General features: G+C 32.9%; 9 protein-coding genes, 3 long non-coding RNA genes, 1 other non-coding gene and 1 pseudogene across 17 annotated transcripts in view; 7 read left to right on the forward strand and 7 right to left on the reverse strand.

The window, feature by feature from the left end:
- The first annotated feature begins 16,011 nt into the window (after positions 1–16,011).
- Positions 16,012–17,235, forward strand: LOC123884321 (protein SRC2-like). Its single transcript, XM_045933400.1, has one exon. The coding sequence runs from the start codon at positions 16,090–16,092 to the stop codon at positions 17,086–17,088; it is 999 nt and encodes a 332-aa protein (XP_045789356.1). The 5' UTR covers positions 16,012–16,089; the 3' UTR covers positions 17,089–17,235.
- Positions 17,236–32,480: 15,245 nt separating this feature from the next.
- TRNAG-CCC lies at positions 32,481–32,551 on the reverse strand. Its single transcript has one exon. It is a non-coding gene; the product is annotated as a tRNA-Gly (tRNA).
- Positions 32,552–46,117: 13,566 nt separating this feature from the next.
- On the reverse strand, positions 46,118–48,984 carry LOC123882938. 3 transcript variants are annotated; one of them, XR_006800039.1, is made up of 6 exons: positions 48,654–48,984; positions 48,362–48,493; positions 47,714–47,799; positions 47,458–47,568; positions 46,905–47,008; positions 46,118–46,402 (listed from the first exon to the last, which is right to left on the reverse strand). It is a non-coding gene; the product is annotated as an uncharacterized LOC123882938 (long non-coding RNA). The 3 variants fall into 3 exon arrangements; XR_006800040.1 differs by having other exon boundaries at positions 47,458–47,579; XR_006800041.1 differs by having other exon boundaries at positions 47,656–47,799.
- A 12,905-nt stretch (positions 48,985–61,889) lies between these two features.
- Positions 61,890–62,526, forward strand: LOC123885432 (flowering-promoting factor 1-like protein 1). The gene has a single exon (XM_045934715.1). It carries the CDS (start codon positions 61,961–61,963, stop codon positions 62,300–62,302), a length of 342 nt encoding a protein of 113 aa, XP_045790671.1. The 5' UTR covers positions 61,890–61,960; the 3' UTR covers positions 62,303–62,526.
- A 2,267-nt stretch (positions 62,527–64,793) lies between these two features.
- On the reverse strand, positions 64,794–65,354 carry LOC123884914 (flowering-promoting factor 1-like protein 1). The gene has a single exon (XM_045934143.1). The coding sequence runs from the start codon at positions 65,259–65,261 to the stop codon at positions 64,926–64,928; it is 336 nt and encodes a 111-aa protein (XP_045790099.1). The 5' UTR covers positions 65,262–65,354; the 3' UTR covers positions 64,794–64,925.
- A 14,793-nt stretch (positions 65,355–80,147) lies between these two features.
- On the reverse strand, positions 80,148–80,675 carry LOC123886623. Its single transcript, XM_045935928.1, has one exon. It carries the CDS (start codon positions 80,673–80,675, stop codon positions 80,148–80,150), a length of 528 nt encoding a protein of 175 aa, XP_045791884.1.
- A 6,014-nt stretch (positions 80,676–86,689) lies between these two features.
- LOC123886624 lies at positions 86,690–87,031 on the forward strand (annotated as a pseudogene).
- Positions 87,032–88,847: 1,816 nt separating this feature from the next.
- On the forward strand, positions 88,848–90,296 carry LOC123882936. 3 transcript variants are annotated; one of them, XR_006800037.1, is made up of 3 exons: positions 88,848–88,952; positions 89,386–89,516; positions 89,910–90,296. It is a non-coding gene; the product is annotated as an uncharacterized LOC123882936 (long non-coding RNA). The 3 variants fall into 3 exon arrangements; XR_006800038.1 differs by having other exon boundaries at positions 89,422–89,516; XR_006800036.1 differs by lacking the exon at positions 88,848–88,952 and having other exon boundaries at positions 89,127–89,516.
- A 5,412-nt stretch (positions 90,297–95,708) lies between these two features.
- On the forward strand, positions 95,709–96,486 carry LOC123885195 (flowering-promoting factor 1-like protein 1). The gene has a single exon (XM_045934460.1). It carries the CDS (start codon positions 95,829–95,831, stop codon positions 96,171–96,173), a length of 345 nt encoding a protein of 114 aa, XP_045790416.1. The 5' UTR covers positions 95,709–95,828; the 3' UTR covers positions 96,174–96,486.
- Positions 96,487–101,975: 5,489 nt separating this feature from the next.
- On the reverse strand, positions 101,976–102,765 carry LOC123886625. Its single transcript, XM_045935929.1, has one exon. The coding sequence runs from the start codon at positions 102,756–102,758 to the stop codon at positions 101,976–101,978; it is 783 nt and encodes a 260-aa protein (XP_045791885.1). The 5' UTR covers positions 102,759–102,765.
- Positions 102,766–108,421: 5,656 nt separating this feature from the next.
- Positions 108,422–109,678, reverse strand: LOC123887203. The gene is made up of 3 exons (XR_006801406.1): positions 109,610–109,678; positions 109,322–109,456; positions 108,422–108,545 (listed from the first exon to the last, which is right to left on the reverse strand). It is a non-coding gene; the product is annotated as an uncharacterized LOC123887203 (long non-coding RNA).
- A 22,086-nt stretch (positions 109,679–131,764) lies between these two features.
- LOC123885353 (flowering-promoting factor 1-like protein 1) lies at positions 131,765–132,436 on the forward strand. Its single transcript, XM_045934631.1, has one exon. It carries the CDS (start codon positions 131,851–131,853, stop codon positions 132,196–132,198), a length of 348 nt encoding a protein of 115 aa, XP_045790587.1. The 5' UTR covers positions 131,765–131,850; the 3' UTR covers positions 132,199–132,436.
- Positions 132,437–136,064: 3,628 nt separating this feature from the next.
- Positions 136,065–136,747, forward strand: LOC123885430 (flowering-promoting factor 1-like protein 1). The gene has a single exon (XM_045934713.1). It carries the CDS (start codon positions 136,145–136,147, stop codon positions 136,487–136,489), a length of 345 nt encoding a protein of 114 aa, XP_045790669.1. The 5' UTR covers positions 136,065–136,144; the 3' UTR covers positions 136,490–136,747.
- Positions 136,748–140,738: 3,991 nt separating this feature from the next.
- The window catches only part of LOC123884458 (vesicle-associated membrane protein 724), a 3,567-nt gene continuing 126 nt past the window's right edge, over positions 140,739–144,179 (reverse strand). Inside the window, exons 1-5 of the mRNA XM_045933550.1 lie at positions 144,001–144,179; positions 142,236–142,377; positions 142,011–142,131; positions 141,376–141,438; positions 140,739–141,292 (exon numbers count right to left, since the gene is read on the reverse strand). The exon at positions 144,001–144,179 is cut by the window's right edge and continues 126 nt beyond it. Coding sequence (XP_045789506.1) covers positions 141,143–141,292; positions 141,376–141,438; positions 142,011–142,131; positions 142,236–142,377; positions 144,001–144,179 — 655 coding nt within the window. The 3' untranslated portion in view covers positions 140,739–141,142. The remainder of the gene's footprint in view (positions 141,293–141,375; positions 141,439–142,010; positions 142,132–142,235; positions 142,378–144,000) is intronic.

Raw genomic sequence — 144,179 nt, forward strand, 5'->3', positions numbered from 1 at the left:
CAGACGAAATCAAACTCAGATCGAGGGATGAGTCCAACACGTTAAATAGAACCAAGAACAGACGTAATCAAACCCAGATCGTGGGATGAGTTCAACACGTTAGAATATCCAATAGCCCTTGCAAACTAAAAAAACCAAACCCTTCCAAGTTTATGAAACCAACCACACAGTCTCTGAGAACAAGAACAAAAAAGAACAGAGCAGCAAACAAAACATACATAAACATGAACGAAAAACAGGACTTAAATAAACAAGAACAAATAGACAAAAATAAATAAACAAGACCAAAGCGACAGTACAAACACGACCACTGAACACCACCGCAAGGGAGGCGGTGATGGCTGAACAGAACGAAACCACAAAAAGAGAACGGACAGATACCAAAACCCACATCTACCTTCTGAAACCACCACCAAACTACTGAAACCTCTACCACCCACCGTGAGCCAAGAAAAACGCGACGACAAAGGATGGAAGCTCGCTGGAACAGCAACAGCGCCGGAAGGAACCTCTACACACTTTGAAATTTATGTGTAATATTCGAACCAGGATTAAGTGCAGTCAAAATATTCATGCAGACGTGTCTTGGACACCTTTAGATTAAGTGTTGATGGACCCAGATTTAAAAATGGTTAGCTGAGATTCGCCTGCAGTCAAATAATGACAGCAAGGAATTCATTTCCGTAATATTCATCATCTTCTTCTTGTTTATGTATTTGCACCAGACCCCAATACAATATGTAACATTGTGTTCTATATTATTTTGTCTCATACTTACCTTTTTGCGAATTATTCTTACTCAAAATAACTTTCTAAAATCATAATAATGATTGGTTCTAATTTTATTTTTTGAAAAGGCAAAAAAGAAAAAAAAAATTATTAAGTAACATAATCCTACCACACACAAGTTGTACAAAAGTAGCAAAGTACAAACTGAAAAATTAAAGAAACATAAAAAGTACACCCGTCAAACAAAACACAATCCACACAATCAAACTGAAAAAACCATTAACATGTTGCAAAATTATGCAGATACAGCCTGCAGGACCGATGACCATACCCCCACAATACACCAAATATAGGAACGTTTCACATGATGATTACATATCATTACCCCACTATATACCCAATTTAGCAAAATATTGAAAGTGATTGGTTTGTTCTTTTTATTTTTATTTTAGCAAAGGAAGTGATTATTGTTTTTTTTTAAACGGTTTTTTTTTTTTTGACTAAAAATAAAGGACATTCATTCATTCAAACTGATAGAGTACATTGATGTAATACAAATTCAAATTTGCTAAAAACAAAAAGGATGAATCTGCTAACAAACTCACAGCATCCATGTTAATAGCATAAAACGGCAAATTACATAAGCCTACATATATGACTATATTGAAGTGTCTGGAATGTCCATGCCCCCAGATCTGCAGCGTTGATGACACAAAAGTCGACATTGGATAGATTTGTACTTGATCGGATCTAATCCTTCAACCTGAAACAAATGAACACCGCACAAAGACGGGAAAACAAAATACACCGCACAAAGACGGCACAACAGAATACACCGCACAAGGACGGGATAACAAATAACACAAAATCAAACAAATATGTGAAAAATCACACTTATTTAACAACGAGAAAGAAAAAACAATTTGGAGGGGTGATTTTAGGTTAAGATTTGACCTGAAATCACCCCTCTTTGATAAATTAAGAAGAAGAAAAAAGGTGACGGCTTTTTAAACGGTTAAAATTAATAATTAGTTGATAATGACTTAACCTTGAATTTTTACTCCTCAAGTCATTTCACCTTTAGCTCAAACTAATTACGTATCAAAATTAAATAGAGTAAATGACACTCTTTTTGTTTTTATAAAGAAGCTTCAATTACACTTCTTATCTCTCTTATGTTAAAAATTAAAATATACATTTTAGTTTATTTTAACATAAATAAATATTTTTGTGATAATAATTAACTTGAGCAACTATTTTGTGGGATATAAATAATTTTAGGAAAAGTCTCTATTTGTTACCACACTTGATGAAAAAATCGTATCAATATCCTTATATAAACAAAAACATATGGATGTGAATCTTCTATGCAAGTAGCTACTATAGTATTTATTTTTTAAATCCATATTTTTCATTTAATTAATATCTATCCTTATATAAACAAAAATAAATACAATAGTATTTATTTTTTAAATCCATATTTTTCATTTAATTAATATCCTTTGTCAATGTTAAATTGTTTCTTTTGTTTTTGGTAAAGTGTTAAATGTTAGAATATTTTCTAATATTTTGTGGGCTGCAATCAATTGTGGCTTTTGGTTTTAATAAAAACGGGTTGATGTTGTTGTGATCCATTTGATGATGCTTAAGCCCGATAATTGTGATCAATAATAATGGGCTTGAACACTAATTCTGATTTGTGTAGAAACAAAGTGTAGGCCCAACTCTAGAGTCCATGATGGGTGGTACTAGGGTTGTGATCTTATATAAGATTGGCTAGGTCCCCTTTGCCGTCACGTACAAACACAGTAAGCTCATTTGTGGTTTTACCCATCAAAGACCTCAAAGACCGGAGCAAGTGATAGGCAAAGGAAGACCTTGTCTAATATATCGGTGATTCCGATATCGGCTATTCCGGTAAACATGATTGTCGATTCAAGTAAGTGTGTTCTAATTTCATATAATATATCGATCTCTAAATTGTTAATTATTACATGTGGTATCAGAGCTTGTTATTATATGATTTAGAACCCTAACCTAATTTTTTAATCGTGAATCGCTATAGCCAATTTATATTTGATTTTTGAGAATGTTTGTAAGCTGTATTTGTTTATTATTCGATAAATTGAAGGGATTGTCTGATTTCGCACATTATATGATTTCGCTCCACGAATTTTTCACTAATCAATAATATGGGACATTTGATTAATTTGACTAATATATGTATAAAGAGTTTGAAATCAAATGTGTGATGCGTATATAAATTGGCTATTGTACACCTTTATCTTCTGTTTATACAAGATTGTACAAATAAATCATTGATTTTGTTTGTGGTCTTGTAAATCGAGATTGACACCTTTGTATATTTTGGATTCAAATTGATCTGTGTACGTTATTCGAATTTTAGCTATTCACAAACTTTGGTTTGTTGCTTTTATGCAATCGAACTGCCGTGTATGTTAACAATTTTCCAGCGATTTTGTTGGTAGTGTTATTTTTTGTTTGTTTGCTGGAATCAAATGAATGAAATTTTTGTAGGTTCTGTAAACAATTGTTTAAGATACGAGAATTATGGCCATGATTGTGTTGTCTTATTATAATCTCAAAATTTATTTAGAAGGCGGAACTTGGTTAGGAACTTGAAAATTAGTTTACTTATTTTCTCTTTGAAAATCAAGATCCTACGTTCTGCCATATTTCTTAAGAGGTCATTTAGGGATTTTATTTAACCCTTAAGATGCGATCGACCCCTCCAAAATCATAAATTTTATTTGAGATTGTTCTCTTTAAATGATAGTATCGCATTCCACACTTTTGAACTGAATTATATAATATGTTATATGTTATTATTACTTTAACCTTTCAGTTCATATGATATGATTCCGACTTCTATAGTGTATAGTGATACTTTTGTTTGGGGTTTTAGCAATTTGCAAGTTTTTAAGCTTTCACTTTAATTTTGGGCGAATTGCTTTATTCATGTGATGTAACTTCTATTATGCATCATCGGTTTGGTCTATGTTCAATGCAACGTGTTGCTAATAAATAAAATTTGTTTGAAACATGCACTGTGCTTTGTAGCTTGCGGTCTTCTTTTATATACACACCATTTGGTTTTGGTTTTGCGATAAGCCGATAATCATGGTTTTGCAGACTTCTGTTTTAGTTTTGGCCAATCTGTGTGATAATTAATTTTCTAGTATTTGTTTGAGGTTTTGGCCATTCACATGTTTTCTTCAAAGAGTTTATTTATTTACCTTTTGTTTGGCATATTTCCTCAACTGTTACTTGTTGCTTGATACTGTTGTTCAATTCAATTGTACTACAAGAAACATGTGCATCGTTTACATGATTAATTATTGGAACAATTAATTGGAACATTTAAAATTGCCAATGTTTTGCAAACTGATAAATTGATAATGAATCATTCTTGGGATTAATAAAGTGAGACCCCAAATTTGTGTTTGTTCCAAGTTTTGCAAACTGCCCTGTTAGTGGGTTTATTCTTCCTGATAGCCTTTTGGCTTAATTTTATCTTCTATATATATATGACTTAGCTATCATATTGGTTTTATGTTTGCTGCCAATTTTATAATATTGGTTTTGGCTAATTCAGGGTACGTATATATATTTTTATGGATATTAGTCGATTGAGTAAAGGTGCACCATACATTGTTAATTAAACCGGCCAATCCTAGAATAATGTTGAATTCATCAATCAATCGTATATATGATCAATATTTGCTAGATGCATGAAAGTACTTTTTGCAATTTATTTTCAAAAGACCCTATTTTGTGTATTTCTAGCTACTTGGCATTTATTTTAACTGAGTTGACAATGCTTTAAATTGGTATCGAGATTTTCTCGTTGCATTTCAACATAATTACAGGAAATTGTAGCGTAACGACGGCCATAATGTGACTTTGAATTAGAACCGTCATGGGGCATTTTCAAATTGGTTCTCTGTTTTCTCAGTGAAAGAGTAGACATGATCGGGTTGTGTACTTCACCTATTATTTGATATTGGAATAGATATGACACCGTCATAGATCTTATGATAATCGTAAAGTCATAAAAACTCATTGATTCTATTTGTAAGGATGAAAATGTCGCAATATTCGAGGTTAGTGATGCAATTATTTATCCTCGTGAGATATATTACTTGACATGTTCATTGTGTGATAGAGAAAATAGTTGAATATTTGATTAAATATTTTTAAAAATCTTGGATTTATAATTCAACTATAATTCTCAATCAAGTGGGAGAGTTTTACATGTCAATTTTCTAAATGTTTATAGAGACTTGAATTGATGAAATATGGTCCTATGTGATTTATAAAAGTTCGGGACTATTTGGTTTATATCCTCAATTGATTTAAAATTGAAGTCTGTTATTTTTCCGCTGCGTAAATTATTTATTTATTATATTGAGTTGACTGTTTCACAGTGATGATCTCTTATGAGTTGACTGTTTAACAGTAATGAACTCTCTCCCCAAATAATAGCACATAATATATTAATATTTTTTGTGTTTTTCTAATACCACTACGAATGAATAAACGACATGTTCAGAATGCAAATTAAAATAATGAGTGACCAGTTTAGATGCATTTAAATGATGCATATTTTTACTGAGTTGTATTTTGACAAGAGACAGGAGATAATGATTCCTATGCAAGAGATTTCATGCATTGATATAGGCCGTCACCATCAAAATGGGACCGTTTATATTATTGATTTGATGAAATTTTCTTTGTAGTTTGAGGAATGTCTTTAATTATTGATTCCTATGCAAGATATTTCATGCATTGATAGGCGGTTACCATCAAATTGGTACCGCTTATATTATTGATTTGATGAAATTTTTTTTGTAGCTTGAGGAATGTTTTTAATTGTGACATGTGATTTTCTGCCTAAAGGTGATGATTATATGTTATAATTAAAAATTAATTTAAGATGAAGTTATTGGAGGATGTATTGATCGGAGGAATTTGCCTGCCTAAAGGTGACAAATCTCAAAGTTCAATGTATACTCATTGATTAACTCATCTGAGGTTTTGACTGAGGATTTAACCTTAGTTTGTACATTCTGCCCAAAGGTGATTGTACTATTATATTGGCCTCGTTGTGATAGCTTCTTGATTTTGAGCTATATCTTGTCCTTGAGATAATTGACTCATGAGGTTTTTACTGAGACTTTGATCTTAGTTTGTGCATTCTGCCCAAAGGTGATTGCACTATTATATTGGCCTCTTATGATAATACTAATGCATTTTGGTTTTAATTCAAGTATGAATTTCTCCACATATAATTGTTATGCTTCCATAAAAATTTTGAACATTATAAAATTATAAGAAATGGAAGCAAGATTTGGAGAATAAGCCTATGATTAATGTGGAGCACACCTGAATAAATGGATCATTTGGGTAAGTGGGAGAGAATTGACTACTTGATTGTCACATTGATCTTGTTAAAAAATTTATATTAGTTGATCCCTTAATCAAGAAACTTAGGTTCGTTGTTTTCAATAGTAACATTGCAAACACGGACATTGTGAGTTCTTTTAATATGTTTGATTAGTGAGAGTTTGAAAAGAACTTTTGAACAAGTGATCGATAATTAAGATTTTCATATGCTTGATTAGTGGGAGTTTGAAAATAACATTTGATCAAGATTCTTTTGATATGTTTGATCAGTGGGAGTTTAAAATTAATATTACCTCCTTTATAATAATGTTGAAATTATTTTGTGCCTTTTATAAACCGGAACCATGGTCAAGCATATCAAAAGTTATATACGAGATTTTCTGGCTCAAATTGTTTTTTTGGCTATTGCTACAATTTTATTCTTGCAGGGTAACCTTTTGAGTTTTGCAGGATTATATAATTATTTTATGGAATTCGATTCCTTTATATGCTATGAAAACTTGTTCCAAACTTATTTATTTAATGAGTTAAAATCAACAGGTTCAAGCCAAATCATGTTTGACAATTGAAAACAAATTTTCTGCCATGTTTATTTTGCTCGGCTTGTACTTTGGGGATTTGAGCATCTTTAAGGATTCATTTATTCAGCAATCGTGATACTAGTGCATTTGTTAAATTCTTTTCTCTGCCGTTTAATTGGATATAAGTTGAGTACTATAATACTTTTATTCTCTAATTATGTTGTGGGTTTTCTTCCTCAATATGTACTATTGAGACCAATTAAATTGTTCTATGGAAGATTGCTACTAATTCTATTTTGCAGCAACCATGTGAAGTATGTTAAGAGAAATTTGATTTTGGACTGTTAATTTTGGGTGTTGCTATAATTCATATTCTCTCCCAATGAAGATGTTGATCATTTTGGATTTTGAGTTTAAAGCTTCTGTGGATGCAAGACATTGTTCACGTTCTATTTAGTATTATTTAATCGTCAATTTAAAGTATGTGATAATTGGTGCTTCAATGAGTGCAGCAACAAACAACTTGTTTGGCATGCTTGTAGGAAGGTTATTTGTTGGGACTGGCCTGGGCTTGGGCCCTCCTGTCGCTGCTCTGTATGTGACAGAGGTTTCTCCTGCTTTTGTGTGTGGTACCTATGGGGCTTTAATCCAGATTGCAACTTGCTTTGATAGATTGGGCTGACTATTTATTGGAATCTGCTTTGCCAATGATAATGGCACCACAAACATGTTCATGTCAAACAATAAAAAAAAAAAAAAAAAATATTGTAGCTCAGTGTTATTTGGGATCACTATGCCGGTGATCAACACTATTTTGGAGCTGAGGCATTATATAAATAAATATTATAGCTCAGTGTTGTCGGGATCACTATGCCGGTGATCAACACTATTTTGGAGCTGAGGCATTATGTGAAAACATAAATAAATAAGCTCAGTGTTGTCGGGATCACTTAGCCGGTGATCAACACTATTTTGGAGCTGAGGCATTATGGTATCTTAAGAACCATGTAATTTCTCTGGCTTTGATGCATTTGAGAGAAATTATGTCTAAAATATTGGAGCTCGATGTTGATTAGATCATTAAATACTGCAGTAGTCAACATCATTTGGGAGCTTGGACTTGTGGTATCTTATGGACCATTGAATTTCTCTGGCTTTAATGCATTTGAGAGAAATTGAGGACTGACGAAGAAAATGATAGCATGGTTGAGATCACAGACATATCATTTTCTCGCTACACTCTACACAGATGACTAGTCGACGGGGTTTGGTGGTATTTGTAACCATGGAAGGTGTTGTATCAATAATGATATAATTACCGCTATGATTCGATATCATTTAACTTTTGTTGGACGGAGTCTTAATTAGATGTTGCATCTTGGGATCATTGTGGCCACGTTAATAAATATGTTATCAACCCGAGAGTCGTTTTCAAAGTGTTTTCTTTAAATTAAATATACACAATTGATTTTGCCCAAGTGGGAGAATGTTAGAATATTTTCTAATATTTTGTGGGCTGCAATCAATTGTGGCTTTTGGTTTTAATAAAAACGGGTTGATGTTGTTGTGATCCATTTGATGATGCTTAAGCCCGATAATTGTGATCAATAATAATGGGCTTGAACACTAATTCTGATTTGTGTAGAAACAAAGTGTAGGCCCAACTCTAGAGTCCATGATGGGTGGTACTAGGGTTGTGATCTTATATAAGATTGGCTAGGTCCCCTTTGCCGTCACGTACAAACACAGTAAGCTCATTTGTGGTTTTACCCATCAAAGACCTCAAAGACCGGAGCAAGTGATAGGCAAAGGAAGACCTTGTCTAATATATCGGTGATTCCGATATCGGCTATTCCGGTAAACATGATTGTCGATTCAAGTAAGTGTGTTCTAATTTCATATAATATATCGATCTCTAAATTGTTAATTATTACATTAAATTGTTTCTTTATCAACCAAACAAACCATGAATGGAGAGAGATACATTTCCTCTCATCCAAAACTTTGAAAAAGGGAACGTGGGGTTCTTTTTAGAATCTTAAAAATCATGATTTATCTTCATGTGATTCATATTAAAAGAAGCAAAGATATTGGTTATCTAGTCACACAGAATTTTGAAAATTTTAAGCAATCTAGAATGCCTTCTAGAGGAGAGGTATGGTTTGAGAAACCGGCATCCGGTGAGACTCCAAGCTTGGCGAAAAATTCGTGCATTAGTTTCCTTATCTGAGAGTGTGACAGAAAGAAATATTATTTTGGCGAAAAAATTCAGTTGTTGAAAGGGGATAATTTATCATGTGTATACCAACATAGTGTGGCACAAGTGGTAGATACTTGGGTGTCTTAACTATTTGGTCCTTGGTTCGATCCCTGGCCGGTGTGTATGAAAAATATTTGTTGGGAGAGGTCAACCCCTTAAATGGATTTCAGTTACCTCGAGGGGATTAGTCTCTGCAGTTGCGCGCGAAGGATACCTTTGATTTACCAAAAAATTTATCATATGTATTTTATAGATTTTCTGACGAAGATTAATCACGCTAAAAAACACGGGTGAAAACTTTGTAACATGATAAAAATAAAACATGTCATGTGGATGTGGGTAGGAAATTAGTGGTATAATATCCAGGACCATATGAAATAATTTGAGCACTAACTTACGCTTGTATGCATTAAAAAGTTTTGCAAACTTTCTTCGCCACTATAAGTGCAGGTCCAAAACAAACAAGATAAGTAGTGCATGCATGATGCATGAAAAGAAAATTTTAAGTGTCCTTGCTTTGGAGACTTTCTAGTGGCTCCCCTGGTGTTGAGTTTGAGGCCTATGCATTCTACTTGTTTTCTTTTGAGGCATACTACAACAAATGAAGGCCTTTAATAACGCTTGTTTTGGCTTTTAATTGCGCTTTAAAAGTCACAAGAGTGAGAATTAATTAAAGTAAAAGATTATCAAACTCAAGGGACCAATAGTCGACCTACCGTTATCTAATATTACTTTGTAAATCTAAGGCTATAATTTAAATAGTGACTTTTACGAAATTAATTTTTTTGGTTTTTTTATATTTATAATTTTAAGTGTCCCTTTTTATAATTTGTCACAAGAGTGAGAATTAATTAAAGTAAAAGATTATCGAACCCAAGGACTAATAGTCGACCTACCGTTATCTAATGTTACTTTGTAAATCTAAGGCTATAATTTAAATTGTAACACATAATGGAAAAAAATGCAGGAACACAGGAAAACGGCTTTATCACTATTTGCTCTTAAAATCTAAGTTGAAGCGTGGAAAAAAATAATGGCAGATGAGTCTCTAGTTATAGTTGAGAAGAGGAGATATTTGTTCCTAATCGTGCGTTTGCTAGTGAGATTCGACCGGAAGAGATAAAGCCGTTGCGTGATATTTGGGAGGAGTGGCGAGGGCCACGTGTGAGTGTGGCGAACGCCACTCATCATGCCTCTTCCTGGAATATAGCATCACGTGATGCATACAAAACACACACATGGCGAACGCCACAAGAAGACTTGATATTTGCTACTTGAATGGATGTGGCGACCGCCACATAGCTCATGGCAAGGGCCATGGCTTGGGCTGACCTGCATTGTTTTTTTTAAGCCCAATTGCTTCTTCTACTCGCCTGCACCTCCTTTTTTACTTCCATGCTCCCCATTTCTTAATCAACACAATTTATTTGGTAACTTCCGGATATTCCTGAAATACTTAAAAATAATAGTAATAATAATACGAAAAATGCAAAGAAATAGTAAAATACTAAGCTAATTTTATTAAATAAATAATGCATTTTTCGGTGTTATCAAGTACAATCCTCAAATTCTTGCTATTAAGACTCAAGGACACAAATATTATTGAGTAATTCAATTGGGACTTCCTGACCTCCTTTCTTAAAAGAGTATGAGCCTGCATCAGATTTGCAAAATCTAGATTACAACAAAGATTCTAGAACTTGAACAATGAAATGTTTTCTTAAATTTCAAAAGGATAATATTTGTTAACCATAAAAGACCAGGAAATGGTAAGTTTTTAGCCCCTTACAGTTTTGAATGCATCCAGTGCAGCTGTTGTATCAAACATAATGAACGATTCTCCAAGTTCAAGAAATGTATGCCATATAGAGAGAAATAAGTTCTAGCTTCAACTTAAAATGAGAGAAAGAGAAACAAAAATAACAGGATCATCAAGACATGTGTATTTCTAGTTCAAATATCAAGTAGCTAAAGATTAGCCAATACACATTTAGTCCCTGTGCTCCAACAAACCCCTTATGTAAGATTGGACTTAACCACTTAGAATATAAAATGTTGTAACTTGATTTCATAATGGAGATAGCTTAGATATCAAATGTTGTAACTTGTAAGTAATATTTAGCATCTTCACTAAAAACAGGAGCCTACAAGCTCTCTAATCCCTATTCCATTCTCACCTATAAATCAAAAACAACAGAAGGAACCAGCAAACATCTACCACACTAATGTGAGAAGGATATCTATTGCACGAAACAATTGTGATTGGAGAAGAGGAACGATTGCTCTAATTTCGAGTTCCGTTTGCTGTGAGTTTGATTACAGAGGAACGATTTCTCTCTAAGTTCGATTCCTTTGGGTTTGAAGCTAGAAGACGATCGATTTCAATTCTAGGGTTTGAGTTCAATGTTTGGGTTTAAAGATGATTATATATATATTAGAATAAAATGAAAAAGATACAAGAGATATTCGCCCTAAAATAGTACATTTAGTAGTACTTAAACAAAATCAAACAAAACAAAAAAACCACCCCAAACATTATCTAACTATACAATCAATCGGATACACATTCCATTCGTAGAGTAAGCATGGAGAACTTTTCTTCTCAGCTAACAACCAATTCTCATAAGATTCATTTTCATATATATGCTTAATTAGGACCGGATTCATGAGTCCAACCAATACTCTAATTTTCCTTCGTTCATTTTGTTGTCCCTTGATTGCATGTTTAATTAGTTTATGTTTAGGACAACCTGTAATCCCTCAAAACAGGAGTGGTAATTACTAATTAGACAAAACTCCAGCTTTGAGTCTTATAATGATTTATATTATAGACAAAACAAACTACTTCACATGCTTTGAATATTTGAAAATAGTGTTCATGTCTAACTTATTGAAGGCGCTAGACTCATGTATAATTTTATTAATTTAAACCATTTTCTGAAATTCATTTTCAAGATAATAAATAAACTAAGATAACCGAGTTTGAATTCATCACCTATAACCCCGAGAAACTATTTTTTACGTAATACTCCTCCGTCTCGAAATATAAGGAAAAATTGATCAACAAAAGTTAATATATTTGGTTAAAAATTTGGACTAAATACATCAACTTTCGTTGACTCATTTTCTCTTATATTTCGGGACGGAGGGAATATATTGATTAATTGTGTCTTTGTCTTTAAATATGGCGAAGGAAATATATCATACACACGTTTGACATTAGGCATCATCATATCACTTGACATTGAGTATGTGGGGCTACTTGTGACCCGGCTGGTGTGAGTTGGAATTCTCTCCGTTTCCTATACTTTCCATTTGTTTTATTATTAAAGTTTTTAAATATTTTAGAGTGTATAAAAGATATTAAGACCCATCTTTTGCATTTATATTCTAAAACTATATAATATTGGAGGAAATATGGAAAGAATAGAAATTGAAATCGATCTTAACTCGAGCGGTCTAGCTCTAGTTAAAAGTCTGAGACTCATTTTTTGGTAGAATTTATCTTGGCGCCTCCTGAGTTTTCTAACGCGCTCTACTAATTTTTATATTTTTACTTTTATGCTATTTAAGTATTGAACCTTATAAAAATGAAAAATTTGACACTCATTGTATTTCTCTACTTAGTAGCGGACGTGTAAAATCTTGAAATATTTTTAGGATTTTACATTGTTTTTTACTTAAGTAGTGAACTGCGTTCAGTAGCGGAGCGAGGGGGGTGGCCAGGCAGGGCCATGGCCCACCCCAAAATCACTTGAAATTACTAAAATACCCATGGTATGTTAATAAAATTACACATATGTACTATATATATTATTATAGCGAGCTATATGGTAAACCTTTTTGCAAACAGCGTCGCGGCTAGTGTGTGGCCATGGAATTGGAAGGATCCTGGTTCAACGCTTGCATACTGCTTTTTTTTATTCCTTTTCCTGTATTTTTAAAAATTTGCTGTTTTTCTGTTTTAATTTTAAAAAAACCAAATAATACATATACATGCCTTTAAAAACAGTTGTTTTTCATATATATATATATATATATATATATATATATATATATATATATATATATATATATATATATATATATAGATTAAATGATTAAAAATTTAAATGTATCAATACACTTGATGTTTAAGGTATTTAATTAAATTTTTATATACAAAATAATTTTTATATTTAATTTATATAATATTTTAGTGGTTTCCTTCGAAAATACTAGTAAAAAATTTAGTGGCCCATCCGAGTTTTTTTTCCTGGCTCTGCCACTGACTGCGTTAAGCCGTTAACTACCAATTAAGCCATCTTACGGAGATATAAAAAACACCAACATTATTGGTCAAAGAAGAACTAAATTTAGATCTCTTAAATAAAGTCACGAATTTAAATCTTGTAGATACGAAAAAATATAATTTGAAGAGAATATCACACCAATTTGACTGTCATATTTTTCGATAAAGATTAATGATAAAAAAGCCAATAATTTTTTTGTATCAATTAGAAAAATTAAGCACAAAACATTTGAGGTGAATATCACCTTTCATATATTGAGTCAGTGTTTTCAGCCATGAAAGGTGGTTGCTTGGATCGGATGCTATTGCAAAGAAACAAGAACAGGAATCTGATATGGATTCCAATTTCCCATAGCATAGCTTGACCACTTTTCAAATTTTTGGAATGGAAAATAAAATTTTAAAATGACAAATCTACTGTTTATATATAATATACTCGTAACATTTATAACTTTATAAAATAAAATAAAAACTCGTACCAAAAAAAAAATACAATTTTTATAAAAAAATATGCAATTTTTAATTTCTCAAAATTTTAAAATATTGGATAGAGTTTGTTAAACATCATTCTCATGAGTGTCCTTAAAATTTGAGTTGACAAAATTTCATTTCTTTCTTAAAGTTTAAGAATTCTCAACCGTGTTTTTGTGTTTAAAAATTATAGAATATGAAAATTATACGGCCCAACATCATCAAATGCGCGTGAAAGTCGTGTTGTGGGCAGCGTTGTCAATACACACCTCACACATGACTTAGTGAAGTTTTTTTTTTTTTTTTTTTAAGCAGTGAATTAATGAAGTTATTTCAATCATGTTTGATAATTTAGAAGTCTCTCAAATATATCTTTTTCATCTCAATTTTTATTTTTTTATTTTACAAATCTCAAATTTTATTATGGGAGAAAATTTAAGTGATTTGGTTCTACGAAGCTCATTAACGTATTGTCTATCAACGAGTCCTAATATTAATAGTAAGAGTTCAACTCAAATCATTGGTACGTATTAGTCAATTGCTTACTGACCGAATCAATTTATGTTGGCAATTTTGATTTTTTTTTAGATGAAGTGTTAAATATTATTGAAACTCTCACACATACAACTATAAGCTTTGGAGTTTAAACTTGAACGAAGATGTTTAGTCTAATAATTTTGATATCAACAATTGACCTATATTTTTACCGACAACAATCTCCAAAATTAGTCGTTCCTTTTTTTTTAACCCTAGTGTTCTCTTCTTCATTAGCTAAAAAGGGTGTTTTAGGGCGAATGTTTGACCCAACATCATCTTTCTTGCGGTTCAACAGTGGTATCTAAGTCGATGTTTGAACTGGATTATAGTGTCAAGGTGTTTGGGTGGCGTGTCATGTTGATAGATCCCCAATGGCAATGCAAGTGGATGAAAAAGATTTTGTTTGAGGGGAGTCTCACTAGGTTGGATTGACAAGTTAGGCTTTTAGCAACAACACAAGTGACTTTTGACACAACCCTTTCACAAAAAATATTAAGCCATTAGATTTATTGGTCTTGTCACCTATGTGTTGCTCAATATCAACTTTTTCAACCAACGTGGGAGTTGTAACTCACACTATACACCCAACAATATCCCCTAAGTGTGAGTTCTCACATCCTATAGATGGTTCAATACTGTGATTCACTCTCACTCCCTCACTAAGCCGAACCACGACTTTCTCTCAAACATAAGCTTCTATTTGAGGGGGAGCATACTCGATCTTTCCTCCCATCAATTGTGAGTCTCTGTCACGAATCTCTTATTGTTACCGCGAACCAGACTCTGATACGATTTGTTTGGGTGAGGGGGGGGGGGGGGGGGGGCGGAAGCTCAGGAGAAACAATGTGTCAAATGCTTCAGGATTACAAGAGATACAAACACCACATTTCCACTCAAAACCTCATGACATTAAGTTTATAGGTCTTCCCACTTATATATCATTAAGTTTCTAATCTGTTGTACCGTTACTCTTTCAGTTAATCTCCTCCAACAATGTGTCTTTTACATCAGAATATTCACTATAGTGGAAGTTAACGTTAATTGCCACAATGTAAGAAGGTAATCAGAAGGATAACAGTGCAAATTTTTGTAATAGAGAAAAACTGAAAGGGTAAAGTGCAACAAATTAGAAATTTAAAATGACCTATTTACTACTTAAAAAACTTAAAAACTAACCTTTATCTAAAAAACTTAAAGGACATAGATGTTATAAGATAAAATTTAAAGACTCTAAATACATTTAGTTAGATATAATATATTTTATTTGGTAAGATATTTATTTACATATCTTTATTTTTATTCCAAAAAGTTAGATATAATATATTTAATTTGTTAAGACATCTATTTACATATCTTTATTTTTATTCCAAAAAATTTCAGAACATAAAATAAAATAAACAACCGCCTCTCACTCTATACGTGGAGTATATATGTGGAAAAAGAAAAAGAAAAAAGATAACTATGTCTCACCCAAAAAAACAGGATATATCCACAAGTTGTACTATTAAAATACTATTAAATTTTTTTTTATTTTTTTTGGGTACATAAATACTATTAAAATTTTAGTCAACAGAAAGAAAAACTATTAATTAAAATTAAAAATACTTCTTCAAAATAAAAAATAAAAATTAAAAAATAGCATCAAATTACTAGAAGATTGTTACCAAAAAATAACAAAAATACTTAAGATTACGCGTGAAAAACAAAAAAGTACCCACCTGGAAGTTTCCTTTACAATTATATAAATATCCAATCAATTCACAAACCTTATATTATACACACAAATCATTCATCAAAACCTAACAAAAAAATCTCTCAAAAATCTCAAAAATCAAATTTCTCTGTTCATTACCATGGAATACAGAATCTTAGAACTCAACATAATTTCTGCAAAAGATCTCAAAGATGTTAACGTCTTCTCCAAGATGGACGTATACGCTGTCGTTTCAATCTCCGGCGATCCAGTTAATCCACAAACCGCCCCAACTAACATCCACCGTGACGGTGGAAAAAACCCTACATGGAATTTCCCTATCAAATTCACAATCAATGAATCTCTCGCTAACCAGAATCGTCTTTCTCTTGAAATCAAACTTCTTTCCAATCGTACCCTTGCCGGAGATACTGTGATCGGTACCGTTCATATTCCTCTCAAGGAGCTTCTTGATAATCCTGCTGGTGATTCTTTTCGGCAAGTTAGTTATCAGGTTAGAACATCTTCAGGAAAAGCTAAAGGGAATTTGAATCTTTCTTATAAATTGGGGGAGCATGTTGCAGCTCCGGCGTCGTTAAAGTCGAAGAAATCGGAGAAACATGAGGCGGTGAAAGGGAAACAGGAACCGGTGATGGCTTATCCTCCGCCTGGAGTGGCGGTTGGGTCTAGTTCGGTGCCTTATGGTACACCATATCCTCCACCGCCACAACACGCTGCTGGTGGTGATGCTGGTCATGGATACCCACCTCCAGCAGCTGCTTATGGTGGATATCCAGCTGCTCAGTCTGGTGGACACCCACCTGCCCAAGGGTATCCACCTGCTCAGTCTGGTGGATACCCACACCCTCAAGGAGGGTATGCACCTGCTCAACCAGGTTATGGGTATCCACCACAACAAGCAGGTTATGGATATCCACCACAACAAGCGGGGTATGGGTATCCACCACAGCAACAATCAGGGTATGGATATTCGGGGGCACAGAAACCTAAGAAGAATAAATTTGGAATGGGATTGGGAGCAGGGTTGCTTGGAGGTGCTTTAGGTGGGATGTTGATTGGAGATATGGTTTCTGATGCTGCTGATTATGATGCTGGATATGATGCTGGCTTTGATGATGGTGGTGGTTTTGATTTTTAGTTTTTAATGAATGTTTCTTGTTTATGGATTATTTTACTTTTGGTTTTTTATTTTGAGGATGCTATTTGGTGTTTACTGTGTATATTGAAGCTAACTTGAATTTTATATTTAGCTTGATATATATAAATATAACTTTTATGCTCGTGACATCTAATTTGGTCTTGTGTGATTGTGTGTTTTATTTTATTTTTAAGTAATGCATCATATTCTATGAGAAGTGTAGTTTATATTGATGATGATGATGATGATTCTTGAGAAATTTTAGAACAGCATAAACAATTGATTAATCAAATCAACCAAAGATACTTTTACAAAACTTGGTCTGAACTTTTGATTGCTAGTATGATTTTAAATTGAACTAATAGTTAGTTAGTTACGCCATGAATCTTTATATGGCGGATTTGAGTCTTTTCGGATTGACTTAAAAATAGGTTTGCAAACAAATACGTAGCTTTTTAACTTGGCGGATTCGAGTCTTTTTGGACTGTCTTATTTTTTAGCTTATGAAAAATAAGCTTGCAAACAAATAGCTTTTTAACTTGATTCATAAGCTGTGGCTTTGCATAAATTGAAAAATATGCGCATATAGTCTCAATTGTACTTGAGATGTTGTTGCAAACACTTCTAAAGTTGCTATATGCTCCAATTGTAGAACTCTGAACATCTATAGCAGGACAAAAACTATATTACCAACAAGCAGAGATTATTCTTATTATCAATAAAAATTCACGCATTAAAATCAATAGTATATATGATTATGGAAGTTCAATTAGTTATATTGTCAATACATTTTATTTATTTGAAACATATTAAAATCGAGATCATACCCTGGATGATTAGTTTTGGAGGTATAATCCATGAGTAAATTTTGATTGTCATGCAAAACAACAAAATTGCCGGTAAAATCTAAATGGATTTTTGGTACAAGAAGCAGACAAATTATATATACCCTTTAATCTGAAGAAGTCAGTTTCTTGTTGGACTACTATATTGAAGTCTTGTTAATAGACTCAGAGAACTACTTTTGTCACCTTTCGTTACTCGTGCGCCCTATTTTTACACATCCGCGACTTAAGTAGCGAATATGTAAAAACAGGGTGTTTTGAAAAAGAAAAAAAAAAAAAAACCGTTCGCTACTTAAGTAACTCCCTTAGACTAATCCTTACTGTGCAAATTGGCACCTCTGCATTATTACATGATGTTTTCTCTCCCCACTCCCCGTGATTCTTTTATACCCCATGAATTTCCAATTTTATCCTCGCAAAAAACTTCGGTTTATAGAAACCGAAGTTTTTTTTTGCCTTGAAAACCGAAATTTACTCTGAATTTGTACTAGAAAAAATTCGGTTTCTGCGAACAGAAGTTTTTTGCAAGGGCAAAATCGGAATATTGGGGGTATAAAAGAATCACGGGGGGTGGGGAGAGAAAACATCTTATTACATGTCACATAGGTTTTTGTTTTCTGGATTTTTGAATGATAGTTATTTAATTTGGGCTAGTACTCTTAGAATAGCCTCTAATCTTGGAGGATTTTGTGATTATGAATTTCACTATTATGTCTAAGCCTATCTTTTTTTTTTTTGACTATATCTAAAGCCTATCTCTTCATTGCTATTGCCAACAAGGTTTTACAACAGATATGCAATCCTAATTTGAGTGTCATATGGTGATGTTAAGAGCATATATGTTCGATAAGCTAAAAGTCTGACGTGTTTATAAATGAGGATAATTCTTATATTATAAAACGATTTTATAGAATTAAGTTAAGACTTATTCAAAAAATAGAATAACTCAAATGAATAAATTTACCATATCAAAAATCATACATGTATTTATCACTGTTGATTTATTTTTTTGGAAGATTAAGAAGAAAGATTGTTTTAAAAAGAAACATTTTGCTGAAAGTAAATAAGTCTAGCTTATTTAGGATGCGTTTGTTTTAGAATTTTGAGGATAGAACCCAAACCTCATGCATACCACTAAAACTCCTCGCCGCTAAATCAAACCTAATGACTTTCATCATTTTAATAGTGTGTGTTATACATTTTTAACCCTAAAATAAAAAGCTAGTCCTAATAGCTTTTCTAAAATCTATTTTTTCTTAAAACTAAGAAATCTAAACATAGGAGTTCTACATTTTAAAAAAATGATAATAAACAAACGGAAGGTTGGTTTTGATTTTATTTATTTTTTAATTATAAATCTCTAAAAAAGAATCTCAATTAAACAAACACACCATTACTCAAATTCCCTTAATTAATCCCTTTGTTGGATGTTTGTAGGTGAGATGAGAACAGATCTGCCACAAATTTTGTATATGGTCCAAACCCATTGTAAATTTTGTATCTGGACCAAGCTAATTTTTAATTTTATTTTCTTGAACAAATTTTTTTTTTTTTTTTTTTTTAATTCATGTTTCTTGTTTATGGATTATTTTACTTTTGATTTTTTATTTTAAGGATGCTTTTTGGTGTTTATATTGAAGCTAACTTGAATTTTATATTTTGCTTGATATATAAATATAACTTTTATGCTTGTGACATCTAATTTGGTCTTGTGTGATTGTGTGCTTTTTTTTGTAAGTAATGCATCATATTCTATTGCCAAAATGAAAAATAATGTTTCATGAGAAGTGTAGTTTATATTGATGATGATGATGATTCTTGAGAAATTTTAGAGCAGCATAAACAATTGATTAATCAAATCAACCAAAGATACTTTTACAAAACTTTTGTCTTAACTTTTTATTGCTAGCATGATTTTAAATTGCAGTCATAGTTAGTTAGTTACACCGTGAATCTTTATACGCGGATTTGAGTTTTTTGAATTCACTTATTTTAAGCCATAAAAAATAACTTTGAAAAGAAATAACTTTTTAACTTAATCCACAAGTTTTCAATAACGGAAATTGTATCTTAATAAGTTGTTCTTTTGTATAAATTGAAAAATTATAATCTCAGTTGCTCTTGAGATGTTGTTGCAAACTCTTCTGAAGTTGTTATATGCTCTAATTGTAGTTGGAGACAGTAATTTAGAACTTTGAACATCTCTATAGCAGGACAAAAACTATATTACCAAGAAGCAGAGGTTATTCTTTTATGTTTTTACCTCAAATCAAGAAGGGTATAGATGCTCATTATCAATCAAATTCATGCATGAAAAACAATACTAATATATTAGTATGTAAGAAAAGTAAAACAAAGAGATATAATCAATAGAAAAAAGAAAAAAAAATTCTATGGTACATCCGTACATCTATCAAATTTCAATGTATCGGTACATTAGATCAAATAATTACTAAATAAATGAATATTTTTTCGAAAGAAATCATTTTTCTATATTTAAAATATTATAATAACTAAATACTATTTATCAAAATTGTAAAAACATAAAATTTTATATTTTTTTGAATTTTTTATCACTCATAATAGTTATTATTGAATTTTTTTATGAAAAAAAATCTAAAAATGTTATCATAATGCTTATAAAACAACGAAAATGTGTTTTTTTTCTTATGAAATCATCATTTATGAAATACAATAAGCGACAAATAGTATTTTGATACATAAAATAATCGTTAATTTAGTAATTATTTGATCTAATGTACCGGTACATTAAAATTTGATAGATGTACCGTAGAAGCTCAAAAAAAATCTTAAATTGTTATAAACTATTCCTAGATAATAGCAAGAATAGAGAAGAAGAGATGAAGGAGAGAAAGAGAAGAGAGAATAAACTCTTGTATTATTCTATTCAAGGTGTGTGTTTATATGACAATACAAGTCCTATTTATAGGACAATATAATGGGCCAGAGGAATGGGCCAATGCTTAATGGGCATCCACCAAATTATTCATAACACTCCCCCTTGGATGTCCATCGAGGATATATGCCTCGTTAAAACCTTACTAGAGAAAACTCATTGGAAAAAAATCCTAGTGAAGGAAAAAGAGTACATCATCCTTTGTGTGTGAACTGCCTCATTAAAAACCTTACCAGGAAAACCTAGTGGGACAAAACCATGGTTAAGGGAAAAAGAGTGCAGAACATATTTATATCTCTCCCTCATAAAGACAATTGTATATGAGACGAAGAGACTCAAATAATCTTATGTAGTTGTAGTAGTTGCTCAAAAGTTTTACTTGAAGTTGACTTTGTAGAAAGACCTGTCTTATCTTCTTTATCATATACTCTTCTCCAAATATGTAGTTTGTGCGACATTATATTCATGTTGAATCGTTGCAAGAACCCTTTAGAAGAAAACTCACAAATTCTTGTATCTGATGTATCATATACTTCAACCAAATCACATTCTTGATTTATCTTCTATAGTGCTCATCTTTCCTCATCATTTTGTTTCATGAGATTGTTATTGTTGTTTGTTTCACAGATCTCCATGAATAATTGTACTTCTTCATGTGAACATATAGTTTGTTTGTGATCTATACCTTTACAAGAATTAAACAAATTACATGCATATCTAAAATAGCAAAGTATATACTTGATAATATATTGACAACAAATAATAGGTTAACAATGTATTTGTCCCCATTAGAACCAAAATGTGGTGCTTCAGGACCAATTAGTTCTTCACCATTTACTCGAACTCTAAAATGGCATTTGTTTACATCGGCGATCTTACAAAAATTAGGGTACGTAATTGATCTTATAGAATCATTTTAGAACCTTTTGTATATAAGCTTCATGATTCACAAAATATTCTTCAAATACTTATTTTGTAATAAATGACAATATCTCAAGCTCTTCGGGAGTCTCTTGATGATACAATCTTAAACAAATTTATCGCCAAATATTTTCTTAAAATGAACAAATTGTCATTTTCATATTTCTCACATGCAAATATTCAACAAGAATACTATACAACATGCATATAGATGTTGCTCGAGTATATAAAGGAGACTTATTCATCTTTATTAAGTCATCTCTCCAATATATATGTGTCTTACGAAAATTAAATCCTTCTGGGATATTCATATAATCATCATTAGGGGTGCTCAAATCCAAACCAATCCAAATAAAAACCGAAACCCGATCCAAAAAAACCGAAAACCGCAAAAAACCGAAGTTTTTTGGATGTGTTTGGATGTTCTTTTGTGAAAACCGCTGGATCGGATCGGATTTCGGATTGATTTCTTAAAACCGATCCAAACCAAACCGCATACATATATTTTAATATTTATTTATCTTTATATATATATATATATATATATATATATATATATATATATATATATATTGCATTAACCTTTTTTTTTTCATTTTAAATTTTGTTAATACTATATGTAGTTTAATTTAATCTATTTTTTTTACTTTTTATATGTTTCGAATATAATTGGTAATTATCATTCCAAAATATTAATTTTAAATATATTATATGTTATATTTTACATCAAACTTAATATTTATTTTGTCAAAAATGTCAAACTATTATTTTGTAGCATTTTTTATAATATTTATATTTATTAAAAAAATTACAATTTATAATTTGGATATCCAAAAACCGATCCAAATTAAACCGCATAATATTGGATCGGATTGGATCGGATTTTTTTTATTTGTCATCCAAAACCGAACCAAACCGCAAATGAATTTATTTTTGGATCGGATGAGTTTTTGCCTCAAAACCGATCCAAACCGAACCGCGAGCACCCCTAATCATCATTATCAAGTGAGCCAGTCAAATACTTTAAAACACATATTTCACATAAATTGAGTATTTCATATGCTACTCAACTTAATTAATTACAAAGAAGTTTTGAAATTCACTTTAGGTGAATATGCTTCTTGAAAATCAATGATAGACATTTATCAATATACTTGAATAACAATTCAAACTCTAAATATTTGATTTTCATTATTTTTCTCTTGAAAATTTATTCATATCGAATTATTTCCATCTGCAGATGGAATGGACTATTGGTCCAAAAACATTCCGCTTTGCAAAGCTAGTTTAATTTTGTATCAATTGCGTCTATCTATTTAGTCAATCATTTCATTGTCTATAATCCTTAATAGACTTTGATTTATGATCCTCATTATATTTCTTATCATATATAGCGCTATATTATATAAATAAACATCGTCAACGTTGATTTTCTTTCGGTTTCATCGTATTCCATTCATGACATAATTCGTCGAGATCTCTTTATTTTCATAAATTTCAGGTACCTGATAAGTTCTTATAGAACTAGAAAATTAATTATGTCAAATAATCTTTTCATATCCTCACTTGGGTCATATTTCTTTTTAACTCCTTTTCTTATTTGAGGATTTTTATCTTTGGAACCGACTGACCTACCACGCTATAGAGTGGTTAAAATTCATTTGCAATATAAGATTGTCCAACAGGGATATCCATTTTGATTGGAGCATTAACAGTTGATAGTTGATTTCATAAACTTTGCAAATGATATATCTTTTGAAAATTTGGTTCAATCTATTTTATATGAGGATCAAGATGAAATAATAATAACTATTAATTTCAAGCGATTCATTTGAACTTCTGGTTCATATTTTTTAGCTGCTTATTCCCTCCCCCTAATATTGGGAAAACTAATTTATCATCACTTGAAAATTATCCTTCTGGGCTATAAACAAGTCACTAATTATTGGCTCAATATAATTTATAAGGGACGAATAGTCAAATCAAATATATTTTCGCAATATTCTTTAATAATTCATCGTATTGCATTATATTGGAGCAATTAGAACATACCAACACATCCAAAAATGCTTATATGAAAAATATTAGAGTATAAAACTAAACTTAATTGCAAGTTAAGGGGAAGACTTTCGTATAATAACTTATTGGCTTGAGCGAATCAATATCTCAACATATATATTTAAATGTTCCCAAAATATAAAATAGAACTTAGAAGTATTGATCTCATAAGTATAGATCATGTAATTAACTTTAGACGTCTAAAGAATGGATCTTCAAGTCCATTATTATTTTTGTTTGTATGAACATATTCTACAAGATGTTCGGTATAAATTTCAATTAACATATGATACTTATCAAATACTTTCTAGAATAATATATATATAATGAGCTCTCAAAATAATCTCACAAACTTTTGGTTGTGAGTTGATAACTAACATACATGTGACCATTTAGTTGATGCATCAATTAAAATTATAGAAATTTAATTGGTCCACATGATCGGTGTATTGATTTATAAATATCACCTTATATATAAAATAAAAGACGCTTGTTTACTAAATTTATCAATTTTCTTCGGGAACTAGTAATACACAAAAAGTGTTAGATTGAATGAACTTCTGGTCATTCAATACATATTCATAGAAATTTTTCGCTTCATAATAGACCAGAAATGACCCAACTAATCTTGCCAATGATAAAATTAATATGATTTATTTGTAAACTTCTGGTTTACTTGAACATGTGCTTAAATTGCACTAATATCATAAGTACACCACAAACTAGAGACAAAAGTTGATAATATGTCTCGTAATATAGAGATAAAATATTTCCGTCGTTTCTTGTTTCAATATGATATTCATTTATGTGAATATCCTTCGGTAACAAATTTCTTTAAGTCTTAAAATATAAAATACATTAGCAAAGTGCAATTTTGTTTCTCGATATAACAATGCATTGACTCTTCTGGAGCCTTCAATAATTTTCGTACTACCAAATATAAAATTTAATTTTTCATGAATAGTAGTATCGATGAATATTTTCAAGCTAAACAAATATATTTCTACAAAAAAATCTTTTCGGTGGAACACAATAAAAAAATAGTAATAATTTATTTGTATGAGAATTAAAAGAGTAAAAATAAAGTATAACAAAATAATGTTTATGTGGATTTCAGTAGAATTAGAAATTAAAATATAGTAACAATTAAAAGATTTTAAAATTAAAATCAATCAATTAATTTAAATATGTAACCGAATAATTAAAATCAATTTATGTTTGCAAAGAATAATTTGTTTTTTTTTTTAAGAGCAAAGAATAATCATTATTGAGTTGAGATAAGCTCCATTAGTATATCCTCCTTTTCCTCCATTAGTTGCCTATATCTGTGACATGTGGCAATAAAACAAATCAACGGTTCAGGTTAAAAAAAGAAAAAAATTGAAAGAAACATGTAAACTCTTTGCTAATCATTCACCACTATCATCTCCTTATTCCTTGCTAATCACGTCCCTCTTCTTCTTCTTCTTCCCTTACACAATTTCACTATTAGGATTCCTTGCTAATCATTCACCGCCGTCATCTCCTTGCAACTCGCCGCTGAAATCAACTCTCCGTCTGTCTCAACACCATTCTCCGCCATCACCTCTGTTTGTCAGTACCAGCACCGCTTGCTGTCACCCTCTCTATCCGTTTCGCCGTCGTCGCCGTCATTTTCACAGTCAGTGTTACGGTAAATGGTGATTTGATACATTAAAATGTTAATAATTTGATACATTAGTTTCACTATAATATTTTGTTCTTCTTCACATTCTTAGTTAAAATGTTAATAATATGTTTACAAATGTTATTAAGATGTACATGTTTAAAATATTGGTTTCACTATAATATTGGTTTCTGCTATAATATTGGTTTCACTATAATATTAGTTTCACTATATACTAACATGAAGAAGACTATACTTTTACAGATAACATGAATTCATCGTCAATTCCGGTAGTCGATTCCGTTCTCTCTCTTTTCGATTTGCAGTCTTCCACTGTTCTCTCTCTTTTTCATCTACAATTTTTCAATCCACACTTAAGAAAATCTAGACGACATAGCATGAAGAAATTTCAACAACATTAAAAATTTGCAGCAAGAGAGCAAGAAAAAGACACGGTTACTACGCCGCCGGCTTTTACTTCGATTTGTTCGCCGCCAAAGTTTTGATACCACATGGTTTGCTCGTTGTTCCTCTTCATCACACGATGCAGCGCTCACTCTTTCTCTCCATCGCAGCTCGCCATCATTTTCACCATTATTACCAACTTCAGTTTTAGGACAAACGAGTGCCATGAGCGATTAGGTTTCAACTTTAGGATCGTTTTGTTGTAATAATCAATTGTAGCTGTAATTTTAACTTTTAATTTTAGACTGTAATTTTAGCTTTCAATTTTAGCTTGTAATATTTCTCTTTTGGTTATGTTGAAGATTCTGCATTTTTTTATGCAGAAAAAAAATATTGTACTACTACATTGTTATAATAAAGAAAAATTAACAATTGTTATTTTTACAGTATTTTTGCTTTTGGTTTTGTTGTGCCAGGTTATTCTGGCTTGTACATATTCTAGTTTCCCTTTGTACTGTGTGTTGATGGTGTTTTAGCATATCTTATTCTGGATCAGTGTCCTTTCATTTATATATAATTTTAGCAAATTTCAAAAAAAAAAAAAATGGTACTGTCTTCCAACAAAAACTCAGTTGAGACAGCACTATGTACAATATCCTTTAGTCTGCGAGTTGTGTAGCAGAGAAAGTGAGGATACTTGGCACGTGCTTTTCGATTGTGAGATGAGTCGAAATTGCCGGGATGCTGCAGGATTACATGTTGTTATCACACTTCGGTTGTTATCAAAAGTTTAATAATAACATACCAGATGATGTACAGGAACACAATATCATACAAGAATTGATACAAGTTGTATTGAATTGTAATCACTATAAAGTTATTAAGTGTCTAGCTATTGGTTTGCGAAGGGCTGCTGCATATGAGGTTTTGGCCTGGGACAGAGCTTTGTGCGCAAAACTCGGCATTACTTAGTAACAACATTATAAAGTAACAAAAATCTGCATTATAAAGTAACACAAATCTGCTACAAAATCTGGATTATAAAGTAACAAAAGTCTGCATTATAAAGTAACACAAATCTGCTACAAAATCTGAATTATAAAGTAATAAAAATCAGCTGCATCAAAAGCCATACAAAATAAGTCTAAAAGAAATTGCGAAGTCCTAATGTGTCAACTGAACTTGATTGTGTCAACATGCCTTGAAATCCCAATGTGCCAAATTGACTTGTTGCTTGATGTTGAAGACCCAATGTGTCAACTTGGCTTGATGGTGTCAACAAGCCTTGAAATCCCAATGTGCCAAATTGACTTGTTGCTTGATGTTGAAGACCCAATGTGTCAACTTGGTTTGATGATGTCAACATAGCTTCAAGTCTCGACGTATCAACTTGACTGGATTGTGGTAACATTGCTTGCTGCTGCATCATAATATAAGAAAAGTTAAATAAATGATAAATATGTCTAAAATTATATAAATTGATGATAAACTTACATGCGATGGCTGTCTTTTTTTGTTTGATGATAAGCATGTCTTTCGCCATTGCGGCATCTTGATCTGTTAGAACTGTTTTAGGCTTTGCTCCACCCATTGCTTTGAGAAAAGTTTCAAATAACCACTGAAAAGAAGGGATTGTTTCATCATATAACAATGCTGCCCCAAAAATGATTGTTTGCCTGTGATTATTAAGTCCTACAAATACTACCAATGGCCTATAATCCTTATTTGTCTTATACGTGGTATCAAAAGTGATGACATCACCAAAATACCCATAATCATTTATCATTTGTGCATCCGCCCAAAGTATATTTGTTATTTCATCATCAACATCCATTTGAAAGTCATAAAAGAATGAGGGATTTTCACTTTCATGTTTGAAATACTTAATCAAGGCACCCACTTCACCAAACTTTAGTGAATGCATCCTTTTGGTTCGAAGGTAATTCTTAAGGTCTTGTTTTGTAAAACCAACTGTCTCTAACCCACCAGCTTGCTTTGATATATATTCATGTAAACCTTTTGGTCTTAATCCAGATTGATCCCCAATACAATTTGTGATGCTTGTGCCTCAGATATGCGCCGATGAGAGCGAATCATGTGAACATACTTTTGTGGCTGAAGAGGGTGGTTGTGTTTAGCTACAAAGTCAACAACCTTATATTTCCCTATCTTCCGATCAAGTCGAATAACCATACGCGCTTGGCAGTCCGTTCTAGTTTCTGCTCTATTGCGCTCCCCTGTCGGCTGACGTCTTTTGTCAACACCTCGTATGCCCTCTTTGAAGCATATGAATTTTCTTGAAGTTAAGACTCCATCCTTTTTGCTTTTGTTTACATATTCTCTGAGAATACCGAATCCAAGTTTTTTACTGTACTCATTATAAAAATCATAAGCAGCTGCCTCAGAGTCAAACTTCATTTCCAAGTGTGGTTCGCTATCGACAATACTGTCTTGCCCAAGTTGCACATTTTGTTCATGGATATTGTTCACCCATTTATCGACACAATCGACTACCGGAATTGATGATGAATTCATGTTATCTGTAAAAGTATAGTCTTCTTCATGTTAGTATATAGCAGAAACCAATATTATAGTGAAGAGGAGTGCTAGCAACACACTCTTTTAACAAACACACTCTAACACACTATTTTCTATTGGTTAAAATTTATATGGGTCCTATAAAAGTTATATGGGTCCACATTTTTTTATGGGACCCATGTGAATTTCAACCAATAAAAGAGAGTGTGTTAGAGTGTGTTTGTTAAAGAGTGTGTTGCTAGTATTATTCTTATAGTGAAACTAATGTTATAGCAGAAACCAATATTATAGTGAAACCAATATTTTAAACATGTACATCGTAATAACATATTATACCAACATTTGTAAACATATTATTAACATTTTAACTAAGAATGTGAAGAAGAACAAAATATTATAGTGAAACTAATGTATCAAATTATTATAGTGAAACTAATGTATCAAATTATTAACATTTTAATGTATCAAATCACTAATGTATCAAATCACCATTTACCGTAACACTGACTGTGAAAATGACGGCGACGACGGCGAAATGGATAGAGAGGGTGACAGCGAGCGGTGCTGGTACTCAGATTCTTTGGTAATCTCCTAGGAAAGAAGAAGAAGAAGAAGAGGAGACGGTGAAATTATTAACATTTTAATGTATCAAATCACTAAGAATGTGAAGAAGAACAAAATATTATAGTGAAACTAATGTATCAAATTATTAACATTTTAATGTATCAAATCACTAATGTATCAAATCACCATTTACCGTAACACTGACTGTGAAAATGACGGCGACGACGGCGAAACGGATAGAGAGGGTGACAGCGAGCAGTGTTGGTACTGACAAAGAGAGGTGATGGCGGAGAATGGTGTTGAGACAGACGGAGAGTTGATTTCAGCGGCGAGTTGCAAGGAGATGACGGCGGTGAATGATTAGCAAGGAATCCTAATAGTGAAATTGTGTAAGGGAAAAAGAAGAAGAGGGACGTGATTAGTAAGGAATAAGGAGATGATAGTGGTGAATGATTAACAAAGAGTTTACATGTTTCTTTCAATTTTTTTCTTTTTTAACCTGAACCGTTGATTTGTTTTATTGCCACATGTCACAGATCTAGGCAACTAATGGAGGAAAATGAGGATATACTAATGGAGCTGATCTAAACTCATCATTATTAGGAGAGGAAAAAAAACGTTTGAACCATGCATTCAATCACGAGTTTAATATATCAATAATATCCATCCAATGTATGTACAACAATGGATATACAAAATATTCTTGAACCTTTTTTTTTTTAAGTTGCTACTTCAAGAGCATATTCAAAAGACATAAATAATTATTCCTTTTAATTTTGGTTCATCTTATACCAAGATCAAATATATCATATAGATTGTAATCATGTTGTAAAATTTTATAAGTTCTTCAGGAACTTAACAATATATCTCTATCAACAATGTCTATGGAAAATTACAATTTTCCAATCCTTCTGGAATACTTGATATTAAATTTTTGCTTATTCAAGAACTATATCTTTAGGGATATTATATTAAAATATTAGTTCTTCAAGAATTATAACACCAATATTTATAAACATTGATTATGAAAAATTGTTCTTGAGCGATACTACAAGAAATGATTTAATATTGAATTTTAAGTTCTTCAAGAACTATACAAATAATTTTTCATTAACAATAGTTCGGGAAATTCACATTCTTTGAGTAATCCATCGGAGATCATTATTATTAAAGCATTAGTTCTTCAAGAACTATATCACAATCTTCATAATGATTAAGAAAAATTTATTCCTTGTGCATTCAATTGGATTTTCCCTTTTTCTTCTTTAGTTCTTCGGGAACTAATTTGCCGACTTTTTACTCTTTTTTTTTCATTATTTTTTTCACTTAGTGAGAAGCCAAAATTTTAAAATTAACACAGTCATGACTATTACCACGACCATGACCACATTCACTTTTGGGAATGGAGTAACATCAGTGGGTCAGATTTCATTCACTTATGGGAATGATTTTTCATTCATTTATCATTGATATATACTATCATCAAATAATAAAATTAAGCAAATAATTAGATAAGCATAGTAAACACAGTCTAATAAAAGATAATTACAATTATTTTTATTAATACTAATATAATGTAACGTACTAAAATTTTATAATGCAAATTAAATAGTAAAATGATGAAATTAATAACAATTATAATGTAACATATGCTATGAATGAGATTAATTAGTAACTTATTGAAAATAAATTGGAATATTTTTATGCTTTAGCTTTACAATATGATGATACATATCAAATTATTATTATTATTATTTATTTATTTTTAATTAGCATGATATGCATAGATTATACACTATTATTATTATTATTATTATTATTATTATAACAATAAATAAAAATAAATTCAATAAAAATTATAAATAGCCAAAACTCTAAAAAAATTTGGTAAAGCTATCCTTCAGGGATGCATGTATAAGTATTTTGAATTCTTCTAAAATTCATAAGAAATAATTTATAGGAAGTTCTTCAAGAACTTATATAACATCATTATAATGTAAAATTAATCATTTATGCAATTCTTCAGGAATGCATACAACATCGAGTTCTTCAAGAACTGTATAACATATATTATAATGTAAGAGAAATATATATATATATTGGTGCAATCCTTCAGGGATGCATAAATATATTGAATTATTCATGAGTTATTCAAAAACTCTATAAATATAATAGATCTTATCAATTATTTTGTACATCCTTCAGGGATGTGTCCCAATTGAATTCATCAAGATTTCATGGAGAACAAAATTTGGATTTTTAAGTTCTTTAAGAACTATATAATAGATCAAATCAGTTATATTTTCAATCCTTCAGGGATTGATATTTTAGAAGCGTAGGCTTATGAATTTTCAGGATTCATATTTTAAAATTTCATCATCCTATGAATCTTCAGGATTCATATTTTAAAAATTTCACTACGATATTTCTGGATCGTAGGCTGTGAATCAATATGAAAAAAACGAAAAAAAATAGAATAAAAAAATACAAGAAATAAAATTATCACATCTCATGGTTGCTATACCTTTCTAGAGAGGGGAAAGAGACTATCGTGCTGATAACGTGTTATAAACTATTCCTAGATAATAGCAAGAATAAAGAAGAAGAGATGAATGAGAGAAAGAGAAGAGAGAATCGACTCTTGTATTATTCTATTCAAGGTGTGTGTTTACATGACAATACAAGTCCTATTTATAGGACAATATAATGGGTCAAAGGAATGAGCCAATGCTTAATGGGCATCCACCAAATTATTCATAACATAAATATTATTGTAATTGACAATGATATGATAGATTTCTAGAAGAAAGAAAAGTAACACGTAGAAAAATGAAGAAAAGTCAGATCATATCATCTTTCTTTCCACATAAAACAATGAAAGTTTAAAGAAGTGAAGAGGACATTATAATTATTTATGAGGAAGAGGCCAAATAAATATATTATGTCATCTCTTTACAAATATGAGAATTACTTTTTCCGTCCTATCGGTTACTCGCGTGTCCTACGACTTTCCCATTTTACCTTTCCTCTACTTAAGTAGCGGACATTATAAAAATAATTTTTTTTTTTGAAAAATGTCGTCCTCTACTTAAGTAGGGTGTTGGTAGGGTGTCCAATACTTAGCGGACGTTATAAAAATGAAAATTTTTGAAAAATGTCGTCCGCTATTTAAGAAGGACGTTATAAAGGTAGGGTGTTTTTTGAGGTGTCCGCTATTAAGTAGTGAACGTTATAAAGGTAGAGTGTTTTTTTGAGGTGTCCGCTATTAAGTAGCGAACGGAAGTATTTTGGTAAATTGGTAAGGCGCGTCTGTAAATCAGTAGGGTGGCAAAAGTAAACCTCTACAAATTATGTATACTGGACCAAATCCGATTGCATATTTGGGCTAAAGAGAGAGGCCCAATAAATATAATTGTCAATTTTCATTTATACAATAAAAAAAGAGGCCCAATAAATATAATTGTTAATTAAAACGTAGGATACAATATAAATTAGAAAATGCGCATCCAGGGAATCGAACCCTGGTCAGTACCGTGGGAGGGTACTATGATACCACTACACCAGATGCGCTAGTTGAAGTAAATCTCGTTTAAATGATTTATTACTGTTACTGAATGTGTACTATTTATAAATCATATTAATCCATAATTATCTTATGACTAAGATAATTATAATGGACTTTATGTTTGATGCAATCAAGATATCAAGGTTTTTTACAAACACAATATTGTATTTCCATTTATATGTATTTCTCCGTTGTGATCGAACACCTTAAACATGTTCAGAGCCACCATTTATGTGTATTTTAAATTGATCACAAAAGTTAAATTGATCACAAAAGTATCTTTCAATCTTTCAATGTCTGTATACTTGTGAGTTGTGATTAATTTGAAAATCACCAAATTCATGATCTTCTACTTCATAGAAGTCTGCTTCTTGATTGTGTAAAAAAAAAAAAAAAAAAAAGAAGTCTGCTTCTTGATCATCTTGATAATTTTCTTAACTTGATAAATAAATCACTGATTTAAAATCAGAGAGCTATCTCCCACACATTTCTACCTGTTCTCTCGCAACTACTGCTGCAGTAATACTGCAGATTTAGAAATTTGAACACTAGTTTTTACATTACATCTTAGTATCTTACTAAAGGGCATTACACCAAATCTTTAATATATTAAGATCAATAAAAAGAAATTGGTGCAAATAAATGACTTAGTAACAAAACATAATTTAATTGTTTATTGGGTTAATTATAATTTTGATCCATCTATTTTCAATTTTCACTCGCTTAGAAAATTGGTTCCTTTATTATAAAATCACCTGGTACTTAAAAATATTGACCAAAATCGTAATCAAGCTTTATTTATTTAATTGAAGCACCATCTATTGGAATATGAGAGGAGTCTGAAAATCATCCATATATATTGGGTTTAAAAGCAACTTTACAAGTAAGTTAGACACCACATATTTATAAAAAATGACGTTAGGTTTATGGGTCCTCAAATTTTTAAAACACATTTATAAAACAAGGCTAATGCTACGGTGGGACATCTTTACAAGTGGTCCACCGTGGACAAGTGATCTACCGAATATGAATTTTACGAAATTCACTGTTGGATTGAAAGTTTATATGATATAGATCATCCATAAATTTTTTAAATTTTTTGAAAATCATTTGATATGTTATTGAGACCCATCAAGATTTACGTTATTTAATAAACCGTTAATCTTGATGTGTCTCAATAACATATCAAATGATTTTCAATTTTTCTAAATTTTTCTATGGATGAGCTATATGTTATAAACTTTCAATTTATAGGTGAATTTTGTAAAATTCGTATTCGTTATAATGTTATTCGTGACTGGTCCACCATGGACCACTTGATGAAGTGGTCCATATTAGAATTTACCTATAAAACACCTCAAATTTTTTCAAACAATGTGAGACTTAACTCATTCACACTTATTACAATAATCTCCCCCTCAAATGTGAGTCATCGTTATCAATTGATTATGTTCCCCCTTAAGCAAAAGTTTTTTTTTTATCATCCATACACTTGCGCAGTTACACTCAACAGACCACTTTTGTCAAGATAGACTTTCAGTACAAGAAGTCATTAGAACCCGTCGTTGAACTATCGATTTTGATACCTCTTTCAGGTCATTCACGAGGGGGCAGTATAAGTCTGAGGATTGTCCACATTGAATTTAAGAGAAATCAAATAAGTAAATAAAAAACTACTTTTTTTTACCCTAAATATTAGGTTTATAAATCTTTTTATTTATAAAATACCAACCTCCATTTTTCGACACAATGCAAAACTTAAGTCACTTCACACTTAACAAAACAATCCTTTCAAATTGGGTTTTACACTATGCATGAAATGGAAGATTATGTTTTATACATCACTAAAGATAAGCAATTAATTCCAAGAGTTTATATATTTTAAATTCAAAAGTAATTTATACCGTTGCACCATCGCTTCATCCCAAATTTTATGCAATAGAATAACTAAATTCTTCAACAAAGATTAATACTAGTTATCAACAAAATCGATAAATATTCCACATCAATAATATCATAAGTTAAAAAATTTGAGCAAGCAATTTTGTGGGACTGGGTGGTGTCATTCAATGAATGAAGCCATACCCTCCCTTCACTCCACTCCACCCTAACATGTCCCCGGTAGAGGATTGATCCCACATTCCTTATGTTTAGCACTTTATTATAAAAATAAATATGTAAATCACCAAATTTATTCTCTTTTAAGCAAAGTTTGGTACGAATCTTACAAATACAGTAAATCATTCTCGGTTAACGTTAATCACATTGTTTGCTTCAAAAAAACCCCCACCGTTCATTTTGAACCCCATTTAGAAAATATCTAATTTAATCTTTTTCTTGTGATTATTTTAAGTCTTAGTAGAATGCAGAATATATTCATGAGAGTTTCTATGATGCACTCTCTTTTGGATTTTTTTTTGATGTAGTCCTTTTAATTAACCAATAAAAAATCGATTAATTTTACATCAGCGCAAGTCTATGATGAACCTTGTGAAATTTTTATTTATTGTACAACAGTCCTTCGTTTAGTTAATAGTAATTTACAAACTTAGAACTAACTATATATTATAATTTTAATAGCAAAGTTACATGGAAGATTCTAGTTTTCCTTTCCCCACCAACAAAATCACGGCATAACCATTCAAGCATTTCTGTAAAAAAAAACCAATTCCAGCTCCATATGAATGGATCCAAATACTTCCCAATACTCTCCTTATTTTAATAAAAAATAAAAACGAGAGAAGAAAGGATCGGTCCTTGTCATGTTCGTCCAAAAAATCTTAATCTCGTAAGATTTCAAACTCAAGATCATCCCTTGCTCTAGAAAATTTTATTTATATATAAGATTTCAAACAAATCGATTAATATTAACTGTGGATATGGTGAAATCAGTCATCGTCAGTTGTGACATATGTGGCGGTGGCAAGATCTCGTTTTCAAGTTTTAAAAATTTTAATTTTAGGTTTTTTGTTTTAGACGATTTAAATCAAAATTAAAATCATAATTGTATTGCAAATTGTTTTTCTGATGTTTCTGGGTAATTAATTGTTACTTCCGACGTCTAAATGGAGTTGGAAATGTCGAGTCTAACGCTGAAGCTCCGGATCTGAAACGGGTTGAAGTGACCCGGCCAAAGATCGAAGATGAAAATTTATTTAATTTAATATATTTTTGTCGGTGATGAACAAAAGTTCATAAGTTGAAAACAATGATGTTTGTTTAAAACATGATTTTGTGAGGTTGTTGTTTTTTATTTAATTTTAGTTGTAATTGACATAATTAAAATTAAAAATAATTTAAACATTAATTGGAATAATTTTGTAACTTTTAATATTAATAGATGTAAAGATATATGGTAAGTACTATATAAGTGGCTTGTACCATATAATATAAAGTTAGTCAACACTGCATTCTCATTGACCAGATTAGAAATGTATCAAAACAGTCCAAATAAAAAATACACCATAGAATTTTCCTATATTCATATGTCTAAACTGTTAGCTATCATTAGGAAAAATAAAATAGGAGGAATTCCTCTTTTGAGGGCAACGTACAAAAACTAATTAATGGTAGTTTACTAATTAATGGATTATTTTATATATCATGCATGCATGTTTAGAGAATTTGAGATTTTGTAAAAGATTTTAACTTGATTATTTAAAGTATAAGGCATCAGATGTGACAGATCCTAGGCTAAATAATGCACTTATCTTTTTTAAAATGAGATAATGGTAATATGTAAGCATAACTAAACCCCATCTCTCTAATTAAAAAATATTTGTACAAAAAGTACGAGAATAATAACTAAATTAAATATGGATGCTAATCTATACTCTGCAGAAATATGTAGCAGTTCGTAAGTGAAGTTCATTTGATAGCTACCATAAACATAAACGTAAAATTGAGGGGGTTATAATTCTAATCAGTGAGTCCATATAAAAGTGCGTATGACAATAAGATAAACAAATTTCTAGTTAATCTTAAGATAAAATAGAAATCCTAAAATTTGAGGCGAATGAACCGAACTTCAATACGGAAAAGTCCATGTACCCACTACTCTCTGTAGCAAGCAGCAAGCGATATTGGCTTTTTCAAGCTAAAAACTCCATAATCAAAGAATTATACAGATATTGAGGTAGACCCAGCAAAATGAGACACCACGTACTATTAACTCCTGACTAATCAAATCTTGTTAGAGCAAACCAGAACCATTCGAAAGTCAAATCGAGGGATGATTAGTCAACGAGGTAAAGCCCCACGAGCACAGAAGTTACCAAAATCACCAGCACCTACTACCGTCAACACGGAGTATCCATGCAACACGCAACTAACCCTTTCGAGCAAATCAGGCCGAATTGGGTCTTGATGAGTCCAACTTGTGGGTAGTATAAAAAAAACCGCGCGGAGATATGAATCGGCTACCAACACAGAAATAATCCAATTAAAACTTCTTGTAAAACAGCAGTACGAAGCGGTGACGGAGGCGACCTCCTTTTCAAGTCCAGAACAACCCACCAAGTAGGCATGGCAATAAAATCCATACCCGCGGGTACCCACCCAAACCATACCCGTTTTGACGGGAAAAACCTGAGTTGACTGGGTTTGGGTTTTTCCCGATTTCAAAAGATGGGTCTGGGGCGGGTAATGGGTACATTGATACCCATCCCGAACCCGTCCCCGAATCCGTCCCGCTTATACTAAAAATTAGATTTCACCTCTTTTAAATTAGAAACGCTTAAACAATCTCTTAAATTACGTTCATATATTTATTTTTTATTTTAATTTGAGTATTAAACAAACCATTTTCTCTATTTTTTTTTTCTTTATTTAAAAAAATATTGTTGAGAGAAAATAATTTTGAACATTTAACTTTTTTTTTAATAAAAAAATACTAAAATATAATCTAAATTTACGTGGAAAGAGGCGTAATGGGGATACCCGAAACCTGATGGGGATACCCGATCCCCGTTGGGTATGGGTTTGGGGTTATTATTGCCATGCCTACCACCAAGGATGTAACGGAACCAATAGTAAACAAATTATATCATGAAAACCACTGTCTTACAAAATACCCTCACGGGTAAGACAATTAACAACATGTCGCGCACGTAGCAGAAACACGACAACCATCTACGGCAACCATACAACAATCTGTGGCAGCAAAACAACCATCAACCATTTGTGGCAGAGCCAATATGTAACAAAAGAAAAACCACGCTTTGTGGTGGCGACGCGCCATTGAAAACTGACCCAATCATTTTATTTTATTTTTTGTTATCAACCCCAGAACAACAAACACAAAGTAGCAAAACTACTATAATGGAGAGAGAAGCTCCGCGGTGAACAATTGACCACCGTTGTGTTGTGCGATTGGGAAAAAATATGATGCGAAGAATCAGAGAGGACTCTCATCGAGAAAACGGAGATTGGAGTTGAAAGCGAGGTTGAACGGGAAAAGAAGTGGTGCAGTGGTTAGTGGTAAAGAAGAGAGAAGGTAAAGCGTTTAGGGTGTGGTGGTTTTCGAAGAAGAGAGAAAGTATATCGTCTCTTCAATTAGTACAATAATCCCTATATTTTACATACAATGTCTCTACCAATTAAACTATGCTTACATTAACTTAATCTAAAATGTTTTTGTTTACTACTTTCGCTAAATTTTATTTTAGACCTCAATTAGTGTCGAGCCGACCATGTAACTTAATTATCCCACGTATTTATCTTATTCAGATCATCAAAGATACTCTTGATGAGCTAAAGGGATTGCAGACTTTCTTTTCAAAAGGAGAGGCTAATATAGAAAGATTGTAGGGATGCTTATACGGGAGAAAGTAGATTTGTTTTGTTAAATAAATATAGGATATAGGACTAGGATTTTGGATTTTCTATGGGATATAGTCACATGCAGTGTTTTAAAAACCGGACCGGGCATCGAACCGGTGAGGGTACTGGGTCACTGGTTCATTGGTCAAACCACTGGGTCACTGGTCGAACCGCATGATAAACCGGATTAAATCGGATTAAACCGATAGAATGAACCGGCCTCTATAATAAAACTATTTAGTTATTAAACCGGTCGAATCAGATAACTCGGTCTTTAAATATATAATATATGCCTTAACATGTCTTACTGCATTAGCTTTGTTCAACCAACAACTCTTGGAAGAAAAAAAATTAATAAAAGCAAACATGATACTGTAGCAAGTTGTTGCCAACTCAAAGTTACCTATTCTTCTGTCAACAAAAAAGAATCTATTGGACATGTCTTGGAACCCACAAAAAGACTCACTTAGGAATATATAGTTATATTTTCAAGACACGTTGAAATTCAATATCAGTTTCCCACAAATGTTACTCGTTACTAGAATAATCAATAATTATCAATATTTTCATTCTGTTATAAACTATTTCTAAAGAATAGCAAGAATATAGAAGGAGAAGAGAAAGAGAGAAGAGAAAGGAATAGACCATTGTTATTATTCTATTCACAAGTGTGTATTACATTGTAACAAAGAGGTCCTATTTATAGGACACAATTAGGGGACAAGAAAACCTACACAATAATGGACATTCATTACATATTATTCATAACACTCCCCCTTGAATGTCCATGAAAGATATTCTTTCTCTAAAAAAAACCCTAATGAAGGAAAAAGAGTACATCATCATTTGTGTGTGAACTGCCTCATTAAAAACCTTACCAGGAAAACCCAGTGGGACAAAACCACGGTGAAGGGAAAAAGAGTGCAGAACATATTTATATCTCCCCCTCATAAAGACAATTATTATACATGAGATGAAAAATCAAATAATCTTATGTACTAGCTGCTCCAAAGTTTTACTAAAAGTTGACTCTGTAGAAAAATCTGTTATATCTTCTTTATTATACTCTTCTCTAAATTAGCACTGCGTCTGATATTATCTTCATGTTGAGTTGTTGCAGGAACTATCATTTTGTAATAAAACAACGAATTTCTTGTATGTGTTGAATTACAATCCTCAACAAAAACATCTTCTCAGCTTGCTTGATGTAGTGCTAAAATCTTCACATGATTGGATGATATTGTTGTTTCTTTAAAGTATAAATAATTCTATGTTTTGCTTTACTTCAATATTTGGGTTGGATGAATAGGCAAAAATAAAATACTACGAAATTATAGCAAATATATTAGTGAGCTTAATTGAATTAAGATATGGTACTTCAGGACCAATTCAAATTGTTCATCATTTTCTTGAGGCATGACACATCAAATGACATTGCAACCATTTTTAGTATACAACAAATTAGATTTGTCAATGTCAAACTGTTTTAACACTTTTGCTATATAATCTTATTTAAATTATAAATTTAAATGAGAATATCTCATAAGCTCTTCGGGAGTCTAGATGATATTTTATCATTAATATAAGCCTCGGATATAAATAATTCATTGTCAGGGATCATCATTATCAAGTGAGCCAGTAAAATACGTTAAAACACATATTTCACATGAATTGAGTATTTCATATGCTACTCAACTTAATTAATTTTTTGAATTCACTTCAGGTGAATATGCTTCTTGAAAATCAATGATTGACATTTATCAATATACTTGAATAACAATTCAAACTCTAAACATTTTGTTTTTATTATTTTTCTCTTGAAAACTTATTCATATCGATTTATCTCCATCTGCAGATGAAATGGACTACTGGTCCAAAAACATTTCGCTTTGCAAAGCTAGTTTAATTTTGTATCAATTGCGTCTATCTTATTTAGTCAATCATTTCATTGTCTATAATCCTTAATAGACTTTGATTTATGATCCTCATTGTCATTTATCACATATATAGCGCTTTATTATGTGCAAAAATATTGTCAACGTTGACTTCATCTCGGTTTCATCGTATTCCATTCATGACATAATTTATTGAGATCTCTTTATTTTCATAAATTTTAGGTACCTAATAAGTTCTTCTGGAACTGAAAAATCAATTATGTCAAATGCTCTTTTGAGATTTTCATATCCTCACTTGGGTCATCTTTCTTTTTTTTAGCTCCTTATCTTATTTGAGGAATTTATCCTTGAAACCGATTTGCTTACCATGCTTCAAGCGTGGTTAAGAATCATTTGCAATATTAGATTGTCCGACAGGGACATTCATTTTTATCGGAGCATTAGCAGCTATTGATTGATTTCATAAACTTTGCAAATGAGTTATCTTTTGAACATTTGGTTCAAGCTATTTTATATGAGGATCAAGATGAGATAATAATAATAATAATAATTTATTTCAAGTGATTCATTTGAACTTCTGGTTCATATTTTTAGCTGCTTATTCCCTCCCCCAAATATTGGGAAAATTAATTCATCACTTGAAAATTAGCCTTCTGGGCTATAAACAAGTCCCTAATTATTGGCTCAATATAATTTATAAGGGATGAAGAGTTATATCAAATATATTTTCCCAATATTCTTTTACGACCCATTTAAATGCATTATATTGGAGCAATTGAGACGTACCCAACACATCCAAAAATGTTCATATGGGAAAATAGGTTTATAAACTAAAATTCAAATAAATTAGGGGAGAGCTTATGTATATAATAATTTGTTGGCATGATGCTATTCAATATCTCAACATACATGTTTGAGTGTTCCCAACTATAACTTAGAATGAATCTTCAGGTCCATTATTTTTGTTTGTATGAACATATTTCACAAGATGTTTGATATAAATTTCAATTAACATATGATATTTATCAAATATTTTCTAGAATAATATATATAAAACGAAAAAATAATCTCACAAACTTCTGGTTGTGAGTTTATAACAAACATACATGTGACCATTTAGTTGATGCATCAATTAAAATTTTAGGAATCTAATCGGTCCACATGATCGGTGTATTGATTTACAAATATCACCTTATATATATTCTAAAAAATAAAAGATGCTCATTTACTTAATTTATCAACTTCCTTCGGGAACTAGTAACACATAAAAATTATTAGATTGAAGAAACTTCAGGCCCTTCAATTCATATAAAATTATTTTATATTTCACATCATAATAGATTCGGGATGACCCATCCGATCTTGCCAATTACAAACTTAATATAATTTAAATTGTAAACTTCTGGTTTACTTAAACATGTGCTTAAGTTGCACTAATATCATAAGTACACCATAAACTAGAGATAAAAGTTGATAATATGTCTCGTAATATAGAGATAAAATATCTCCGTCGTTTCTTGTTTCAATATGATATTCATTTATGTGAATATCCTTCGGTAACAAATTTCTTTAAGACTTAAAATATAAAATACATTAGCAAAGTCCAACTTTGTTTCTCGATATAACAATGCATTGACTCTTCTGGAGTCTTCAATAATTTTCGTACTACCAAATATAAAATTTAATTTTTCATGAATAGTAGTATCGATGAATATTTTCAAGCTAAACAAATATGTTTCTACAAAAAATCTTTTCGGTGGAACACAATAAAAAATAGTAATAATTTATTTGTATGAGAATTAAAAGAGTAAAAATAAAGTATAACAAATTTTTTTTTTATGTGGATTTCAGTAGAATTAGAAATTAAAATATAGTAATAATTAAAAGATTTTAAAATTAAAATCAATCAATTGATTTAAATATGTAACCGGAATAATTAAAATCAGTTTATATTTACAAACTGTAACCGAATTATAATTATAAGTAATTAAGAAAATAATTGTATTCAAAGCTTAAGAAAACATAATCACCATAAAATAAATTCAAAGTTTAATGTATAAAAAGCTAAATGTAACTTTTTTTCTTAGGCATATATTTCATAGGGAATAATAATCGTCTACCTCATAGTAAAATATAAAATAGATAGATAGAGATCTTACTAAGTTGTACATCGAGAAATAAAGTCGAATTATCATGTAAAAACTTTCACATTTCAATTGATAATTATTGAAATTGTACCAATCTAAAATATGATAAATCAAATATTTTTTGAAATTATTTTCATAAGTTTGCTACTTCAGGAGCATATTCAAGAGACATACATAATTGTTCTTTTAATTTTGGTCCAATTTATACTAAGATCAAATAGATCATATGGACTTTAATCATGTTGTAAACAAAAATTAGTTCTTCAGGAACTCAACAACAAATCTCTATTCAGAATGGCTAGAGAAAAACACAATTTTACAATCTTTCATAATATTGGTTAAGAAAATCCATATTCTTTGAGCAATCCATCAAAGATGCGCTAATATTAAAGCTTTAGCTTTTCAAGAACTATATCACAAGTGATCTTCATATAATGATCATAATAATCTTCATAATTTCTTTAAGAAAATTTTATTCTTTGAGCAATCATTCAAAGATGCTTCAATATTAAGGTTTTCCCTTTTTATTCTTTAATTAGTTCTTCGGGAACTAGCTAATATCACATATATTTTCATTAGTTTTGCTAATTTGTCTACTTTTCCTTTTTTTTTCTTTCAATTCTAGCGAGAAGCTGAGCTTTTAAAATTAACACGGCCATGACTATTACCTCAACGATGGCCACAATTTTGTCCATGGTAATCGTGTGTTGCTACATTCACTTCCGGGAATGGAGTAACATCAATGGGTTGGACTTCATTCACTTCTGGGAATGATTTTTCATTCATTTATTATTGATATATACTATCATCAAATAATAAAATTAAACAAATACTTAGATAAGCATAATAAACATAGTCAAATAAAAAAAATTAATTCCAATTATTTTTTATTAATACTAATGTAATGTAACGTACTGAAAATTTATAATGCAAATTAAATAGTAACTTAATAATAATTATAATGTAACCTATGTTATGAATAAGATTAATTAGTAACTTATTGAAAAAATAAAAATAAATTGGCATATAACGTATTGATAACAAAATTGGCATATGATATACATTTTTTATGTTTTGTACAATATAGAAATAAATAAATAAATCCATTGAAAATTGTAAATTGCCAAAATTTTATAAAAATTGGTAAAACTATCCTTTAGGGATGCATATGTATATTGAATTCTTCTGGAATTATTAAGAAATAATTTGATTTTTCTTTTAAGTTCTTCAGGAACTATATAATATTGTTATAATGTAAGAATAATCATTTATGCAATCCTCATAAGAATAATCCATATTCTTCGTTATATTATAATATATCTAATTGTACAATCCTTCAAAGATGTATCTGTAATGAATTCTTCAGGAATTCGTGGGTAATACAAATTGATTTTAAAATTGTTTAAGAACTGTATAACGGATCAAATATATATTCAATCAGTTATTTATCCAATCCTTCAGGGATTGATGTTCATTTTACTTATATCTATGAATCTTCAGGATTCATATTTTAAAATTTCATCATACTATGAATCTTCAGGATTCATATTTTAAAATTTATCACACCATGAATCTTCAGGATTCATATTTTAAAATTTCATCATAATATGAATCTTCTGGATTCATATTTTAAAATTTTATCACACTATGAATCTTCAGGATTCATATTTCAAAAATTTAACCACGATACTTCTGGATCGAAGGTTTGTGAATCAATATAAAAAAAAACAAGAAGACAAAAAATTATCTGAAAGAATAGAATAAAAAAAATCATACATAAAATAAAATTGTCACTTCCCTTTGTTGCTATACCTTTCTTGAAAGGGGAGAGACTATCGTGCTGATAACGTGTTATAAACTATTTCTAAAGAATAGCAAGAATATAGAAGGAGAAGAGAAAGAGAGAAGAGAAAGGAATAGACCATTGTTATTATTCTATTCACAAGTGTGTATTACATTGTAACAAAGAGGTCCTATTTATAGGACACAATTAGGGGACAAGAAAACCTACACAATAATGGACATTCATTACATATTATTCATAACACATTCACTTATCTTGAGTCTTCTTCTTCTTGAGAGTTATGCATGACATAATTATTGTCTTTTCTTCTCAACCTGAAATTTTTTCCCTAGATCTAGATCTACATCTTTTTCTCACGATCTCTCTATGAAACCCTCGTGCACCCACTCACCATTCAGAGCAACCCGCACTCGAAGAACCCGAGCATGTTCTTGGGCTTCGAATCTTGTCATCGGTGGTTCTCTAGTTTTGGTGTTTTTTGAATCCGAATCCGACTGAGACGACTATTCTCCTCTAGTTTCTCTATTCTATGCTCTCGCTTCTACTTTCATCTATTTTTTTCTTAAAGAAACATCCAAACCACGTCGTTTTGAATCAGTGAAAGAAAAGAAGACGAAAAAAAAAAGTGCAAGCATTTAAACCGGCGGTTTTCCAAAACCGCCGGTTCGCCGGTTTTCCCGGTTTTCCCGGTTTTTTCCGGTTTCTGCTGGGTCAATAACATGACCGATCCAACAACTGAACCAGACCGGTGACCCCTCCGGTTCCCGGTTCAACCGGTTCAACCGTCCGGTCCGGTTCGGTTTTTAAAACACTGGTCACATGGGACTTGTTGTATACATGTGATGCTGGATGAGATTTTCCATATATCCTCTATGTGGAGCCAACACAATACATATACGATTCTCAATATTACACAAAAAGATTTTAAAGAAGCATGGAATTGGAAAGGTTGCCATTTTCAGCCTAAGCATATGTTCTATAAATAACTTTATTTGAATTTGAACAAATAAATATGGGCAAAATCCTAATAGTGATGGGTAGGTGTTCACATGGCTTATAAAGAAAGCTCAATATGGGATATTTTCTTTTGGATATAGAGAATTTAAATTTTGAGAAGGACAGATGGGTATATATTGAATTTTCAAAATATAAGTTATGGTGCCACTTAGGTCATTGTATACGTCACTAGTCTTAATTACCTCATTTTGATTAACTTAATTAATTGCTAGCTTTGATAGACTTTGTGAGAAAAATGCCATTCAAGACACAGAAGTAGAAAAATGGAGTATATTTGAGTTGTTAAGTAGAAATGGTTTTTTGAGTTTTTTATTTTTCTTAAAAGAAAAACCGGTTAGAAATCAAACCGATCTTAAAAGTGTCATCCTAATTAGATTGACATCACCTCCATTAAAACAATTATTAACTACATATAGTACTACACTCAGAGCTTCGTTAAAATTTATTGCTTTTCTTGACAAGCGATACTTAGTTGGTTACTAATAAGAGCAAATTTATTAACTAGAGGAATAATTCAAGGCGTTTTCTTGGTTTGACATTAAGTTATTTGGGTACTTCACTATTACAGAAAACACTTTTTACATCTGGCCAAAACCCCATTTTACATCTGAAGCCAGTCAGATGTAGACGTACAAGAAGTAGTAAGTTTATGCTTTTTACATCTGACATTCGCCAGATGTAAAATCAACACTTTTTACCTCTGTTCTCGTGTTTCAGTTGACCATTTTTTAATTAAATTGGACCTTTTACATCTGACCAAGTCCACCAGATGTGAAATAGTTACTTTATTTAATTTTTTTTTTAAAAATCCTGCGTTTTTTTTTTCTTTAATATTTTAAATCCTATTTTGTAATTAAAAAAACTAAAATAGCATTACAATTCAACATTCAACCAAAATACAATTACATTACAATTCAAGCAAAATACCAAATGTCATTACATGCCAAATGTCAAGCAAAATACCACAATTCAAGCAAAACATCATAATTCATACAACTAGCTCCTAAGCAAAATACCTAACATCACACAAATTAACCTAGCTAGCTCCTAAGCCTCATCATCGGCAACATCATAATCCACCTCGGGATTATATAAGTCAAGAAAACAAGTTGCCCAGCTGTTTCGCAATTCATACAGCTCCTCCTCCGATAATGACGTGGGATCATCGAACACCTACAATATGTAAATATATATTTACTTATACATACATGGCTCAAATCCATTATGTATACATGACCAACTTAATATATATTAACATTACATTCGGGTAGTATCATACTACATGATCTAAAATCGAAAAAATGCAACACAAGTTATCTTACATTTGATCTATCCACTAAGATAATTGAGTTAAGACAAGTTCAATGATATTCATTTCAGATTACAACTCACAAACCACAAGTAAATATTACTTTCTAACACTAAGTACAAAAACAGATTGTTCTCAAACACTTAACACGCACAAGCTTCATCTCTTTCACTAAATCCCTAAACTTTTCAAATAAGAGAGATAAATGACACTTAGAAGGTAAAACTAAAACTTAGAGCAAACAAAAACACACAAATTTGACACTCACATTTTCCACAAAGTTAAAGCAGTCATAGACACAAAAAAACAAATTTCACTAGTCTTACATGTACAAGGTTCACCAGAAGTAGAGTTTACTGGCCATACCTGCTCTGTTGCTTCACTCTTCCACACACTCACTTTGGCCTATGACTTTTGGAGTTCAATTTTCCTTCTATTTATTAAACTCAAAGCAGAGTTGGATGGATATTCTGCAGAGTACCATTCACAAAATAATATATGACTTTTTCTTTGATCATTAGTAACTAAACTCTTTATCAATAAACATAATAGTTTATGTTTATGTATGGTAGTCACAATAGTAAAAACCCAACATGAGCAAAATAGAATCCCTAGAACATGAAAGGAACAACTTATCAAAGTTCCTATTAAGAGAGTGAAGACAATGCCACAAAAAATAAGGTATCAAGCATAAGATCAAAATATGATATACATATCAGTAATAAAGGATACATGTCATATACTAGCATACATTAGCATTCAAATTGATAACAATCCTAAATGAAACATAAACATTCGTGTTTGCTTTAGAACCCTAATACATTAGCAGTTTTGGGCATGTCACATACAATTAATTAGAGTACACATGGTTTGGAATTACCATGTGTGCAGGTTTCACAATAACACTTCATACACATACCTCTGTATTGTGATGTTCTCTGTCCAAATAATATTGTTACATTTCCATCTTCACATAGTTGACTAGTTGAAAGCACTTTACTCATGACATTATAAAGTATTAAGATTCAACCTGCTCAAAACCTATTACTTGTCATATTCCAAAAAAATAAATTATATATACACAATAAGTTTAAGAGGTTTTCAAAAGAAAAGTTACCACTTGCAGAGACTTTAAATCAAAAGAAAAGTTTTGATTTTGATTATAATTTCATTACCTTGATAAGATTCTGCACAACAAAATACTTATCACTAGTAGTTTGATTAGGATTTAGGATCACTTCATTATTTAGGATTTAGGATTCTGCACAAAAAAATCACAAATCACATGAAAAATTTTATGAGTAACCATATATTAAATATTTGAAAACATAAAATTGACATTTGAACAAGTAAATTGGTACATTATAAACATGAATCAGAAAAAAAACCACAGTTTCTACACTTCCATAAGAATACATTAGCAGCTCGAAATCACAAATAGACACACTATATAGGTGATGTAGTTCTGCATATACTACTTTTTCATGATAAGGATTACTAGTACAAATGTTTTTTAAGAAACAAATAACATAAATTCCTAAGAAAGCTTTAACAATACATTAATTCTTAAGAACTTTTATTCACACATAAAATTGATTTATATAATGATGGCCAGTGAAGCATTCAATATCTTAAATAAGTATTTGGTTATTGGATAGTGACACACATGTATGCTAGAGGAATTCCAAAACGAAGACACCTAAAATCAACTAAGAAACAGTTCCTCATAAAAACATGACTAAGCTCATGTAATGGAAATACAAAACTCCTCTATAAAGAACTATACATCCTGTTATTAGAAAGGACAATTTTAACAATCTTACACTTCTAAAAGAAACTCTTCTATAACTCCCTCACACTTTAGCATGTCACATTCAAACACTCCAAACTGAAGCTTTCGTTGTGGTTCCAAGGCTTCACCAACATCACTTCCAAACTAAATAGCAGAGGATAGACTTTCCACACCATAGATAGTAACCATAAAAAATGCAACAACAAACAGGACATTAAAAAAAAGTAAATCACAGTGAGGAGGCACAACAACAGAAAAATCAAAACAAAAAAAAATAAATAATAACTTTAGAACAACCAAAGTGCATTAGAACAAATGGTTACCTTTGACGAACGAAGAATCGGCGAATCGGCATCGACGAAATCGGTTGAAGTGGAAGAATGAACCTTCGATGGTGGTACCAATTCTTCAAGAGATTTTGCGCGAACCGATGTCTGGAATTTGGGGATGAATCGACACTGGGTTACGGATTTGGGGACGAATCCATACCGGGGTTTGAGATTTAGGGAGAATCGCCAATTGATATCGGGATCGTCACGGTTGAAGGATGAGTTGATGGTTTGCGATGCTGCGTTTCCCTTACGAGTGAGAGAAGGTTTGGTTTAGAGCTACGGTTGGAGATTACGAGTGAGAGAGAGGACGGATGAGAGTGAGAGAGAGGACGGATGAGAGTGAGAGAGAGAGAGGACGGCTGAGAGTGAGAGAGGGAGACGGCGGTGCTTGGAGGAGACGGCGGAGAGTCGATTTGGGGTTGTAGCTGGGTTCGATCGATTTGGAGAAGATGGTGTTTGGTGATATCGCGTAAGATGTGTTTGGTGAGAAGATAAGATTTGCCTTTCTTTTACTTGGCTCCAATTTTTTTTTTTTCTTATTCATACTGACTTTTTACATCTGTGGCTATATATGGCCAGATATATTTATATTTTAGATAATTTTCGCCATAATTACAGGATTGCCACCGCGTTCAGTTATGCTTCTGGTACATTGAAACCAGATGTAAAACGTTTTGTCTATATATTTTTCACATCTGTGGATATTGAAACTAGATGGAAAGACTACTCCATATAGCTTTTCACATCTGACATATGTTCCTCAGATATAAAATGCTTATGTAATATGTCATTTTTCTACTAGTGTTATGTATTTAAACTCGGTGGAGGTGTTGTTGCATGGAGATCAGTCAAACAATCTATAATTGCTAGATCAACTATGGAATCAGAGTTTATAGCTCTGGAATTGGCTGGTAGTGAGGCTGAGTGGTTAAGAAACGTCTTAGCTAGTATTCCTTTAGGAATAAAACCAACTCCATCAGTGTCAATGCATTGTGATTGCCAATCGGCGATAGCCGTTGCAAATAACAAATTGTTCAATGGTAAAAATAGACATATTCAATTGAGACATAATGTGGTAAAACAGCTGTTAAAGGATGGAACAATATCGATCGATTATGTGAAGTCAGAAGTGAACTTAGCTGATCCTCTGACAAAGCCCCTGGGGAGGAAAATTATTTGTGACACATCGAGGTGAATGGGACTTAAGCCAATTGAAATCAACAAGTGATAGGAACCCAACCTTTGTGATTGGAGATCCCATGAATGAGGTTCATATGGGTAAGAACAAGTTACTTGTTAGATCTGCTAGCACCAAAAATTAATTAATTAATTTTTGTTTTAGTCCTTTTCCTATGATGTGAGTGAGAAAGTGCTAGACACTGCATTATTGAGAGGTTAAGCTTAGTATAAAGCTTTTAATGATTTTCATATCCCTTATGAGTGATGTATGATTTGCAGCATATACTTGATGAAATCACCTATTTGAGTGTCAAGTGGGGCCGCTTGTATGAGATCTTGGCGAAGTCTCTAGAGCACTCATGAAAGAATCCAGGCACGCGCACGGCCTATTCGCGCAACACAGCGGCAACAGCAAGAAATGTGGGGGTGTAATGCGATTGGTAGACCACTAACATACACCAAGTATCATTGGTTCATATAGCTTGCTACACCAATGTTACTGTGTGTTAAGTACTGTCAGTCTAGCACTGGTTCATATAGCTTGCTACACCAGTTTGACGCATTGCATCTACGATGTTAACTCAGAGAATTTTTTTTTTTATCATTTAACTTTTGAAATATGTGGGGGATTGTTGTGATATTATTATTATTATTATTATTATTATTATTATTATTATTATTATTATTGTTACTACTATTACTATTACTATTACTATTACTATTACTATTACTATTACTATTACTATTACTATTATTATTATTATTATTATTATTATTATTATTATTATTATTATTATTATATTATTGTTGTTGTTGTTTCATCATAATAATAATAATAATGATTTATTTCAAAAGTAATTGTACGTTTCTTTTCCTTTTGATAAGTAACAGCTGCTCATCCTAATAATTATTATTTTCATTGTTTTGTAACAAACAAATCCTAATCTTAATAGCCACTTAAGGAGTCTACAACGTTCAAAAGGAAAAGAAGCTCTTGACCTTGTATAAATATGTATCAACAGAGCATGAGAAGATACAGAGAAAAAACTTTGAGACAGAAACAAAATTCACTCTTTCTCAAAACCAGATTTCTTTGTTTCATTATTTACTTCCCTCACATATTGTCTCACTCTGAGTTTTAACATCAACCTGTTTCAAATTATTTCTTACTAGTTCTGTTACCTCATTGAGAAGGGTATGTTAAATCCTGGGGTATTTGCGCATAACCGCGGATAAATCCTTGAGGACAGTGCGTTCAGCACGTCTCAGATCAAATCGTTGTTTTCTTTCATTGCAGTTTTTGGTACACTGATGCAGTAGCAGAAAAACATCTACTTGCGTGAAAAAATCCTTATAACAACTACCGACACCTTATAACAACAGCAGGTTCGCCGCAATTTCGCAAAACGGTAAATTTCTCCAACAAAAAGTTGTATGAGATATGTTAGGTTTTTTTTAGACTTAACTGCATATTTAGTCCCTTATGTTTATTTTAGGTTTCAATTTGGTCCCTTATTGATCTCAACATAAGTTGATCATTTTCGTTAAATTTTGAGTTAATTTTTTCGAACTTTTTGTTAAATTTTGAGTTAATTTCTTCTAAAATTTCACATAGTACTCTCCTAAGTGGTTCATGTACGCAAATTCATTAGATATGTCGACGATTTAAAAAAAAAAATTGACGAAAAGGACCAAATTGAAACTTTTTAAAGATAGGGGACCAAATTAAAACCTAAAATAAACATAAGGGACCAAATATGTAATTAAGCTATTTTTTTATTATACAAAGAGATGTGATTTTTTTTTTTTTTATAAGTGAGGAGCTTCTAAGTATTAAGGAAATAATAATGGACATTCAAACTATGTTGGCACTCCCAAATATTCTCATCCTCTTTTTTTTTTTGTAGAGAAATATTTTCATCCTATACTTATATCTCATAATATATATAAAAAAGAAAAAAATATTTACAATTATGGGGACTAGGCCTTACCCCATAAAAGAAAGTTACATGAAAATTAATCAAAACGATAGCAAGGTAGCCCTTGCTTATTTCTAATGAAATCAGCTCCAATGAAATGATAGAGGGTAAATCATCCGACCAAACAAAGTTACCCATCGAACGATCGTGTTTCGCGATATATATGAGAGCTAATGATATTTAAGCCAAGTGAGAAGCAATTGTGCCCTCAGTTTCATAAATCCCCAAGGGACTATGGAGGTACATTGAAGTGCATTAGTAGCAGCCCTCGAAATATACCCCCACATACGGCTAAAGATGTATCTCCAACAACTAAAGCGTTCGTATGACCTATTTCAGTTTAATTGTTAGCCTACTTTTAAGGTAGATTTGTATGTGGTGCAATTTGAACTTGTTTTATGGTGAAAAATTTAGTAATAATATTTAAGATAATTACACTTTAATGAAAGATAAACGACTTTGTTGGATGGCAAAACCAATCATCTTAAACACTACATTGTTATGCATGACTTTTCGAATATAAAATTACATACAGTCTGTTTCATTTTACATGTTAGAATATTTTCAAATATTTTTTGGGCTGCAATATATTGTAGGTTTTGATTTTAATAAAAACGGATTGATGTTGTTGTGATCCATTTCATGATGCTTAGACCGATAATTGTGATCAAGATTACTGGGATTTTGACACAAATTCTGATTTCTTTAGAAACAAAATGTAAGCCCAACTTCTAGTGTACATGATGGGTGGTATGGCTAGGGTTGTTATCTTACAAATAAATAGGCTAGGTCCCCTTTTTCATCACGTTATCACACAAACAATACACTGTCATTCTGACTGTACGCTCGTTTGTGGTTTGCCCCATTGAGAATCTCAAATCCTGGAGCATGTGATCAGTCAAAGGTAGACCTTGTCTAATACATCGGTGATTCCGGTAACGACAACTATTGTTGATTATGATTCTCATCTCATCAAGTAAGCGTGTTCTAATTCATATAATACATCGATCCCTAATTTTAATTCTTACAGTTTAACATAACATTTTAGCAGGGATATGCTGAGCATATATTTGAGTTTATCAAACAATAAAGTAAATTGGTGGATGTCAATTGATTAAAGTGGATTAGGTCATAATTCAAATCTCTTTCCTATCACAATTTGGTAAATGCGGTATTAAATTAAAGTTGTTTTCCCAATATTACGATGAACTAACAAAATAGTTAAGACCAGTTTCAATAATAATAAGGCTAGGGTTGTTATCTTACAAATAAATAGGCTAGGTCCCCTTTTTCATCACGTTATCACACAAACAATACACTGTCATTCTGACTGTACGCTCGTTTGTGGTTTGCCCCATTGAGAATCTCAAATCCTGGAGCATGTGATCAGTCAAAGGTAGACCTTGTCTAATACATCGGTGATTCCGGTAACGACAACTATTGTTGATTATGATTCTCATCTCATCAAGTAAGCGTGTTCTAATTCATATAATACATCGATCCCTAATTTTAATTCTTACAGTTTAACATAACATTTTAGCAGGGATATGCTGAGCATATATTTGAGTTTATCAAACAATAAAGTAAATTGGTGGATGTCAATTGATTAAAGTGGATTAGGTCATAATTCAAATCTCTTTCCTATCACAATTTGGTAAATGCGGTATTAAATTAAAGTTGTTTTCCCAATATTACGATGAACTAACAAAATAGTTAAGACCAGTTTCAATAATAATAAGGGCAAACCCACTTGGGGTTGGTTTAGTGGTGTTGGCTTGAGCCCTTGGAGTATGCTCCTCTCAAGGTTTTAGGTTCGATTCCCGCTGGTGCCAATTTTGGTGGGCTAAGTCCATACGGAGCAAAAAAATTCTGGCTTTAAATGGGCCCCGCAAATGGGTGGTGGGATTGGTCCCCTTGAATTAGTCGGTCTTAGAGCCGAATATCAAGTTTTCAAAAAAATAAAAAAAAAATAAAAAAAATAAATAAATAAAAATAAAATAATAATTATAATAATAATAATAATAATAATGGCAAATTACACTAACCTTCCCTGAGATCTTCTTAAATAACACAAACACCCCCTCTAGTTTTTAACTAAACACTAACCTTCCTTATTTTGTTATTAAATTGACAAATACTCCCTTACACTTTAATACTGTTCAATCTCTCCGTTAACTCCCTGTGCACTCGGGAGAGGATCCTTTCCATCGGAAAGTGAATCAAGTGAAATCCTAACCACATGTTTTTTTTTGTTGTAAATTGACTATGATGTAAAAAAAGGAATGGAAGGTCAAGATCAAGACATTAATCCCTCCCGTGAAAATCACACTGGAGAGGATCCATTCCCCTATGCACTCTGTTGATATTCATTCTCCAAAAGCACCCATTTGACCCCCAAAAAACAAATCAATGCTAAATCTCATTGTAGAGCAACCTAAGTTCAAAAACCACGAAACAGCACAACCCCTTTAAACAATCATAAAAGATAAAAATATCATACAAATATTAAAAATTGAAATTTTATCCATCGTGCATGCAAAAAAGAAGGAAAAAAAATTAAATTGTTTTACAAATAATCAATCTAGTTAAAGGGGTTGTAAAGTTATGAAAGAGAAAAGATGATGAAGATCTAAAAAATAATTGCATAATGAGAAAGGGGGTGAAACTAGTGAAAGAAAGCATCTGATTCAATGTTTTTTTACATTTTGCTGATGTTATCTAGATCCACCTCAGTCAGAGAAGATTGTTTCGATGAGATTTGTAGTGAAATTAAATTTGATTTCATATTAACTTTTTTAGATTCAGACTTCAGAGCATGAAAACTTTGAGGGAAGGAGAACTCATCAGTTTTATGTTTTTTTTGTTTTGTTTAATCTAACAGAGAGATTTTGACGGTGTTAAATATAAAGGGAGGTCGGTGTATTTTGAGAACTAGAGGGGGTGTTTGTGTTTGTATTGTATAAGAAAACCTTAAGGGAGGGTCAATATAATTTACCCTAATAATAATACTCCTATGTCTTTGTAATGAGCCCAATGGAAGAGAATATTATACAAGAGGGTGAGTCAGCAAAAGAGGCACTAAATGATATGCATGAAAGGAATTCTGTTATGATGGGACCACGTAGAAGCAAGAGAGTGCGCAAAACTAGCAAGCGTATGGAAGGCTACGCGCTTTGATTGCCTTTATATGCTGTAACAAACTCATTTTGGCATTATGCATGTATTCTGAGAAATTACTTCTTCTCTTCCAATCCTTCTCTTGTATCGTTACTTGTTCAATCAATTTCAATTATCCTTCTCCTTTTATCCACCATAATCTACACTGTTTCATTGGTGCTTTCATCGAATCGCCATGGCACATGCTAGCGCAAGCAAATCCACTGCAGAACACAAAAATAATGTCGATGAGATGACGATCTTACAGGGTGAGATCTTTGAGCGATTGGAAAGATCAGAAGCTGCAAATGCAGGGAAGTTTGAGAAGATCTTCGCGGCACTGGATATACTCATAGATCAAACTCCTTCCAAGCATCACCATGGCGCTGAACATCATCATCATCGTGTTCCATTTCAGGTGAGGAATGTTAAACTTGAGTTTCCTCGTTTTGATGGTACGAATGTGCATGAATGGATCTTCCGAGCTGAACAATTTTTTGAGTATTATGAGACACCAGATTTAGATCGATTAACAATCGCAGCGGTTCATCTCGATAAGGATGTGGTTCCGTGGTATCAAATGATGCAACGGTCTCATCCTTTCCATTCTTGGATTGATTTTACGCGTGCAATTGAACTTGATTTTGGTCCTTCCATATATGATTGTCCTCGTGCTACGTTGTTTAAGCTAGCTCAAACCGGCACGGTGGCTGAGTATTTCGTTCAATTTACTTCCCTAGCTAATCGTGTTTATGGTCTGAGTAATGATGCTCTGGTTGATTGCTTCATTAGCGGATTGAATCCTGATATCCGTCGTGATGTGCTTATCCATACTCCTAGCTCCATTGTTAAAGTTGTTTCTCTTGCAAAGGTCTATGAAGAGAAATACACCACCACCACTAAACCACAAAAGCCATATACACAAAACTACTCCACCAACAAACCTTATAATAACAAACCAAAAAATTCAACTAGAAATACAGCTCCCATCCTCAACACACCCCCTACTAGACCTATGAGTCAATTTCAAACGAATCCCAATGTCAAACGCATTTCCCCTGCAGAAAGGCAACTCAGGCGTGATAAGGGTTTGTGCTATTGGTGTGATGATAAGTTTTCATTCACACACAAGTGCCCCAATAGGCAGTTGATGTTGCTTCAATATGAAGACAGTGATGACCAAGTGCTTGATGAAATGACTGAACCACCAGATCAAACTACAAATGGCCCTACCAACAACTTACCTGAATTACACCTCTCTATGAATGCAATGAAAGGAAGCAGTCATATGGGAGTATTGAGATTTACTGGAGCTATTGAGCATATTCAAGTACAAATTCTTATTGATGGAGGCAGTTCTGACAATTTTGTGCAGCCTAGAATTGCAAAATTTTTGAAACTTCCTATTGAACCAGCACCTGTCTTTAAAGTGTTGGTAGGCAATGGTGAAGTGATGACTGCTGAGGGTATTGTTAAACAATTACCACTGGATGTGCAGGGACATCGCCTGCAGGTACCTGTGTATCTTCTACCTGTAGCTGGAGCTGATGTTATCTTGGGTGCTTCATGGTTGTCTACACTGGGATCCCATGTTGCAGATTATGCATCATTGACAATTAAATTCTTTCTGCATGACAAATTTGTGACATTAGTTGGAGAACCAATAGCAAGACCTGAACCAGCTCAATTTCACCATATGAAGAGATTTCATCACACTGATGCCATAGATGAATGTTTTGCTATACAATGGTTTAAGGATAATGAAGCTGCAGATATCTTTAAAGAGTTACCTACTAATACAGAGCCAGAAATTGCTATGCTATTACACAATTATCAGGCTGTATTCAAGACTCCTACTACCCTACCTCCTACTAGAGCTCACAATTATGCTATTCCACTATTGGAGGGCTCTAATCCAGTTAAGGTCAAACCTTACAGGTACCCCCATAGTCAGAAAACACAGATTGAGATTATGGTCCAGGATATGCTACAGCAGGGTATTATCCAGCCTAGTACAAGCCCATTCTCTTCTCCAATTATCTTGGTGAAGAAGAAAGATGGAACTTGGAGGTTTTGTACTGACTACAGAGCTTTGAATGCTATCACAGTGAAGGATAGTTTTCCAATACCCACAGTGGATGAACTATTGGATGAACTATTTGGTGCAAATCATTTTTCAAAGTTAGATTTAAGGTCAGGCTATCATCAAATCTTACTACAACCAGAGGATAGACATAAGACTGCATTTAGAACTCATCAAGGGCACTATGAGTGGTTAGTCATGCCATTTGGACTAACAAATGCTCCAGCAACATTTCAAAGTCTTATGAATACTATTTTTCAAACGGTGTTAAGGAAATATGTATTGGTCTTCTTTGATGATATTTTGGTGTACAGCAAAACGTGGCATGAACACTTAAAGCACCTTCCTGCAGTGCTTCAAGTTTTACAAGACAATCAACTGTATGTTAAACTCTCTAAGTGTTCTTTTGGAGTTTTGGAGATAGAGTATTTGGGTCATGTAGTGTCTGGTGAAGGTGTGTCTATGGACAAGACAAAAATTCAAGCTGTTGTGGACTGGCCTCCACCTAAGAACATCAAACAGTTAAGAGGATTCTTAGGTCTCACTGGCTATTATAGAAGGTTTATTCAATCTTATGCTAAGATTGCTTCTCCTTTGACTGACTTATTAAAGAAAGAAGCTTATACATGGAATTCTCAAGAGGAAGCTGCATTTCAGAAATTGAAGCATGCTATCACTACAGCCCCTGTATTAGCATTACCTGATTTCACCAAACCCTTTGTCTTAGAAACTGATGCTTCAGGGATTGGGATAGGAGCAGTGTTACATCAAGAAGGACACCCCATTGCATACTTTTCAAAAAAGCTGGTACCTAGAAATCAGAGGAAATCTGCTTACTTTAGAGAAATGTTGGCTATTGCTGAGGCCATTGCTAAGTTTAGACACTACTTATTGGGCCACAAGTTTATTATTCGTACAGATCAAAAGAGCCTAAGAAATCTTATGGAGCAAGCATTACAAACACCAGACCAACAGGAATGGCTACACAGGTTCTTAGGATATGATTTTTCTATTGAATATAAACCAGGTAAAGAAAATGTTGCTGCTGATGCTTTGTCTAGAGTTATGACAATGGCTTGGTCTGAACCTCAGTACAAACTCCTTCACCAAATTAGAGCTGCATTGAAGCAAGATTCTACATTGCTAGAGATTATGCAGAAGTGTGTGCAACACAGTGCCACAAACTCTCATTACACTGTTAAGGATGAATTACTATTTTGGAAACACAGAATAGTAATTCCTAAAAATAGGGAGTTGATAAAACAAGTCCTTTATGAATTGCATACATCACCAATTGGTGGTCATGCTGGGATGGCAAGGACTTTGGCAAGAGTGAAGGCCCAGTTTTATTGGCCAGACATGAAGACAGATATTGCAGATTATGTTCAAAACTGTGCCATATGTCAGAAAGCAAAGACTACAAATACACTTCCTGCTGGACTATTGCAACCTTTACCAATTCCATCACAGGTTTGGGAAGATGTTGCCATGGATTTTATCACTGGACTTCCATCTTCACAGGGATACACCACCATCTTGGTAGTCATTGACAGGTTGACTAAATATGCACACTTCATTCCTCTCAAAGCTGACTATTCGAGTAAAATAGTAGCTGAAGCAGTCATGGATAATATAGTCAAATTACATGGTATGCCCAAATCCATTGTATCTGACAGAGATAAGGTTTTTACCAGCTCTTTTTGGCAACACTTATTCAAGTTACAGGGCACAACTCTAGCTATGAGTTCAGCATATCACCCACAATCAGATGGCCAATCTGAGGTGCTCAACAAAACACTTGAACTGTTCTTAAGGTGTTTCACATTTGACAATCCCAAGTCTTGGTGTAAGGCTCTATCCTGGTCTGAATTTTGGTATAATACAGCTTTTCAAACTAGCATTGGCATGACTCCATTCAAGGCTTTGTATGGGAGGGATCCACCAGCATTAATCAGGTATGAAACACAAGCCAATGATCCTCCAACACTTCAAGAGAAGTTGATGGAGAGGGATAGAATTATACAGCAGCTGAAGCTCAATTTGGAGAAGGCACAGCAGTATATGAAGAAGCAAGCTGATAAACGCAGAGTTGATGTGAAGCTGCAGGTTGGAGATTTGGTCTTAGTCAAACTTCAACCTTATAGACAGCAATCAATAGCATTAAGAAAGAATCAAAAGCTGGGGATGAGATACTTTGGTCCTTTTGAGGTTATAGCTAAGGTGGGTGAAGTGGCTTACAAGTTGAAATTGCCAGAACATGCTAAGATTCACCCTGTTTTTCATGTATCACAACTCAAACCATTCAAGGGTGACAATCAAGAGCAATACATGCCATTACCTCTCTCCATGACTGATACAGGACCTATGATACAACCAGTATCAGTTTTGGCCACTAGAACTATTATTAGAGGTGCTCAGAGGATTCAGCAAGTCCTAATTCAATGGGATCAATACTCCACAGCTGAAGCTACTTGGGAGGATGTGGATGCCTTACAGAGCAAGTTTCCTGCATTCAACCTTGAGGACAAGGTTGCTTTTATAGGGGATGGTATTGTAATGAGCCCAATGGAAGAGAATATTATACAAGAGGGTGAGTCAGCAAAAGAGGCACTAAATGATATGCATGAAAGGAATTCTGTTATGATGGGACCACGTAGAAGCAAGAGAGTGCGCAAAACTAGCAAGCGTATGGAAGGCTACGCGCTTTGATTGCCTTTATATGCTGTAACAAACTCATTTTGGCATTATGCATGTATTCTGAGAAATTACTTCTTCTCTTCCAATCCTTCTCTTGTATCGTTACTTGTTCAATCAATTTCAATTATCCTTCTCCTTTTATCCACCATAATCTACACTGTTTCAGTCTTAGGTGAATTCAAAATCAGAGTTTGATCGGATACATAGCCTATTTTTATATGCGTACAATTTTAGAAGATTTAAGAAAAGTCAGACACAAAAACTTGAGAGGAAATAGGAAGTAGAGGTAAATTCCAACCTAATCAAAACAAAGTTAGATATTGAGCCGAAAAGGTAGGGCTTTAGGACGCACATTCTCCTTAACCAACACCAATGATGTTGAACAATACCCACATAATATGCCTTATAATGACCATGATTTCAATGTGATTTTAAGATGAAAAATTGACCCCTAAGCTTAGGATCATGACAATTCAAATGCTTCAATTGTGCAAAGGACCAATTTCAAAATATGAGAACTAGGGACTAATATGCAATTTTTTTCTAAAATTTATAGGTATCAATTTGCAAAGTTTGATAATGTTGGCACTTTGTGCAAAAGATCACATAAAGAAAGCCTCCATATCAAGCTTTTGGGACCCAAAATTTTCAACATCCATTGATTGTTTTTAGTAGAAATAGTGTTTAGAATCATGCTGAAACACAACCGTGAAATTTTGGATTTGAATCCACGTAAAAATGTTCAACCTAATAATATTAGTATTACTAGTTGAGTTGGACTTTGATGAGACATTATCGAATTTTATATGTACATTTATATTACTCCCTCCGTCCCAAAATATAAGGACTATTTGACCACTGTACGCACACCAATACTTAATTTTGATTACGAATATCTTTAATTGTATATTAGTAAAAATTATAGAAATTTGATATTTTGAAAATACTCGTCAAAACAAATTAAACAAGATCTTATATGATAATATTTACATTTATATATTTTTAGAAAAATACGGTCAAAACATGACATAGGAATAGTGCATTTAGTTAAATGAGGTCTTATAAAATGGGACGGAGGGAGTATATCATAGCATGATTATAATTTTCACAAATTTTGGTTGGATTTTATGCTGGACAAACTTATATTTTTCCAGCACAATTTATGTTTCTTAAAATTTATATTTAAATAGTCTCCATGAGTATAACTCAGTTGGCATGGACATGTTATGCAATATGTAGGGAGCAGGGTTCGAACCCTAGTACTCCTACTTATTCACTTTAAAAAGATGAAAATCTAGCCTCTAGATTGCTTGACAATTTTTTTTGAATGTTTTTTTTGAACAAGCATTTTTGAATGTATACTATAATTGAAGGAGCTTAATACTAGCAATCAATTTCAAGGTGCAATATTTTTTTATCATAAACCAAGTATATTGTACAGAGATCAATCTCTCGAGTCATGTAGGATCCAAATATGGTGGAAAAAACTCTCCCGAAATTTTTTAATGCTATTACATGTCTAAGCTAAAGATCAAGCTTGTGGCCTTAGTTATGCTAGAAGGAGCCTGTGCCATCTCATCTAAGTGAATAATTTTTTTTCAATTTAACTAGTGTGTGCTAAATATATATTCATATTTTTGTTAAAGGTTTTGGTATAAATTTACACTTAAGTTATAACTACCAATTTTTTCAAATTTAAATTTAAATCTAAACTATAATTAAATGGAAAGATATATAAAGTTGTCTCAATCTTTTGTTTTAGAATAAGTTATTCTCTCCTCAAAACAAAACAAAACAAAACAAAGATTCTCTAAAGTGGGCTAACAATACTTTGGAATCAAGAACCCCTCCCCCTCACCCTCCCCATCTCCCTCCTCCATTCTGATTAAGACCAATGCACATGAAATTTAACATCAGGGCATCCTTTCTTCAAATGTACATGCTCATAACCCCATCTAAGGCCCACTTTAGCTGTACTACTCACATCCAAATGCTAAATGCTTATCAATGGGAACAATTTTGACTATATTATGTAAATAAAAATATTAAAATTGAGAGTATTCTCAATCATCATTTCATTATATAAATACCCCATTCACCCATCCCCACACTCATCTCTAACCACCTCACAAAACCTTAAACCACAACACACATTTTGTTCTTTTTACTTTCTTTCTTGCTTCATATTGTACTATAATCTAAGAATGTCAGGGGTTTGGATTTTCAATCCGAATGGCGTAATGAGGCTAGTAGATGGCGTGGAGGCAATGGAAGGTTGTCGCCAAGGGTCAGGTGGACGGCGCAAGGTGCTTGTTCACACCGCAAGCAACGAGATCATCACTTCTTACGTGGTTTTAGAGCGAAAGCTTTATTCGCTTGGATGGGAACGTTACTACGATGACCCTGACCTCCTTCAGTTCCACAAACACTCCACCATTGATCTTATCTCCCTTCCTATGGATTTCAATAGGTTCAAATCCATGCACATGTATGACATAGTTGTGAAGAACAAGCACTCCTTTGAAGTTAGGGACATGATGATGTAGGCCAACAAATTATCCCTATGCATGACCTTGTAATTTGGATTCTATGTTTGGTAGTGTTTTTTCTTTTTCTTTTTTAGTAGTGTGACTTAGCATGATACAGTCGCATTAATCTGTGTATTTTGTGCATAGATTTGTGTTTTTATTACTATATATAGTATGTAATATAGAGTTTGTGCTTCAGTGGCTGTCATTTGTGTTAGGATGCTAAATATTAACATTTTTGTTGTTAGTTTTAAGTTCCCTTTAATAATATGGTTTTTATTTTTTTATTGTTTTTTTAAATTAGCAAATATTTGAATGATAAGGAGTACAAGAGGTACTCAACCTTTACCATTCAAAGAAAATCAACTTAGATGCGTTGGAAGCAAACTAGGGGATTGTTACACCAATCAGAAAAAACAAAACTAGCATTGCTCCCTATGTAACCTATAAACGAAAACCAAGAATCGTAAATAATTTGGTTCACTAAGGAAAATACATTTACATATTCTACTCTAAATAAAATGTTATAGATTTAAATTTTAATTTGGAAATGAATTGTAATATGTCTAAATTCGTTACCAAATCTGTATCACCATAAAAAAAAGTTTTTTTACCCCTAGATAATTTTAGGAAATTTATGCAACAACCAATGAGAACAAATCACATGCATATAAAGTAAAAGTTTGTTAAAAATGAGTTGTCAATATAAATTTACTTATCTGACTTGATCTTGTTAGTTATTAAATAAATATCTCAAAATTATTAAGGAATAATATAGGTTTCACAAAATAAGAATTGTGTCAAAAAAATTCAACTATCATTTTCTATTAAGTGAGGGAATTCAGCTATCTACAATGACGGATCTTGCTTAAAATATTATATGAAAATAAATTATATGAAAATAATAAAAAAAATAATAAAAATTAACAATGGGACCACAGGGTGTTGTACTGGTGATCTAGGGTTTATTGTGATAACACTCTCTCTACCACTAGGCTGTCCCACGCAATCTAAAAGATATTGGAATCAAATAGTCTATATACAGATTTTAATGTTCCTACTATATAAAAATACATATATTTATGAAATAAAAAATAAATTTGAGGGATGCCGCGGCACCTTTCTGCTTCTGAGAAGATCCGCCCTTGCCCATAACAATCATAACGACAGAGTTTTGAGAATTATACATGAATAGCAGATCATTAGTGCTTCATATGATGACAACTGAGTTCATTGACCTTTGAGATGTTCCTTGCCGTTTATGATCTCTAAAATTCAATATCTCAATCCTTGTGGCCTGGTTTCCCTTAAATATGTTTGCAAATGTGACCGGATCCTTGATAGGCCCAAATCGTGGGGCGATGAAGGTATATCGTCAGGCGATATCGACAAAAGCGCCCCTTAGGTTTTTTCAGCAATTGTCACCTGGATTTTTTTTTTTTTCTTCAAACTTTTGACTTGTCTTCAATTGAACTAATTTTCGTAGAACCAGGTAATTCTACCTAAATTCTACTAAAATATTACAAATTAAATCTAAAGTGAAAAATTTAATATATTATTACTAACAACAACAACAACAAAACTATGACTACAAGAAAAACCTAATTTTCTAACAAAACTTGTTGAGCACTAAAGTCCTTAATAAATTGTTGAGGGTTTAAGCCTTCAACAAGTAAGAATATTCCTCAACATATATATTCTAATTAGAAAATAAATGAAATAAAATTTCTAGACGATTTGAGCCGCCAACAAATGGATCTGGTTTAGGAAAAAAACATTGACAACAACTCTACTTGGCGGTTGGACCGCCCAACAAGTTAAACGATTTTTTTATAAAAAAAAAAAAAGAAGTTGGAAGGAAAAAAGTTGACGAATCTGTTCTTGGCGAATTGAGCTGCCAACAATTTTTTCGCCCAACACTTATGAATTGAACATTAACCTATTGGATTGCTTTTTTAGATAGTGTCGTTTGTTATCGTTAGAGTTTTAATTCTAGTTTTCACTAGTGCGGCTTGGGTCTAGTACCTATTGTACTTAATCCCAAATTGTGGTGATAGTACTATTTGTTCTTATTTACCCATCCAATATATTTTGTGGTTAAAAAAAATAAAAAATTTCTCCAAGTTCATATATTCATCACTTTCCATTCATTTCTACACAATTATTCTCTTTGAATTTTTTTTAAACTTCTCTCTAAATAAACTTCTCTCGTACTTCTATCTTTCAAATAATTAATGTTTACGTCTTAAGTAAAAGTGCAAAAATGTGAATATTGGCACACACAAGTAAAAAGTGCAAAAATGTAAAATATTGACACACAAGTTTTTTTTTTTTTTTTTTTGAAGGATGGCACCCGCACACACAAGTTAAATTGTGAAAAACTCCAAACTTTATATCTACAGCACCCCAACACAAATCACGGCCACTCAAAAACACAAACAAAACGTGCCTCTATGTTACAAAATATAGTAATCAAAACCCAAACACCCGAACCTGTGCACAAAATACACAAATTAATGTGACTAAATCATGTTAAGTCACACTAATCAAAAATCAAACCAACACACATACGACTTAAGCAAAACCAAGAATCCAAATTACAAGGTCATGCATAGAGATTAGTTGTTTTTAATTTCTTGGCCTACATCATCATGTCCCTAACTTCAAAGGAGTTCTTGTTCTTCACAACTATGTCATACATGTGCATGGATTTGAACCTATTGAAATCCATAGGGAGGGAGATAAGATGAACGGTGGAGCGTTTGTGGTATTGAAGCAAGTCAGGGTCATCATAGTAACGCTCCCATCCTAGCGAATAAAGCTTTCGCTCTAAAACCGCGTAAGATGTAATGATCTCATTGCTTGCAGTGTGAACAAGCACCTTGCGCCGTCCACCTGACCCTCGGCCACCCTCCATGGCCTCCGCACCGTCCACTAGTCGTACCACGCCATTCTTGAACACCCAAACCCCGGACATTCTTGGATGAGTATTCAAGATGAGCAAGAGAGAAGAAAGAAGAACAAAGTTTGTGTTGCTTGTTTCTTAAGGTGTTGAGGTGAGTGTGCAATGATAGTTGGGGGATGGGTGAATGGGGTATTTATAAATGAAATGATGGGTGAGAATGCTCTCAATTTTAATTTTTTTTTATAACCAAAATTGTTCCAATTATAAGGATATAATTGATACTCTCCACTAGTGTAGTTCAAAATTCACTGTCGGCGAAGGAAAGAGTTTGTTGATAAATAATATGTAAGTATCAATTTTAACGTACATTTCTTATATCTTTGAAATTTAAAAGTAGATTATTACTACTTTAAATAAAAAATAAATTACGTAAAAAGTGCAAAAAAATATTATATTTTAATAGTATTTACTAAAAATAATTATAGTTTGTTAAAAAAATGAGAGTAAAAAACTACTTTTTTTTAACAAAAGTAAAAATCTACTGTAAAACTATTTTTTTGAGATTTATAATACATACACCTTTAAAATACAAGTAAGAAGAATATATAGTTGGGGAGAGTTATGAGCAAAGTATGTGTACATTTGAAAGGATGTTGTGGGTGTTAAATTTCATGTGCCTTGGTGTTAGTTGGAATGGGGAGTGAGATGGGGGAGTATTCCATTAACAATTTGTGTAGTCCAAAGTATTGCTACCCCACTTTTGAGAATCTTTGTTTTGTTTAGAGGAGAAAAATTATTCTAGAAGAAAGCTAGAGAGTTACAATATTATTAACCCGTGCAAAACGAATTTCTTGTATAGTAAATTAAGGTAATTGATTAGCTAGAGAATAATGAGGTAGGCAACCTTTAATCTATCCTAGCAATATACAGTATATTTGTGTGTGGTAAATTAAGATAATGTCCCTAAATTCTAGCTTAAGTATCAGAAATATCGAAATTGTTTGTGTCGGATGTCATGATTGCAGTTCGAACTTCGGTCCCTCCACTTTATGTATGTAAGTTTTCAATGGCTTATCATTTCATTTATTTTTCCGAAAAAAATTTAGGCAATTGCTTGGCAAGAGAATAATGAGGTAGGCAATCTTTAATCTATCCTAGCAATATATATTTATGCTATTGGTTAATAAAAATATAAGTTTGAAAGAATGTGCAGAAATATAATTTGTATTTGGATGTGGTGAGGAATAAATTTGTTTATGTAGAAAGGAGGATGCTCATGCATTGTATATAATAAATGAATAATATGCTTTTTTAAAAAAGTTATTTTATGGTTTGTGGGGAATTGGATATTAATTATCAAGAATGGATATATTGTGTGGGTGGGGACCAAAGATGAGAGGAACATATCTCAATTAATTTTGGTCGTTAATTTGGTGTGAAAAATAACAATGTTCTTAATTGTCATTAGGTCGACATACATGTGTATCGGTGTATGGAGACGCTATTCAAGCAATTGTTTTTGCTTATGGTGCCTAACTAACTTAGTCAAAGGGGTTATGCAGATACTCAGGAGAGGAGTGATAGTACAGGACAACAGATGTTAGGCATCAAATTTTATTTTTTTTACTCTATATATGTAATCTAAAAATTATACAATTAATATTAATATTTTTTTGTATAAGCTTAAACCATTAGAAAAAAAAAAGAGTAAGCTTAGATTGAACCACAAATGACGTACTCCGATCCGTATGTATATATATAATAAATTTGGTAAAAGAAAAAAAAAATACGCACCGAAAATCTCAAGGACGATGTCGACTTGAGTATGCTAATTGTTATTTTAATAATAATAAAAAAAAAGGTTTTTGTATGATTAATTATAGGCTTAATTAGTAAAATCATTCTTAAAGACATTTTTGGTTTTATATTGGTCCCTTAAAGAAGAAAAAAAAGTCCAAATAGGTCTCTTAAAGAAAAAAAGTCTGAATAGGTCCCTTAAAGACATACCCGTTAATCAGTTTGGTCCTATTCGGACTTTTTTATAGGACCAAACTGATTAACAGAGATGTCTTTAAGGGACCTGTGACCTTTTTTTCTTTAAGGGACTTAATCGGACCTTTTTTTCTTTAAGGGACCAATCTGAAACCAAAAATGTCTTTAAGGGGTCATTTTACTAATTAAGCCTTAATTATAGTAGTAGTTCCTTCTTTTTTTTTGTCAAGTAGCCTAATAGTCAGAAATTCTACTTTTAAGATAAATAAGTGAGGTATTCAGTGTTCGAATTAGGACTCCTGCATATATAATGTGATGTCCCTATCAAGTTATGCAACATAGAAGCGATAGCTTTCTAACCCGCATCCCATCTATTACTAATATATTAAAATTGATTACCACCAAAATTACTTCTTTATCCTTATTGCTTTTAACCACGTTGCAAGTTTTATATCTTTCATTGTAATTTCACTAAAAAAAATGGAAAAAAAATATAGAAAGAAAGAATATAAGATAAATACCAAAAAAATATAAAAAAAGAATATAAGATAAATACACAAAAAAAAATATTATTTGCTTAAAAATAGAAACAAAACAGATTATAGATTGGATCAAAACAAAACAATCTATACTCATAAAAATAGCAACAAAAGAGATGAATACGATGAACTCAATTTTTTCACTAAAAAAAATTGAAAATAAAATAAAATAAAAGATAAATAAAATAAAATTATTATATACTTTAAAATAAAAATAAAATAGATTATTGATGACAGTCAATTAGATGGTATTTTTAGTAGTAAATTAGTATAGTTTTAATATCAATTGAAGCTCGGAAGCAAGCAAATACCTGAAAAAGTGAAGATACTTTGCCCGGAAGTAAGAAAAGTGGAAAAAACATCAAAAAAGGGAAAAACATAATAAACAGCGGAGCCCATCGTACCCACGATGAGATCCGGCGTGGCGCGATGAGAAGGCGGTTAAAATTGAAGAAAATCTTCTTCATCGTACCACGATGGCTTGCCATCGTGGCACGATGAAGACTTGAAAAACACGCAGAGAATCTGAGGAAATCTTCCATCGCACCACGATATGATCCATCGTGGCCACGATGAGGCGAAAATACACGCCATCGTGGCCACGATGGGTAGGATGGATGCGCAGAAAAAGTTCAAACCCAGCTGAAAAACTATAAATAGAGTCTTTCTCCTCCACTATTACTTATTCAAAAATATTGAGAACAATTCAATATTCACAAGAGAGTTAGGAGAACTCTAAGGAAGAGACAAGGAGGCTCAGGTGCTCCAAGGGCATAAGGGTAATCTTTATACTTTCTTTTCCTTATTGTTTTATTATGGTGTTTAGTAGCTAAACCCCATCAAGGTTAGGTCAAGTAGATGAACTCTCCTATGAATGCTTGAGAACATGTAATCTGGTTACTTCCAAGTTTATATATAAGTTGCTATTCATTTATTATCTGTCAGTATTTGTATTTATCATTTTGTACACTGTTAGTAACTAGGGCCGAAGTGGATACCATGACACATCTAAGGCTTCGTAAACAAAGGGATATTATAACCCACTTACATGAGACCATTAAATTCAGTATTTGCGGTGAGGTTAGAGATTAAGAATCACACATAGTTAAATTTTGTACTGTTAGTAGGGAACCAGTCAAACTAGAGAACTTGTTAAATTAGGAACCTCTAAAGGTAAATCTGCCCGTTAAAAGGCTGAACTCGTTAAGGTAAGGACAAGAAGTAACGAAGGCTAAACTTAGTTTGATTGATTCACCCTAAGCAAATTACAATAGAAGTAAGTATAGTTAAACTAAGCTTACTTTAATAGAAATTAATCTCCAGATAATACGTCAATAGTAAGCAGATATAACGCCAGTTACCAAGCAGGACTAGGTGAGGAATTCGAAAAGTACTTAACCACTTGTTCTCATCTGAAACTCAAACCTTTACTCTCAATTGCTCTTTACTTTAATTGCTATTTAATATTACTTGTCAACTCCCTTTCTAAACAAACAAAGCGAATACAAAACTTCCCACTTAAAAGAGCATTAATTCTTAATCAAACTAGTAACTTTGGCATAATTCATGTGGAGACGATAACTTACTACTTTATTACTTGGTAGCGATTCTGTACACTTGCAGAACCACCGTCAATTATAACTTTATAAGAATATAAAAATTGAAACATAAACAATATTTTTCATAAAAAAACATAAACAATATACTATTAACTAATAATAATAATAATAATAATAATAATAATAATAATAATAATAATAATAATAATAATAATAATAATAATAATAATAATAATAATATAATACAATAAATTTAATTACTATCAAATTTACTAAATTATCAAAAATATTCATAATCAAACTTCTAATTTTTTTTATTAAAAAATACACGAAACCATTATTTATGAGAGATATATAAAAAATTGTATAATTTATCATTGATAATTCTAATCAAATTTATTTATTTAATAAGTTTGACGAGAAATAGCACAATAGTTTCACTTATATTTTAACAGTATTATGTAATAAATTTTTAAATATTTTATTCTAAATCAATTTTCTACCATAATATAATGAAAAATTTAAATATCGAATAAAAATAAATTATTGTGTTCTTATAAAGAAAAATTTAATGACCCATGCGAATGCACGAGTCTTTAAACTAGTACATATATAAAAGGAAAAGATTTTTGGTAATTAGGTAACCCACGTTTTTTTTAACAAAAATATTAATGTATTAATAAAGAGTAAAATAAGTACTTAATCCTTACGGAACAAAAAAGAAACGGTAAAGCCAGAATTGCTTTGTAAACAACATAGAAGATTGTTACACCAATTGAAAAATAAGTATTCTGATTTGCACCTTATTCTATCGCTAAATTCCATAGCCAAAAGATGAATTTAATTTGATCAAGCATAGCAGAAAAATCAGCAATCTCACCTCTAAATGAAATATTATTTTTATACGACATAAACACCAATATATTGTTAACCAAATCAAATTATCTAACCCTCATACAGTCATACCTTTGTTGGATTTAACAAGAGAATCAAAAGAAGGAAAGAGAAAAAAAATCAACCCCCTTCCTGTAAAGTAGAATCAAAACCCTGCCGCAATTTAAGATTTTTGGTAATTATAACAACTACACAAATCCGTTGTGATTTGATGATTTGATAGTAAATTAACTAATCCTTGAGAGAAAATTTTACCCTCTATGTATTCTTACTCAATTACGTTTTATAACACATAGGTTTGATCCGGTATAATCAGTTTCCCTCAAATCTCTCTCTTTTGTTTTCCTTTTCTTTTTGTAAGCATGTCCCTCAAATCTTTAATTTGAACTTCTTTAGAAAACATGATTAATATATAAAAGTTTTTTTTTTTTTTTTCAATTCTCTATTACAATTCTGCATTTTTTTTCTCTTACCTTCTTTTATATAGCCATGCAAGATGACTTTTGTATAACATCAAAAAAAAAAAAAAGCACTTTTTGTATAGTACCATGCACTCCTCATGGTATGAGCAACATTATAATATTTTTCATCTGTGCATGATAAGTGTATTATATATATATATATATATATATATATATATATATATATATATATATATATATATATATATATATATATATTATCTTAAGTGTCTTTTCCTTATAAATGGACAAATAATAGATTTTCATAAACTTTATTTTTTGTGGTTACAATTAAATTATGAATTTGTCTAATGAGGATGTCAATCAATTAAATGTTTGGAGAGTTCTAGGTTACTAATAGAATTTCTAGTAGATTTAGAAAATGTCAATCACACAACAACAACTTGGGAGAGAATAAAAAATAGATGTAGATTCCAAATCACCCAATCAAAAAACTTGGGTGAGTCATAAAAAATGTAGGGCTTTAGGGCACACATATTATTCTCTTTGACACAACACCATGGTTGTGACTCTACTTCAATTTCCCATCTTCTCCTCGTGCTACATATGGTCCTATGAATATGATTGAATAATACTCATCATAATTTGCCTAATAATTAAGTCAATCTAGCTTAAATTCCTTTTGTTGCCCATGGGACCAATTAAGTCACCGTCTTTAATTCATAATAATGCACACCCTCAATTATTGATGATAACGTATTTTGTGAATTCTTGCCGAAAACCACACCAATAATCAATAGTAGAACTAACTATCTATAGTGTGTGGGACAAATAGATTGAAGCAACCAAATCAAACATGGATAAGCAATTTAAACAAACAAGCTAAAACTACCGAAAGCGATAAATAATACGAATAATTTGTTTACCCAGTTCGGTTATAACAACCTAGTCTGGGGGAGAAAGAGCTCTCGGTTCCACTATCAATGAAAACTTGATTACAAAATATTCAACCACAAAAAGTTACAAGATTTAGAGATTTTCTAAATCTACCCTTTTCCCGAATCTCTTCCCGTGACCAAGAGATTCAATCAATAAATGTTTCTAAGGCGTTACAATCGCTTCCCCAACCCTAGAGATTACCCAAGAGAAACCCTCTAACACTCTAGCCTTCATGTTGGAACCAAAACCCTAAAAATCACATTTTTCTCCCTCTTACCACTGCTGCAAAAAACAGATCTGCAATTATATAGCAGCATAAACAGTGTCACGCCCCCAGCGTGAACAGTGCCACGCCCTGCATGGTCACCAGCAGAAAATCAATTTCCTGCTACAACAATCACGTCCCGCGTGGTACTCTGTTCCTGCATCAATTTTCTGTTCAATTTGAAGGCAAATCTCAACAACGTACTCTATACTTTAATCCTTTAAAAATTAAAAAGTTTTCAGTCACTAGTTTTGGTCTAGTGGTGAGAAATTTATTAGATAGTACGCATGAGATCATAGGTTCGATCTTCGTTGTCCACGTCCTAAACCAAAAAAAAAAAGAAGTTTTCTTTTTCTTCTTCAGAAAGTAGCTGCATTTGGTCTAATATTTTCTTGGTGGAATAACGTTTTCATGTTCATTCACACTAACAAATATGTTGCCTAATTTTATTTTTAAATAATTTTGTTTTAATGAGGTTTTTTTTTTAACAGCAAAAAGAGTATATATTAATGTAAAAAGGTAACATAACAAGATGTACTTAACCCACATCCAATCAATACAAGAAAATCTAATGTGCTAATAATCTTTTTCCCCATCAAAATGGAATTACCTAATTATATACAGTTAAAATGACAAACACATCGTTCATAAAATAAATAAGGTGAATTAGTCTTTTCGATAATAACCATTTCTACTAATTGTATCTTTTCAAAAATGTCCTCCGACCTTCGAACCTTCGCCTCAAAAATCCTTTCATTTCGCGTATGACAAAGTACTATAACCACTTATAGATTTTGTCTCGTCTGAATCAGAGATCCAGTTAGCATCACTATATCCTTCTAATACAGCGGGAAATCCACTATACTCAATACCATAATTCATGGTACCTCTCAAATATTTCAAAACTCTAACAAGTGCCTCCCAATGATCCTGAATAGGATTATGTGTATATCTGCTCAATCTACCTACTGCACCTGAAATATCAGGTCGTGAGAAATTCATCAAATGCAGTAAGCTCCCTATAATTTGGGCATATTGAGTTTGATCTACAGAGTCACCTCTATTCTTTTTTAATTGAGAGTTAACATCATAAGGGGTACTCACATACTTGCAGTCATAATAATTAAACTTCTTTAGAAGTTTCTCAACATAATGTTCTTGAGATAGTATTATACTATCATCCTTCCTTATGATTTTAACTCCCAAAATTACACTCGCCTCTCCCATGTCTTTCATATCAAATTTAGAAGCAAGAAAAGACTTGGTTCTAGTCACAATATCAATACAAGTACCAAAGATAAGCATGTCATCAACATATAAGCATATAATGACACATTCATTATTCACAGATTTAGTGTATACACATTTATCAACTTCAATGGATAAAAAACCATCACTAATTAAAACTTGATTAAATTTCTCATGCCATTGCTTTGATGCTTGTTTCAAACCATATAATGATTTAAGAAGTTTACACACTTTATTTTCTTGGCCAGAAACTACACATCCTTCGGGTTGTGACATATAAATTTCTTCTTCTAAATCACCATTTAAAAAAGCTGTTTTGACATTCATCTGATGAATAACTAGTTTATAAATTGATGCAAGAGCTATTAAAACACGAATTGATGCAATTCTAGTTACCGGAGCAAAAGTATCAAAATAATCAATATTTTGTTTTTGAGTAAAACCTTTAGCTACTAATCTAGCTTTATATTTTTCAATAGAACCATCATGTAAATATTTTTTCTTAAAAATCCATTTACAACCAATGACTTTAGCTCCTTTAGGTAAGTCAACTAAAGTCCAGGTATGGTTTCTAGAAATTGAATCCATTTCAATTTTAATAGATTCTTTCCAAAATTTTGCATCAGGAGAAGAAATTGCTTCATAAAAATTTTTAGGTTCATCTTCAACAAGATATGTATAAAAATCACTTCCGAAGGATGTCTCTTTTCTTTGTCTTTTACTTCTTCTTAAATCATTACATGGATTTTTACTTGAAATTTCTAATGAAGGTTGCTGAACAACACTTTCAGTTTTAAGAGGAAAAATATTTTCCAAAAATTCTGCATTTTTAGTTTCAATAATAATGTTACAAGAAAACACATCACTTTTGAGAACAAGAAATCTATATGCAGCAAGCATAACCAATAAATAAACAATCAGAGGTCTTAGAACCTATTTTTCTCTTTTTAAGATCAGGTAACATCACTTTAGCTAAGCACCCCCACACTTTCAAATATCTAAGGTTTGGTTTATAACCTTTCCACAATTCATAAGGTGTTTTTCCAGTTTTCTTATGAGGAGTTCTATTTTGAACAAAACATACAGTTAACAAAGCTTCACCCCAAAGGTTGTTTGGTGCAGAGGAACTAACTAGCATAGCATTCATCATTTCTTTTAATGTCCTATTTTTTCTTTCGGCTACTCCATTTGATTCGGGAGAATAAGGGGGAGTTAATTCATGAATTATTCCTTCTTTCTCACTAAAATCATTAAAAGAAATGTACTCTCCTCCTCTATCAGATCTAACCCTTTTAATTTTCCTACTCAATTGATTTTCTACCTCAGCTTTGTATAAAAGGAATTTATCAAATGCTTCATCTTTATGTTTCAACAAATAAACTTTAGTGAATCTAGAAACGTCATCTATAAAGGTTATGTAATATTTATTGCCTCCTCTAGACATGGTTTGTTTCAAATCTCCTAGATCAGAATGAATTAAACTAAGGGGTTCAGATTCACGTGGGACAAATTTGCATATCTTCTTAGTTAATTTTGATTCTAAACAAATGTCACATTTATCAAATTGCTTATTTTTTAAAGTGATCAATCCAAGAGTATGCAATTTCATAACATAGGAAGAACTAATATGTCCTAATCTAGCATGCCATATATCATAAGAGTCAATCAAATAAGCAGAAGAAGAAACATTACTATTAATAACTTCATAAATGTTGAGTACAAAGAGGCCCTGATCACAATAACTTTTTCCCACAAAAACATTATTTTTTGTCATTACAATCTTGTCAGACTCAAATGACACTTTAACCCCACCCTTGTTCAATAGAGCCACAGAAATTAAGTTGGTTCTGATCTCAGGCACATGCAGCACCTCAGTTAAAGTCAAAGTTTTTCCTGATGTGAGTTTGAGCATAACTTTTCCTTTTCCATGAACAGCCACAGTACGAGAGTCGCCAAGATAAACTTGTTCTTCTCCATCCCCCATAGCAGTGTAGGAGGTGAACGCATCTTTGTTAGCACAAATATGTCTGGTAGCTCCAGAGTCTATCACCCACTTACTCACATCAGTCACAATATTCGCTTGAGAAATGACCGCAACAATAACATCATTATTTTTATCATCTCCTTCAGCCAGGTTTGCCCTTGGCTTGGGAGGATTGTCATTTCCCTTGCGATATCTACATTGAGGTGCATGATGGCCTGGCCTGCCACAAACATAACAGTCTCCTTTTCTCTTAAAGGTGGGTTTAGTAACACGAGGAACATAATTATTATTATTGTGATCAGGTTTACTCTCAGACTTTTGATCATACCTTGATTTTTGAGACTTATGACGAGTTTTGTTCTGTACCAGATTCGCTTTTGCAGCTAATGCTTTTGCCTTTGCAGCCTTGCTCTCTTTTCTGTTGGTATCCTCAATGATGATGTGAGTGATTAAATCAGCCAGAGGTAACTGCTTTTGTTTGTGTTTGAGCTGATTTTTGTAATCTTTCCACGATTTCGGAAGTTTTTCTATGAGGATCCTAGCAATAAACGCATCTGGAAGAGTGATGTTTTCAGTTTTCAAATCATCCACTAGATTGTGATATTCATTAATCTGCGTCTTGATGTCCTTCTCTTCGACCATTTCCCACCGATAATAATTACCGATGACAAATTTCTGTTTTCCAGCATCTTCAGCAGTATACTTGGTAGCCATTGAATCCCATATCTCCTTTGCTTCATCAAATTCTTCAATTTTTGTAACGTCGGGAAACTGTTTTGCGTAGATGACGGTTGGAACGAGAACGACGTGTTGATTTGAAGCGCCGCCATTGTTGTCGTGTTGATTTGAAGCGCCGCCATTGAGATTGTTGGAGAAATTTACCGTTTTGCGAACTTGCGGCGAACCTGCTGTTGTTATAAGGATTTTTTCACGCAAGTAGATGTTGTTCTGCTACTGTATCAGTGTACCAAAACCTGCAATGAAAGAAAACAACGATTTGATCCGAGACGTGCTGAACGCACTGTCCTCAAGGATTTATCCGCTGTTATGCGCAAATCCCCCCGGATTTAACAGACCCTTCTCAATGAGGTAACAAAACTAGCAAGAAATAATTTGAAACAGGTTGATGTTAAACCTCAGAGTGAGACAATATGTGAGGGAAGTAAATAATGAAACAAAGAAATCTGGTTTTGAGAAAGAGTGAATTTTGTTTCTGTCTCAAAGTTTTTTCTCTGTATCTTCTCATGCTCTACTGATACATATTTATACAAGGTCAAGAGCTTCTTTTCCTTTTGAATGTTGTAGACTCCTTAAGTGGCTATTAAGATTAGGATTTGTTTGTTACAAAACAATGAAAATAATAATTTATGTCAAAAAAAAATAAAATGAAAATAATAATTATTAGGATGAGCAGCTGTTACTTATCAAAAGGAAAAGAAACCTACAATTACTTTTGAAATAAATCATTATTATTATTATTATGAAACAAATGCCTCGTATATAGGCTTACAAAGTTGGTAATCAATGATCCATACTATTCATTCATTCACAAATAATAATAATAATAATAATAATAATAATAATAATAATAATAATGTTGGTAATCAATGATCCATACTATTCATTCATTCACAAATGCCTCGTATATAGGCTTACAAAGTTGGGCCATAAGTAGCCAAGCCCAATCAATCTAGGCCCAATAGCAAATGCTTCCTAACAAACCCTCCCTTAAGCTGATCATTACAAACTGATCAACTTAAACTCCTACTTAAAAAACTCCTACTTAAAACTTCCAAAACATTACAAGTAAAAAGAGTACAAATTGCAAAAAAACACAAATTGCAGAACCACAAGTTGCAGGCGCGCCTATGAGCACAAGCAGTGCACCAAATCAAGCAAACCAAACTGCAAAACGAAACAGGCAAGACAAACATAACCACATTCCTGATGATGCAGCACACTAAATTAGTTTTGAAGCTCACACATTCCAATTCCCTCCCTTAATCTGCAGAAACTATCAAGTTTAAGGGGCTTAGTCATGATATCTGCCAGCTGCTCCTGTTACTTGTAATATTGCAATTCAACTACTCCATCTTTACATAGATCCCTTAGGAAATGGAACCTTACATCTATGTGCTTGCTCTTGCCGTGCATAATAGGGTTTTTAGATAGCTTGATAGTGGAACTATTATCACAGTTAACAATAATGCAGCCATTTTGCTCAATGTGCAAGTGATCTAACACATTCTTCAACCACAGGCATTGACAAGCACATGAGGCTGCAGATACAAACTCAGCCTCAGTTGTTGATAGAGTGACTATAGGTTGTTTCTTTGATGACCAGCAAATTGCACTTCCCCCTAATGTAAACACATATCCAGAGGTACTCTTTCTGTCATCATGATCTCCAGCATAGTCTGAATCACTCCAACCTTGTAAAGTTAACTCAGTGTTGTTCTTACATTTGTACAACATACCAAACTTCAGTGTTCCTTTCAAGTATCTCATTATTCTTTTGACCACTACAACGTGCATTTCAGTTGGTCTCTCCATGTATCTAGCAGCCAAACACACTGCAAAAGTCATGTCAGGTCTAGTGGCTAAGAGATACATAAGACATCCAATCATCTGCTTGTATGTAGTAGCATCAGTAGCTCTCCCATTTTCATCCTTCACTAGCTTGCATCCAGTGACAATTGGGCTACATACTTTGTTGCAGTCCATCATTCCAAACCTTTTTTAGAATTTCAGTACTATATTTGTGCTGATGTATGAAGATTCCTTGTTCACTCTGACTTACTTCAACTCCTAAGAAATACTTCATTTTCCCAAGGTCTGTCATTGCAAACTTATCTTTCATTGATGCTTTGAATTCATCCATCATTAAAGCATCATTACCAGTGTAGATAAGATCATCCACATATATGCTAACTATCAGAATCTTCTGATTACTGCCTTGCTTGACAAACAAGGTATGTTCATGAGTGCATTTCTCAAATTTTTCTGCTATGAAGTGGGATTCTATTTTACTGTACCAAGCTCTAGGAGCCTGCTTCAAACCATATAGGGCCTTTTTGAGCTTGTACACTTCATCACTTTTCCCTTTCTGATATCCCAATGGTTGCATTACATACACATCTTCCATTAATTCTCCATGAAGAAAAGCACTCTTGACATCAAGTTGTAGCACAGGCCATTTTTCATAAGCAGCTAAGCAAAGAATTGTTCTTATAGTATCCCATCTTGCAACAGGTGCATATACCTCACCATAATCAATCCCATGTTTTTGTGAATATCCCTTTGCTACCAGTCTGGCTTTGTACTTCTCTATCTTGCCATTTTCATTAAATTTGGTTTTGAATATCCACTTAACACCTATTGCTTTTGCTCCTTGAGGAAGAGTAGTCAACTCCCAAGTATCATTTGATTCTATTGAACTGATTTCTGATTCCATTGCTTCTCTCCAAACTTTCAATTTTGCTGCTTCTTCATAAGTTTCTGGATCTTCACTTGTGCTGAACATGGCTATTGCAAGGTTTTGCATTTGATCAATGTTGTCCAGCTCTTCAGATCTGGTTACATAATCACTGAGATATCCAGGGGGCCTTCTTTGTCTGGGTGAAAGTGATTCATCACTGGTGTTTTCTAGGTCCATGTCACTTTCATGATTACCATTGACATCTTCATTGTCAATGTCAGCCTCATTATGATTAACATCTTCATTGTCTGCTGCAAGATCATTATTGTCTTCACTATCACTGATATGATCAACAATTTTTTAGGCTTCACCTTTCTTATCCCAATTCCAACTTTTATTTTCTTCAAACACTACATCCCTGCTGACAATGATTTTCTTTTCTTTTGGATTGTAGAGTTTGTAAGCCTTGGATTCTTCACTAACACCAAGATGAATACATTTGATGCTTTTTCTGTTCAATTTCTTTCTTTGAGCATCTGGAATATGTACATGAGCCACACATCCAAATATTCTGAAGTACTTTACTGATGGCTTGTGTCCACTCCATGCTTCTTCTGGTGTGATGTTCTTCACAACAAAGGTAGGACATCTGTTCATCACATGAGTGGCTCAATTAACTGCTTCTGGCCAAAATCTTTTAGGTACTTTTCTGCAAGATAACATGCTTCTGACCATATTTAATAGTGTTCTATTCTTCCTTTATGAAACTCCATTTTGTTGTGGAGTGTAGGCAGCTGTCAATTGTCTCTTTATACCTTGAGAACTACAGAAATCATTGAACATAGCAGATGTGAATTCACCACCCCTATCATTAAACAGTTCAAATGCAGAAGATTTTTCTTGCATAAAGTAAGTCCAAGTTTTTCTAGTAAGATCATCAGTGAAAGTGATAAAGTACATGTTCCCTCCATTGGACTTAGGGTTTAAGGGACCACAGATATCTGAATGCACAAGTTCTAATTTTTGAGAAGCTCTCCAATTTGTCTGCTTTGGAATGTTGTCTCTGTGTTGCTTCCCTGACAAGCAATCACTGCATTTCTCTTCATTATCTTTTAGTTCAGGTAAACCTTTGACCATATTTTTTCCAGTCAATACCTTCAACCCTTTAAGGCTGAGATGTGCATATCTTTTGTGCCATAGGTCAGTTTCTTCATCTTTTGTCATTTGCAGACAATTTGGAGTTATCACAGGTGCATTGATGATGTACATTCTATTCGTAGTCATAGCAGTACTTATGATTAATCCTTTCTCTTCATGAAATAGTTGACAAGTATTATTTTTAAAAATAATAGTGATGCCCTTCTGTTGCAATTGGCCTATACTAAGTAGATTGTTGCTTAAGCCAGGAAGGTAGTACACATCAGTAATCACATGAATTCTTCCTTCAATGTTTAATTTCACATTACATTTACCCATTACAGCCATCTTTGAGTCATTCCCTAATTTCACTGATTCTCTAAAACTTTCATCAAGTTCAAACAACTAATCTTTGTTGCCAACCATATGATTGCTGCAGCCACTATCAAGGTACCAAGCCTCGTGCTTGTATTCAGTGTTCATATCAGAAAATGCCATCAGAAGCATTTCTTCTTCACTACCAAACTCAGCATAGTTTGCATTTGCATCCCAATCAGGACACTATAAGAATGAGTGCCCTCTCCCTCTTGAGGAAGAACTACGACCTCTCCCTCTACCAACATTGGAAATCTTGAGAGCCTGCTCCGCTCCAACTATGACACCATGACTCTTGCCTTTCATTAACTTCTCATGAACAAGAAGACTGCTTTGTAACTCATCTATGGACATAGTAGTTACATCATTTGATTCAGTGATTGAACATACCACGTAATTGAATTTCTCAGTCATTGATCTAAGAATCTTTTCAACTACTGTCACTTGTTCCATCCTTTCACCATGTGCAGTCATGATGTTTGCAATTTTGAGCGTTCTTGCAAAGAAATCAGTGACAGATTCACTTTCTTCCATTTCAAGAATCTCAAATTCACGTCTTAGGGATTGCAATTGCGCACGTTTTACCTTGGTTGAACCTTGATACTTGCGTCGCATTGCATCCCATATATTCTTTGCAGTGTCACGTTCCAATATTGTTTCTAAGATTGTTCGATCAATTGATTGGAAAAGATAGTTCTTTACCTTCAAATCCATGAGCTTACTTGCATCTGCAAGTTGTTGTTTTATGTTGTTGCATTCGCCGGAGCTGCAAGAACTCCATTTTCAATCATTGTCCAGTATTCCTTCGATCGGAGAAGATTCTCCATAAGCATGGCCCAATGTTCATAGTAACCATCGAACTTTGGGATAGATGGTTGAGCGAAATTTGAAGATTCTGCCATGATAACTCGAAACAGAGGAAGGAAAGAATTGAACAGAAGGCGAAATCGTGCAAGAAAGATGGTGAAAACGGTTAACAACCACCGTAACTGCTCTAACTGTCACCGGAGAAGAGAACAGCAGTTCTTGAGAGTTAGTTAGCGCGCGCGAAAAACAGGTCTTGGATTAAGGCTTAACTGATACCACTTGTTGGTAATCAATGATCCATACTATTCATTCATTCACAAATGCCTCATATATAGGCTTACAAAGTTGTGCCATAAGTAGCCAAGCCCAATCAATCTAGGCCCAATAACAAATGCTTCCTAACAAATAATAATAATATCACAACACGTTTTACTCAAACAAGCCCTCAAAAAACTTGTTACTCAAACAAATTTATCCGTAACCATACAAAAATACAAATTATATTTCTCAACATTCTTTCACACACACATTTTCTCAACCAATTGCTAGAGCAAATTAAAGGTGTCTAACCTCATTATTCTCTAGCCAATCAATTATCATAATTTGCTATACATGATATTCATTTTGCATGTGTTAATTATTATAATCCCTCTTTGTACTAGAATAAGTTATTCTCATCAAAACAAAACAAAGATTCTCTAAAGTGGGGTAACAATACTTTGGAATCAAGAACCCCTCACCCTCCCCATCTCCCTCCCCCATTCTGATTAAGACCAATGCACATGAAATTTAACACCCACAACATCCTTTATTCAAATGTATGTACATGCTCATTGCCCCAACTTTTAGAATTAGTTTATTAATATTTTTATTATTATTAGAAGTTGCTTGTGTTGATTGTTGTGTGGTTATTTAATTATTTTGATGTGTTGAATAATTAATTATGGGGAAAATAAATGAGCAGAATGATGTTGGTGAACTAAAATAAAATTAAAAGAATGAGTAGAATGATGCTGGTGAACTAAAATAAAATTTAAAAAAAAAGAAGTAGAAAAATTAGATAATGAGGTGTTGAGAGCTAAGAGGAGGGGTGTGAATAAGATTGTAGTAAAAATAAAAATAAAAGAAAACCATGTTTTTAATTTTAATAAATTCATTTTAATTGTATTGAAAATCTTGTCCTTTGAAATTAAATGATTTAAAAGGGTTGGGGTTAGGAAAAATCAGCATATCGATACAAACAAAAACAAACACAAAAACTAGTGCTAGTGGGTGAGAGAGAGAAAGAGTTCGTGAGAGAGTGAAGAGAAGCAAGAGAAGGAAAAACTTAACATCAATCTAAGGAGTTCACTGCAATCTAAGTAAGGGAACTTTATACTTTTGAAATTCTGAATTCAATAGGAATACTTTGTGTACTTATTATGTGTGTGCTTTGTTGCTCTTATGCTTCCTTCTATTATATGATGTTGTTGTTGTTGTTGTTGTCGTCGTCATCGTCGTTGTTGTTTTGATTTGAGAGGAATCTAAATCCGATTCTGATTTCCTTGTATTATGGTTTGTGTGTTCTGTTTCGTGAATAAGAGGTCGTGTTTATCGTTGTTAACACAATCCGTACGAGTCTTGGGGTTCAAGGATGGTGTTGATTATTTTGAAAAAGAAAAACTTTAAAATTGGATGAATTGTGGTCGCCGATTTTGTCTCCTTTTTATATGCGATTCGATCGCCGATTTTAAAAACTAACACCGGGAACCTTCCTAAAATTGAACTACGATTAAAACGGTATAAGGTTCGTCGCCTATCGTTAAGAAATGACAGAGAACGAACCGGGTCAGAATCCGGGTCGCGTGACCCGTTTTACAGTAAACCGGGTGAAGGAGGTGAACAGTGTCTCCTACCCTCGCTCAGTCGCAGCCCCAGAGCATGGGGGCGTGTGCAACGTCTATATGACTCCCGTATATTTTATTGTTTTTATAGAGAAATTTTAAATAATGTTCTTGAAATTTTGGTACCACTTTGGGAATTTTCGGACACCTGTAGCTATTTTTAGTTAATTATTTAAGGTAAAAAGGTGATTAAAAATATTATAATTTTATAAAAGTTTCTCAAAATTTTATGTACAGTATTTTGAATATTTTAGAACCCTCTAGTGTATCTTACTCTCCCTGCTTTTATATAATGTTTAGGATTTGAATTATTTCACAATTGTTATTAATTAAATTGATTTAAAATTCATACGTTTCGTTGATAAACTAAACCGAGTTAAAGTTGGTTAAGAGTTCTGTTAAAGACGAGTAATAAGTTCTTGTCCTAAGAGGAGTGAATTACTAATTGAGTTATTAAATTTTAGTTGGCGCTGTAATCGAAGTTGCTAATAATTGTTGTGTAGCGGTGTTGTTTTAAGTCGTTGCTCGTTGATAGTAATTGTGTTGTTTGAATTGTTGTTTTGTTGAATAATGATGTTGAACTATGTGGTTATAATAATGTTGAATTATCTCTTTTAATGATGTTGGAGTTGTGCCGAAATTATGATGTTGTAATCGTTGTTGTTGTAGTTGCTTATGGACGTTGTTTATTGATGTTGTTATAATGATGATGAAGTTGTCTATCGAATTTGTTAAATGATGTTGCCTATTGACGTTACTTATTATAACATGATATGCATTCATTCATGTGTCCAATGACGTTTCCTATTGAAGTTGTATAAATGATGTTGAAAATGACGTTGCTTAATGAAGTTGAAAATAACGTTGCTCATAATGAAGTTGATCCTTCATGATGTAAAACTGGAAATGCCGTTGTTATTGGTACCGCATGCATGTAGCGAGTCTAGACGCATTGCATGCATTTTAATTATATTTGTTCATTTAAATGTTGTTGTTTATTTCTCTTTATTTAATCGTTGATTGATGATTGTGGTTGATTGATGAATGCGTGTGGCCATCCGCTTAGGTGGTCTTGTTGTTGTTTATGATGTTGCTAGTTATTACGTTGTTTTAATTCAGTTATTTTCTTGATGTATTTTCGCTCACCTTTATATTCCCCCTTCTGGTTTGGCCCTACGGTGTGCAACCGTAGATTTTCAGGTAGGAGATGAATCATAACTAATATGTTCGGATAGCTGTTGCTTTGCTATTTATTTGGCGTCGCTCTGTTAGGATGTTGTTGGGGAGAAACTTTATTTAATTATGTTGCTAACTTTTTATAACAATTGAGCTATGTCATTTGATTCAGTATTTTCAATTCGGACTTTGAAACTTATATTATTTTGGTTTAATTTTTATTCTCCGCTACATAATATCTAAACATTTCAGAATATAATTACGTTGAGTATGTGTGGCATACTTATTAAATAAATAAAATTAATTTTTTTTCGAAAATAAAATAAAGGGATAAATTAAGAATGTTACACTCATAACACTCCCACTACAAGAAAATACTCATTTACCGGCGAAATTTACTGGCGGTCTTGGCCCTCAGTAGCTTACTGGCGGCCTAAGCCCCCAATAATCAACCAAAACCGCCACAAACTTATCAAATAATATTTAATTACGAAAATTTGAATTTATTGGCGGTCCTGGCCGTCAGTAATTGTCTTGGACATTACCGGCGGTCCAGGCCGCCACTAACTAACCAGGAACAATAAAAAAAAAAAAAAACTGGCGCCTCAGACCTTACTGGCGGCCTAGGCCGCCACAAAGTTTTGGTAATTTAAAAAAGTAGCCGTTGGAGGACTTAGTGGCGGTTTTGACCGCCGGTAATATTTCTTGGAACACGCCCAGACATTAATGGCGGCCTGGGCCGCCGCAAAATGGTTGGAAATTGAAAAAAAAATAACCGTTGGGCTTAGTGGCGGCTTTGACCGCCAATAAGCTCCAAGAACAGATTTCCACGAAATTAATACCCCTCTATATATATCTTCCTTCACTTCACAACTTTCATTTCCTACAATCCTTTCTCTATCTAAAATTTCTCCAACATCTCTCTAAAAATTCTTAACTCTAAAAATTCTCCAACTTTTTATCATTTCACTCTTGTTTTTCTTCATTTTGGTAAGTATTTCTCTAATATTCATGCAAGTTTAATATTTGATGTTTATATTGATATGATAAATTGTGTTTATGCTAATAGTTAGTTTTTAAATTTTATTGTAGCAAGTGTTATTTTGTCTGGCGATTTGTACATAGGAGTATAATGTAGACACCACTCTTCCTCAACATAAAAATGTAAGTTCAATTTTTTTCTTAAAAAAACTTTATGAGTTGTTTTGTAATGTTTATATATATTTTTATTAATAGTTGTTTTTCTCTTTTTTATTTAAAGATTCATGGTTGGTTCGTCCGTTGTCATGGTTGGGAGCTTAGTTTAAATAACTCCAAGTCAGACACTACCCGGCACAACAAGTAAGTAATATTATTTGGTTTGTATAATATATATGTTTGTGTGATTTTTTAAAGTTAGTATTTTTTTTGTTATTATTAAAATATATTGTTGGTTAACATGTTTAATATGATTTTTTTTAAAGTTATTCTCGCCGGTTATATGTTTAATGTGATGTTTAAAAGCTATATTTTTAATTTTTGTTAACAAAATTATTAGATCGTGTAAAAAGAAAAATAGTTATTAATATTTAACTTAACCACATGCATGTAAAATGATAATTATGTTTTAATTTTTATTTAAAAAAAAGTGTTAAAAATAATAAATAATAATGTTTTATTAATTAATAAACAAAATACGAAAAAACAATATAATTTTCATTTAAATAAAAAAAACGTAATTTAAAATAAATAATTACTGTTTTATATATTAATGAAATAAATACATGTCATATATATAGTTAATGTACTTTTTAATTGAATTATTTTAAAGTCAAATAATAATTCTGTTTTAATTTTTGTTTAAGTGGAAAATATTACATTTTTTATAAAAAAACAACAATTATGTTTTATATATTAATAAACGAAATACTAACAATTTAATTTTTTATTTAAATAAAAAACGTTTTTTTAAAAAAATAATAATTTTGTTTTATATATTAAATAAAAAAAGTTTTTTTAAAATAAATATAAATAAAATTATTAAAAATATTAAATTTTATATTTAAATAAATTAAAATGTTTTTTTAAAGCAATTAATATTTAAAAAAAATGTTTTTTTAAAACAAAATAATTAATTATTAAATTTTATATTTAAATAAATTAAAATGTTTTTTTAAAGCAATTATTATTTAAAAAAACGGTTTTTTTAAAACAAAATAATTAATTAAAAACGTTTTTTTATAAAAAAATTTGAAAAGGCTGTAGTGGCGGTCCTAACCGTCGCTAAATGGTCAAAATCTGGAAAAATTTAGTGGCGGTCCTAGCCGCCAGTAGCTCTGACGCAACCTGCAAAAGAAACTGACCTTTCTGACACTAAACTTTGCGGCGGTCAAGGCCGCCAGTAACTTCCTTGGTCTTTGAATTGACCGTTGTTACTTAGTGGCGGTCTGGGCCGCCAGTAAGTCTCGTCAGCTACGTTTTCGACGGCTTTGGCCGCCAGTAACGTTACCGTCGCCTTATTTACTGGCGCATCGTGGCCGCCAGTAAACCGCCACTAAATTAGTCGTTTCTGGCGGTTTTTGGCTGTTTCTGGCGGTTTTTGGCCGCCAATAATGGGCGTTTTTCTTGTAGTGTCCCCAAGTCCCACTTTAGTTGTTCTCACATCCAAATATTATATCCTTACCATTTGGAACAATTTTGACTATATTATGTAAATAAAAATATTAAAATTGAGAGTATTCTCACCCATCATTTCATTTATAAATACCTCATTCACCCATCATTTCATTGCACACTCATCTCTAATCACATAACAAAACCTTAAACAAAACAACACACTTGTTCTTGTTTCTTTCTTTCTTGCTTCTATTGTATAATCCAAGAATGTCAGGGGTTTGGGTTTTCAATCCGAATGGCATAATGAGGCTAGTAGATGGTGTGGAGGCAATGGAAGGTTGTTGCCAGGGGTCAGGTGGACGGCGCAAGGTGCTTGTTCACACCACAAGCAATGGGATCATCACTTCTTACACGGTTTTAGAGTGAAAACTTTATTCGCTAGGATGGGAGCGTTACTATGATGACCCTGACCTCCTTCAATTCCATAAACACTCCACCATTGATCTTATTTCCCTTCCTATGGATTTCAATAGGTTCAAGTCCATGCACATGTATGACATAGTTGTGAAGAACAAGCACTCCTTTGAAATTAGGGACATGATGAAGTAGTCCAACAAATTAACAACAATTAATCCCTATGCATGACCTTTTTTTTTTAAGCAAAAATTGAATTATAAAGAATACAAGGGGTACTCAACCCTTACAATTCTTATAGCAACTATTACATGATAATAATGCATTTTAATGGATCCTTACACCAATCTGAAAAAACACAAGAAGACTTACTAGCTATTTTACCTATAAACCAAAACCATGAAATATAAATAATCTTGTCTTCTAAGGCTTTCCAATTAATAGCTTCTCCTCTAAAAACCAAATTGTTACGCGCACGCCACATACACCAAGTGGTGGCACGTGACGAGCTTTTTCATATTTCTTATTTTTCAATAAAGCTCCAAAAGAGGAAAAATGTTTCCACCCGTCATCAAAAGAGATGAAATCCACATTCATCCATTTAAAAATCCGCTTCCACAACTTTTGAGAAAAAGAGCAATTAAAGAGCACATGAGATAATTCCTCTTGTTCTTCAAAACAAAAAATGCAACATTGCTCATGCGGATTAAAAAAGATAGATTTTCTTGCCAAAGCCATTCGAGTTGGAAGTCTTGATAATAATAACCTCCATCCAAAAATGCTTACTTTGGATGGAACATTATTTAACCATAATTGTTATAAAGCTTTTACTACATTTTCATCAATAGCCACAACAACTTCGCGAGAGTGAAGGAACTCGTCAGTCAAATTCACCGAAAAAATACCTGATTGAGTAAGCCCCCATCGTCTGTTATCTGCGTCATTCACTACAAGAATAATTGCATATACCCACGGTATTTTTACCCATGGCCACTTACCGTGAGTAATACCAAGAGCAAAGCCGTGGGTACGGTGAAAGTAAGCAAAATTCTTCGGTATACACAATAGATCTAACGTACCGATATCTAGGCCGTGGGTAAAGAGAAAATAAAAATATATGTTATTTCTTCCTTTTAGTAAACCACTCACTCACCAAAACACACTCAAGACATTCTCTCTTCTCACAAACGGTAGATCAAAGAAGGAAACCCTAAACCCAAATGAATGAAACGAAACGAAACATCACCATCTCTCTCTATTTTTGCATCTGGTCGCAGAAACACACTTGCAGAATTGTGGTCCTCTCAGCTTCTCGTTTTTGCCGCTTCACCACCGCACAAGGTAGCGGTTGTTCTCCACTTCTCTGAGATTGTTCAGATTCGCACTTTACCTCTCCTAAGCGTAGCGATGAAGTGAATTTCTGGTGAGTGCTTAACCTATGATTGTTTCTAAATGTGAAAAGACCCAAATGTTTTAAAACCCTAATCCTCAATTTTACCCCCAATTTCGTAGAGTTTTAATTTATTCATGTTGTGTGGTAATGGTAAATCATTATTCGTTAGTAAGAACTTGAGAAACAACTTGTTTTGCTTTACAAGGGTTGTGTGAAACAACTTGAGAAATCTGGGTGTGAAGGGGATTTTTGCTTTCAACATTGTAAATTCTCACCCTTTGGATATGGCTGGCTCCTCAAACATTGATCTATTTTGAATATCTCATTCCAATTGAGTTTATGGACTGTAGTTTGTGATTAGCACATAATATGAAATGAATGGGTTTACACTTGATCCTTCCCTTGGTGAGTTCATATTGAATGACTCACCCAAACATTAAGGTAGGTGCATTATGTTGCAGTCAAATTGGTAAATAAGTGTTAAGTAGCATAGTTTATTAGATTTTTACTTGCACAATTCTAAATTTTATTTGCTGCAATGTGTTAATTGCATAGATACCACGAAAGGAAAGATTTATTATGTTAATAAAAGGAAATGCCAAAAACTGTGATGAACCGACCACCAAGTAATTTTTCTGAGTGTGCCATTTGCTTCATTTTTTCATGAGGAAAGAGTCATTTTCAGAATATTCCATTTGCTTCACTGGAACAAATCTAATTGTGGTAAGTTATGTCTTCTGAATCTATATTTGGTTAAGATTGTCAATGGAATCAACAATTGATCATGACTGCTTTGTAACATAGTAGTCTAAATTTTATGATTACGCCTTTATATGTTCTTTCAAGCTTTCTGAGATGTCTAGCTAATAATAATCTTTTGCCTCTAAATTAATTTTGTATGTTCTACAGCCCATGCTTTCTGAAAATTACTTCCTTCTTTTCAAAGTTATGTAATCAATGAAAAAGTAATGATAATGTGTAGTTGGTTTAAATAATATAACATAGCTATCAATGTGTGTTTACAATATAATTTTTTCATGTCAGTAAAAAAAAGAGTTGTTGGAAAGCATATATAGGGACTAATTTTATTTAATGTCGGTTCATTTTCATTCTTGCTGGTTTATAAGTTTGACCTTTCTTGATGCATTTTATCAAGTATTCTAGGATTACAATGGCATTACTAACTAAGCAGGTTGGAATGAAGTCATCAATGCATGCAGACAACAAGTATGCTCTGTTCCTTGATCAATTGGAGAACTCACTCGTGAGATAGAAAGGGATCCTGAGGTATGGTTTGAGAAATGTGATAATTTGCTTTTGGAAGTCCAGTGATGATCTAAAAAACATGTATTTTTATGATAATTGGTTTCTATCACCAGCTAATTCATGTTTTGTTTATCTTTTTCTTAATTCCATTTTTTGAATCGTATATATTGTAGAGTTGATAACTCATACACTTCTTTATTTGTAGGAGATTCAGTGATAGCATATTTGTTGTGACAATTGTTTCTTTTTATATTAATTGGTTGGTATGTTCATTTTGACTAGTCTTGACATTTTGTTATTGTTACTTTCTACTATGGTTACAAGGCTTAATTCCTTAAATTTTGGTCTTATTATCTTTAGGTATATTGTTGGGTCTATTAAACTTATTAGGATTTTTGTTTATATATTTTATAGATGTCTCATGAAGAAAAGATTTGGACCAAGGTGTCTCAAATGAGATGGCTGCACAAATTACATCAATTCAGGGGCAGAGAAGACAACAAAAGATGAGGCTTAATATGATTTGGCAAGATGTTACTTGGAGAGTTTGGCTTGCAAGGAATGCGCAAATTTTCCACAACAAGGCTTCAAGGCAATTAAGCATGTAACTTTGGAGTGGTTTATTTTTTCTAGCTACGCTGATGTCTGTAGCTTTTATGAATGGGATGGATATCCATTTGATTGTTTATCTAGGTAAGGATTTGTTTCTTTTTCAAGGTTTAAAACCTTCTGTTTCTGGTTTTGGTTCTTGGGTATTTCTTGTTCTTTAGATCCCTTGTTTGGTGGTTGGATTGAGTACCACTTGTCCTTTTGTTCATCTTCTATTATATGATATAATCTTTTGCTGTTCAAAAAAGAAAAGAAGCTTAAGACGAACATGCATGAGGAGTTATATTAATGCTTATTTTGAGACTTTGCATTTTTTTTTCTATGAATATTGATCTGTGTATATGAATTATTATTTCATCGATAAGCTTTTTATATGTTATATGTTTTAGCTTTCTGTTTAAAGTTATTATTGAGGGATTTATTTATTGGTAGTACTAGTGGCCACTGGAAAATAGTAAACTTTTATTTAATTTTTTTTATTATAAAATTGACTTTACCCATGGCAATGCCGTGGGTAGCGTTTATTCATAGCTTTTCCGCGGATAAAGTACCCACTGCGAAGTCCTCAATAATACTGTGGGATAGGCCGTGGGTAGCGTTACCCACGGCATTTTTGCAGATAATGAATTACCAACGAGGCTTTATCTCACGGCCTCGTGCCGTGGGTAATCCGTGGGTAAATTGCATTTACCTGTGGTGAAGCCGTGGGTAATGGCAAAAATGGCCGTGGGTAGAGCGTGATTTTCTTGTAGTGATTGCTCACATTAGTCTTGAACCACACATCATATTCTCAATACCCCCAATCTTCATAATATCACGCCACCACAAAGATTGACCTTTGACATTGCTAAGATTAGAGTGCAAAAAATTATCAGCCAAGCTCCCATATCTATGCTCTAATAGTTTGGTCCATAAGGTATTATGATCACACAAACCTCTCCACTTCCATTTACAAAGTAAAGCTTGGTTGAAATAATTTAGATTATTTATACTCATATCTATGCATGACCTTGTAATTTGGATTCTTGGTTTGGTAGTGTTTTTTTTTTCTTTTTTATTAGTGTGACTTTGCTTGATTTAATCACATTAATCTGTGTATTTTTTGCATAGAGGCACGATGTGTTTGTACTTGAGTGTGGCTGTCATTTGTGTTGGGGTACGTACGTGCTATTAATATTAAAGGTTGGGTTCTTTATTACAAAATTTATATCAATTATGTAAATTTTGTAAAACAAATTAAGATAATTTTTTTTTAATCAAGACAAAATGAGATATATTATAAGTAAAAATCAGCCTCGTCAGCACAAGGTGTGCCAGGATAGACTAACAAAGTTTAAAAAGAGACAAAGAAAGAAAAAAACAAAAATCATACAAAGCTCAAATATAACAAAGGACTAGACCACCAACTATGGTAGTTTGAAACTAAACTAACACTCGTCGTCTTCAATCACCTATAGGAAAAGTTTGATCTTGTCCAACAACTGATGAAGAGTGCTGTTTGAGCCTCTGAACAATATATGATTTCTTTCCGTCCACACAACTCATACGCTAGCCAGCCAAAAGAGCTGCAAAAAAGACCGCATGCTCAAAATCCACCAACTGAACAAGTAAATTGAACAAAGTGATCCTGGATAGTAGTGGAGCTCAGCGATGAAATGTCAATCCAAGTGTAAACTAGAGCCCAAAGTGAACCAAAGAAGCTGCAAGAGATGAATAAATGATGAGCCGACTCTGCCTCCCCACATCCAGATACGCATAAATGTGCTGCAAAAGATAAGATGCCTCGAGTGACCAGATTGGACTTTGTGGGCAACCTGTCACGCAATAAATGTCACGCAAAGATGAAAACCTTCAAAGAAACCTGAGGGTGCGCTCCGCGTCATCTATAATAACCACAAGCATGACCTTTGTTTTTCCTCATATTCCTCAATTTGTTTAATCACCACCTTTCGATTCTTTTTTTTTTTTCCTTTTCCTTTTCTCTCTTCATTCAAATCAATGGCTCAAAAAACATTTTACCCTAAATTAACATAAGAGAATTCTCTCTCCTATACTTATTCATTACACCAGATCCACTTCTACTTGATTACCAAGCTAAACCAAGAATTTAATACTATTTATTAGAGATTATGAGGAAGCTCTGATTGAAAAGAAGGAGTTATAATGATGGACAACACTTACCGCAGTCAAAAAAGGACACAGTTTAACACATTAAATCTCAATCACTCAGCTCATTTCACATTAGTCGGTTTAGATCATATGTATTATAATTAAAATGATTTTAACCATCTATGTCAACGGTTTTACAGCAGCAAATCTGTTCCTTATGAGGATGATGTCAACCAAGAGTGTTGATCACAAGAATCATCAATTCCCCATCTCACAACAAATTTCTCAACCAATTGAAAAAAGCGAAAAATTAACTCAAGGATAAGGGCTTATTTACCACCCCACCTTTTTGGAGAAATGATTAATCATATCATATACTATGATAAAAAAGAAATCAAGCACGTGTGTGAAGACAAATATTCTCATCTAAATAATTAGATGATGAACACAAATTCAACTTTATTCACATTAAAATCATGGTCATTATAAGGCATATTATGTGGGTATTATTCAACATCGAAGTCACTGGACCAATGTGGCACGAGGAGGAGATGGGAAAAAGAGAATGTGCGTCCTAAAGCCCTACATTTTTTATGGCTCAATATCTAACTTTGTTTTCATTGGCTCAATTCCCTCTCAAGTTGTTGTGTATGTGCTTGACTTTTCTTAAACCACGCTAAATTCGTTTGTCAGACCAATACTTTCTTGTATAGGGTAAAATTTGTGGCTGTATATTAAAATAAGAGGGATAACAATAATCACAGGCAGTAAATAAACACCATAATAAAAGAGAGGAAGAAACATACAAGAACTAACCTTCGATCCTAATTCTACTATTTTCTTGAATCTTTACCTGTGGCCAGACTCAATTTTTTTTAATAGCAAATATATTATATAAATATAAAAATGAAAAAAAAAATGCATGAGAATGTTATGAAAAACAATTGAGGTATTGGAAGTTCATTCTACCAGAACCCAACAATTTCAAAGGTAAGACATAAAAACAAACAAGCAAATAAACTACAAGGAAACAATGATACACAACACCAACAATCTAGAACCCTTCAAAGGCACCACAATGAGAAGAAGAATACCGCTCAGGACGATCGAGACAAGAATCAACCACAGGCAGGACAAAACACCAAGATGGCTTCCAATCGCCATGACCCATCGAGACCCAATACGACACCCCAACATACAAACTCAACCGATTCAAGCATAAAGTAGGGTAGATACCCCGCTCGTAAAAGGAATAGGGGAAGCCCGAGTTTTTACCTAGAAATCACTTCCAAGATATAAGTTGACCAGACATTCGAAATAAAAGGTCCCTTCCAAAAAGAAAACATAATTTTTAAATTTTCAAATAGTTCACACAATAGTTTGCCAAAATAACAACCACCCAATTTATTTTAAGTATTTCACTTTTGCCAAAATAACAACCACCTTATAATCATGATCATTATAGGGAAAATTATGTGAGTATTTGTTCAACATCACAGTCACGGGACCAATGTGGCACGAGGAGGAGATGGGAAATTGAAGAAGAGTCACGACCATGGTGTTGGGTTAATGAGAATATGTGTATCCTAAAGCCCCTACAATTTTTATATGTCTCAATATTTAACTTTGTTTTCATTGGGTGCATGGGATAGGGCGTTGGAACCTACCTCTAATTCTTATTCCCTCCCAAGTTGTTGTGTAATTGACTTTTCCTAAATCTTCAAGAAATGTAGGGATACTAATTAAATTAGACATTTAATATGGTGGGTGTTAATATAAGATGACATATGATTATTATAAATTTGAGAACTATAATATTATAGTAATAATATTGGATGTGTTTGGATATTATTTTGTGAAAAAAAATGGTTTGATCGGATTATTTATTTACTTTGATTGAAGTAAAATTTAAGGTAGATTGGATTAGTTATTGTCTTAAAATCGACCCAAAAACGGTACAACAAACACTCCTACTTTTTGCTTAAAAAAAAATCCTACTTTTAAGTAGGCTAACCGTTTGTTGAAATAGATATCATATTATATATTTAAGATTCGTTTGTATTGAATTATTTAAATTTATATATTAACATAAATTTTGTGGGAGTATCTAAGGGAATTTATGAAAATAGCTTATTATAAATTTTCAGCTTATATATTTTCATAAATTTTCCGATATAATTTATAAAAGCCGCTTATATATAATTTATAAAAATAGGAAGGGGAATGTCATAGATAAAAGAGATGGTTGTTATAATTTATAAGTGTTAAATGTTGCCACATAAATATATTTTTATTCTCTCAATTCACTTGAATTGAGAGCATTGAATTTGTAGCCTTTTTTTTTTAAGAAGCTAAATTAGCCCACCCAAATTGACGCCAGAGAGAATCGAACCTCAGACCTCAGGAGGAGCACACTCCCAGGTCCCAAGTCAATACCAATGCATCAACCCAAGCGGGTTTATTGAATTTGTATCCCTTGATTTGGTATGTGTAAGAGAAGAAATAGAAAGAAAGGGTAAATTCCAAAGTGAAGGTTTTCCGATTAAGAAACATGTAAAAAATGGAGAAAATCCTTTCTCTCACACTACATACGCATTTCCCAATAATTGATATCCTTCCTACAAATTATAGGATATATATCCAACGAAGAACTTGTAGGGTGTAGTACACAAAGAATAAATTATTTCATTTCAATCAAATTTTTATCATATATAAAAACCAGATATTAAAATCTTGACCACATATATAAAGATCTAAATCTTTTAACATTTATATTAATTCACTATTATTTGAACATCCTCATTTCCACTCAAACAAATTTACTCCTTAACTACACCCAAATTATATTTCTCTACATTCTTTCGCACACTTATATTTTTCTTAAGCAATAGCTAGAGTTAATCAAAAGGTTGCCTAACCTTGTTATTCATTGTCCAATCAATTACCTTAATTTACTATTCATGAGACTATTTTGCATGTGTTAATTATTACAGTTTTAAGTGCTTAAAACTTAAAATCACAATGCTGTAATAAATTCACATTGTTACACACAATACGAAATCATATTACAAATCGGTCAGCTCATATTGTATCTTAACAAAATCAGTATAACATAATCTCAATCAATAATTTCTAATCATATAGTCATGATTAATAACTGTGCGAAAACCGTGTGGATATTTACGGTAGGAAATCCTGCTCCTAGAATAAGTTATTCTCCTCAAAATCAAACAAAGATTCTCTAAAGTGGGGGTAACAATACTTTGGAATGGAATCCACAAGAATCAAGAACCCCTCCCCCACCCCATCTCCCTCCCCATTCCGATTAAGACCAATGCACATGAAATTTAACATCCTTTCTTCAAATGTACATGCTCATAACACTCCCCAAGGCCCACTTTAGTTATTCTTATATCCATCAATTGGAACAATTTTGACTATTTATAAATAAAAAAATTTAAAAAATTGATAGCATTTTCACCCCATCATTTCATTTATAAATACCCCATTCACTCATCCCCAACTATCATTTCACAAAACCTTAAAAAAACACAACACACTTTATACTTGTTTATTTCTTTCTTTCTTTCTTGCTCCTCTTGCACTAATCTAAGAATGTCAGGGGTTTGGCTTTTCAACAACGCTAACGGCGTGATGAGGCTAGTGGACGGCTCAGAGGCCATGGAAGGCGGTCGCCATGGGTCAGGTGGACGGCGCAAGGTGCTTGTTCACACCGCAAGCAACGAGATCATCACATCTTATGCGGTTTTAGAGCGAAAACTTTATTCCATGGGATGGGAGCGTTACTATGATGACCCTGACCTCCTTCAGTTCCACAAACACTCCACCATTGATCTTATTTCCCTTCCTATGGATTTCAATAGGTTCAAATCCATGCACATGTATGACATAGTTGTGAAGAACAAGCACTCCTTTGAAGTTAGGGACATGATGATGTAGGCCAACAAATTAACAACAATTAGTCTCTATGCATGACCATGTAATTTGTTTGGATTCTTGGTTTTGCTTCTAAGTTGTGTGTTTCTTGGTTTGATTTTTGATTAGTGTGACTTAACATGAATATTGTTAATTTGTCACATTATTATTATATTCTATGTATATTTTGAGCATAGGTTTAATTTGTGTTTTGAATACTATACTATATATATGTAATATAGAGATACTACGGTGTGTTTGTGTTTGAGTAGCTCTCATTTGTATGAGAGTGCTGTAAATCTTAATTTGTAGTTGTTTTAAAGTTGAAGTTTTACCAATTTAACTCGTGTGTGCTAATTAAATGTTCACATTTTTGTGCTTCTACTGCTACTTCTCTATCCTCACATAAATTGAGGGTATATGCTCTATGCTGACATGACACCAATCAAATTCAGCCATATACGTGTCCAAGTCAAACATAAATAATTTTTTACCAAAACGTAATTTTGACTACTTTAATTTTCAAATAATTATATTTTAGGTTACTACTTTTCATTAATTATATTTTAGGTTACACACATTCATATCATTTACTAAAAAACACTTTTCACAAATCTTATTCATCTTTTCTTACAGATCATCTTTTCTTTCTCCGTAAGATCAAAAATTTTCGCCGTCGCTGCTTCACTTATGATCCTTCAAGATCGCCGCTTCCTTAGGCTCCGGAATCACTTCTCCATCATCGGCCTCTTCACAATTGACTTTCAGAATTTTGTTTCGGCTACGTTTGTTCCAGAATCGGTTCATCTAGGTAATTAACATTGATTTTAATTTTTATTCTCTTGTATGTTTTAATCACTCTCTGTCGATTTAATTACTTGAGGGATTTGTAATTGTTATTTGAATTGTTAAATTGACAAATAGTGATTAAAACATACAAGAGAATAAAAAATAAAATCAATGTTACCTAGATGAACCGATTCTAGAACAAACGTAACCGAAACAAAATTCTGAAAGACAATTGTGAAGAGGCTGATCTTCAAGGATCACAAGTGAAGCAGCGACGACGACAAGTGAAGCGGCGGCGACAAGCGAAGCGCCGGCGAAAAAATTTGATCTTACGGAAAAAGAAAAGATGAATCCATGAGAAAGATGAATAGAATTTGTGAAAAGTATTTTTTAATAAATGATAAGAATATGTGTAACTTAAAATATAATTAATGTAAAGTAGTAATCTAAAATATAATTATTTGAAAATTAAAGTAGTCAAAATTAGTTTTGAAAAAAATTATTTATGTTTGACTTGCACACATATGACTGAATTTAATTGGTGTCATGTCAGCATAAGGCACCTACCCTCGAGGGTTAATTAGAAAAAACCCCAGTTTTTCAATGTTCATAAATAATAAACACTTGTATAAATGTGTATATACAGAATTTAAAAACTATGCATTGATCTATTCGACAAGAGAGACGCTTTCTCATATAGGGGATTCCTTAATCAACTTCAAAATATCTTCTTTCTGTCAATGATGCAATTGGTTATACAGTTTTACTAGTAACTGTTAGAAATACGGTATGATAATCCTGGATATCTTTGCAGAATCGTGTTCGTTCACTTTCCGAACAAAGTATTTCGACCCTATTCTTGTCTGGGTTCACGAAATCTTTGCGGGGATAATTCTCGAAGAGCAATATGTTTCTGACAATAGAGAACAGATCAGAATGTAGAGAGGAAGTATTTTTCTAGTTCTTAAAACCGAGGCCAAATGACTCCTTATATAGGAGACCAATAACAGAAAACGAACAGGCACACCTTTTCGGAAAAAACGGTCATGTCTGTTGGGAAAGGGTACGACTATTCAAACGGTCATGTCTGTTGGAAAGGGTACGACTATTCAAACAGTCATGTCTGTTGGGAAAGGGTACGACTATTCATGTCTCTTGGACCCCGGCAGTGCGCTGCCCCGCACCCCGCCAGGGGCTACACCCCTTGGAACCCCGTTTCAATTATTCGTATTCAATTACATGTTTGGCTTGACGAGCGTGCACTCCGCACTACCCTGACTCGTTTCAAACTTAACGCATAATTGCATTGGCCTATAGTAAATCACATTACTACCAAAATACATTGTTGATACTAAAATTACCAACAAACTCCCCCCATTTTAGTATAATCCTTGATTTACTTACAGATATAACGATCAAACAAATGCATAAACGAAAATGTCTTGCGATTGAATTTTCATCTTAGTACAAATACACATTCCAAATACTCGAAAATCGGGGTGTCACAATGATTGAACCCGTCAATCCATTTGAATATCTGAAGATATAGTACACATATGTTTCTTACAATACTCTACTATTCATACTTGACACTTTACAAGCCATGTGTCCTTATCCATTAATAAGCATATAGGAAGCCAAGTCCAAGCTTCTTGAAGCGGCAAAACTTCATGCTTACATAGGTGATCCTTTTTAATCTTGCACCTGCATTTGCAATTTTTCAAAAGAACCATTAAAAAGATATACTTTAACCTAACCATCACTTGCAGGTCTGAGCACATACCTTGGGAAGATAAACACAATTGCTCCAATCTTTAATTATGATCTTTCCACATTGAATTCTGCTTCTAACGTTGTATTAGAAGGGAATTGGGTATACCATAGCTAATAGATTTAAATAGACTTTAATCCCATCCCAATTACCGACTTCTTCACTAAGTCTCTAGCTAACCCCTTCGTCAAGTGGTCAGCTAAGTTTTGTTGCGACCGAACAAACTCAATAGATATCACCCCATTCATGATTAATTCCCTAATCATACTATGTCTATAGACTTTCCCAAATGTCTAGACTTTCCATTGTATATTTGACTATATGCTTTAGCCAGTGTGGCACTACTATCACAACGGATAGAAATTGGTGATATCGGTTTAGGCCATATTGGAATCTCATATACCAAGTTCCTTAGCCATTCTGCTTCTTTACCAGCAGCAGCTAATGCTACAAACTCAGATTCCATTGTGGAACTAGTTATACATGTTTGCTTCTTGGAAGCCCATGAGATGGCACCTCCCCCAAGCAAGAACACCCATCCACTTGTAGAGGATGAATCTTCAACATTATTTATCCAACTAGCATCCGAATAACCCTCTAATACCAAAGGAAATCCCATATATGACAATCCATAATTCATAGTACCCTTCAAGTACTTAAATACCCTAGTTATCGCATGCCAATGATGTCTACTAGGATTACTAGTAAATCTGCTCAACTTTCCAACCGCATAAGCAATATCTGGTCTAGTGCTAATCATAGCATACATCAAGGAGCCTATAGCTCTTGAGCATTCGAGTTGATCCACAGGTTTACCTGTATTTGGCATAAGCTTTTCTCCCGAATCCATGGGAGTACTTACTGGAGAACAATTTTCATAATTGAACTTCTTGAGTATTTTCTCAATGTAATGAGATTGTGTAATTATAATCCCCTTATTCTCCCATTTAATCTTAATACCAAGAATAACGTCCGCTTCTCCCATATCTTTCATGGAGAACTTTGATGACAAGAAATTCTTTGTTTTATCAACTTGATTTTGGTCGGTGCCAAAAATCAACATGTCATCAACATATAGACAAATGAAAACTCCTTTACCGGATGTATCAAATTTGCTATATACACATTTGTCAGCTTGGTTTAGAATGAAACCATTAGACAAAACAACCTCATCAAACTTTTGATGCCGCTGCTTCGGAGCTTGTTTCAGCCCATACAACGACTTAACTAGCTTACACACTTTATGCTCATTACCAGGCATTACAAATCCTTCAGGTTGCTTCATATACACTTCTTCTTCCAAATCACCATTCAGAAATGCTGTTTTGACATCCATTTGATGAATTACTAGATTATGAATAGCCGCCAAGGCAATCAACAATCTAATAGTAGTGATACGAGCAACTGGAGCATAGGTATCGAAGTAATCAATCCCTTCTTTTTGTCTAAAGCCTTGGATAACCAATCTAGCCTTAAACTTGTCAATTGTACCATCGACTTTCATCTTCCTTTTGAAGATCCATTTGCAACCCAATGGTTTGCAACCAGGTGGTAAATCAGATAATACCCAAGTATTATTTTCCATGATAGAACCAATCTCTTCATCAATTGCTTCTTTCCAAAACACAGAATCTCGAGATTTCACAACTTCATCATACGTTCTTGGATCCTCTTCTATACTATAACAATAATAGTATTGTGTATCAATCTGGTCCTTTGATCCCTCAACTAAATATAGTTGAAAATCAGAACCATAAGATTTAGCTTTTCTAGCTCTTTTGCTTTTACGAGGTTCGAATGTCTCACTTGCTACTTCATTTGAATGATCATCCTTTAGAGATTCATCCAACTTTGGTATAAGGTCCTTTGGTCTAGGTGTAGAAGAGAAACAATTCTCATCAAATATCGCATCTCTCGATTCTATAATTGTGTTAATAGAGATCGAGTCATTAGGTTCTATAACATAAAACCTATAAGCATTGGAATGCTCAGCATATCCAACAAAGATGCAAGCTACACCCTTTTCACCCAAAGTTTTCCTTTTAGGATCCGGGAGTCTAACCACGGCCCTGCAACCCCAAACACGTAGAAAGTTTAAGTTGGGTCGTTTCTTATACCAAAGTTCATATGGGGTAGTCTTATTCCTTTTATTAGGAACCCTATTTAACAAATAGCAAGCCGTTAACATGGCTTCTCCCCAAAACCCTTCACTTAAACCAGAGTAAGATAACATGGTATTCACCATTTCTTTAAGAGCTCTATTTTTCCTTTCAGCCACACCATTTTGTTGAGGTGTATAAGGTGCCGTAGTCTCATGAATGATTCCTACGGATTGGAAAAATACAGGATCATAATATTCACCACCTCTATCCGTACGTAATGTTTTAATCATCACATTCTGTTGCAGTTCAACTTCAGTTTTATAAATTCTGAATTTATCTAAAGCTTCGTCCTTAGCATGCAATAAATAAACATAGCAGAATCTAGATGCATCATCTATGAAAGTGATAAAATACTTTTTATGCCCTAGTGATGGAGTAGCATGCAAATCACATAAATCACTATGTATCAATTCAAGTATAACAGATTTTCTTGTTATATTTTTAAAAGGTTGCCTAGTGATCTTTGTTAACATGCAAGTTTTACACTTTTCATTATTTTCATTAAAAACAGGAATTAAATCGTCTTTAGACATTTCATGCATTCTTTTATAATTTACATGTCCTAAACGAGCATGTCATAACGAAAAATTGATAACATTCGAAGAAGACATAAATATCGAACCAGAATCTTTAGGAACTCCATTCAAATTCATCATAAACATTCCATTATTATAATATCCAAATCCTACAAACACACCAAACTTCGATAAAATATATTTATCGGATTCACACACTTGCTTGTATCCAAGCTTATTCAATACAGGACCAGAAATTAAATTCTTACGTAACTTAGGAACATACAATACATTAAACAAAGTAATAGTCTTTCCAGAACTGAATTCTAGCACCACGTTTCCTTTGCCTTCAACGGGAGCGAAGTGATCATCTCCCATGTATAGAACAGAACCATCTTCCACTGGAATAAAAGTCTTGAACCAGAAACGATCCTTGCAAACATGTGTTGTGGCGCCAGAATCAATCCACCACGCGATAGCATCATCCTTGGTTTTCGGATTTGTCCTTAGACCCCTTTCCTGAACCACTTGCGTTCGCGTTGTCGTGCTTTTTGCCGAAGCGGCAATCCTTCTTGAAGTGACCTGTTTTTCAGCACTTCCAGCATTCTAGTTTCGGTTTCTTGTTAACACCGAAATTGCCCTTTTTGTTATTGAAAGCACGCTTCTTTCCTTTGTTTTTGTTGTTATCGTTCTTACCACCCTCTTCGATCATATTAACCGAGGGTCCAGCAATTTCTTTGCCTTTTCCTTTGTTATCCTCATGCGCTCGTAGAGATTCCTCTATGCGCAAGTGACTTCCAAGTTGGATTAAAGACAGTTCGTCTTTTCCATGTTTCAGATTGTGTTTGAAATCCTTCCATGAAGGAGGCAACTTATCTATGATGCTTGAGACAGATATTGTTTCATCCATCTTCAATCCATGTTGTGTGAACTGTCCAAGGATTCGGAGGAGTTCATTGAATTGTTCCATGACAGACCTCGATTCAACCATTTTGTAATTGTTGAAATCGGTCACCAGGAACTTTTTACTGGATGAGTCCTCTGCCATGTACTTGGCTTCGAGACAATCCCACAATTCCTTTGCAGATTCCACGTTTTGGTAAATATCAAATAAGGGATCAGACATACCGTTAAGAATGTGCCCTCTGCATATGTAATCGTCGTTCTCCCACTTTGATCGGTGTCTCAGATTTTCAACCGTGTCATCCTCCCCAATTTCTGGAATCGGTGTAGACAGGACGTGCACCACCTTCAACGTTGTCAACATGAAATGCATCTTCTTCTGCCAACGCCTGAAGTCTTGTCCTTGAAACTTGTCCAATTTTCCGAAACTTTTAGTCATCTCCTTGACGGTGTTTCCTCCTCCAGCCATGATTATCAGAAAAACTACTTTGTTCGTTTGTTAGAAATACGGTATGATAATCCTGGATATCTTCGAAGAATCGTGTTCGTTCACTTTTCGAACAAAGTATTTCGACCCTATTCTTGTCTGGGTTCACGAAATCTTTGCGGGGATAATTCTCGAAGAGCAATCTGTTTCTGACAATAGAGAACAGATCAGAATGTAGAGAGGAAGTATTTTTCTCGTTCTTAAAACCGAGGCCAAATGACTCCTTATATAGGAGACCAATAACAGAAAACGAACAGGCACACCTTTTCGGAAAAAACGGTCATGTCTGTTGGGAAAGGGTACGACTATTCAAACGGTCATGTCTGTTGGAAAGGGTACGACTATTCAAACAGTCATGTCTGTTGGGAAAGGGTACGACTATTCATGTCCCTTGGACCCCGGCAGTGGGCTACACCCCTTGGAACCCTGTTTCAATTATTCGTATTCAATTACATGTTTGGCTTAACGAGCGTGCACTCCGCACTACCCTGACTCGTTTCAAACTTAACGCATAATTGCATTGGCCTATAGTAAATCACATTACTACCAAAATACATTGTTGATACTAAAATTACCAACAGTAACACTGTATAACCAATTGATACACATTTGGATAACAACCTGTATGTTTGACAAATTTAAAAATATAAATAGCGCAGACATTGTTTCATCAGTTGGCAAAGTAAATGATAATATTTTAATTCCTCAAAAGTTTTCTTTTAATTTTCTATTAAGATCAAAACAACCGTATTTTTTTTTATGTTGACTGGTAAGTGCTAAAAATCAGCAATTTTAGATATGTAATTTAAACATTTATTGACTTGTTTTGTAAGTTATTTTAATTGGGAAAACCCAACTATGCGTAAATATTAGATTTTCACGTATTTTCCGTCTCTTTTGTAGATTTTATTAGTTTAATGGAAAAAGGGAAGCAGGTAGACTACATACTTGGAGACCGATAAAAATTACAACATCCGTCCTAAGCTTATCAAAAAAAAAAAAAAAAAAAAAAAAAAACAACATCCGTCCTAATTATAAGATTCTGTTTGACAAAAATGTACTATTCATTTTCCTTGTTTTGACCGTATTTTTTTAATAATATATAAATGTAAATATTAGCATATAAGATCTTCTTCAATTTGTTTCGATAAGTATTTTAAAAATATTAAATTTTTATAATTTTTATTAATAGACAATTAAATATATTAGTGATCAAAGTTGTGCATTGGCATACGTGCAGTGGTCAAATAGAATCTTATAATTAGGGACGGAGACATTATAATATAATTGGACCTAGACACCATTTGTCCCCTTAACTAATAAAGAATCTTTTCTATTGGACCAAAATGCAGCACTGATTTTTGTTGTTAGCTATTAAGCTTCCTTGACTTTTAAGAATAGCATAAAAAGGTGTAACCACCGCCTTGTACTGGCTTAGCATTCTAGTTATCTTTGAAAGCCTATAAAAGGACATGCATCGGCCATTTCAAAATCATTCATTCTGGCAACACCAGAACCTCATAGAAACAGAGGAAATGACTCACGGTGGAGGAGAAAATAGTGGATACTCAGAGCGACCAAAGAAGAGTTGTGGATGTTGTGACAAGTATGAGTTAAGTTTCACATTGTTTAGAAAAGTGGAAGTTGAACACTTTATAAGTGAGAGGACCCGTAAACCTAACACCTTAAGGTTTTTGGTTAATGTGTGGTGTCTAACTCACTTGTAGAGTTGTTCTTAATTCCAATGTGGATGATCTCCCGACTACCTCCTCGTGATGTACCCAACAACGAATTCAACTGCATTTAATTCTTTCTGTTATTGGGATTAGGTTAAATGATTATTAGACTCGGAAAGCTCTTATATTGATTAATCGCTCGAGACATCGAGGTTTAAAGGAATAAACGGAACTCTTGTCGTGCTCTGGATACTGACACGTATGTGAGCGATAGGTGAAAGTATAATTGAAATTTGAAAAGTATATAAATCGATTTAAGAGTTTTCATTAGTTAATGATATGTAATCCCAGTAACTTTATCTCTGTGTTATTTTCTTCCTAAATTTCTATGTGTTGTAAGTTTGGAATTTAACAAACTTCTTTCTCTATACTTAGAAAAATATTAATTGTTGAATGACATTAATATTACATCAATCCCTACGAAGACGATACACAAAAATACTTACTTTTGATACTACATCATTGACACAAATAAGCAAGCAAACATACTTGATATATATCAACAAACTTGCGGTCGATCACTAAAAGGAAAGCCCAATTAAAATTGGATCAATTATTTGCAATTTTGAGTTTAATTGCGGAAACATTTTCCTCACATCCTTACAATTATACTTTTACCCCTACAAATTTATTTATTTTCTCTATTTTATCCTTTATTGTTTTTGGTAGAATAGTTTTACCAATTATTATTTGAGTTAAAAAGAAATTTGACTTCCAGTGACAGACAAAGCTGTCACTAAAAGTAAAAATTCTATAGATAGATCTTGTTTTCACCATCCGGTTTCTTATTTCTTACCGGAACACCTTCTTTAAAAATTCTAGTATAGTGATTTAAGTACAAGAAATTTGACTTATAGTGACAGACAAAACTGTCATTAAAAGTCAAAAATCTGTAGATAGATCTCATTTTCACCTATACAATTTTTTGATGTTTAGCTTTTTGTTTGTCACTATATTTAAAAGGCTTAATTAGTAAAATGGTCCCTTAAAGATATTTAAAAGGCTTTAAGGGACCAATCTGAAACCAAAAATATTTTTAAGGGACCATTTTACTAATTAAGCCAAAATATTTAAAATATCTTGTATTTAAATAAGTATACCAGAAATTCTAAAGAATGTGTTCCGGTAAGAAATAATGAACCGGATTACATTAAAAAAGAGTTCCGGTACATGTGAAGACGCGAATATTTTTCACTTTTAGTGACAGCTTTGTCTGTCACTGTAAGTGAAATATCTTTTAAACTCAAATAATAAAGAGTGTAAAATTATTCTAACAAAAAAAATTGTATAGGGTAGAGGTATAATTGTAGGCATGGGAGGAGAATTTTTCTTAATTGTATACCGATATTCTCTACACAAAATTATAAGAGTTTAAAGATAGTTCACATACAGTGTTACTCTTTACATGGTCGGTTAATAATAATTTATTGTTTTGCCATGTCATATTATTGTTATTTTAATAATCGCCCCTTTAATAAATAATTAAATACAAATTTGTAAATCACTAGGCTACTTGACCAAAAAAAAATACAAATTTGTAATTGTTCTCTTCCCCCACTATCTCCATCATTGTTTCTCTAGAATCAACAACTCATCTCCATTAATGAGAATCAATTCTCTGCAAATCCGATGTACTTCATCTCTCATTGCACTCAAAGCAATACTACAGAAGATCTGCAATTGTGTGGGAGAATGGGGTATTTGATGGGTTGCCAACAGAAATCAGGGGGTGGAAGTATATGAAATTAGTGGGTGAGAGATTCATGACAGAAAATATAGAGGAAAATTAGAGATGAAGATGTCACTTTATTGGAAGTGAGAGAATAAGAGATGAAGGTTTTGAGAATAAAGAAAGAAGAAGATGAGTTACTGTTTTTTTTTTTTTTTTTTATAAGCAAAATTGAATTATAAAGAAGTACAAAGGGTATTCAAACCCTTACAATTCAAGTCAATAGATTAAATGCTTTGTAAACATGCAATAGGATTAGTACACCAATCCGCAAAAGAAAAAGTGGACTTGCGACCGGCTCTGCCACTAAACCAAATCCACGAAATTGCCGTTATATTATCAATCAGCATAGATACATCTGCCACCTCTCCTCGAAAAATGATATTGTTCCTCAATCTCCATAAACACCGGTTAGTAGTTAACCAAATCAAATGTCGCACACGATGTCCCTTCACAAGATCACCACACTTAAAAAAGTGATTCAGCCCTTCCTCGCCTATGGTTATACTACAACCCAACCATTTAAAAATGGCAGACCACACCAATTGAGAAAACTTACAATGATAGAAAATATGAGAACAATCCTCTACATGCCTAAAACAGAAAACACAACAAGTTTCATGCGGATTTGTGATAATACCTTTAGAAGCTAAGGCATCCCGCGTTGGTAATTTCTCCAATAAAAGACGCCAAATCATGAGGATTTCATGATTTAGAAGCTAAGGCATCTTCATGAGGATTTTATGAAGATGAGTTACTGTGAATAGTGGGGAAGAGGAATTTATTGAGAAAGTGGAAAGAGTAACTTTTTAAAATATTTTAATTCAAAATAATGGCATGGTAAAACAGAGAAATTTTGTTGATTATTGGTTGTCAGTGTAACCATATTTTATGTTGTGCATTTACTTTAAGCAAAGAACAAATAAATATGAGTTTAATGGACATAATAAGCAGACAAAGTAAAAAAAAAAAAAAATTACACAGTCAACTAATAAGAATGTTTCAACCTTCCATGTCATATCAAGAAAGTAGGGTTAAGTAACGTGGCAGAAAACATGATTTTAATTGATTAATAGTGTACAATTATTTTACACTATTTGTGCATATTCTTTTTTCTCGAATATGAAGTGTCGCAGTATTAACCTTAAAATCACAATCATTATAAGGAAAATTATGTGAACATTTGTTCAACATCATAGTCACAGGACCAATGTGGCACGAGGAGGGGATGGGAAATTGAAGTAGAGGCACGACCATGGTGTTGGGTTAAAGAGAATATGTTTATCCTAAAGCCCCTACAATTTTTTATGTCTCAATATTTAACTTTGTTTTCATTGGGTGCATGGGATACGGTGTTGGAATCTACCTCTAATTTTTATAAATTAAGAATTAGACATTTGATATGATGCATGATAATAAATTTGAGAGCTAGAATATTACACTAATAATATTGGATGTGTTTGAATAATATTTTATGAAAAATGTATGTTTGGATCAGATTAGATTTTGGTTTTTTTTTTTTTTTGCTTGAAGTATAAAATTTAGGATAAGTTTTTACTTTTGTTTGTAATCCTGTCTCTGTCTTGTTCTTGGGGGTTTAATATATTTTGTATTTCCCCTTGTATTCCTTCTATTAACTTTATATATACTCATATTTTAGCCTTTTAAAAAAATCGGATAAGTTTTTATCATAAAATCAATACGCGTATCCGACTCTAAATGGTCGTTAGCGTCGGTTTTTGGCCCATTAGAGTGGATGTTTGTTCGACGCTAAATCCTGCTTTTTTAGTAGTGACGGAGCTTGTGGTGGTTTATTTTGGGACTCATGAACTTCCTTCCTGAGTGATTTTGCGTGTAATCTCGGTTAGCAGAGTGATGAATCCTCATCGGAACTATTTTTAGAGTCTTTTTAATTAAGTTTTTAATATAATTTTATTAGTTTAGTGTTTAAGTTTGAGTCATTTTAAATAAATTGCAACTTTTGATTTATTGAGTCAATTATGTATTTTTCTCTATTAATATATAGTTTGTGTAGCTTTTATTTTGTGAACCTACTTACTCATTATCCAGTGTGTAACAACCCATATTTTTCTATAAAGAATTTACTCATAAAAATACTTTGTTTCTTTAAAAAGGTGTGAATATATTTTTTTTATATATATAGAATAATAATTACTTAAGCCTGTAAATAATCTTCATACAATAAAAGAATTTTTCATTTAAATTACAAATTTATAAAACCCAAATTTGTTTAGCCCCGCGCACGTACAAGCAACACATCACCTCATATTTCACCTTTGGTACCTACAACCATATTTAATGTAAGGGTCAATTTCCTTATCCAAATTGAATCATGCCGAACGGATGGTAAATGTTATAAACTAAAAATAAAATACTCGGCCATAAAAAGTAATAAAATAAAATCGATGCAAGAAACTCTTTTTAATAACAATTTATACAAACTAATGATGCATGAAATGCAACTAGACCATGATCCGGATATCGCCCCATTTGGCACTTGGAATTTAACGCCCCAAGTAGCGTATTCGCCCCATTTGGCACAAATCGCCCCATTTGACACTTGGAATTTAACGCCCCAAGTAGCGTATTCGCCCCATTTGGCACTTGGAATTTTACGCCCCAAGTAGCGTATTCGCCCCATTTGGCACCTATGACTCAACTATATGCCATGCTATGCTTCATATACACACTTTAATATACACAAATATTAAATCGCCCCATTTGGCACTTAATATATAAAGTTTCTTTTAAAATCATCGCTACTTCCACCAGATCAAATCAAAATCAATTTTCTCTTTTAAACCACACCAAATATTCATTTTATCAAAAACCAACCAAATACTCATATCCACAATCAACCACAAAACACATCAATCATAGAATTACATATACAATCAGCCACACACACATACTCGGAATGTAATGAAATAGCATAGAGTTGTTATAAAAATAGTTCTTTCATTCCTTCTATTTTCATTCCTTCTTAACGGTTAAATATTCCATTATTAATCTATAACATAAACCCTATGTGCATGAGTGTATGGGGAAAAAGCCCTTACCTTGGCCGATTTCCTTCCAAGCACAATACTCTAGGCCTAAATCCGTAGCTATAGTGTACACTGGATATATCTCACTTCAAAGTTCATTTTGACGATCCGACGGTTGAAAATGGAGTACTATGTGTCGAGAAGCTACTGTCCAAAAATAAATACGATCCAACGGTGAACGAAGAAGAAATTAATATTTTACGATGACAGCTTTTGGAAAAACGAAAATAGGTTGATTGAATTGGAACTTTCATGAATCAAATAAAAATGGAATAGAGAGACTAATAAAAGAGGACTTACACAATTTGAATTGAAGGAGAATGAAACTAAAAACAAAGCTTGATAATCATTTGAATTATAAAGGGAGTTTTAAGAGTATAAAATGTTTGTTTTGTGGAAGCTAGGTAGGCGTGTATAGCTTCATTGCCTTTTGACTTTGATGCCATAGAAATATAATTGAGAGCATAGTATAATAGTGTGAGAGACTCATTAGCATGTATGTATATATATATATATATATATATATATATATATATATATATATATATATATATATATATATATATATATATATATATATATATATATATATAGTATTGATGTGGAAAACAAAGGGATATTGGAATACAATTGAGTTGGGTTAGTGGGAAGACATGAAAAGTCTTTTATGACTTTTGAGTTCAAGAGACACAATTGAGAATTAAATCTCTTTTCTAAGATGAATGTGGCCATGTTTTAAGGAATGAAGGGAAAGAGGAGAAGATCATATCATATATGAAAGGATGACTATTCATTTGGCTTAGTTAAAAGTATTTAAATGTATAAAATAAAATAAAAGTAAATAATCATTCTATTATTGTCATACCGATAAAATAATGGTTCCATTTAGAAAAAATAGAGTTATTCTTTATATCGGAGAGAAATAAAATGATTAATCAATAAAATAATAAAACCACCAATTACCATATACATATAAAATATTGGGTTCTTACATTATTACCCCCCTTAAAATAGTTTCGTCCTCAAAACTAGAAAACCGAAAACATAGGTTAGATAAAATTGAAGTTAAAATATTCTAACTTATAAATAAAATAAAATATTTATCTATATATAAATTAAAATTCTCGGGTGTTACATTCTACCCACCAAAAATTTAGTTTCGTCCCCGAAACTAGAGAGTTTCAAAATAAGTAAAATGTCGAGTGTTCTCTGCGTACTCTAATGTAAAATAAAAAAAACAATAACATAAATCCCAAAATAGTTTGCAAAGGTAAAATCATTTATTAACAAATTCAAATAAAATAGTCTAATATAAATAAAGTAAAACACGATAATAAAAATTTGATATCGTTCAAGACAATATATTCCTTGAAAGAAAAAATAATTTAATTTTTTTTTTTTTTTTGACAAATAAAATTGCTCCAAAAGTATGAAGTAAAAATAGTTTAAAACACTTTATATCCAAAAATAAGCCACGTCATAAAATCGAGTAACGAAGGAGGGAAATAGGCCAGAAAGAAGGAAAACTAAAGCTAAATACTCAAATCGGATCGTGCCGTAGAAGATTGAAATCGATTAGAAAATCGGTCGCCTAGCCTTTAGCACAAAACGTCGCATTGACTCTGTACGCTCCAACAATTGAGGAGGTCGGTCTATTCCAATCACGATAATCCCGTCTACTATTAACAAGAGATTGAGGGTGATCAGTTCCCCAATTTGTCAATAGTGAGCCAGCAATCATAATGGTAGTCTAGACCATCCTACTCTCAAGGGTTATCTCGATCTTTACATCTTGCAATTAGCATTTGTCGAGTTTCCGGTAGCAGTCACACTCTTCATTCACGCTTCTCACCTAATGGTATAACTTATCACAACTAAGCTCAGGATTTCAAGTATTTGCCTATAGAAAAGACTGGTCGAAAAGACACATCTGAAACAAGTTTTGAGTGATGTGTGGAGGACGCACTATCTCTTGAGGATGAAAAGACAACTTACATAATCTCTACAATTAAATTGAGTCATAAAAGATTACTACAATCTAGTCTTATTTCCGGGGTTCCAAAACTCACATTAACTTGCAACTAATAATGTGATATCAACAATTAAATCATCAAAAAGAATCAACAACACAATAACAAACAATATGCACACAAACACAAGACATGTATTCATACCACATTTTAGACACCAACTCTTTTCCTCGAATCTCACTTAAAATAAAACCCATCAACAATACTTAACACTTATTTATACATGTTATACTTCTTTCGATCTATTTATCCAAAATTTATTTTAGTAAAGAAAGAAATTATTTTAATTGGCTTAACGGCATAAGAATTTATTTTTAATAATTTTCATAAAATAAATTACTTTTGCGACAACATCACTAGAATAGAGAATCCTACTACATATATAATAACATAAGAATGCAACACCTATAAAATAATAAAAATATTAACAATTTCTTCTTTTATATTTTTTTTCTACAATAACAACAGTTTTGCAGAAAATAGCTTTAGTGACAGGATCTAAAAATAAAATATACACAAAATGGATTTAGTAACAGACAGCATAAAACTACACATTCAGAAGACAGCCAGCAAATTGCACAATCAAAGAGTTTTAGTGACAGACATCAGAAACAACTTATAAGTTTTAGTGACAGATAGCAACAAGACAAATTATAATAGTGAAAACAACGTCATAAAAACGAAATAAAATACTAATCATACAAAAATCATAAGGTCATTCATCACCAATATAATCTCTAATTCACAAATTATGATTACAACATTTTTATTTTAAAAATCATTTCCTTGGAAAATTAGTCATTTACCTATCTCATAAAAATAGTTTCTTCATTTGATCAAATTGCTTTTATATATTTTATAAAGAAAACACTACTTAATTTACATGATCTAAAAATAACCATAAAATTCATAAACAAGAAGGAAACATTTTTAAAGACAATTACTTAATAATAACATGCTTGTAAATTACCATATATTCTTCTGAAACTTATCAATCATATTTCTCTAAAAATGGAATCAACACCAAAAATCAAATAAGAATTTCATACCACATAATACACTATAAAAGTCGTCTCTTTTCTACTAATAAAATATGAGTTTAAAATTCAAAATAACCATAGATAAATCATGGATAAAATAATTTTTGAACACCACTATTTTTTTTTGACCCAACTCTTTTTTTTTTTTTTTTTTATAGAACCAAAAATATCCATAAGTCAAATTATGTTAAAATTATTTTTATAGAAATTATGTGTCCAAATAAACATTCTCTAAGAATTTACTCAATAAAATCATTATAACAATTTTTTTTTCCAAAGTAAGTACCACAAAATTAGTCATCAATTATTTCATTCAGCCAAATAATTTCTAATGTACGGTTCAACATAACACCATTCCTTTTAAATAAAAGTCTACAAAATTACTCAATAGAAAATTCGAAAAAAGGAAATTTATTTTCTATTAATCATAAAACTATTCCTTTTAGACAATTAATAAAATAAAACTTACACAATTATATTATAAAAATCACACTACTAATCATTCACAACAAGACCAACTAATAGTAAGAATCACACAATAATTAGAGTTTAAATTTTCTTAAAAGACAAGCCGATCATGAAATAACAAGTGAAAATAAATCAACTTACATAGAATTTTTTTTTTTTTTAAATCGCACAAGTCAAATTACAACGATGCCACTAGGAACAAAACTTCAGTGGTTACGAACTAATCACGCAATAAGATCATATATTTTATTCACAAAGTCAAGAATGAATTACTAAATCCAATTATACTTCATTAATCAAGCATATACAAGCCTAGAAACAAAAATACCTATAAAATTTCAAAACAAACAAACAATATTATTTTTATTTTTTTTTTAAAAAAAAATATCTTTCTTAAAAATATGACTATACCATTGTACAATCGTGCTACAAAATATCATCATGGAAACACATAATTTTACAATTCAAGACGGCGGAATCAAGAGCTTTACTACTATATGCTTATCATGTAAAAACTATTCTTTTCAAGACTAATGACCAAAAATTATTCAACAAGTATTTCACCCAAAATAAATAATTTTATTTCTTAAACTTTAGCTCATCATAAACCTGTTTTTTTTTTCTTAAGTAATAAGTTACAAAATTATTCCATTAAAAGTTCACAAATGAAAATATATTTGCTAACAAAGTCATCTTTAAATACAAACACAAATGTCATGAAATCAACTTCCAATAATCAAACAAAGAAACACCAACCATAACAAAGTTAACCAAAAAATTCACACATAAATCAAGGCATACACACAAAATCGCTCTCACCCAAAAATGTTTGTCCGAGGATTATTGCTCTGATACCAATTGTAACAACCCATATTTTTCTATAAAGAATTTACTCATAAAAATACTTTGTTTCTTTAAAAAGGTGTGAATATATTTTTTTTTTTATATATAGAATAATAATTACTTAAGCCTGTAAATAATCTTCATACAATAAAAGAATTTTTCATTTAAATTACAAATTTATAAAACCCAAATTTGTTTAGCCCCGCGCACGTACAAGCAACACATCACCTCATATTTCACCTTTGGTACCTACAACCATATTTAATGTAAGGGTCAATTTCCTTATCCAAATTGAATCATGCCGAACGGAAGGTAAATGTTATAAACTAAAAATAAAATACTCGGCCATAAAAAGTAATAAAATAAAATCGATGCAAGAAACTCTTTTTAATAACAATTTATACAAACTAATGATGCATGAAATGCAACTAGACCATGATCCGGATATCGCCCCATTTGGCACTTGGAATTTAACGCCCCAAGTAGCGTATTCGCCCCATTTGGCACAAATCGCCACATTTGGCACTTGGAATTTAACGCCCCAAGTAGCGTATTCGCCCCATTTGGCACTTGGAATTTTACGCCCCAAGTAGCGTATTCGCCCCATTTGGCACCTATGACTCAACTATATGCCATGCTATGCTTCATATACACACTTTAATATACACAAATATTAAATCGCCCCATTTGGCACTTAATATATAAAGTTTCTTTTAAAATCATCGCTACTTCCACCAGATCAAATCAAAATCAATTTTCTCTTTTAAACCACACCAAATATTCATTTTATCAAAAACCAACCAAATACTCATATCCACAATCAACCACAAAACACATCAATCATAGAATTACATATACAATCAGCCACACACACATACTCGGAATGTAATGAAATAGCATAGAGTTGTTATAAAAATAGTTATTTCATTCCTTCTATTTTCATTCCTTCTTAACGGTTAAATATTCCATTATTAATCTATAACATAAACCCTATGTGCATGAGTGTATGGGGAAAAAGCCCTTACCTTGGCCGATTTCCTTCCAAGCACAATACTCTAGGCCTAAATCCGTAGCTACAGTGTACACTGAATGTATCTCACTTCAAAGTTCATTTTACGATGGAGTACTATGTGTCGAGAAGCTACTGTCCAAAAATAAATACGATCCAACGGTGAACGAAGAAGAAATTAATATTTTACGATGACAGCTTTTGGAAAAACGAAAATAGGTTGATTGAATTGGAACTTTCATGAATCAAATAAAAATGGAATAGAGAGACTAATAAAAGAGGACTTACACAATTTGAATTGAAGGAGAATGAAACTAAAAACAAAGCTTGATAATCATTTGAATTATAAAGGGAGTTGTAAGAGTATAAAATGTTTGTTTTGTGGAAGCTAGGTAGGCGTGTATAGCTTCATTGCCTTTTGACTTTGATGCCATAGAAATATAATTGAGAGCATAGTATAATAGTGTGAGAGACTCATTAGCATGTATGTATATATATATATGGGGTTTTCTAACTTAGACCCTAGTTAGGTCTAAGTTAGCAAGGTGCACCTTTTCAATTGGACCAAAATACCCATTCTTTTTAATTAATTAACCAAAATACCCATTAATAGAAGTGGATCCAGTCTCGCGCGCGTACCGAAGGACCATGGTTACAGACCGTTGATTTCCATCAGACAGCCAATATCTGATCTCATCAAGACTATCTGATCAATCCGACAGCCCAAATCATCCTGATCCATCAGATTCCAGCGCGTGCGCCACACTGGATTACACCCTGGAGAGAGAAAAATTTGCTTTTTAAAAGTAGGACACGTGTCACACAATGGTTGGCTGGACGTGATTTTTGTTCATTTAATACTTTGAACTCAATTATTTCGTTGTAAATTAATTTTTTATTTTTTATTTTTTATACCAAAATTCATAATTTTTTTTTTCTACAAATAGAGACTTGGTTCGTTTGATTTGGACACCGAAAAAAAAATGCAATTTTTCACTACCTTAATCTCATTTTTTGTCTACTAAATACGTTACTTGTGTGTTGTAATTTAACACGCACCACTCAACCAACTCACTGAAACCATTATACCAGGAAAATAGTAGATAATATTCTGGAACTTTTGGTATATTTTATGAAATTTTTGGAGACCTGAAACTATTTTTAGTTAATTAAATGAGATAAAACGGTAATTAAAAACTAATGTTTGCTTCTGAAACCATTTTACTGATAGAATGGTTGCACATAGTTGTATTCTGAAACCATTTTACTGGTAGAATGGTTTCAATGAGTAATTTATTAATTGTGTTTGCTTCTGAAACCATTTATCTGGTACAATGGTTTCAGAGAGTTGTAATCTGAAACCATTTTGCTGGTAGAATGGTTTCAGTAAGTTGATTATTAGTTATTTGCTTCTGAAACCATTTAGCTTGTAGAATGGTTGCACATAGTTGTACTCTGAAACTATTTTACTGGTAGAATGGTTTCAGTGAGTAATTTATTAATTGTGTTTGCTTCTGAAACCATTTATCTGGTACAATGGTTTCAGAGAGTTGTAATCTGAAACCATTTTCCTGGTAGAATGGTTTCAGTGAGTTGATGTAAGGTAGTGAAAAATGAGATTAAGGTAGTGAAAAATTGGGTTTTTTTTTCTGTGTCCAAATCAAACGAACCAAGTCTCTATTTGTAGAGAAAAAAAAATTATGAATTTTGGTATAAAAAAAAATAAAAAATTAATTTACAACGAAATAATTGAGTTCAAAGTATTAAATGGAAAAAAATCACGCACAGCCAATCAGACAGCGACACGTGTCCTGCTTTTAAAAAGTAGATTCTTCTCTCTCCAGGTTGTAATCCAGTGTGGTGCACGCGCTGGAATCTGATGGATTCGGATGATCTGGGATGTCTGATTGATCAGACAGTCTTGGTGAGATCAGATCTTGGCTGTCTGATGGAAATCAACGGCCTGTAACCATGGTCCTGCGGTACGCGCGCGACACTGGATCCGCGTCCATTGATGGTAATTTGGTTAATTAATTAAAAAGAATGGGTATTTTGGTCCAACTGAAAAGGTGCACTTTGCTAATTTAGACCCAACTGGGTCTAAGTTAGCAGCCCCCTATATATATATATAGTATTGATGTGGAAAACAAAGAGATATTGGAATACAATTGAGTTGGGTTAGTGGGAAGACATGAAAAGTCTTTTATGACTTTTGAGTTCGAGAGACACAATTGAGAATTAAATCTCTTTTCTAAGATGAATGTGGCCATGTTTTAAGGAATGAAGGGAAAGAGGAGAAGATCATATCATATATGAAAGGATGACTATTCATTTGGCTTAGTTAAAAGTATTTAAATGTATAAAATAAAATAAAAGTAAATAATCATTCTATTATTGTCATACCGATAAAATAATGGTTCCATTTAGAAAAAATAGAGTTATTCTTTATACCGGAGAGGAATAAAATGATTAATCAATAAAATAAAAAAACCACCAATTACCATATACATATAAAATATTGGGTTCTTACACAGTGTATCATGTGATGAGAAAATGAGAAATACTTTCTACAAGCTGGGCCAAAAGAAAGCAAGCATGGGCCTTATGTCTTGAGTTGACCCAATCCAAGAGAAAAGAAATGGAATTGACTTGTTTATAAAACAACACACGAGAACCGGAAAGGGGGCTGCTGGAACGAAAGAAAAACAGGGGAAAGAGGAAAAAGCTGCGTACAGTGAAAAGGAATGGAGAATTGAAGATAGTGGTTGCAAGCTTATGACTTCTTTGGTTCAATTTTCTTCTTCCCTTTGTTTTATCTTATTTTATCATGAGTAGGTAAAGTCTAGATTGGTCCTTAGGGAATTCTAATTTCAATTTATCTTGAACCATGTGATTATCATTTGATATGATTAATGAATTACGAAGTTAGTTTCTTTGATTATTCATTGTGTTTAATGCTTTGTATGTATTCGCGACTTATATGATGATTTCAATTATTTGTTTTACTATGACGATAGAAATAAATCATCGATCTAGGAATAATTGATCAATTAACTTTCACTTAAGACATTTCGGATTGTTAATTGAGATTTAACGGATTAAAGTTTATATTCCTCAATTAATCATAGATTACCTAAGACATTAGGAATCGATGATCAAGGGAGAGGATTATGTCACCAAGACATTGAGCATAATCATTTGAGATTTAATCTAATCATGAAAGTAAATTGAGTAATTTGTAATCATACATGAAATTACCAAGAGAAATAGAAATTAGATGAACCAAAATGATCAATCGTTTTTCTTCTACTAATTTGAATCCCGGTTTATTTCCAAAGTTTATGATCAAACACCAAACCATGAACCCCCCCGCATTTTAATTATTAATCCTAAATTAATTTAATTGTTTTGTCAAGATTGAAACAATTCATGTGGATACGAACTTTGATTTTATTACTTGACGACAATTTAGTACACTTGCTAAATTTCTATCACAGAGCATGTTATTTTATGAGCTTAACGCATCTATTTTGACTATTGATACGAAAAAGCCGACACTATATTTGGATAGAAAGTGATCCTCTTCCGCCCTTCAGGCTTTTTCTAGTATTTGCATCGTTCCGCGCAGCTTCGTAATCGTGCAGATATTAGCTTCAGATAAGCTCTGAGTAAAGCTCAGAAGATATATATATTCAGAAGTTTACAAGCGCTCAGAAGATGTTGAACTTCAGAAGTTACAACCTTCAGATGATGAAGACGTCAGAACCTCTTAAGGTCTTAGCCTCATCAAACTCTGAAGATCTTCTTGAAGTCTGTGAAGATTCTCTTTTGCAAGTCAACTCTTCTACCAATGAAGAAAAGGACCTTTCAAGCTTGATCAGAACAGCTACTCTCTTTTTGTCTGTCCACTCTTGAGAACGTGGGACATCAGACTTGTTAGCTGAATAAGGAAAGTCTTCTCTGCACATGGTCAAAGTATCTGAAACTCTTACTCAGTTTTAGAAACAACCAAACTGCATCAAGACAAGTTGCTTGAAGACAAAAGGTTATCTACTTCAACGGTCATTTCTGCAACGACTCTTTTCTGGTTGTATATATACTAGAAGGATCAGTTGTATTAAAAAATAACATACGAGATTATCAAGGATTTAACACGCGCTGAACGAAACTCTGAATTCTGTGTATACAAGCTCTGAACCTCTGATCTAGTGTTTTTGCACTTGTAGTTCAAATACCTTGTACTCATTGTTTTTGCTCTTTTAGGTTCTCCTAAGAGCAGTTGTATACTTTCATCTACTTTACTATCTTTAGTACTTGAGGAAACTTAAGCTTGTGTGCTTAAGTGTGAAGTCTTAAGCTTGTGTGCTTGAGCATTGTTGTGAAGTCTCTTGCTTGTGTGCTTGAGCATTTGTAATCTTGTGTGATTATAGTGAACTCCCTTGGAAGTGCAAAGGGACTGGACTACTCTCGTTTTGTGAGAGGAACCAGTATAAATTTGCTTGTGTGGTTTCTCTCTCTCTCTCTCTCTTGTTATTATTTGTGTTACTTATCCGCTGCTAACGTAGTTGAGTTAAGAACTTTGAAAAAGTTTTAACTTAGCTAAAACACAATTCAACCCCCCCCCCCCCTTCTTGTGTTTTCACACCTTCAATTGGTATCTAGAGCACTGGTCTGTTACTTTCACTTAACAGTGAGACAGTAAAGATCTTGTGAGAACACTATGTCTGGAGGAGACGATAGTAGCACTAGAACAACCGGTGAAGCCGGTGATGCCAGTGGTGCTGGTGGTGGTCCTAGAAATGCTTTTGGTTTTGACTACTTGAGTAATGAATCACATGAACATAGTGGCAATAGAAAAGCCCCTATATTCAATGGTGATGCATCATTATTTGAGTGGTGGAAGGAAAGACTGTATAGCAATATTACTGCTATTGATCATGAGTTGTGGGATTTGGTTGAGCTGGGAGTAACTTTTGAAAACTTAAATGAACATGGAAGATTGTCCATTGAGCATAGAAAGTTACTCACACCAGCTAACTTAAAAATCTACACTAAGCATCATAGAGTAAAGGACATTGTTGTTGGTGCTATCAGACATGAAGATTATGTCAGAATAGAAAACAAGTCTACTGCTAAATCTATCTTTGATTCTATGTGTGCTACCTATGATGGTAATGAAAAGGTTCAAGAGGCTAAGGCTAGTCTCAGGCAATATGAACTATTCACTATGCAACAAGATGAAAGCATTGAGACTATGTTTACAAGGTTTCAAATCCTTGTATCTGGTCTTAAAGCTCTTAAGAAGAGTTATTCCACCTATGATCATGTTCAGAAGATTCTGAGAAGTCTTCCTATTGCTTGGAGACCTAAGGTCACTGCAATAGAAGAAGCTCAAAATCTCAAGACTCTGAGTCTTGAGGCTCTGATAAGCAATCTCAGAAGCCATGAGATGGTTCTGAATGCTGACTCAGAAGCTAAGAAGAAGTCCAAGTCTGTGGCTTTACAGTCAACTAGGACTCCTTCTAAAGCTCTTAAGACTCAGCTTCTTGACATTGAAGAGGAATCTTCTGCAGATGGTCAAGAGGAGGAAATGGGTGAAGATGAGTTTGCTTTATTTACCAAGTTTCAGCAATGGAACAGGTTTAACAAAAGAAACTTTAGAGGAAACAGCTCCAGAAATTTTGTCAGCAAGAAGGATGATCAGAAGAACTGCTTCAACTGTAAGAAGCCAGGACACTTTATTGCTGACTGTCCAGAAATGTCTGCTAAAGACAAAAGCAAAAGATACAGCTCAAAGAAGCAACAATTTAAGAGCAAATTGAAAAAGAGTCTGATGGCTACTTTTGAAGAGCTATCATCTGAGGAAGAAGTTGAGGAAGAGGAAGAGGCAAATCTAGCTCTAATGGCTTCAACTGACTCAGATGCAGACTCAGAGGATGAATCAGAATCAGATTCAGAAGTGACAGATGAGGTATTTTCTGACTGTTCTAAATCTCAACTTATAACTGCACTTAACAAGGTCATTGAGAAACATCTCAGAGTGTTAAGTAAACAAAAAGTTTTACAAGAAAAGCTTAACACTCTGACTGAACAGACAGAACATTTTCAAGGTCTATATCAAGAAACTCTGAATAGAGTGAATGACTTTGAAAAGGGTTGTGCTGTGTGTCACAAACCTATTGATGAGCAGGAAATAGCTCTTCAACAGTTTGTGCATCTCAACCTTGGAAAGAGCAAAGCTGCTAATAGAATTTATAATGTTTTGAGACATAGAGGAGAATGACTTGGCTATGAATATGGTAGAACATATTCAAAGCTGAAGACCTTTGCCAAAAAGGTTGGAAAATCTTGGGTTTATTATGTTGTTCCTCCAAGTGAAGAGGGAAAGAATCCTGGTACTTTTGAAAATGAGGATGATGATCTGAGAGATTTAGAAGCTGACAGCTCAGAGGAACCAAGTTCCTCAGGATCTGGAAAGAAAAGTTCAGAAGATAGAAGTTGTTCAGAACCTGAGAACATTAGTTCAGAAGTTCTGAAAACTTCAAAATCTGAGACTTCAAATTCTGGAACCAAAGGAACTTCAGTACCTGAGGCTAGTCAATCTAAAGACTCAGAAGTTTTTAAAAGAAAAAATTCAAACTCCAAACCTCAGATGCAATATAGGACTAAGACTATTTATGATTCTAGAGTCAGTAGATATAACCAATCAGAACAAAGGATTGGTGATAAATACAAACCCTGGAATCATAAACAATCCAAATCCTGGAATAATAACAGATCTCAAACAAAGAAAAAGTTTCAAAAAGGTTATTATTCCAAAATAAGATCTTTCTCTAACACTAAACAACATAGTAAGCATTTGTGGACTAACAAGCGTGGACCCAGAAGATGGGTACCAAAAGCTGAAATAATGTACCATTCAGATTTACCAACTAGGAAAGGATATGTCCTACCTAGAGCATGGAAACAAGTCCTATGCAAAGGAAGAAGGACTTATGTCCTAGACAAATGGCTGACAAGTTCTCAAGTTAACAATCAGAACTTGAGAAATGAAGAGGAAGAATACTGGGATGACTTTATCATTAACTATGATGAAGAGTTCTACCGCAATGATTAAAGTTGTTTCTCATACAGCCTGCCACTCAAAGAAGTATCATGAATCACTCATGGTATCTGGATAGTGGATGTTCAAGGCATATGACTGGTGACAAACAACTATTTTCTAAGTTGACTCTGAAAGAGGGAGGCTCTGTTGGCTTTGGAGGTAATCAAAAAGGAAAGATAATAGGTACAGGTACAGTAGGTAATTCTTCCCTATCTATTAATGATGTTTGGTTAGTTGATGGACTCAAACATAACCTATTGAGCATAAGTCAATTTTGCGACAATGGTTATGTAGTTGTCTTTAATAAGGAATCATGTACTGTAACTAAACAATCTGATAACTCCATTGTATTCAAAGGTCTGAGAAAGAACAATGTCTATAAAATTAATCTTTCTGATTTGAATGAATAAAAAGTGGTGTGTCTTTTGACCTTGAGTGAAGAAAAATGGATCTGGCATAAGAGGTTAGGCCATGCTAACTGGAGGTTAATCTCTAAGCTTAGCAAGCTTGACCTTGTCAGAGGTTTACCTAAAATCAAATATCACTCAAACACACTTTGTGGTTCTTGTCAAAAAGGAAAGATTACAAAATCATCTTTTAAACCTAAGAACATTGTCTCTACCTCAAGACCATTGGAACTTCTTCACATTGACCTGTTTGGGCCAGTTCACACTGCCTCTATCAATGGAAAGAAGTATGGATTAGTAATTGTTGATGACTACAGTAGATGGACTTGGGTAAAATTCCTAAGAACAAAAGATGAAGCTTATGATGAGTTTAGCATCTTCTGCAAACAAATTCAAAATGAAAAAGGCTACACTATTTTAAAAGTTAGAAGTGATCATGGTGGAGAATTTGAAAATGAACCTTTTGAAAACTTCTGTGAAAAATATGGCATTTTGCATGAATTCTCTTCTCCTAGAACTCCTCAACAAAATGGGGTTGTAGAAAGGAAGAATAGAACTCTGCAAGAAATGGCCAGAACCATGATGCATGAAACTAACGTAGCAAAGTTTTTATGGGCAGAAGCTGTAAACACAGCATGTTATGTTCAAAATATAATCTATATCAGATCTAAGTTGAACAAAACTGCTTATGAATTGTTCAAAGGAAGAAAACCTGATATTTCTTATTTTCATCAGTTTGGATGTACCTGTTACATCTTAAATAACAAAGTCCATCTAAAGAAATTTGATGCTAGAGGTTATAAGGGTATCTTTATAGGATACTCTGAACGCTCAAAAGCATACAGACTGTTTATTTCTGAAACACATACTGTGGAAGAAACTATGCATGTCAAGTTTGATGACAAAGAGCCTGACCAAGTGTCAGAGCTTGTGGAAGGTTTGTCTAGATTTCAGGTATCAGAGGATCAGTATTCAGATATTCCAAACTACTCAGAACATCCATTCTCTGAAGAACCTCTGAACATGACAGTTCCTACAGACTCTGAACAACAAAGAACTGAAGCAGCTGCTGAACCTGCTGTTGATGAGTCTGAAGATGATGAACCCCCTAGAAACACCTTCAAATACAAATCATCACATCCAGAAGAACTGATCTTAGGCAATAAGGATAGTCCAAGGAAGACAAGATCTCAACTGAGAAATGAGGAATCTTTAGTTGGTCTTATCTCAATGATGGAACCTTCAAAGATTGATGAAGCTCTAAAAGATGATGCTTGGATTGTAGCAATGCAAGAAGAGCTGAATCAATTTCAAAGGAATGATGTATGGACTCTAGTGCCTAAACCTTTCACACAAGAACATTATTGGAACAAAATGGGTATTCAGAAACAAGCTGAATGAACAAGGTGAAGTGGTAAGAAACAAGGCTAGATTGGTTGCACAAGGTTATAGTCAGCAAGAGGGGATTGACTATACTGAAACCTTTGCACCAGTTGCTAGACTTGAGGCTATCAGGTTACTTCTATCTTATGCTGTTAATCATGGAATAACTTTATATCAGATGGATGTTAAAAGTGCCTTCTTAAATGGTTTTATTTCTGAAGAAGTGTATGTTAAGCAACCTCCTGGTTTTGAAGATATCTCAAACCCAGAACATGTTTTCAGATTGAAGAAATCACTGTATGGTCTGAAACAAGCTCCAAGAGCTTGGTATGACAGACTCAGTAATTTTCTTCTTGAAAAGGGTTTTGAGAAAGGGAAGGTTGACTGCACACTCTTCAGAAAAACAACCAAAGAAGATATTTTAATCATTCAAATCTATGTTGATGATATTATTTTTGGTTCAACTAATGCTTCCTTGTGCAAGAATTTCTCTAAGATAATGCAGGATGAATTTGAAATGAGCATGATGGGAGAATTGAAGTTCTTTCTTGGAATTCAAATCAATCAGAAGAAGGAAGGAACTTATGTTCATCAATCAAAATATACCAAAGAACTTCTGAAGAAGTTCAACCTAGATGATTGCAAAATAATGAACACTCCTATGCATTCAACTACCAACATGAGCAAGTCAGAAGATGAAGGAAAAGTAGACCAAAAGGTCTACAGAGGTATGATTGGTTCCTTACTCTATCTGACAGCCTCTAGGCCAGATATTTTATTCAGTGTTTGCTTATGTGCAAGATTCCAGTCAGATCCTAGAGAATCTCATCTTACTGCTGTAAAGAGAATCTTTAGGTATCTGAAAGGAACAGCTAATCTTGGACTTCTCTATAAGAAATCCAATGATTATGTGCTAAATGGATTCTGTGATGCTGACTATGCTGGAGATAAAATTGAAAGAAAATCCACAAGTGGCAATTGTCAATTTGTTGGTGAAAACCTTATCTCCTGGGCTAGTAAAAGACAAACTACTATAGCTTTGTCTACAGCAGAAGCATAATACATTTCAGCAGCTAAGTGTTGCACACAACTACTCTGGTTAAAATATCAGTTAGAAGATTATCAGGTAAGCAGTCACAATATTCCTTTATATTGTGATAACACTGCAGCCATTCATTTATCTAAAAACCCTATCCTACACTCTAGAGCCAAACATATTGAAATAAAACACCATTTTATCAGAGATTATGTTCAGAGAGGCATTATAGATATTAAGTTTATTGATACTGAAAATCAATGGGCTGACATATTTACTAAAGCTTTACCTGTTGAAAGATTTGATTTTATAAAGAAACATCTGAACATGTTTTCAATCTCTGAATGAAAAAAAATTTTGGCATTTAAAGTGTAAGAGGTTATGTATGTCAGAACTTATGATTCAGAACATCTGAAACACAAGCTCTGAAATACTTAACTCTGATAGATTTTTTTTAAAACTCAGAGGCTCTGAACTATTTAAGTGGAAAACGTTTAGCATTCGCTGCTGAACAGTTGTCCATTAAAATAGCAGTTACCGAGTAAACTTCTGCACGTGGTCTACGTGTGTCAGGTAGTGGGTGGTTAATGATGACTTTTAGTATTCAAATATCTGTCAATAAGCGTAACCTCCCAAATTTGCCATTTTTGTGTTAACTGTATGTATTTAAAACTTACACAATACACTTGCACACTTTTCACTTTCACAACCTACACTTTCTTTTCTCTCTAAACCTCCAACAAAAATCTTCTTTCTCTCTCATTAGTTCCTACCCTTACCTAAACTCCATCATGGCTGGTTCTTCTTCTTCTTCATCAAAGATCCCTCCGTTTATGTTTAAACATCTTCAGATTGTTGGGAACGAGATTGAATTCCCAGAATCTCAACTGACGTTACTACCTGAGAAGATGGTCGATTTTGAAAGTCTGAAGGAAAATGGGTATGATGTGAAGCCGTATTTTTCTGCTCAAGGATGGAATAAGTACTTTGACATGTTGAATGGTCCTATTTATCCAGATCTTCTGAAGAAATTTTGGATGAAAGCAAGAGTCTTTTCAAAGTATGAAGCTAAGCAAGAAGAACTTGCAGCAATCGAAAGAGATCCTAGTCTGAAAGGAAAAACTAGGAAGGAGATGGGTCTATTGGAGTTCACTGGTACACATATTAGGTCTAACATCTGTGGTATCAATCTTACCTTCTCTCCAATTCACTTTAATGCCTTGCTTGGCTTGGGTAACTCTGGTTTGGTGCTGGATGATTTTGAGAAGGATACAAGATTCCGAGATGAACTTCTGCACAGGATGTGCATTGATATGAAGCTGAAGGGAAAGGTTAAAGGTCTGACAGATGAATGTAGGGTTTTATTCAAGATTATTTTATCAACTATCAGTCCAAGAGTTGGTGGTACGGATACTATCTCATGGCCTCATCGTCATCTGATATACTTCCTTCTGACTGAGAGGAAAGTCAATCTGGGTAAGTACTTCTTTGAGAGGATCTGTGAAGCCATCTTCTTAAGCAAGTCTCAGAGGAAAACAACCATTGTTTATCCTAGATTGCTTTCAGATCTTCTTTTCCAAGGACACATCGTTCAGAATCTAAAGAAGTTCTATCCAGAACTTATGGCTCAGAAGCTCTCGCCAGAAGTTCTGAATGCAAGCTTTTTGACAAAGATGCATTTAATCAACACCAAGCTGGTTCAACCTAAACAGGAGTTTAAAGTAAGTCTAGAAGATCGTCTGTATGTGGATGGATATCCAGTAATCTCTGAATTGGATGCTGAGCACATCATTCAAGATTATCTGAAGGTTCTTCAAGATGAAGGTTATAATGTTGATAGGAGTATGGTTCCAAAGGCTCCAGTAAGCATGTATAAGCCTAAGAGGAAACCTAAGAGGAAAGCTGATTCTCAAGAAGATCAAGTTAAGTCAGATCTTCTTGCTCAGAAGAAGATTAAGGTGGAGCAATCTATGGCTGAACAGAGAACCAAGAAGAAACATGAGGATGTTGCTAACAAGGCTGCTGAAGCATCATCTAAAAAGCCAATTATTATTGAGGAGGATAGCTCATCAGATGAGACTGAATCTGATGATGACACTGAGTCTGATGAAGAAACTCTGAATGCCAGGCTACAAAAGAAACAAGTTCCTGATCCCAAAGGTAAGACTCCTAAGTACATTTTTAATGAAGCTGAGATTGGAATAGGGTTTACCAAACCTCTTAGAACTATCCTTCCCAAATCTACTAACATTTCAACTTCTGATAACCCCCTATCTGAACTTGAAAAACATCTTAGCCCTGACCCCCTAAATAATCAACCTTTTACTCATGAAACCAACAAATCTTCATCACCTCCTAAACCAAAATCACCTCAACCTCAACCACACAAATCACCTGACATTCCATCATCTGAACCCCAACCAGATATTCCTACATCTGAACAAGCCTCTCCCACAAAATAACCCTCTCCACAAAAATCTCCTGAACCAACCTCTCAACACAAATCACCTGACATTCCATCATCTGAACCCCAACCAGATATTCCTACATCTGAACAAGCCTCTCCCACAAAATAACCCTCTCCACAAAAATCTCCTGAACCAACCTCTCAACACAAATCTCCTGAACCAACATCTGAACACAAATCTCCTGAACCTACCTCTGCACATCAATCTCCTGAATCAACTCCTGAACCCAATCCTAACCCAAGTGCTGAACATGTTTCTCCTGAACGTATTCACACTTGTGCTCCTAACCCTTCAGAAGCAGATGTTGTTATCATTGACAACCCTGCTAATGAATCATCTAAACACTCTCCCATTCCCAATATCTCACCCTCATCCTCTGACCTATTTGGTAACCTCTCAAATCAGCTTTATGATGATTTACTTAGGTTGTCACATATTAAGGACAGGTTCTTGGTGTGTCCCTCTGATGTGGATATGGAGGTTTCACTCCTCAAGGCCAAAATCTGTAATGCTCTGGATGCAGTGGGTGATGATATCAAGTCAGTTATTGGAAAACGGGATATGGAGGTAGTTCATCTGATGAAGGAAGGCTTAGCAAGGGCTGGTTTAAAAAGATTAACTATGTATAGTCATGAAGAGAATGAGCGTGCCAAGTTTGCTGCTGTATCTGCTGCTGTGAGGCGTCTGACTGCTTTTAAGGAGTGCTGGATTGATTCCAAACTTTTCAAAAGTCTTGAAGATCAGAGGATTGAAAATGAGCGTATGGCTGAAGCTGCTGCAAGGATTGCCCAACTAGCTGATGAGCTGCACCAAGAGGATGCTCCGGATGCTGATACTCTTATGATTGATTATCAAGAGGTTGGTGAACCCTCCTCTGATAGAGGAAAAGCTCCCATGGATTCAGATCAGCTAAGGATTTTTCAGGATGCATTGAGGCAACAACAAGAAGCTCTTGAGAGGCACAGATCAAATCATCAGAACTTAGAGTCCAAGGTGGACAAGCTTGACTCTAAAGTGGACTCCCTGAACGACAAATTTGATATCCTCTTAGCTTTTCTTCAAAAACCCTAGGCTTCTATGCACTTTATGTTTTTAATGTTTTATTTATCTTTAGTATCTTCTGAACATTTTTTTTGTCTCTTTGGTTTTTATCATTGATATTTTTGGTTCGTTACTTCATATTTTGGTATGGTTTATTTTTTTATTTACTTATAGACAAGAAAATAAGAACACAAGCTGAATTTAAAAGAAAATTTTTTTATTGATGATCTGACAATGATGAGTACATTGGTAAAGAGAAAAAGACGACCTAATCCTAGTCAGATGGATAATACTCAGAAGAAATCTCAGATTTCTCCTCAGCATCATCTGATGAAATTTCTATAGGCTCTGGGTTCTGCTCTTCTTCTTCTTCTTGTTCTTCTTCTGGAACATAGCCAGCCAAGAACTCAACATAGTCAGCGTCGTCTTCATTTTCCTCAGCTTCAGAGTCTGATGAGATGATTATAATTTCAGCATCTTGTGGTTTCTTATTATCTTCTTTATCTTTTTCATCGTTTTCGCGTTCTTCTTCTTCTTTCTTTCTACGAACCTCTGCAATACGTGCACTAAATCTTTTCATTCTTCTTGATTCTTCTTGATATAATTGTTTACATTTTGTTGTGAAGAATGTTTGTCAACAATTTCACCTTTTATAGACTTTTTGGCGCGTTGGTTTTTGCTTTTGAAATAAATTCACCTTTGTAACAACCAATTTCCTTCTTTGACTGTCTTGGTTATCTAATTTTTTTTTACTTTTTGATAATGACAAAAGGGGGAGTAGTTACGCATTAATTGAAAGTTGATAAGTTTTAAAAAAAGCTGAAACCACTTTTGTTTGTTAAGTTATTAAAAGTTATCTTTTATTTGTTTTACGTATTTCAATGCGGAGATTAAGTAATTTAAAACTGAAATTAAATTTCATAAGTAAGGATAAGTTAAAAGTGCAATTTTAACTTAGCCTTATGAGACTCAGGGGGAGAGCTTGCAAACCTCTCGCTCTGAAGAAAGATGTGAAATTTGTTTCACTTTAAACACTTAAGTCTTATACTAAATTAAATTTTCATGGATAAAACTTAAAGCTTAGGCTTTATGGAGAATCAATCTTAGGGGGAGCTTGCAAACCTCATAAACCTAAGAGAAACATGATAAGTTAATTTAACAACAATTGTCAATTAATACTTATGTTTGTCATCATCAAAAAGGGGGAGATTGTTGGAACAAAATTGATTTAAAAATGTTTGCCCCTAAATCTATTAAGGTTTTGATGATAACAAAGTATTAATAAACAATTGGAAGGACTAAAAATTTAATTTAAGTGTGCAGATATTAGCTTCAGATAAGCTCTGAGTAAAGCTCAGAAGATATATATATTCAGAAGTTTACAAGCGCTCAGAAGATGTTGAACTTCAGAAGTTACAACCTTCAGATGATGAAGACGTCAGAACCTCTTAAGGTCTTAGCCTCATCAAACTCTGAAGATCTTCTTGAAGTTTGTGAAGATTCTCTTTTGCAAGTCAACTCTTCTACCAATGAAGAAAAGGACCTTTCAAGCTTGATCAGAACAGCTACTCTCTTTTTGTCTGTCCACTCTTGAGAACGTGGGACATCAGACTTGTTAGCTGAATAAGGAAAGTCTTCTCTGCACATGGTCAAAGTATCTGAAACTCTTACTCAGTTTTAGAAACAACCAAACTGCATCAAGACAAGTTGCTTGAAGACAAAAGGTTATCTACTTCAACGGTCATTTCTGCAACGACTCTTTTCTGGTTGTATATATACTAGAAGGATCAGTTGTATTAAAAAATAACATACGAGATTATCAAGGATTTAACACGCGCTGAACGAAACTCTGAATTCTGTGTATACAAGCTCTGAACCTCTGATCTAGTGTTTTTGCACTTGTAGTTCAAATACCTTGTACTCATTGTTTTTGCTCTTTTAGGTTCTCCTAAGAGCAGTTGTATACTTTCATCTACTTTACTATCTTTAGTACTTGAGGAAACTGAAGCTTGTGTGCTTAAGTGTGAAGTCTTAAGCTTGTGTGCTTGAGCATTGTTGTGAAGTCTCTTGCTTGTGTGCTTGAGCATTTGTAATCTTGTGTGATTATAGTGAACTCCCTTGGAAGTGCAGGGGGACTGGACTACTCTCGTTTTGTGAGAGGAACCAGTATAAATTTGCTTGTGTGGTTTCTCTCTCTCTCTTGTTATTATTTGTGTTACTTATCCGCTGCTAACGTAGTTGAGTTAAGAACTTTGAAAAAGTTTTAACTTAGCTAAAACACAATTCAACCCCCCCCCCCCCCCCCTTCTTGTGTTTTCACACCTTCATCCTATACCATTAATGAAGAACAATTTTGTAAATTAACTCATAATTTCTCTTTTCCATACAACATTAATTACATTTCTTAATTTATGTAATTTGCCCAAAGTGACTTACATTTGGAACGGAAGGAGTATTTAAGATGCTTAAAGAGTGTCTGGGGCACTGTATAGCATTTTCCTTAAATTAATTCACTATTGTTTGAACATCCTCCATGCTACTCAAACTACTACTAAAAAAAATTAAATTTAGAGAGGGAAGAAATTTGTCGCTAATGTCATAATTTCTGTCACAGACACATTTAGCGACGTATTAACCGACGACACAAAATTCGTACCCAATTTATTCTTAGAATTATGTCGCTAATTAGGGACGGATTTCAGTCCCCTCTCTAATTTACAACAGATTTCAGATTCTCTCACTAAAATTTGTGACAGATTTGAAATTACCTCACTAACTTTGAAGTTTGTTAGATTTTGTGAGGGAATTTATGACTTACAGAGGGATTGTTACGTATTCAAATTCCTAACTAACAATTATTTGTTAGCTTTTGTGAGGGAATTTGTGACGGGCTGTTAGTGAGGGATTTATTTCTTTACAAATTCCGTTGCTAAATTTAATATTTTTAATTTAATAAAAGAATATAAGATTCTGTCACTATTTACATCACAAATTGTGAGGGATACGTTTCCCTTACAAAATTCCGTCACTAAATTGTGTTTTTTTCGTAGTGAACAAATTTATTCCTCAACTATACCCAAATTATATTTCACCACATTCTTTCACACGCTTATATTTTTCTTAACCAATAGCTAGAGCTAACCTCGTTATTCTTTGTCCGACAATTAGCTTATAATTTGCTATACATGGCATTATTTTGCATGTGTTATTTAAATTACTATTATAATTTTAACTGATTAATTAAAAATTAGTTATAGAATAAGTTATTCTCCTTAAAACCAAACATAGATTCTATAGAGTGGGGTAACAATACTTTGGAATGGAATCAAGAACCCCTCCCCCTCCCCCTCCCCCTCCCCCTCCCCATCTCCCTCTCCATTCCGATTAAGACCAATGCACATGAAATTTAACATCCATAGCATCCTTTATTCAAATGTACATGCTCCTAACACTCCCTAAGGCCCACTTTAGTTATTCTCACATCCAAATATTATATTCTTATCAAATGGAACAATTTTTACTATATTATAAATAAAATTTAAATATTTTGATAGCATTCTCACCCCCATCATTTCCTTTATAAATACCTCATTCACCCATTCCTAACTATCATTGCACACTCATCTCTAACCACCTCACAAAACCTTAAAAAATAACAAGACACTTAATTTATGTTTCTTTCTTTCTTGCTCATCTTGTACTAATCCAAGAATGTCAGGCGTTTGGCTTTTCAACAACGCTAACGGCGTGATGAGGCTAGTGGACGGCTCAGAGGCCATGGAAGGCGGTCGCCATGGGTCAGGTGGACGGCGCTGCAAGGTGCTTGTTCACACCGCAAGCAATGAGATCATCACATCTTATGCGGTTTTAGAGCGAAAGCTTTATTCGCTAGGATGGGAGCGTTACTATGATGACCCTGACCTCCTTCAGTTCCACAAACACTCCACCATTGATCTTATCTCCCTTCCTATGGATTTCAATAGGTTCAAGTCCATGCACATGTATGACATAGTTGTGAAGAACAAGCACTCCTTTGAAGTTAGGGACATGATGATGTAGGCCAAAAAATAAACAACAATTAGTCCCTATGCATGACCATGTAATTTGGATATTCTTGGTTTTGCTTCTAAGTTGTATGTGTCTTGGTTTGATTTTTTATTAGTGTGACTTAACATGAATATTGTTAATTAGTCACACTATATTCTATGTATATTTTGAGCATAGGTTTAATTTGTGTTTTGAATACTATATATATTATATATATGTAATATTATAGAGATACTACGGTGTGTTTGTGTTTGAGTGGCTCTCATTTGAGTGCTGTAAATGTTAATTTGTACGTAGTTGTTAAAGTTGAAGTTTTACCAATTTAACTCGTGTGTCCTAATTAAATGTTCATTGTGCTTCTACTTTTCAATGTTCATATATAAACACTTTCTCATAGGGGATTCATTAATCAACTCATGGTACCTCGTGTATTTTTATACTTTAGATATAGAAAATGGTAATCGTTTAGTTTTCACATGCCCCTTATATATAGGTCTTTATATTGGGAGTGGCTCATTTGAAGGGAGGGTAGAATTAATTCATGTTTAGAATATTATTTGGTGTTTTAATCTATTAGGTTGCATTAAATCTATATAATTATGATATTTTTGTAAGGTGTGTTTGTTTTCTGGTTTCAAAATTCATTCTTGAGATCATCTTTCTTAGGAATCCTATGTGTTGATGAATATTATTCCCCCAAACGTGTTTGGTAAATTTTTTATATTTTTAGGAACAAAATCTATTTAGGCCCCGTTTGGATTAGCTTATTTTTTAGCTTATGCAAACAACTTATGCAATTTTTATGTATTATTGTAAGTTTGTTAAGGTAGTTTATGATAAAATAGCTTATAAAAATACAGTTTTCATTAGTGTAAACTTATAAAATAGCATAAAACCTAATTTATATTGCATAAGCTCAAAAATAAGCTAATCCAAGCAGAGTCTTAGTTTTACAATATAAAATAGAAATATATATAAAAGTAGTGAAAAGTGTGTAGTTATTGATAATTTGTTTATTTTTGGAATTAAAAATTTCCCACCCTCGGTATTAAAAAGTGGGTAGAGAAGATCAATTTAATGTCGCCAAAATCACCAAGTCGCTAAAATCAGTCTCTAAAAGTAGTTGGTGAATCAATCGCAAAAAACTAACACTAAATTTCGGTTTCTAGTTTGGTGGCCAACAACTAGCGCCTAGTGGTTTAACAACAGAAAACAATTGTTCTCTAATTTGGTATCTAAACGAAATCGCAAATGATTTTATTGTTTAGTGACCAAAAAATTTCATAAATGCAAAATTTCTAGTAGCGTATCTTGAATTTCAAAAACATCTCATATATCCACATACTCGAAAAGGTCGTCCAATCACATTAGTGAATTCAGACATCACTCTTTATCCAAAATCATAAAGCAATACATATATGAGTGTTTAGGTCTACAACTTGTACCTACAATTTTGCTCTGTAGAAAGGGTTGCTTCATGGGGTTTTGGTGCATATGTTTTGTAGTAGAATAATGTAACACCTTATTATCCTCACAATTTTACCCTAAGAATCTAAGTCTCCCTTTTAAAGTAGCTCATTTAGGACTTTGTCCTCACAAGGATCATCCCAATTATTGTCTTACCCCAAATTCATAGGAGATGAGAGTCCCAAGAACAGGTTATATGGCATGATATGGTTTGCACTTCAGTGAATGTAATTCTATTGGAGACATGTCAGACACTAAATATAAATACCTCTTCAATCAAGATTCAAACTGTAGTTTGTCACGTTTTGAGGGTCTAACTCCTTCTACGGACCCAACCTCTAGTGGCTATCCTATAGAGCTCTTTAAAGGCATTTAAATTATTTTTCTAAATGCTTTGCTAAATGCATTTAAATTATCCTAAACTCAATTCATACACCATGGGAATGAAAACGCAAAGGGAAAATATATATATATATATATATATATATATATATATATATATATATATATATATATATATATATATTCTCACTTATATGTCGTCTGCACTATTTCTAACATTTTATGGGTCTTAGGCCAAACATAAGAAAAAAGAACTTATTTCATTTAACATAATACACATTAATACATAATAATAGTCTTACAAAATATCAAAAAAATTACTTTTACTCGAAAATTCAAAAGGAGCAAAGGAGCAGTTTCTTCGAGCATTTTGAGATGCAAAATGTATAATCACATTAACATCATGTTCTCCAACATATCCTTCTCAATTGACAAAGCTCCCAAACCGTTCAATATCTCTTGTGACATTGAGGATCTCAAGTAGATTTTAATCAACTTCAATTTTGAAAAACTTTTTCCGTCGATGCTACAATCACGGGCATTGTCGGTAGTATAACTCTATAAACAATTGATACACATTCGGATAAAAACCTGCATATTTGACAAATTTAAGAATATCAATGGCAGACATTGTTTCAGTTGGCAAAGTAACACTTTTCATTCCCTCAAAAGTTTTGTTTCCAAATTTCTGTAATAAGTCAAAACAAGCATTTTTTTTTTTTTTTTAATATTCTGAAGTCTCGCAGTATTCACCTTAAAATCAGGATATTATAAGGAAAATTATGTGAGTATTTGTTCAACATCACAGTCACAGGACCAATGTGGCACGAGGAGGAGATGGGAAATTGAAGAAGAGTCACGACCATGGTGTTGGGTTAAAGAGAATATTATGTGTATCCTAAAGCCCCTACAATTTTTTATATCTCAATATTTAACTTTGTTTTCATTGGGTGCATGGGATAGGGCGTTGGAATCTACCTCCCAAGTTGTTGTGTGATTGATTTTTCCTAAATCTTCAAGAAATGTAGGGATACTAAATTAGACATTTAATATGATGCATGATTATAAATTTGAGAACTAGAACATTACAGTAATAATATTATTTTATGAAAAATGTTTGGATAGGATTAGATTTTGGTTTTTTTTGTTTGCAGTAAAATTTAGGATAGATCGGTTAAGTTTTTATCTTAAAATCAATCTTTGACATTATAACAAACACTCATACTTTTTAAGTAGGTTCACAATTGATTGAAATAGATCAGATTACATATTAAGGTTTAATTTGAATTTACTTATTTAAATTTATTTACTGACATAAAAAAAGACCTATTGACATAAATTATGTGAGAATATTTAGGGCAACTTATGTAATATAGTTATGCAATTTATAAAAACAGTTTGTAGCATATGTAAAACTTATTCATAAAAATTATTTTTGCTTTGCATTTTTTGCTTCCTAGTATCATAGTCCGTGAATTTTCTGTAAAATATTCAAAATGACATGCATAATAATGGTGTGTCTCTTACAATTGTAAATATTATTATTTTCAAGAGCAGTGATTTTGTTATTCAAGACGACGTGTCGTACGAGTGTCATACAAGTATCGGACACGACTACACACCTCATCATAAAGGTATTTGTGTTTCATAGGTTAATTATTACAATTCTAACCTCCTACAACTTTGTTATAGAATAAGTTATTCTCTTCAAAACCAAACATAGATTCTCTAAAGTGGGGGTAACAATACTTTGGAATGGAATCAAGAACCCCTCCCCCTCCCCCTCCCCCTCCCCATCTCCCTCCCCATTCCGATTAAGACCAATGCACATGAAATTTAACATCCTTTCTTCAAATGTACATGCTCATAACTCTCCCCAAGGCCCACTTTATAGTTGTTCTCACATCCAAATATTATATCCTTATCAATTAGAACAATTTTGACTATATTATCAAATATATATAAAAAAAAATGTAAAAAGATTAAGAACATTATATTCTCACCCATCATTTCATTATATAAATACCCCATCCCCCCTTCCCCAACTATCATTGCACACTCATCTCTAACCAACCTCACAAAACCTTAAAAAACACAACAAACTTTGTTGTTGTTTCTTTCTTCTTGCTCCTTTTGCACTAATCCAAGAATGTCGGGGGTTTGGCTTTTCAACAACACTAACGGTGTGATGAGGCTAGTGGACGGCTCAGAGGCCATGGAAGGCGGTCGCCATGGGTCAGGTGGACGGCGCAAGGTTCTTGTTTACACTGCAAGCAACGAGATCATCACATCCTATGGAGTTTTAGAGCGAAAGCTTTATTCGCTAGGATGGGAACGTTACTACGATGACCCTGACCTCCTTCAGTTCCACAAACACTCCACCATTGATCTTATCTCCCTTCCTATGGATTTCAATAGGTTCAAGTCCATGCACATGTATGACATAGTTGTGAAGAACAAGCACTCCTTTGAAGTTAGGGACATGATGATGTAGGCCAAAAAAATTAACTACAATTAATCCCTATGCATGACCTTGTAATTAATTTGGATTCTTGGTTTTGCTTCTAAGTCGTATGTGTGATGGTTTGATTTTTTATTAGTGTGACCTAACATGATTGTTAATTAGTCACATTAATCTATGTATTTTTTAGCATAGGTTTAATTTGTGTTTGGAATACTATATATCTAATATATGTAATATAGAAATACTGGGTGTGTTTGTGTTTGAGTGAATAACTCTTGCAATTATAGACATGATATTTTTTTTCTTATGAAATAATTTTTCTTAAAATACAAAAGTCAACAAATAAATTTTTAATTCGTAAAAATATTTGTTAAATTTTTTTTTTTTTTGGTACATAAATATTTGTTAATTTATTGGTTTAAAAAGATATACTAAAACACTTCAATTAATAATGTATCATAGAAACTCTCATTTGAAAATAATGATATAATTACATATGTACTTCGAATAATTTTGTTTTGCATTTCTTTTATAATAACTTGTATATTGAATAATAACCAATAAAGAATATTGGTCTAAGTAGTAGGGGTTTTTGGTTTCTTAGCAGGTAATCAAGTTTGATTCTTTAACTCCTACGTATAGAAAGAATTCAGTTGGGAGGGGAGAGCTAGAACTCACCTTGTAAGCCCCACAAGCTCTTTAAAGATTAGTCATCATAAACAGGAGTAAAAACTTCGTATTTATAAGATCATAAAAAAAACTTATACCAAATACATTCATTTCTTTAAACGCCAAGTTATAATATTTTGTCTTTAAAGAAAGAATATTTCCTTTGTATTATCTACTTTGAAAATCTTCCATACCTAAAAATATTTTCTCTAAGATTTTACAATACCACCATGCTTTATATATTTGACCAAGCAATGTATACCCTTTTTTATTGGAATTGGATCACAAGGATCTTTAATGCCCCATCCTACGACCCCCTTTTCAATCAATTGAAAAAAGGCACAAAAATTAACTCATGGATAAGAGCTATGTCTACCACACCCCACCTTTTTGGAAAAATATTTAATCATATATGAAATATAAGAAATGAAAATCCCATAAAAAGAGATAGCAAGGAAATTCCATGCAAAACTTAGGGTCTAACCAATAATAGTCAACGGTATGGTGCGATACATGAAATCCCATTATGGTATTGAATGGGCTAGGATGCTATATATTTTTCATTGAGTGAATGAGTGGTCAGTTTCTTCCCAAGATGAATAATCATATTTGATCATAATCTATTAATCTATATATAAATTCTAGATAGTTATCTTATTACTCATCTAACTCTTAATCCTTAAACCAATAAAATTTCTTCATTTAACCAAATCAGTCACTTACAATGACACATCACTTCTCCTTACATCATTGTCATCTCTATCTACTTTTCATATACCTACATTTATAACATTTATATATGATATAAATAGATGGCTTTTGTTACCAAAAAAAAAAAATAGATGGCTTTTCATGTTGTGCACATTAAAACATGAGAACCTATATACTAAAAAACCAAGTCCATTCCTTTAAAAAAAGAAAAATCGTTGCAAAGAGCAATTTAATAATAATAATGGAAAATGGGCTTTTTCTAACATGAAAGAGTGAAGGAAGTGGTGTATGGTGCACAAGTTCCGAATAACACTATAACGAATACGAATTTTATAAAATTCTCCGTTGGATTGAAAGATTATATCATATAGATCATCCATAATTTTTTTAAAAAAAATTGAAAATCATTTGATATGTTATTGAGACCCATCAAAATTAACGGTAAATAAAATATAAACGAACAACAAACCGACAAGTTCTAACCTCTGAATTCATCTCTATCAACGGATACATTTGTTGCAAAAGTCTCTGACCACCAACATTATCCCACTGCCTTATGATTTAAAGAGTTGAGCAACACTACCTTCTGATTTAATATATGTTTTGTGTGTGAATGGCTAGTTTATGTTTAACGTCTCAGGATTTAGAGGGTGAATATCAAACATCTCCATCCTCGAGGAAGTCTTGTATGGTCACAAAATCAAATGTATAGTGCTTAGGCTCGCACACACAAAGAAACACAATTCCCAAAATATTAATCAATTTTTTATCCATTTTATTTGTATGTGTGACTAAACACTACAATATATATTTGTAGGGGTGCTCGCGGTTCGATTTGGAACGGTTTTGAGGCAAAAACTCATCCGATCCGAAAATAAATTCATTTGCGGTTTGGTTCGGTTTTGGATGACAAATAAAAAAAATCCGATCCAATCCGATCCAATATTATGCGGTTTAATTTGGATCGATTTTTGGATATCCAAATTATAAATTGTAATTTTTTTAATAAATATAAATATTATAAAAAATGCTACAAAATAATAGTTTGACATTTTTGACAAAATAAATATTAAGTTTGATGTAAAATATAACATATAATATATTGAAAATTAATATTTTGGAATGACAATTACCAATTATATTCGAAACATATAAAAAGTAAAAAAAAAAAGATTAAATTAAACTAACATATAGTATTAACAAAATTTAAAATAGATTAAATTAATTAACAAAATTTTAAATGAAAAAAAAGTTAATTCAATATATATATTGATACTAATAAAAAGATAAATAAATATTAAAATATATGTATGCGGTTTGGTTCGGTTTGGATCGGTTTTAAGAAATCAATCCGAAATCCGATCCGATCCAGCGGTTTTCACAAAAGAACATCCAAACACATCCAAAAAACTTCGGTTTTTTACTGTTTTCAGTTTTTTTGGATCGGTTTTCGGTTTTTATTTGGATTGGTTTGGATTTGAGCACCCCTATAATATTTGGTCTCGTGGCCATACAAGACTTGCTCCTGCTCCACCCCTAATTTCAATAGGGAAAAAACTAAAGGAAAAATTTGCGCAAAATTATTCATCTTTATCAAATGCAAAAAATGAATATCTTAAATTTTAACATGTTAAACAAAGAAACAATTCGATGTTCACTCAATATTTAGGTCATTGTATTTAAGTGGTTAACGGACTACAACCAAGATTGAATCGATCGAATGGACACTTGGAATTCGATCAATTGAAACAATTATTAGTTAAACTTTACTAATCTTCCAAACAAACTTCAAATTATAAGAGCGATTGAAAAATCATTTTCACTTTAGTATAGCCGCATTTAAGCTCACTCGTAAAACTAAAATATACTTACCCTTTTTCTTCTTAGTGACCCAGTAAAACCCCATCAAAGAGCCTGCCTATTCGTGATAAGCCCTTTTCACCCTCACAGTTGATTGGGATGCAGATTCTCGAACAAAAACACATGTAGCTCCTTCTCAAAGACAGGGTTCTCAAGCAGGGGTTTTGAAGCTTCTTCTATCATTCTCGGTATCAACAAATTACCTCCTCTATTACGTATTAGGAAGGAAAAAAAAAAGATAACAATATCTCCTCACTGGAGTTCTTTGCATTGGGCTCGGTTCGTCTGTTCATTGTAGGAAAGTGTGAAACTTTTACTAGAATAATCATATTTGCAATTACGTATCTTTTTCTTTACAAGATTTGCAATTACTTATCATGATGAAGGCCAAGTTCAACCCATCGATTTTTAAAAACACGTTATCTATGATAAATTAAATTAAATAAAAAAATAAAAAAAAAAAAAAAAAAAAAACTCAAATTCTAGCTTATCACAGAATTCAACTGCACTGCACAACCAGTCAACCATACATTTCATTTCATACACAATAACTCCAAAACAAATTCCAGCTCCACATTCCACCATTAACATGTATCCAAGCTCTCGACAAGGTAAGCATTTATATGTGTTCAGTTATCAAACAGTTCATATTCAAACTCGGTATTATAAACTATAAAATTAAAATCCGCATTTTTTAGATTTTCCAATTCTTATCGCACCGATGTTCCAACTACGTGAATGAGTGATCCCCTAACTGAAGGGAATCCAAACTCCCTTTGTTCACTCACTTTCATTGCAACCTCTACCTCTTCCCTGCAGTTTTTGTGCCATTTCACTTAGCAGCACAATTTGAGATCGGTCAATTCATATTACACATTTATAAAATCAGTACAAAACAAATTTTGCCATTGATTCAACACCGGACAGCCGTAATTCATTACAGCGGGCATGCAGTCACTGCACGCAATCCATTTCCCGTTATGGTATATTAAAAAGTAAAAAGTAAGGAAAAAAAAAAGTAGAACTGTAACTGAGTGTAGATCAAAGTCAAACAGTCCATCACAGGATACACTGATATACATTTTCCCTCTATTCAACAATTTCTAGTAACATTCATATCTTTATCCACCAGCAACAATGTAGGAAATTTTTCCTATTGACATATTGCCCCTCCTGGGTTGATTTTCTTCTAAGTTGCACATTTAAACATCATTTATAAATAAAAACAATAACTATATACTGGCGGTATACAAAAAATTTACATAAACGTCCAATCATATTTTCACCATCTTCGCACGATCAATAACTTATGAAGTGATATTATGGCGTAGTAAAATGGTAAAATATGATAAGAGGTCTTAGCAAAACTTTTTTATACCGTCAATCTATAGTTATTATAAAACTCTTAAAAGAAAAACCTGATTTGTAATCTTTCAATGATCGCTAATTTGAACAGTTAAATCCACCACAAATAGAGAGCCAGATAACCAGGACTAAAAACAAGAGAATTCCGAGAACAACCAATTTAATTTTCATGTTCTGATACCACATCTTCCGACGGACTTGTGTTCCTTGCTTTCTGAAATCTTGAGCCTGAAAATTATAAAATAACGTTAGTATTAGAAAGCATAAGTTTGAAAAACAATGGTGTCTAACCTCAGTCATGTTATTCTTACCTGTGCGCGCAATGTCTCAGTCTTGTCTGAAAGAACAGTTAAATTTTCTCCTCTATCAATAGCCTGAAAACATAAATAATGAAGATGTTAAGTATATATATATATATATTGTCTTGTCCATTGAAATTTGAAATTACTGAATCTAGCTTCAATAAAACTTAAAATAAGGCAACTAATCAGAGCTTCGGTAACACGTACAAACAGGACTTTTGTCAATAGGAAGGAAATTTTTATATGGTTATACAAAAACTTCATAGGTAATAATTAAGTCACTCAAAGTTTCAAGTAGCTAGAACGATTTTTTATTTTTGTCTGCAGACAGCAGTGAATAACTAATTAGGAGCAAATAGTTTCTTTAAATAAAGATTTACGAGAATAACCATTAAACGAACATTGCAAGTCATAACCAAAAAACTGGCAGGGTGTGGAAGAAGCAAGCATATTGCTTGTCCAGGAATGTCTTTCACATTGTTTTTACATTAACACGTTTTGAAATTTTCTGACGAAGTATTGAGGGGGACATTAAATGATGGCGACAGAAATAGCAATTAGCAACCCAAACAGACAAGTCAATCCAAACAGACAAATATCTAAATAAAAAAAATATCCAAGTTTTATTCCTAAGCAAACAGTACCTTGTCTATATTTTCTAACATGATGCTTTTAACTTCTGAAACTTGAGCCTTCACTTTTAATAGCTTTTCAATCTCTTCAGCGTGATCAATGATATACTTCATGTGCTCTTTCATAATCGGTCTGCAATTGGGCACCCATATTATTAAACTTTCTATACAAAATTTGTCTATCCAAGCATTAAGATATCTACAAATCACCAAGGGTTTAGAACAAAACAAGTATACCCGAACTCCTTGTTCAGACTTTTGGCAATAGCTGTATCTGCTTTTCCACCACCATATCTCTTCTTAAAGTCGGCTTTTACACGTTCAAGGAATGCAATAGAGATCTGCTTGCTAACAGAATCTTTGGCAACAACACAGTAAGCTGCAATTTATGGAAAGTGCGGATATAAAGCATTAAAACTAAAATATTCATTGTGCTGCGACTTAATGTTTATAATCATAAGTTGGCGAAAACAATCAGTAGTGAAAAATACACAAACATAGACACGTATACAAGGATTCTATCTGGTGAGAGCATGGGTTGATGTAATCTTGACCGTTTGTTTATGTTGTAAAGTTAAGATCATGTTCCTTACTTACAAAGAAGCTTTTAATTTAATATTTTATATGTCTGTACTCTGTAGGTGTTTATGGAAGCTTTTAATATTGTGGTGTAGAAGTAGAAGCTGGTGTTAATTTATGACGAGAGTATAAGTTGACTATAATTTATGGGAAAGAATCATTATCATTGCAAAACCCTTTCAATTTTTCTTTACCTACAAGTGCTTAACTATAAAGTAAAAAGTTTATCTAAACTAACACTAAAAACTGCAAAAACCACAGACATGCAAATACCTCCACTGACCATCCATTTGTTTTGCACCCTAAGCACAGGTCAAAAAAAATGTACACAATATGGCATGATGGTGAAGGCTTGGGACTTTGGAGAATGTTCCCCTCAAGGTCTCATGTTCGAATACTCCCAGTGTCACTTCTTGTGTTGGGTCAGTCCATATAAAAACAAAAAGCTTTGGCTTAAATCCCCCCCCACCACCACACCCTAGTAGACGTTGGGATTGGTGTCCCTTGGATTAGTCGGTCCTTGGCCGGATACCGAGTCTTTAAAAAAAAAAAAAGGTGTTCCTAAAAAGCATGCATAACTAAAATCATATCCAAAAAATTCAACAAAAGGCACCCACAGATATTGCTAGCCAGGTTCATTCAAAAAATGAAAATATCGCTAGCCTGGTATTTTTTTTTTAATAAACTCAGTATCCGGCCAAGGACCGACTAATCCGAGGGGTCCAATCCTACCGTACGTGTGTGTGTGTGTGTGTGTGTGTGTGGGGGGGGGGGGGGGGGGGGGGGGGGAGGGGGGGCATTTAAAGCTAGAGCAAAGCTCTTTATAGACTAGCCCACTGAAATTAGCAACAGGGAAATCGAACCTAAGACGTTGATGGTCCCAAGCCAACACCACTAGGCCAAGGTGTCAATGTCAATTCAGTGGCAAAAATTTGATCTTGTGATTTCACGGAACAAAGTTCAAATCCCCTCAGAAACCATGGTAAAATGCTTGTTACTGTCACTTCAATTGATATAAATTTCCTTCTTCCCAAATTTTTTCATAAAATAAACTTGTAGATGGATACATCATCTAATGGCACAAACATGCACCCCAAAAATCACCATTTATCTTAATTAACTGACAAACCTTAATTAGAACCCATTAAATCAAATTAAGCTCCTCTTAACAATCAATTCATTTATTTACTTCAATTACCAAAACATAACAAAAATCCATAAAACCAAACAAAACCCACAAACCAAATTAACTCAAAACCCAAAAAATCAAAACTTTATGCACAAACAACTGGATCCACCACCAAAACCATGCAATTCAGATTCAATTCCAATTTCAGCTCCAAACAACAAAACAAGCCATTCAAATCATGCAATGAAACAACAATACAAAGATGAACATAAAGAAACAATAGATCAAACTTACCATAACCATCTTCAACAAGAAAATTGAAAGTGTGATGGTCACAGTTGTAAGTGAACTTGTTATTTGAAGAAGGTAGTTTTTGAAGACACTGAGCTGCAATGGCAGGGAAGTTTCCAGTGAACTCGGTGTACTCAGCTAACACCATTGTTCCACGAGCTACAAAGCTGTATATGAACGAT

Source organism: Trifolium pratense, linkage group LG5 (assembly GCF_020283565.1).
Source record: "Trifolium pratense cultivar HEN17-A07 linkage group LG5, ARS_RC_1.1, whole genome shotgun sequence".
NCBI classification, from domain to species: domain Eukaryota; kingdom Viridiplantae; phylum Streptophyta; class Magnoliopsida; order Fabales; family Fabaceae; genus Trifolium; species Trifolium pratense.

Bases quoted from the DNA above. Each gene is read 5' to 3' on its own strand.
- LOC123886625 (XM_045935929.1), bottom strand. From the start codon at position 102,758: ATGGCTGGAGGAGGAAACACCGTCAAGGAGATGACTAAAAGTTTCGGA.
- LOC123884914 (XM_045934143.1), bottom strand. From the start codon at position 65,261: ATGTCCGGGGTTTGGGTGTTCAAGAATGGCGTGGTACGACTAGTGGAC.
- LOC123885353 (XM_045934631.1), top strand. From the start codon at position 131,851: ATGTCAGGCGTTTGGCTTTTCAACAACGCTAACGGCGTGATGAGGCTA.
- LOC123885430 (XM_045934713.1), top strand. From the start codon at position 136,145: ATGTCGGGGGTTTGGCTTTTCAACAACACTAACGGTGTGATGAGGCTA.
- LOC123884321 (XM_045933400.1), top strand. From the start codon at position 16,090: ATGGAATACAGAATCTTAGAACTCAACATAATTTCTGCAAAAGATCTC.
- LOC123885432 (XM_045934715.1), top strand. From the start codon at position 61,961: ATGTCAGGGGTTTGGATTTTCAATCCGAATGGCGTAATGAGGCTAGTA.
- LOC123885195 (XM_045934460.1), top strand. From the start codon at position 95,829: ATGTCAGGGGTTTGGCTTTTCAACAACGCTAACGGCGTGATGAGGCTA.
- LOC123886623 (XM_045935928.1), bottom strand. From the start codon at position 80,675: ATGGATTTGAAGGTAAAGAACTATCTTTTCCAATCAATTGATCGAACA.